The 144179-nt window shown below is 39.7% G+C and overlaps 6 protein-coding genes across 6 annotated transcripts; 2 read left to right on the top strand and 4 right to left on the bottom strand.

The window, feature by feature from the left end:
• Positions 1–15205: 15205 nt before the first annotated feature.
• Positions 15206–21089, bottom strand: oat (ornithine aminotransferase). The gene is made up of 10 exons (XM_087784248.1): positions 20995–21089; positions 19336–19566; positions 19038–19262; positions 18520–18615; positions 18164–18291; positions 17101–17223; positions 16860–16988; positions 16643–16756; positions 16427–16571; positions 15206–15915 (listed from the first exon to the last, which is right to left on the bottom strand). The coding sequence occupies exons 2-10, from the start codon at positions 19547–19549 to the stop codon at positions 15755–15757; spliced, it is 1335 nt and encodes a 444-aa protein (XP_087640374.1). The 5' UTR covers positions 19550–19566; positions 20995–21089; the 3' UTR covers positions 15206–15754.
• Positions 21090–21364: 275 nt separating this feature from the next.
• On the top strand, positions 21365–43141 carry lhpp (phospholysine phosphohistidine inorganic pyrophosphate phosphatase). The gene is made up of 7 exons (XM_087784247.1): positions 21365–21496; positions 22701–22888; positions 22991–23144; positions 23677–23740; positions 23818–23910; positions 23990–24081; positions 42523–43141. Exons 1-7 carry the CDS (start codon positions 21366–21368, stop codon positions 42629–42631), a joined length of 831 nt encoding a protein of 276 aa, XP_087640373.1. The 5' UTR covers position 21365; the 3' UTR covers positions 42632–43141.
• Positions 43142–52857: 9716 nt separating this feature from the next.
• Positions 52858–70483, bottom strand: fam53b (family with sequence similarity 53 member B). The gene is made up of 5 exons (XM_087784246.1): positions 70341–70483; positions 59692–59898; positions 58843–58897; positions 56594–57303; positions 52858–53623 (listed from the first exon to the last, which is right to left on the bottom strand). Exons 2-5 carry the CDS (start codon positions 59779–59781, stop codon positions 53285–53287), a joined length of 1194 nt encoding a protein of 397 aa, XP_087640372.1. The 5' UTR covers positions 59782–59898; positions 70341–70483; the 3' UTR covers positions 52858–53284.
• Positions 70484–72945: 2462 nt separating this feature from the next.
• Positions 72946–76273, bottom strand: hpdl (4-hydroxyphenylpyruvate dioxygenase-like). The gene is made up of 5 exons (XM_087782851.1): positions 75654–76273; positions 75248–75414; positions 75026–75177; positions 74232–74350; positions 72946–73862 (listed from the first exon to the last, which is right to left on the bottom strand). The coding sequence occupies exons 1-5, from the start codon at positions 76262–76264 to the stop codon at positions 73679–73681; spliced, it is 1233 nt and encodes a 410-aa protein (XP_087638977.1). The 5' UTR covers positions 76265–76273; the 3' UTR covers positions 72946–73678.
• Positions 76274–77764: 1491 nt separating this feature from the next.
• zranb1a (zinc finger, RAN-binding domain containing 1a) lies at positions 77765–93148 on the top strand. The gene is made up of 10 exons (XM_087784245.1): positions 77765–78234; positions 78609–79451; positions 84977–85164; positions 87353–87506; positions 88053–88124; positions 89629–89827; positions 89904–90024; positions 90106–90235; positions 91312–91541; positions 92494–93148. The coding sequence occupies exons 2-10, from the start codon at positions 78638–78640 to the stop codon at positions 92707–92709; spliced, it is 2124 nt and encodes a 707-aa protein (XP_087640371.1). The 5' UTR covers positions 77765–78234; positions 78609–78637; the 3' UTR covers positions 92710–93148.
• Positions 93149–93925: 777 nt separating this feature from the next.
• LOC148086082 (uncharacterized) lies at positions 93926–134750 on the bottom strand. The gene is made up of 9 exons (XM_087784249.1): positions 132995–134750; positions 107242–107396; positions 104327–104471; positions 102587–102793; positions 100364–100578; positions 97086–97216; positions 96853–96980; positions 96582–96699; positions 93926–95198 (listed from the first exon to the last, which is right to left on the bottom strand). Exons 1-9 carry the CDS (start codon positions 134748–134750, stop codon positions 95018–95020), a joined length of 3036 nt encoding a protein of 1011 aa, XP_087640375.1. The 3' UTR covers positions 93926–95017.
• Positions 134751–144179: the final 9429 nt, after the last annotated feature.

Below are 144179 nucleotides of genomic sequence, written 5' to 3'. Positions count from 1 at the left end.
GGCTTAATCACATTTTCTAATGTCAATATTTCAATGAAAAGAGAGTTTTGTACAAACATACTGATGATACAATAGATTGCAAGATTTATTTAAGACACACTTAAATCAACAGTTGCATTACTGGACTATATTGCGGCCCCTTCAGATATTCCACTGCCCCTACACTTCGCCCTCAGATAGTGGAGCTTCTCACGCGGTTCCAACTGATTTTTTATTGAAATGCTGCTCATGACTTGCGGAGTGTTGAAGCACACGCCAAGTCTCCCAGAGAGTCGACTCCACCGGTGTGACTGATCAACAAATACTTGAACTCTCTCCCTCAGAGAACTGACAATAATGATTCAGGCTCTGCTGCCAGGAGGTCCCGTTAATCCATAAAAAGCGACTGTGGCTCACACCAGCAACATCAAAACAAGGCTGTTAATTCTTGATCTTTAGTATCTCCTGGATGTTTGCTGTCTAGCATCTGTTTCGGGCAAAATCAATGTACAACAGTTGATGATTAAACACCAGATCATTTGGTTTTTTCAGTATATTGTTCAGAACTTCCTCCGACATACGGAACTTATTTGCCTGAAGCCCGAGATGCACAACTTTTAAAACCCAAAAAAATCTGGATTTGATTAATATAACATATTATTAACATCTTATCTTACGTTAGATGAAAATTATACTTTCATGTGGGTCGATTAAAAGTGGATGGCGTGCTGTGTTTGTATGGAAGTAAATGTGTGCAATTGGATTTAAATTATAATTTTCGATCACTGAATTTTACGGCATCAAAATTTGACTTAAAACACGTATATTTCAAGCGATGTTGTTTTTTGCAGGCTTTTTTTCAATGTATAAAAAAAATAAATAATGGAATTCAAAATATGTGTAAAAAAAATGTTAAATGTTAAAACAAAAATCAATGTAAAAATTCAATGTTAAAAAATTAATATTACAATATGTCGAGTAATATCTAATATTCAACGTTACAAACAAAAAAAAGAAAAAAGACCCACAGCAGCATCACGCATGTCTGGTGACCACGATTGATTGCTTCTCCCTGGTTGCTTATTTATTACACTGAAATTATTTACATTGTTTACATTGAATTGTTTGCTCAATTTTTACCTTTACTTTTTTTTACAGATTCAATTTTACACTGAATGTACTCAAGCATTTAAAAGCAAATAGACAGTGCTTCAGATTTGATGGATTTGATGGAAGTACTATTTTGATGATGTCAAAATTCAGTGTTAGATATTCATATCCAAAGCCTGATGACATACATGTACTTCCCTAGATTTGGCCCCATAGAGACACCCCTGATCTATAGGAAGTTCTAAATAAGGTCCATATACATCTTCTTCCCTCCCACAGTTACAAACACCCTTGAGGAAGGAAGTTTATAAACCTTTATTATTATTAGATCAGGGACTACAATCTTAAAGAAAAGCTGGAGTTTCTCCACTTCCTGCACGTTTCCCAGTGGACGGCGCTCTCATTACAGTGACGCACCGACTGAAAATAACTACAATTCCTCCTGAGTGCTGCTGGAAACAAGGCTGTCAAAATTGTACAGTTATGGTGATTCGACAAAAGGGATGAGCGAGGATCAAGCTTGCTCGTTTGTGAGTGACTCAGACGGATTGTATGGACGACTTTCCATCCCGAGAGTTCTTCTGTGAACTTTGGGCTCGTCTGCTGCTTTTCTTTTAGAGGAGAGGAAAGGCAGCATGGGAAGGTTGTCAATCTCTATTGCTTTACTCATTTATTATCATTCCTTTCATCTCTCAAGTCTCATCCATATAAACGGAAATTGTTACAGTGAATACTTTTTAATTTCCTTTCAGTTTAACAGACTTTCATTGTCGTCTTCATAAAAAAAGAGCCTGGGCCAGAGGTTATCACTTGAGGTCATCTTACACTGATAAACTCAAACGTCACTCATTTTCTACTCGCCCTCATGTCGACTAAGGGTTGGGATTATTTTCAGAGTAATCTTTTTGGAGTTAAAGACAAGAATGTTTGTTCATTTTAATGTAGCGACTGGAGCTCAGTTGTCTTTGTCTTTATCCTTGTCCAAAACTATTTTTGGAAAAATTCTCTTGTCGAGGCTTCAATACAAGATGGATGTTACAGACGAGCACTATAAAGGTATTTGGATTGTTTTAAGTTTATCTTTTTGGACGGATATGAAGGCTACTGAGCACAAGTCTCTACTTTAAAATGAACATTTTTGCGTATAACTCCATAAAGGAACAGATAGCTTACCTCCATATTGCTCGTCTTAAATGTCCCTTGTTGTGTCATCCCCCGTCAAGAGGAATTGTTCCAGGAAAACTTAAACAAGTCTATATTTCCAGCTAGTTGGCAGCAGAAGCTTAAAGGTTAACATGCTTTAGAGACAGGAAACACTCCAGGGAAATATCCCGGGTTCTTCCACTCTACTGTCGAAGCTTAAAATATAGACTTGTGTAAATTTTTCCGGAACAATTCCTCATGTTGAGGCTTCAATTCAAGAGGTACGTTACGGACCAGCAGTATGGAGGTATTTGGATGGTTTTAATAAGTCAAATAATGAGGGTTTTTTTGACTAAGGTGAGCTCCGGTCGCTGCATTAAAATGAACATATTTTTTTTTTGCCTATATCTCAAAATAATCCAAACCCTTAGTCGACAAGAGGGTGAGTAGAAAATAAGTGAATTTTGAATTTTGGTTGGACTTTCACTTAAAGGTTTGCATTGATAATGTAGCAACAAACCAAATATTAAACTTTTATTCCAGTTACCACCTGTTTTAATTTGTCGACTGCATTCAGGAACCTCAGTTTAAATCGTAGCTTGTACATTGTCAAAACTTATAAAAGTATCGCTACCCAACTTTTTCTGGCACCGTGAACCAGTTTATCGCTGATAGAAAGTTATTTTTGGCTCGTCAACAACACTGTTGCACAGACAAAAGGGGGTTTGTGGGGGGGGGGAGTTGGACACAGGAGGCAGTGGCTCAGTGATGTGAAACCTGCTCCCCAGAGCTGCATAAAGCAGAAGGGACAGCTGCGACAGGTCATCATTCTTTTGGAGCCTCCTCTGACACTAAACTCTTGCCGCGTGATACATTATTATTATAAAACACGGTGATGGCAGCTCACGTCACTTAGTCTCACATCATAAAGCCTTCTTTAAACTTAATGAATAAATATTTTAGGATGGCTGGACTTAATATTTCTTACAAGATCAGGTAGAGTAAAATTGATGGGTTTCATTAACATGTAATATGTAATTTATCTAATGTTAGAGTGGGATCATTGCTGTTATATGAGGACACTAGAGGTTGTTTGGGGTTAAAAACATTAGCTGAGAAACTAGCTAGAGTATACCAGAGCTACCCGGACTCCACGTAAGAAAGTTGATGTTTTTAAGTACTTTTTACAAGTTCAATGGAAGGGAGTGTGGGTGTGATGATCTGACTCTGACGTAAATTGTAATAACAAGGAAAGCAACGAAGATATACTTGTATGAAGAAATGAAAAAAATCAGTTCTGAGCACCATTCTTTGCTTTGTTTCGACACTGGCAGCAGAGTTCTGTCTTTCTATGATCATTTAAAGAAATGTAATTAAAAAGGTTGAAGAGGAATGAAAATAATAAAAATAAATGTAAAATTCAGGATGAATCACTGCTAATGTGGACTGAACATGCCCCCATGTAAACCCTGGTTCTTTAGCGTTCGGATTTAGATGTCTTTATCATGACCTCTACAGTTGTGTCATTTGTATATGCCCACTTGAATGTAAGAGTGGATTTTTTATTTACATTTATTTTATTTACTATACATTTCTTTCTTATTTTATAGTTTCAGATATTGAAATGAAATCGGACGTGGATTTTTAATGTTAAAACATTTATTTACATGATTTTGAAAAAGAAAAAGAGCTTGTAGTAATGTTAATAATTTTTTTTTTTTTTTTAAAGTACATTCTTTAAGAACTTTTGAACATTTAGAATTATGAGCGATGAACTGAACTAGTTGATTTTAAAATCGTTGAACTGAACCAGTTCCTCATAGAAAGTGAACTTTCCCCAACACGGGGCACTGGCACAGTTTCCAAAGCCTAAATAGGTTTTATCTGGTACCAAAGAAACTTCAAGACTCACATTTGGAAGGGAGATTGTACACGTTCTGAAGGTCAAACGCTGATTTTTGAGATTGGTTGTACTTGGTCTGTTGGTCTACTATACTGGTGCCAAGTAGTCCAGAAAAGGTCAAAGGGGATGCAGGTTTTTGTTTGAACCAATTTAAAGCAAAGATTTAACAGTTCAACCCGTCAGGTGTTCGACTGACATCTATTGATTACAGTGTCCAAACACTAACAGCATCCACTCAGTAGAGCTTCTAAATGTCTCTTTGAGTGTTCATGCATGGATGTTTGTGAAAGGGGAAACAACAAACCATCTGATTCCGATGGAATTATACCTCAAATGGACAAATGGAAACTGTTTATCCAACTCAATGAAACATTGTGTTCAATTCCTACCCTTAAGAGCTGTAGTATTTCTTGGAACACAGCTGTGTGATGTGAAATCATCAGTAAAGGTTATGATGGAGCTAACTCAAGAACCATCATTTTTACCTTATAGTTAAAATGCTTCAACAATTCTGTCATTTTAAGATCAGAACAGAAAACAAACAAACCCTAAAACTCAACAGATCATAAGTATTTTGTGTTTATAACTAAAATGCAAGATAAGGTCAAGAATGTGTGTGTTTGATGCTTTTGTGTCAAAGATATTTGCAGAAGATTGCGATGGTGACAAGTTTTTAGAAAGATGTATGTGTGCGTAAAGCCTTCCCTGTGGAGAGCGAGGTAGTTGAACTCAGACCATTAAACTGAAGTTAACTGAAAGGTCAATGGTTCTAAGCCCATCATCCATGACCAGAGAGCAGATTTTTAGAACGTCCGCGTCAAATATTGAAGAATCTAACAGCTTTTTATACTTTAATATTGTCTTTCACAGGATATTACACATTTATTATCTCCTCTTACAAGACTGACTGTTTCCTAGAACTGCATGTTTTTTGTTTCCTATTAGAAAACGTTTTAAAATAAAACAACAAAGTCAAACATTGATGCATAATTGATGAGCTGCTCAAACCAGACATAAAACATCCTATTCTGCTTTCTAATTGAACAATTGTTCATTTTCTAATTCTTTAATCTGCTGCTTACTTAGCATCAGGTAATTAGCACCGATAATTCAACGACAAAGTTTAATAGCATCTTAATTATTAACTTAATTGAATGCTTGAATGCAGCCATGTGTAGCATTAACAAAACGTTTTAGGCCTTTTTTGTTCTAAAGGCTTGTGTCGTTAACATTAGTTTTATCTCTGCATTTTGGTAAATTTGCAAAATTAGGGCCGTAGCCAACTTGAGCTAACTGGTCCTGGTTTTATCAACCAATCCCAATTCAGCTGAGGCAACCTTTGCCTCTCGCCCGTTAAACAGATGGGTGTCTGTGTTGCTTTGAGGAGTTGGTCAGTTACGCTCACAATGTTGGCCAAGAACTACCACACCAATCCTTAAATGACCCTGGCAAGCTGATATTTATTCGCAAAGCCTTACACTGTACAGCTGTAGGAGGATACTACTCAGTTAAAGTTAGTATTTTACAGTCACCTGTTTACGCTTCTCTTGCATAAAAAAGATACTTTTGAAGGTTCACCACACATAATATTGGACTTTTGGGCTATAATATATTAGCCATCTATTGGTCAATGAGTGAATCTCTCACTGTATTGCAATTTCTTTATCATCAACACCGTGTATCAAAATATAAAAACACACAAATCATAGCATTTCTTTATAGGGGTCAAGTTTAGTGCCTTGAACCCCAGCTGGTTGCAAATGCTTGATGCCATCTGTTCCATCTTGACTTGCACAAGTGGGTTTTTTAGTCCAAATAAATGCAGACCAAAACTTCTTTTGCTTCATCCTCATGCCGACAATTCTAAACTGTGAACACATTTTATGAAACCATGAACACTAGAGAAGCTCTGCTGGTTATGTTTCCCTGAAGTGCCCCAAAGATAACGCTCTTCTGTTGTACTGCAGCATCGACTGGTCTGTAGTCGTGCGGATGTGGCCCCTGGGCGTGGAGCTAGTGCACCGTAGAGCCATGCAAGGTGAGGCAGATGTCTCCCTGTGGTCTTGTGTGCATCCAAACGGTGCGAGCGAGAATCAGGAGCGTGGAGGACACTTTATGGATCAAAGCTCTGCTGAAAACCCCACAAAGTCCTGAGGTTGAAGGATACAAGCCCTACCTCGACATAACATGACATTTCATGAGACCTACCGAGGAATTCCACTTTGACACGGAGAGTAATAAAATAAAATGAGTGGGTTGTTTTGTTTTTTTCAGTTTAAAAAAAAAAGGTTCACATGGTTGCAGAATGTGACACTTGCTGTCATGTTTTGACAAACTGCAGCTGACCCCGAGTTGTCGAGAACACTGTGCACTCGTTCAAGCCCTCTCTGTGAACCACATGTCAGAAACATGTGAACGTCACTGGAGGGGTCGCTGCTTCAGATTCTCGCTTCTAACACTGCGTTTGAATATTTGACTCTTTTAAGCAGAATATATGCTGGTGCTAGCCTGGAATCATTTGCATTTACCTGCAGGTAATGATAGCCATCAGATAGTCTTGTCAATTAACACCAAGTAAGGATCACTGGGCTCACAATTATGGAAACTAGGGTGTTATAGTCACAAGCTACTTTTGAAACCGAGGGATATTTTACTCCCCCACTGTGAGAAAAGTGGTCATTGACAAGACACCTGTGATGTGTTTGAGGTCCATGAACATGTTTACCATTGAACTATTAAACATATTTTTATATTTTGTTCATAATTTGTTGTTTTGACTCACAGTACGTAACCACCCGCATGGAGAGTCTGAGAAACTGCTTTACAACAGTGTTAGTTTTCATATGAAGTAGTGAGAGACTTTTATCAATTTTACAGGAAGTTAAAATGAACCCAAAACACCCTGTTATGTAACGATATGCACTTGCTGTAGGTGGATAAAGTGTTACAGAGTTGATGCATTGAAGTTACACGGTGTAAAACCGGAGTCAGCCAGTAACAATATTATAAATCGTATGTTTTGTTGCTATAAAGCTGTAATACATACGATTGTTACCATAAACATACAAACTAAGAACACTTTTTTTTACACCAAGTTTACACCATGATCTTAATAATATATTTTATATTATATACTATTATTTAATTTAAAAAAAAATCTTTACAAATATTTTATTGTCATTATTTGTTATAAAAAATGAATCTTGAGTCTTTCTTTTGTTTTAAAGGAAAAAACTGTAAACTTAATTGTTGTATTCACCTACAAAAATCGTTTTTAAGGAGGTATGCATATCTGTAAATATTTCTATGGGGATTAAGCTTATTCATTTTTATAATAACTAGTAAATTACCCAAATAAAATTCAAGTCAATATTTTTCAGCTGCTGTTGTTTCAGGTGTATTTCAGTGCACAGATGTAGATACATCATCAGCCTTATTGGACGTTCCAAGCCACCATATTTCATTTCAATTTAAATTCATTTACTAATTACAAAGTAGCGAACTTATTCATTTCACTGCTCTTAGATGAATATGTTTGATGAAATTTGTCGTCAACCTCTCATTAAAGCACCGGCAGAGGGAGAGAATCACAACAGCGTGATTAATTAATGTATCCTCGCGAAGTGACAGAGGAGATGCTTTACACCGTGTTGCACCATGAATCACTTACATAAGGACGTTTGAAGGCGATGGAATCGCGCGAAGACGCTGGCAGTGGAAGTTGAAAAAGGGGACGAGTTGCAGTGTTGCCACTTCTGTGGCACTTTGATGCTGGTGTCGTGATTTATCCTTTATGACGCTGAGAGCTTCAGTGGCAGCGTGCCCGAGTGCCCGAGTCCAGCCGGTCATCTCCTCGCGAGACTCTGATTGTTGCCAGGTTTTCATCACATGTAAACAGTTTCTTGCTATTCAGCAGATAACAGCAGAGCTGGGATTCAAAAGCAGCCCTGCACTTAAATAACCGACAAGCCCTTTTAACATGATTCTTACACACTGTCATGTGTATCTTCAAATATCCTTCATAAATAACACATTTAGCTAGTAATATCTTTTCAAGCTAGTGCTAGCTCTCCGAGCCATTATAGGGCCCTAAGAGCATTTTTATTTGGGACCACACTCCATGCTATCATTACACATGCCTTATTATTCAAGAATCCATACTGTGTGTGTTGAATAAGTATTTTATTAATTTATTCATTATATATTATTTTTGTGCAAAAAAACAGAAAACTCTAAGTAATGACAAAAAAATAAATTAAATTCTCTAGTAATTCCACAAAAATATTACAATGTTGGTGTCATGTTCTTGTGAAAAAATCATATAGTTTGTATTATTGAAAAATCCAGATAATAAAATAATTGACAAAAGTTTATAGGTTCTCTAAGCAGTCGCTTCATTTGCAAATGTCTTAGGATGGCTCTCGTAGCTCTAGAGACAAGAACCTCACCTATGGTCAGCCATCATCGTCTTTATTCTGTTGTCTGATTATCTGTTTTTTAACCCACTATCTCAAGGTGACCTGAAGGCCCATCTCTGGGTAAGGTGAACCACCTTTACCTCGGCTTATGCGAGAATTCTGACCCACTCTAGAAGAAAAACTCACAGTTTCTTTCAGGATTAATTGTAAAATTCTGGCTCTTACTGTCAGAACTATTCATGGTCAGGCTCCTCCGTATCTGATCCAGCCTTACACCCCAGCTCGGGCTCTGAGGTCTGTGGATCAGAATCTACTGATGGTTCCTGAACACGCTTCAGGACCAGAGGAGAGAAATCCTTCCAGACTGTTGCTCCTAAGCTTTGGAACGATCTTCCTCTCCCTCTGTGTTTGATGATCTACTGACTCCTTCATGTTGTCTTGATCTTTTAGAGTTTTTTAATTTTTAGACATTTTTAAATGTGTTTTGATTTTGATTGTTCAAGCGCTTTGTGACCCTGGTCTAAGAAAGGCACTTTAACAAATAACTATCACTTACTTACTTACGAACACATTTGTTGTCAAGCCTCCAGGATCACCTTGAACCTGAGATGACACAAGGATTAAAGTCTTCACAAGACCTGCTGACTCTGCTTTAGAAGAAGTTTGAGAAAATTCATCCTCCTGAAGGTTGTTCCAGACATGTGGAGTCACTGTGGCGACGCCTGCGTTCACGAGCTAGTGTTGAATAAATCGTGACCGTACATTATTTCTATCACATGATACCCGCAAGTGAGACAAACAATCCCATATCTCCACTCCTTTTCTTCACCCAGGTGACATTATTGATTCTCCTTCAGTACACACACGGCATTTGAATTCTATCGTCTGACATCTGGACTGATCGCAGGGCCGAGTGTTGAATTCCTGCGGGCACCATTACGGCGCCGTGTCCTTTTTTATATAGAGCAATGGAAGCTCTTCTCCGCCTCGTCTCCACCATCCACTGTAAAAAATAAAAAAAAACCTTGAGTGTGTGTGTGCAGCTGCTGTGGTCAGTCATACCCCACAGACGCTGGTGTCGGCCGAGCCAGTGGACAGACACTGCATCTGACCCGGGAAGACTCGCGGGCGGTGAGAAGCCGAGCGTGACTGCTGCTGTCCGCGGTTTATTTGTCTTCCAAACAACAGTGGTGGAATGTTGCTTCAGTCTCGCTGTTGTTTGTTTTTCTTCCTTTGAGGAAACAGTAGCGAGACAAGAGTCTACGTCACACACTGGCTTCTGCTTTCAAGTCTCCGTCGATTAATGAAGTCTAATGAGATCGGAGACACGGAGATATAACAACTGGACACAAAAGAGGGAGTTGCCAAAACACGCTTAATACACCACCATCACTCAACCTCTTCATCACTATCTATCTATCATTCTGCCCCCCCCAGCTGGGATAGGAAATGATGTAATTACTGCTGACAAGGAGGTTTAGTTTGATGTATTATCCCGACATGTGTTTGTTAGCAAAAAAAATTAAAACAGCTTTTTATACAAAATATTCAGAAAATGTTCTAGATCTGATAAGGGAGAGATGTTGGTGATGTTCCAAAGTTTAATGTGGGTTTAGAAGAGATTAGGAAGGAGATCTTCATTCACTTCGAGCAGCTGTTTCGGAACTAGCCAAGAAAAAAGAAGAAAACTTTTCTCAGAAAAATAAATGATTATGTCAATGCCGTGAAAACATGTGTTGTTGTTGTTCAATGGATATCATAGCTCGCTAGATTTTGTTGCTACTGTTTTGAGAACTCAAAAGAAAAACGCTCCGCTGAACATGGTGCTTGGTTCTGTCTTTTGCTTACTGTGTGTGATATCATGTTTCATTCTTTAATTCTGTACTGACAGCACACAACATCCTATATCTTGTTACAACACTGTCAATGAATGTTTCTGCTATCTGCTAGTATCGCCAGTGGACTCTATGAGTCACCCAGGAGACGCTAGTTCGAATCCCAACACCATTCCTTAGTCATGGGAGCTGTTCGATTGAGCTGCTTGGTAGAGGTATGTGCAGTTATAGTGCTCTTCCAGTTGCATTATTGAAAATGAAAGATAATGCAGCAAGGTGTATGTAGATGTGAGTGTTTTGATGGGGCAAACTAATGTGAAAACCCAACTCTCCTAACTCACTCACGTCTCAAAGATGCAGTAAGTTCTTCATCATGACCATGTTTTGAACTTACTACTTTATAAAGTTCTTTCTCTAAAATCTCGGCGAACTAGAGGTTATGAGAGCAGAGTCCTTTATGATGTAATGATGGCTTCACTCTTCCTCCAGCCAGCTGTAATCCCACCCCGCTTTGTTTATACAACGAGTCCATTTGAGGTGAAGACTTCCGGGATTGATGATACGCAGTGACAAACCTTGATGCTTGACCAATCACAGCCAAGGGGTTGTGGTTGTGGTAAACAAGAAAGATAGATAAAAGTTTACTAAATTTATAAATTGTTCATTGTTCATGTTCAGATTTCATCTCCAGAAAAACAAAATGTGGGTGGGGCTTAAGCACTTGTTCTAATGTAAATATTTTAATGAAAATAGAGTTTTGTACAAACAGACACTGATGATACAATAGAGGTTCAACATATATTTAAGACACACTTAAATCAACACATTAGCCTTTAAAACCAGATTGGGAACGGATATTATTAGTCAGAAGTTATAAGGCAATGTACAAGAATAAAAAACAAATATTGTTGGACGCAAACACAGCAAAGCATGATAGAAATAATGAGTAAGAATTAAAAGATAGTATTGTATTAATACTCCTGTTAGGAGCAGCAGTAATCTACTGTTTGAATTTTGTTCCGTCAGTGACTTTTTGGCCTCTGGCTCAAGCTTCTGTCCCGTACAGACTTCAGTCAGAGCTATGATGGAACATGTTGGATCTCCACAGTGAGCCATTGCATCGACTCGCATTCCATTCTCTCTATTAAATCAGTGAATGTTCCAGGAAATGAGCATAATGCCCCACAGACCGGAACAACAGGTAGATGAGTCATCTTCCCCCCTTTGGGCGAGGCCGGACTTCTTTAGTCGTTTTGCATTCATCGCCGCAGAAGCCACGGACAGACTTTGGAGAGAAATAAATGACACATGATGATTAATGGTGATTCGCTGATTGATCACTGCAGCATGAAATTACTTTGTTGGCTTATTTGACTGTCTTGTTAGGAAAAACTACTGACATCATGGAGGTTTACTGAGACCGAGAACATTTCAATTACATTGATCACAGCTTTTTGCTATAACTAACCACTTTCTCTTGAATTAATAATGTTTTTTTTATATATATATACTGTATATATATTTATATAACCTCCTGATGACACTTTTACAACAGTTGATTTGGCTCCACAGATGAGTGTGCGGCCACAAAATAAATCAGGGCTGCTTGTGACAAGTGGAGCGATTGGTTTGCGAGTCCCTCTGGCCACACGTGTCTCAGACCTGCAGCCAGGGACTCGTCCTTCTCTAGACCTTGCTCTGCCCGATCGATATATATATATATATATAAATATATATATATATATATATATTTATATATATATATATTTTCCCGCTGAAGGATGCTCGAGAGAGAGAAATGATCAACGCAGGTCATTTTTTTTAAGCACAATGTGTCATTTGCCCTTTAAAATGTGCTTGTATTTAAGTGGCGAGTTATAATGTCATAAACCTAACGTGAAATGTGCGGTGGTCTGCCAAGTTTCATTTTCATTCGTCCGCGCTGGAGAGGAGGAAAATAAAGGCAGTTGTAATTCTCCGGCTGGCACCTCCTGGTATTAAATAAAAAGAAAGCTTTTTTTGATTTATCTTTTTCCTAAATGAGCGTTCAGGCGGAGTAGTTCCATTATGGCAGAGGAACCTACGGAAGGATCGTGTGAAGGATTGATATAAATGAGAAGGCGTTGAGACGGAGACAAAGGGGCAGCGAGGAGTAGGAAAGATAGATTATGGGAGAGCTTCAACAGGAGGATAAAGAGTCCTGGATCACAATCTTTTGAACTCGAGTGTCCAGAACTGCATGGAGAGCCAAGCTGCCCTAATATTTGATCTGGAAAAAAACAACACAAGGTTATTCTTTTTCCACTCTAAATGCTAGTCTAATGGCAAAAATCTATTTTTCTTTCTCCAGAGAAACACAGTGTGTCAAGAATGACAGTTTGCACGGCCACTCGAGGGCCGACCATTTAGACCTCCACTCGTACTCTGTGATCCACTTCTGTGGCCGCCTCACAATTCTTCAGCCCTGAGCAACGAAATGTGTGTGTGTGGACATTCCGACATGAACACAACTCTTTTCTGATCCGAGGTCATCTGCTGGAGCCGAAAACCAACAAAGATTTAGCGGCTCATGTCAGTTTACCTGCTTTGGTCGCCAGAAAAAAGTGCTTATAAATGTAAGTAAGTAATAGTTATTTGTAAAGCTGTAACATGGAACTATTTATTATCCCATACATTAGTGAAGCTTCATGAAGCAGTGTCATTATTTTCAGACCCCACTGGATGGCAGTCTCTGCACTATTTCTCTATGTTTTGAACAGCTGTTCTAATGAAACATCATATTTCTCAACTGCTTCATGAAGCTTCATCAGACCATCACTACCATACATGTGACTAACAGGCAGAAAAGAAAACATGCCTAAAAGCACTATTTTTGTCATTACATTGTCAAAACTATGGATGTAATAAGTGTCTGAAAACATCTACAGTAATGAGAGAAAAAAGTTCTGTATTCAAGTTACAAGCTAGATTTTTTTGGTCTTTATAATCACCTTTAAATGAGTTAAAATCAAACAATGTTTATTCTCTTTGGACGGATCTTTTGTGTCATAAACTATATCATGAAATGATGAACTATGTTTGACCCAGAGACAAAAGAGTTAAAGACCACGAGTTGTTTAGCTTTGAGCTCTTGTGACTGACAACTGCTGTACAGCAACGATTCACAATTAGTTTCCTTTTCACATAAGCAATTGGTGTGTAAATTATTATTTAAACACGTTACAAGGAGAATTGTTCATGTTGTAAGAATTGTAAAGTCATGCATGAGGATCTGCAAATAAAGTTGCTTGATAAATATCAACATATTTAAAGGCAACTTTATTTCACACAGTACAATTTAGGGTTTGTTTGTTTACTAGTCTTCACAAATAACATTCTTTTAACACCACATAAGTATATATATTTTTTTAGTTAAAAGGATAGAATTGAAATCGTAAAAGTAGAGATTCGAAACCACTGAGGCCCCCTAGTGGCTTAGAATTGTCCTATTTTGGGCCTCAACGTGTTTTTTAAACTTCAATTATAGTATTAAAAAAAGGAAATGATAATAGTAAAAGAAATTAAGTAAGTAAGTAACTGATGATTTGAATTGTTGATTACTGTGACTGAATATTGAATTTCTCATGCAACTTTGTTCCCAGTATGCCAGGGTCATCACATCAGCATTTTATTTAATTGCAAATTGTTCATATTGGAGAGATTATATAATCGGATTATCCCTGAATGATTTCTGATCTTTTGAAGTGAACCCAGTTGTGTAGTTGAAAGAGTGAATTATAAGTGAGAACCATGAAGCATTAGTGAGACAGAAGCTATTTTCATAGATCATTAGTGGTTAATGAGAGGGGCTCAATTTGACCCCTGAGAGACGTCACGGGTCAAAAACCATGTGACCGCCATTGGAAGACAAGTGAGCAGCCGCGAGGAGGGACTTTTTCATGGTGGAAACATTCCCAGCCCCTCAAAGGGCCGCCGAGATGTCACTTTACTGCCAAAACTGGAGCTCATTCGTGGAAAAGCATGGCGGAGTGAGACGCAGGTCTTGCAGGAGCGTCGAATCAAAGCCCAGGACAGGAGGATTGCATTTCTTCATGTCACCTGGTGATAACCCGGGTTTCACCTGCCAGCACAGATTCCACTCATACTTCACAAGCAAACTCTGAACCTATCTCACTGCCTCTCTTGCTATGAAATAATGATCCGTCCTGGACCGTCAGTGTGGCTTTTGTTCTCAACTCTGGCTTTGATTGACAGCTTTGAGGATGAGCTGATGCTGCTGAAGTGGTGGAGTTGCAGAGAACGTAATGAAATATTGAATTTAAGTCTTTAAGTAAAGAACGTTTAGATAATGTTGATTGAATCTAAATCTTAACAAGTTACTCTTGAGGCAAAACTACTTATACAGTTTATTTGTGCTTCAAAAAAGTTTAAAGAGAAAGGTTGGACTTCACAGTTAACTATATATTTTGATTAAAACTTGAAAAAAAAGAAATGTGAAAGAATATAAAGGTGAGATTTTAGGAGGGGAACAAAAAATGAGTGCTTGAGAAAAGAAAACAAATCTAAAAAGGCATTGAAACTGAACTACTCAGCTTGAAACCTGTCACAGACTCATATTTGTATTTTAACAGGTTGAAAAAATCCAGTGCAGCTATAGTTTTCCTAAGTTTTACAACTTTAAATATATCACTACTATGGTGTTGTCTAAATATATATTTTAATATTTCAAATGTTATTTTATTTTACTTCAAAAGCACTGGCAAGCTTTGACTTTGATTTCACGAGAAACAGCAGCTTCTAGTGGACAGTCGTTGTCATTATATCATATTTGTTTTCTTTATTCGTTTTCAGATGGTCAAGTGTCAGACGAATTCACCACAAATTACACTTTATTTCAGATTATCTGAATGTATGTGCGGATTAAACCAGAAAACTCAAAATCTCAGTCAGACCTTCATTGAAACACATTTGTAAAAGTGACATTTGAATCAAAAAATATTCCTGTTCCTGCAAGTGCATCAACAGTATCAACATCTCAAATAAATCTCGTTTATAACGCACTTTGTCTGCTGTTCATTATACACAAAACGTATTTAAATACAATAATTTACTGTGGTGGGTTTTGCGTGGAAGTGCACAAACAGACCTCCAGGGACATGTAACATTCACTCCTGAAGCTCCACACTCACTCCTGGTAACACTCTGTTCACGTCACACTCTCGGAAACACTCAACAGATCCACAGCGACTCCATGAGACAAAATTAAAACAGAATTTCAATCGGTATTTTGAGTCTGGTGTCCACAGACGTCCCAAGGATAAAACAGATTATCGGCTTGAGCGTCAGATTAGAAGAAGGGATGTGATCTAGAAGGACAGGATGGTCCTCTGGATGATGTCCACGCATTCTCGCAGCTCCTGCTCGTTGATGATGAGCGGGGGGGCCAGGCGGATGATGTCGCCGTGGGTGGGTTTGGCCAGCAGGCCATTGTCACGGAGGCGCAGACACACCTTCCAAGCATCATAATCTAATGACAGATTAATAAAACAATGTTAGAAGTAGTCATTTTAAAGCAGCAGAACGTAACATTTTGCCTTTTTTAACTCGTCTTTTCTGCAATTTTGAACATTCTTGAGTCAGAGGAGAACTTTATAGCTATTATTTTACTGATGATCTTCACTACAAAACTCTGTCTTGACAATCACCCGGAGAGTCTGTGAGTGTCACATGACCAACCAGTGTTTATATATGATGTTCGAAGATTTCAAATAAACATGTTTTGTTCAGGAACATTGCATTTACACTTTTTTGACACTGGGGGGAGCCAGAAGGAATCTTTTTCATCTTTCATATTCAGTTGCTAATGAAAACAAAGCCTGAATGATGAAGGCTCTGAAATAAATTAATATAAAAACATATTTTAACAACAAATCTAAACTACAGCTTACTTTACCTCTACTTTTGAAATACAAGCATGTAATTCAGCCCAACATCCTATGACCCTGTTACAAAAGCTTAAGGATAAATCCACGGTTCACCTTTGGTCTCTTTGATGACGACTGCATTGAGGAGCCCTTTCCCTCGGACCATGGTCACGATATCTTTTGGCAGTTTGCTGAGCTCTGACCGCAGCAGCTGACCCATCAGTTCAGCATTCTCACTCAGCTTCTCGTCCTCCATCACCTGCAGCACAACCCACTGATCAAACTCTGGACTGGATCAGTTGCGTCATTAAAACAAACAGGGACTCTGACCTGCAGTGCAGCAATGGCGACCCTGCAGGCCACCGGGTTTCCTCCGTAAGTAGAGCCGTGTTCTCCCGGCTTGATGGTCAGCATGACCTCATCGTCACACAGCACAGCCGACACCTTCGACACATCCATCAAAGTGGTCAACATCAGCAATAAGTCCGAACCCCAAATCTTCTGAATCAATACAGAAGCGGATGTGGCAAGAGTTGCTGATACGTACGGGATAAACTCCACCCGAGAGAGCCTTGCCCAGGATCACCAAGTCCGGACGGACCTCCTCGTGGTCCACAGCCAGTCGCCGGCCTGTCCTCGCAAGACCCGTCTGCACCTCGTCAGCGATCCAGAGAACCTGGACGGAACAGCATGAGAACCGTCACTGATGTTGTTGTGCAAACAGACTATTAGAGATAATGTTGATTGTGAACACACGTTATGTCACGCTTTATAAATTTAAGACGTACGTTGTGTTTTGTGCACAGCTCTCGGACTTTAGTAAGGTAGCCCGGATCTGGTACGACCACGCCAGCCTCCCCCTGGATGGGCTCCACCATGAAGGCAGCCACGTTGGGATCTTGCAGAGCTTTCTAGAAGAAAACAAAAAAAACCTTATTGAGTTTTTTTAATCTCCAACGACCTGCATGGTGAAACACACAGATGCTGTCGTTGTGTTTACACGGTCAGTTTAAGATAATCATATCAGCAAACACATGGAGCCGCGGTGTTGACATCAGGAATGAAGACATTTGTGTGCTACAAAACCCTCGATAAACAAGTTTTTAACATCCATCCAAAGATCACAAAAACACTTCATTGAGCGTTGTGCTAACAGCACGAGGTAAGCACACATTCTTGTGATTCTTGTTCTTATTGCCGTGCGGGACTTGATGAGTGAAACCACAGATGTAAACAAGCAGAATTAAGTTGGGAGCGACATCAGCAATTTCATGAAGGTTTTGAAGAAAGAAGATGAATTCTTACATAAGACTGCGGCCATTTTTATTAGAAGAATAACACTCAGGAATTCACGATGACTCAACATCTTCCACCAACGTGTCCACATTTTTTTAAAGATGTGAAACTGTTGACAATGTTCAACACACAAACCGACTTAAAGGAATTCAGAAACCTTTATTTGGTTTAACAACAGCTAGAGCAATATACCAAAAAAAATAAAAGAAGAAATAAAATAAGAAAAAGAAAAAGAATATCTAAATAGAATAGAAAATAAATCTGCACTATATTATATATACACAATCATATTTACAAAAATAACAAGAAAGGTGCAGTTAAATAATTATCTTGGTGTGTTCTTGTCATGACGTCATAAAGTAAAGCTCCTTTTAAGACTAAAGACTTAAAGAATCAGTTTAGAAATATATTCTTTAATATTTAAACTTAAAAGAGGAAGAAGTTTAAAACATTCATATGCAGGTGTAACAACCTGTCATTACATCCACAATAAGATGTTTCCAATAATTATCAGGATTATTAGTGGTTACAACATGTAATTATGCAGATCCTTACCTCAAGGGCTGGAATGTCATTGTAAGGAACCAGCTCAAATCCTGGCATGAAGGGTCCGAAGCCTTCGTAGCTGCTGGGGTCAGTGGAGCTGGAGATGGCCGCCATGGTTCGACCCCAGAAGTTACCCTCTACGACGAAAACGATGTTGAGTCTTAACTAAATATAGAACATCAGGCAGAGCCTGGTGCAGGTTATATCACAGCTGACCGCTCTCACCCTGGACATACTATTTCATGTTGGCCAAGCAGAGTCGGGAGCCAAGTCCCACAACTGTTTCACGTCTAGATTTACAAGAGTTCTAAAAGCTTGACCCCACCGCCCCCCAGTCCCTGATTATATAAATGTACAGGACTCACCTGCAAAAATGATCTTGGCCTTGTTTTTGGGGACGCCCTTCACCTCGTACGCCCACTTGCGAGCAAGTTTGCATGCAGTCTCTCCTCCTTCAACACCTTAGAGAGGAAAAGGCAACAGAGAATCATCAAGTCAAATGTTTTAACATTGATATGCTAATAGTTACATTGGTTTTGCAAAACACATCTAAAGAGAAAGGACACTGTAAGTTGTTTTTTGGGAGATTAAAATAAACATTTAGTTACAACTTTAGCTGTATCGATTAAACAGTCTACTTCTTAAATGCAGATATGTTTATTTGTATTAAATGTTCATGTTCCTTTCAAATATGCACTTTTTTTTTCAAAACAGTACTTCAATTGGATCATAGAAACACACCAACAAATCCCATAATATGTTGAGTAAGTTGTTTGTATCACTCATAACTTGAGGTTTGTTTGGACGGAAAAAGATGTTTTAAAAAAAGGTTTTGAACCCCTGGTTTCAAGCACCCACAAACAACCTTTATTGACCCCGGTACCTGTATTCATGGGCAACACTTTGTCGTAGCCAAACATGTTGGTTATGAACTCCTCGTAAGTTCCCAGCACGTCATTGTAGAACGCTCGTGATGTCAGTGTGAGTTTGGAGCTCTGAGCGTTGAGGGCGGCGATGATTTTGGGGTGACAGTGGCCTTGGTTCACGGCACTATATGCACTCAGGTAATCGTAATAGCGATTTCCCTCCACATCCCAAACATAGATGCCTTCAAAGAAAGAATTCAGTTTGATTCCAAGATCTTTCGAATCTTAATTATTAAATATTTCCGACCGACTCACCTTCTCCTCGTTCCAGGGCGACTGGCAGGGGGTGGTAGTTGTGTGCCCCATATTTGTCCTCGCGGGCATAGATCTCCTCAGAAGTTAGCGGGCGGTCAGGCTTCAGTCTGGTGGCCGCAGTGGAGGCTGGACGAGTTCCTGAGTGGACGCTACGCTGGAGAAGAGGTGCAGCTCTGCCCAGGCTGCGACTGAGCTGGAGAATCGATGTCATCATAGTTCGCAAAGTTATAGCTATAAAAATAAACACACATACAGGAAAGTTAGAGAGTTTACAGAAAGAGCTCCAGCTATCTTAAATATTAAAGATGCTTCTGGTTCCATTAAGATGATACACTTTGAATGACTTTTTACTGTCAAATAAAGGGTATAATTGACTCTAGAAAAGAATAAACAGATTGATCAGTGCACACCGAGGACAGATTACACAATCTTTTTGTGTCGAAATATTGGTTTAAGCTTGTCTTTTTTTACTTCAATATCCAAATAGATAATCAAATATACTTTAAATGTTAAAAAATATGACGCAGAGTAAAACACAACTCAGATAAAATAAACACCCTATTTAACTTCTTCTTCTTCTCATCTATTTTTCTCTCTGAATTACTCAGAGAAATTTACAAAAGCTTTATCTTAAAATTGGTTGTTGGTTGGTCTATATTTTTATGTTATAGAATCAGAATCAGAATCAGAATCCTTTTATTTTAAAATAGGAGCATTTAAATAACATCCACATTCAATATGAAGTAACAATTGTCATATGACCAAGTTATAGTATCTGTATAACAAACTATAATATTATAATAATAAGATTGCTTTTCTTTATACACCAAATAATGGATTGTTCCACTATTTTGTCCTTTTTACTTTCACAATTAAGGGATTTCAACAGATAGTAATAACACTGTAACAAAGTCAAAGACAGTGATTAGAAAAAGTAATGATCAAGTTAAACAAATATACCAACGTTTTGAGTTTAGAGTTCAAATCTATATCGCCACACACAAGTAAACGACAGGGCTTTTGTCCACATCTGCTGAGCAACTCCTCTCTTTGAAAACCAACACAAAAGAGCAGGGTGTGGGTTCTAATCCCAGTGCCAAATGGCAACATGTCTAGTCAATTCGCCAAACCAGTCCTGACTCCACTAGTAACTCTGCTTTACTGGATAAATAAAACATGCGTTTGTCAAATACACGACCTTATTATGTTACATTGGAGCTCGGGATCAGCGTCCACGGCACATACATGTGATCGTGAGTCAGACGAAATGTGTTTCTCAGTGAGTAACCAGTGGATCCACACATGTGTTCAGGTGGATGATGATAGGTCGCTGAGGATCTGCCTCCACTACACTCCCCCCAAGATCTCCAGCTAAATAAAGCCCAGCAATGTGACTTCCTGTCGCAGCGTTATACACCGGCTGAAGTGTAATTAAACAGTAATAAACACGAGTCATACACAGCAGCAAATATAACGTTTATTTCTTAACCGTAGTGTAATAACTACACATTATTGTATTTAGAGAGCTAGCCAGCTACATATGGCCCACTCCAGCCGGCAAAATGAACAAAAAGAAGCGTCTTCTATATTCTCAGTGGGAAGATAAATACGTTAATAATTAAAAAAAATAATTGGTAACAATAATAAAATATTTCCTACCGTAGCAACCACTCAAGCGCTGGTTCTTCTGGGAATCTTTCGGACCTTTAAGCTGTCTGCGTCTAAGGTTTACGGGGGAGGCTCGATCTATTTGAGTGACAGGCACTGGCTGGAGCAGCAGCCAATGGCGTCTCTCAACGTCACGGGGTGAAACCGCCAATGGTCACGCCCCCATGTTGCAACTTTCCACACTATTGCTCCGATTGCGAAATAAAAAAACAAATATAAGATTAGACCATTGGTTTAAAAGATAGCATGTTAGGTGAGGAATGTACGGTGATTTAAAAATAATAATAATAATAATAATTAGTCATATTATGCGCACTGTTGATAGTTGTGATTGACGCATGCGTGATGACGTCATCACTGTCATGGCGGACGCAGGCTGGCCGAGCTGTGCTCGGAGTTTGAAAGGTGTTGTTTTGGATTTGTGTGGAGTTTTGTATGAAAGTGGTGAGGGGGATGGCGTCGCCATACCTGGCTCCATCGAGGCAGTGAAGAGGTGAGTGTAGTAGATAAAGGATATATTGACGTTTCCAGCTTTTTCAAAGTCAATAGTAACCTATGTGGTTCATTTATTAGTATATTATGCAACATAAAGTTTAGTTTTTAACATGAGAAGAATGTGCAATATTCGTTTATTACTAATGCAATTATTAGTTTAGTTTAAATGTAATTTTTTTAAACGCCTATTTACTTTGTGCATTAGATGTGCAAAATACTTATGTCACAAATCCACAAACCTAAAATACTAAACTAATGCCCTGCTCGTAATATAACTAGTGAGACAGAGGAGGTTGTCCAGTAAGCCTTCATCTATACCGACACCACACGTATGTTCTGAACCAGTTGTGTACAAAATGATTAGAAGTCGCTTGTTCATCAAAAACAAAGGTTAAAAGTAACTCCTGTATCTATCATGTGAGACGGAAAAGATAACATGGAATCACTAAAAGCACCGTTTTTGTCATGTAAGAACTTAAGTGTTATTATCAAGAAAACATGGAAAATGTCCAAATATCAGTTCTTAAATTAAGCTATTAATATATATTTATATTCTTTTCTTTATATTTCTACAAACAAATCAACCTTCAGTTGAACAAGACATTAAAGTCGACAAGAAACGGAAGAAGAAACAAGCTGCTATTATTATTTTTTACATGGCTGTGAATTATATTAGATGTTTTTTCTGCTTTAAGATTTAATGTAGTTTAAAGTCAAAGTTGCAACTTCACTCATTTTCTACTCATCCTCATGTCGCCTAAGTGTTGGGATTATTGTCAGAGTAATCTGTTTCTTTTTAGAGTTCTAGACAAAAATGTAGGTTCAATTTAATGTAGCGACTGGAGCTTGGTTGTTGTTGAATTTTGGGTGAACTATCACTTTAGGGCCACTGTATGTTTACTTGGCTCCTTTATGTGTTGTTTGAAAATTTTTCAAAGATTAGTTTTAAAAAATAATCTAAAACTTAAAACTAAACAAACAAAAAATTTGAATTTTTTTCCTAGCTAAAAAGATTATCCAAAATACATAGTTAATATGTTAATTAGTGATTCCAAATTGTGTGAATGAGTGGTTTGGCGATTGGTCTGTTTTTACCCTGCAATCTACTGTTGAAGGTTTTCTCGAGTCGAGTATTTCTAGAAGTGTTCCTGTTCCTCATCTATTTTCATTGGCCTCATTGTTCTCTCTCCCCCCCGTCCTAGGCTAAAGTCGTCCAACCTCAAGCTGCGTTTCTGCACAAACGAGACCCAAGCAACCAGAGAGAAGTTTGTAGCCAAACTACAGAGACTCGGCTTTGACATTTCAGTCAGTGAAGTGTTTTCTCCAGCACCTGCTGCAGTAGCACTTCTGAGGGAGAGAAGCCTGCGGCCCCACCTGCTGGTGCACGAGGGTAATGCAACTGAACCCCATCTTAGTTTAGGATTAGATCATTACATTTATTTGCAAACCTAGATTTCAAAATTTTATTTCAACTGTGTTTTTTTCTTCGCAGGTCTTGTGCCAGAATTTGACAGTCTTGACAAGAACAACCCAAACTGTGTTGTCATCGGGGATGCAGCTGAATATTTCACTTACCAGAACCTGAACCATGCTTTCGGGGTTCTTATTAATATGGAAAAGCCTCTGCTTTTTTCCCTTGGACAAGGGTTAGTGGAAGAATTTTTCAAATTTCCTGGTTTGGCATTAATCAGTTGAATCCGTCAAATATTTAATAATTCTTCATATTTGATTACCTCGAAATTATTTTAAAATTATATATTTATTTGAACTATAATAGTCTTCTATCAATTTGTCGACAAAACACTAAAAAAAGTAAACAATTTGAAAACAATCACAATATATATATATTTTATTTTTTTTGATTTCTAAATAACCAAATGTATTATTTTAGTGTAATATTTCAGATGTGTTTTCATCAAATGTATATACTTTTAAATTATTCCATGGTAAAGAAAAAAATATTGCTTCAAAATATTAACATCGACAAAATAATTATTTATTTAAAGTTGTTATTTTTCCTACATATAGTCATTTTTGTTTATAAACTTGTTCTTCTTATTATTTATGGTTTTACTTTAATCTTAAATTACTGTATTCATTCAGAGTGACGCAAATAATACCCAAATAAAAAATGGGACTAAATTGAAATAAATGTTACTTTTAATGTGTCTTTTTCAGAAGGTACTACAAGGAGACTGATGGTCTGAAATTGGATGTGGGGGTTTATATGAAGGCTCTGGAGGTGGGTTTGGTTTTATCAAATGTCATATAATTACAGAAATACACTAATTTACATTACATTAATTGATTTTCTTCCAGTATGCGTGTGACCTGCAAGCTGAAGTGGTCGGCAAACCGTCCTCGGCTTTCTTCCAGAGTGTCCTGAAAGACATGGCATTACAACCACATGAGGTTTCTAGACGTGATGCCAAATAAAGGATTAAGTATTGGTTTACAACTTGTTCCTTTTTTTGTACTTCATCCACCACAGGTACTGATGATCGGAGACGATCTGGTGAATGACGTTGGTGGAGCCCAACGGTGTGGAATGAAGGGCGTTCAAGTCCGAACTGGAAAATACCGGTCAGTAGGAACATTCGTTACATCATCTTCTTCAATAGTGAGTGTTAAGCTCAATTTTCTTATGAAAACATACATTTAAAAGTAATTGCGGACCGATATGGGAATAAATGGTAGAAATTGAATTATTTTTAAAATAATTCAAAGCAACCTCCAGGCCTTATTTCCTGAGGGATCAATAAAGTTTTTACCTTACCTTATTTGGCGTTGCATTCTCGTGACTTGTCACTAGGGGGTGTGCTTATACCATGTTTGCGCTTTGAAACCACTTTTAAACGTCACTTCCGATTACAAGATAAATTATACTGACCTTCCTTTTTTTTATTCAAGCTAATAATAATTACTAATAATAAGACGTGTCTGGCCGGTGAGAACGAGTGTGATTCCGTCAGTCATACTTTAGATTTCTATGTTAATACAGTTTTATACTATCATAATTATTCATTATTAATTGCCTTTGTCATTAATTAACACTTTGATTCGTTTTTTGTTTTTTTTAAAGAACACATATTTTTACTTACTTATCATTAGGAAATCCACTTTTTAATTACACATGACACTTCATACACAAAGTATTATTTCATTTTCTTGAGGGTCCTTCAAACCGTCTTGTTTTTTAATTTAATGTGTTTAGTTGATAATTATTAATAGACTTATTGAATGGAAAAGCACTATTGCATTTCTCTTTGTGTTAAACATGTTGGGAAAGACTTTTCTACTTTAAGAGCCAAGGGGATCCAAAAAAATGTTGAATGTTATGTTATTTTGCCAGAATACAATGTTTAAAAAGCCCAGTGATTGACTTCTCTGCCTGCCCATTTCTGTTGGAAGGTTTATTTATCCAGGTGTCTAGAGAAGACAGACATAATATGTAATATTTGTTCTGTAATGATGATGATTTGACACTGGGGGGAGTCGGAAACAATGTTTTTGAAATGTCATAGTTGTGCTTTAAATTTAAAAAATAACGTCTGGAAAATAAGTGGTTTGGAACATACGCCTGGTGGTCACTATGCACTGGCTCTGCCCGACATTATCCAACTTCTTGACTGATTCTCGTGCAGGATTTAGAAGTGTATTAATACTGATGTAATAGTCCACTTAAAGGCACACCAGATGGTAAAATTCACCATGCTTCTTATATGAAGACGTTATTTAATTGGATTTTTTAAATTGTTTTACTTAAAAAAAAAAAAAGTTATTCACCATCTGGAATCCTAATAGCCTTATTTAGGCAACGGTGCAACTTTTTTCTTTGTTTTGTTGCTGTTTAAAAAAAAGAACCCATTTATTTGTCACATAGAATGGTCGGCTAGGGACCCCGACGTAGACTTAATTGTGCTTTATTACTTTTATTTACTTTTTTTGGCACATCTGTACAGCAGATGACGATTATGTGGTGCATGTGTAGATGTATGTTGTGTAAAAAGCAGCTCACTAGAAATGCTGACAGAAGCTCTCAACCTCACATGTGAGCGTTTTACACCACACATGATTCTATAGTTGGTTACTGTCCTCGACTCGCGCATGTTTCCAGATGTTTCTTTTATCGGCCCAAGTGGCAGTTGGTGTTTTATTCCAACACTGTTTTTGTGATTAAACGCCTGAGGGAGGGGAAAAGGGACTGTTAAGCTGTCATATCAACTGCTCCGGGCTACGCTCTTGTGTTACTCTGACAAAAAAGCTGGGTACTGCAAATATTTCCCTTTTCTTTGAATAAAAAGTTAATTTAAGATAATATTTTATCATATTCTCATATTTCAAATTATGTTTGACACTACTGTCACAACGTCTTTAATAATCCATTCAGAAAATCCCAAGTCCTCCCTTCTGTAATTTTATTTACACGTTTTTTAGTGATCAGCTGATGACAGGCTGTGGAATGAAACTCTGGGTAATGTAACCAGAGTATGCTGAGTAATCTTCTTGAGCATCAGTTGGCTCTAATCCTGTCGTTAAGAGAGCACTCACTCACTCAAAACCTGTTCTCTATCTGTGTCGGGTCGTCCCTATATCTGTCCAAGAGGTTTGTGAGTGTGTTTGTTGACTTGTGTGCACAGCATGTTCTGTGTGTGCATTTGGAACTGACACAGATATTCATTATCAAACATGTTATTCATAAACCGAAGTCAAACCTACCTCAGAAGTTGGAATATATTTGTCATTTATGTTTAGGTTAATCATAAGCTCACGTTATTGATATGTTAAAGCAGGACCACATAACATTTGGCCTTTTTTTTCATATTTTTATTTAATTTTTAAGATTTGTGACTTACTGTAGAACATGTGACCACCAAACAGTGGGTCAGAGACGGTGTTTTCATACGAAGTACAGAGGCTTTTTCAACTTACAAGGAAGATAAAAAACACCCATTAAGAGCCTTTTTTATCTCGTTTTGTAAACAGACACTCAGACATGGCGGCAGCCCGAAACAACATTTTTAAATCTTGCACATTATCAATTGTCAGGTAGTGTGTAAAATGGCATTCACGGTTCCAAATAATATATTCGTTTGTTACTTTATTCTGACTCAAGAATCGTGACCATGTCGTTCCCAGTATTAGAACACACCTGGGAAGATTAACTTGGATATAAGCAGGTGAAACAGAACATCTGGACCAATCATGAGGTACATTTTCAAGACTTTGTTTGTTTGTTGGATGAGATAAGCGGGCCTCCAGTTTGTCCTCACTTTTTTCTGGTCGTATTCAACAGGATCTGACGGCTAGCAGAACATTATGGTTTAACTCCATATAAAGCCTTTACTGTCATCACAGCAGCCATAATTGTCGTTTAACAGCTCCTCTCTGTGCGGTCGCGTTTGTGTTCTGTGCATCATGTGTCCTGAAACATGTTAAAAGCACTCATCCCATTTATCACTTCCATGCATTAGATGGTAAATCAGAGCCCATGTTTCAACTGACTCCAGGTAAGATGATCATGAGAAGTGAATAAAAGGATTATTCTGTTATCCAGTTGAACACATTTAGAAGTAAAAGGGAGAGTTTGTGTGGACTTGAGAGTGAAAGAAGCGACTCTCGTACATTGATTTGATTAGTTTGAATCGTTTTCCTGTCCCTTCTGATCACAAGTTATTTGAAGCAGAAACCTCACTGAGTGGGAACCGGAGGCCTGCGCTGCATCTGGTTGACTTGGAGACAGCTGTGTTTTCCCAGAGCCGACCCAGAGTTTACGGCTGCTCCCAGAAAGCCAGTTTTGGCTAAACAGTGTTAAATCTCGTGTCTCTGCCGCGGCCACAGTTGCACAGTCGTTGATCTGGAATAGTAGTCGTTGTTTAAGCAGCTCATGTTTGTGTTGAACAAGCAGGGGGGAAAAAGCAGCTTTTCAAGTGTTTATCGTGAAATATCTTCAAGGAAGTAGTTTATTTTGTGCAAATATAACATCTAAGAAATACAAACAATGCTATTTGCCTTTAAAGGCATCAGTTATGGGATGTTTGAGGTTGCACCTGAGGGTCTGTCGGATGGAAATGAAAAAGCCTTTTGGAATAATAAACATTTTCAATGTGTGCATAATTACAGTATGTTGAATAAAGTCAATAAATATTTAAATGAAATACACCACGACCCTTATATGGGACGTGGAAATAGAAATAACTTGACTTTTTATGGTACACACATTTCCTCAGGTCAGAATAGATTAAAGTACTTAAAATTAAGCTTATCAGTACGTTAAAACAAGATTTTCGAACTTGACCTCATTAGAAAGAAGTATAACTGCTTTCTGCTCTGTTTTGACAGGAAAATGTAATAAAATTGAGCCTCCATAAACAAAATATAAATCGCATCAGGATGCAGATGATTTCGATGTAAGTGGATCAAACTCCAGCGACGTTTGGTGACGTAAGGATTGAACCACAGATGTAAACAGAGTGTACTGAGTACACTGAAGTTGTGAGTGATGTCAGAGAAGATTTGAGCCATTTTTGGAATGTTTTGGTGAAAGAAGAGTGGTAAAGAATTGTATAATAACAAAGAATTGCGTCCATATTTGATCAGGAAGACTTGATGACCAACTTGAAACTATCTTTTGTCTATGTGATTTATACACGCATACACTTCCAACACAAAACATAATCAAGAGAAACTTACTCCTTTCGTGGCGAGTTCCCACACATTTTTTTTTGTCCCTTCTTTGCTCTATTTTGACATTTCCCTGGCACTTGAACCACAATATTAAAAGATTCATGTCCTGTTCAAAGCAACTTTTTTAACACCACCTCACACTTTTTACCTCTGCTTTAGTTTCTCCTAACAAGGCACTTAAAAATAAACCTCACATGCCGTTAAACGCTCCATTGTGTTCACGCGAGTCCTCGGGATTCTGGGTTTATTTAACCGGTGAGTCGCTGCCAGCAACGTGTGGAAAGAAGTTTATGACGGTGAAAACAATAAAGTTGCAAACCATGAAGAAAAAAAAAAAGGCACAATAATATAGTGAGAGATTCCAAAACACTACATAAATCCGCTCGACAGGTGATAATTCCTGCGTCTGGATGAGCTCATTCACTGACATGTTGGAGATTCTCAGCTCATTAGAGAATAACAAACAAAGTCATCACTCAAGTCTCCAAGTATTTCCATTATCGAAGAGTGTTTTTGCTGAAACAAGGGTATTAAAAAGAAAGAAAAAAAAAAAGGTGTTGATTTTAAGAGGATATGTTAATTTGTTGACACACTCGGTGCAATGTTAGACACTTGTGATGTATGTTGGCAAACCTTCCTCCTGGGGCCCCTTCAGCCTACACTGGGCCAGATGGACAAACATTCTTATGCCACCGTGTCTCTAATCTTAATAAGCTCCCAACACTTTGTCTGAAGGACCCCAGACCGTCCAGTTTAATAAATGTTTCCTGATTTTCAATCAAATCTTTTCATCCTTGTTAAGCCTTGGATTAGCATTAGCATATTGTTGTTGGATTGAAACAAAAACAGATGTAGGATATGAATCTTATTTGAACCTTACAAGTTGGAAAGCACGGATATGATGGACGTGGAGTCACATAATGTTGCCTGGAGAACATTGATTCACGGATTAATATTCTCACCTTTCCCCAAAGAACTGTGTCAGCTTTAGTGTTAGGAATTTGTCGGGCTCTTCGGTGAAGCACCCTAGAGTCACTGAAGCAACGTAACGATTTTTTAAGTAGTTGTTTAAAACCTGAGGAATATGTTCGTGGAATGACTTCTATGTGAGCGACAGATTTCTCACAAGTAGTTGCTGTTTTCACTGGGGTTCACTGACAGGAAACGAATGCATAAAACCTTCTCACACAGAAGAGACAAGAGCTGCTGCCATCTTGAAAATGCTGGAGTGTGTAAACCTTCCCCTGTGGTTGACGCTTGACTGCTAATGTGTGTGTTTGGGGAAAGTGTTTTCTAAGGCAGATGAAACCTCCGTTGAGAAAACTAGTCCCTGATGGTTGAAGCTATGAAGAGCCGCACCCTGGTTCATGACCTTTTCTGTCTGTGGCCGTCGCCGAGGGACACGACAGGAAGAGGGCTTTTCACAGGGGGTAGAACGTGGAACGCAGATTACACCTCTACTTTCTCTGGGCAGTTTTGCTTTCCCCCCTGGCTAAAACTTTGATTTGATTCTCTTGTATTGACACATGTGTTGATACTTGTCTCTTGAAAGCTGTCGATCATAAAGCATGAAGTTCAGAGATGATCACCTCGTCAAAAACAAAAGAACTTGTTTTGTTACTTGACTTGTTGCGTGACAAACGCTTCTCAATGTTATTTCCTTCTAACATGTTAGATCCACACGTTTGCACAACCTGAGTGAAGGAATGCATTTTTATTTCAAATGTGTATAAAAAATGTAATTATTTGTTCATATAAAACCTAACCTCAGAAATCAGAATATATATTTATGTTATTTATGTTGATGTATATCATAAATCAAAAGTAAATCAAAAAAATGTAAAAAAGAAGTAACAAAACACTGTTGTTTTTTCATAATATCCTACCCCCTTTTAATCAATCTTCATTTGGAAGCAAGTTGTCTCAAGTTTCTACACTGAGATCTTTAAAATAAACAATATACAAGCAGTCCTAGCAACACACAACATACATCTTGTCTGGTTTAGTATTATCTATATTACATAAAATAATAAGAATTCACATTACACACATACATACTACATTATTATTATTAACCCCGTAAATATATACCATATACTAACTAATACAACCATCAAAACTATTCTTTGGAGGTTCACCATCCTCAGTTATCACACTTCCTCTTCCGTACACTTAGAAATATAATTTGGACCTGTTTTTTAAACAGATTTACATTTGTACTTTGATTTAATTTTGTCTCCAGACTGTTCTAAAAAGTCACTCCACAGTTTGAACTGCACATGCTTTTCATATTCATTTTTTTTAAGTCTCCCCATAGATTAGAATTCCCTTACTTTCCATAAACATTCCCTGTATGTTTCTTGGCAATAGATTATTTCTGGCTATGTACATTATTTGCGCCGTTTAAAAAATCATAAATTTCAACATGTGTGATTTTATGAATAGTGGGTTTTATTGATCTCTGTGTCCTCTATTGTTTATTGTCCTTATTTCAGTTTTGTGCATATCAGCTTCAGAGTGGTTTTGTAGTTTTTTTCCCCCAAAACCTCGAAGCAGTAAACATATTGAGTGATTTAGAGTATGCAATGATTTGTAGTCAACAATATGTTTTATTCTCCTCAGAATCGCAAAACATTTTGCCAGTTTGAGAATTGTGTCTTCTCCAAGCATTGTAAACCACTCTAAACATCTGTCACATAAAGACCTCCACTTTTACATGACTATTTTCAAATGGCATTTCATTTTATCCTGTCTTCGTCTCTCGCTGATGCTTAAGTCACAGGTTCCTTAAGTTGTGAAATACAGTGACAAAGCAGGACAAGGAAAACAGATTAAAGTGGGGAAAACATGCCACTTGAGATTCATAAGTTTGTAAAAGAAGCATGATGATAAACTGTGTGTGGATTTACTTTTAGTTTTCCACATCAACATTGCTTCATAATGTGTCTATGAAATTATAACTACATTTTGAAAGTTGCGAGTATTTATTTAGCTGTTAATTGAATAAAATTGGAAGAACATATGTACATATAAAGAGTATTCTTGCCACTAATGAACTTGTTCTGCCACGAGTACAAGTAGGAGAATTGAGAACGTTCTGGAAGTTGTAACGCTGGGGTAAAAACAATGTTTGACTTTTCTCATTGTGACACATTGTTTTTATTCTCATAGTTTTTGAAGTTGGCAGGAAATACTTTGGTTGCCCTGCAACCAGATGAACTGCTTCGTTTCTTGCTGTTAAATGGAAAAGGAAGTAAGTTGTACATTAAGTAAACGCTGGTGTTTAATCTTTAAACTTAGTTGGTCTTGGAGGTTATATTTGCATGATTTACGACCTGTTTGGAAGTCGTTTGTGTGAACTGGCTACGCAATCCTCCTGTTTTTTTATTGTTCCGTGTGCTGCAGGCAGTCAAGCAAAACTTAACAACTCTCCACCCAGTATAAATGCAGGTTAGATGACTGATTAAAAGCGAAGGCGTCAGACAAAAAGAGTTGACATTTCTCAGGTATGTGTCCTCAGAAAGGTGATGCTGCCCACTTCTGACACAAACAGCCTATCAGGTTCTCGTCGGGCACACAGACTTCAGAGTGTTGGGTTTATGGGTGGGATCTGGCCTTTTCAGGCCTCTGACACTCAACCTTGACGCCGGCCGATCATGTATTCTGTGAGGCTTCAGCTCAGACTGTGTGAGACTCTGCCTCTGGGTTGTCTCTTAAAGCCATACTGTATTTCACTTCAGCTTATCTTTCACGTCTTTGGTTTCTGGTATTGCGAGTCAAACTCGAATCAATAGTCTGGATGACTCCCAAACAACTTAACAACTCCCTGCAGTATGACCTTGCTGAACTGTGAACAGAGACAAGAGTGTCGCCGTTTTTAGTGTGCGAGTCCCACACCCTGTTCTGTCAACCTCAGCTAGCACAAAAGCTGAGGGAAGGAAGTGAAATCATCTCATTCCTTTGACTTTAAACGCTTGAAACAGCTTCACTTGTTGTGTCACCACTTGGCAAGATAATGAGTAACACTTAATGCTGAGGGATTTTTTGAAAAACTCTACTGTCAGCTTTTGATTCTAAACACGGTTCATGTTCTTTGGTGTTTATTTCTCATGTATTCAACAAGTCTACAAAACCCAAGGTGAGGATTTAAAAACCCACTACGTCGTCATGCAAAAAACAGAACCTAGTTGTTTCCCAGGCTTCCCTATTTTGCAGATGCAACTTTTATTGGTTGTGTTTATTGTGTATGAAAGGTTCTTTATTTCAGTTTGATCGCTGATAGAATCTGCATCTGAGGCTGTATACATGTCAAAGGGGTTTGTACCACATGACAGAATGACACCATATGGGTTTAGGTTAATTAATATATTCTGATTTATTTTAGTAACTAACTTAGTCTTATGTTTGTAGACTCTGTGCCATTAGCAGAATGACAATATGTTATTTCTTGCTCTTCAATGCGATCTTGATTGATGGGTTGTAGAGACGAATAAAGAATTGAGAAAGAGAAGAGCCCTAATTTCTTGGAAGAAATATATTTAAATACACTGGAGTAACCATCAAAATGAAAAAAAAAAAGTTGAAATGCTGTGATAACGGTATCAACAAGTTTTGTAAAAATAAGTTTCTAATAAACCATTTGCCTGTTTATAGTTTCGTTTACATTTACTTTAGTTTAAATTATATAAACAAACCATTGAAGAATGATAGACAAACCATGTTAAGACCAAAAATCGAAAAAAAAAAACTGTTTTAAAATGCATTTATATATTTTTTTAACATGTCCGGGTCACCTCTACCATGAGATAACACTAGGGTTAATGACCAGTGACAAAAAAGCAACAGAGAGAGAATTATTTCCTGAGGTCAAAGAAGTGCAAAAATATATAGTTATCATTTAATTGATAATAAATAATAATCTTCATAAATGGTTAAATGTTACTACCTGTTTTTTTTTTCTGACCTCATGTTGGGGCGGTGGTTGGTTTAATTTTTAAAGTTTAATTTTGTATCTGCCAGGAACCCCCCCCCCCCCCAGAAGAACCAGAAACATTTTAACTTTCCATGTTTCAATGTTAGCCTTACTCTGAAGTTGAGAGATTCCTGTCAAATATTTGAGTGACTGATTTTGTCGTCACCTAATGTCTCCGTGAGGGTTTCACAAGAAGGACTGTGCTTTGCTTTGAGTGTCCAAATGAGTAGAAATGTTGCTGTAGTTCCACTCGTTCTCTCATCATGTATCTCTTATCACGGCGAGCCAGAGTCACAAGATGTTGAAGCCAAACCCAGCTGTTGCTTAGCATTTGCACTCAGTCACAGGACACGTATTCCCTTCTCTATCAAAATAGTTCAACCTTCTTTTTTCATCCTCTTTAGAGTTTTGATCGCAATGTATATGTTTGATCTTTTTCTCAACACACCAGTCAATTGCCTCCTTTGTTTTCCACTGTACTGGTCTGGACATGTTGGGCATTGCTCATCTGAATGGACTGTGTTGACTTCATTGACTTTTCATTGAGCCACTTGAGTGTGGATTATGTAAATAGAGATTGTTGACATGGAACTGCTGAGCATTGGAATGAGTCTTATACTTGGCATTAAAAAAACAGGCGTAACTGAAACGTCTTCAGTTTGGGCCTCGACAATGTTGCATTTGTTGTCTATTGCTGTCAAACTCCATCTAGCTAGAGGCGGAATCATTAAACTCAGGCTGATACTGATACTAATAATAAGAGTTGAATATCCTGTTAGTCCTTCGTCGGCTAATTTTAGCAAAGAGCTAACAGAGAAAACACAATAGGAATACTTCCAAAAATCGTATGGGAAACTGACTTTTGAACGACATTATATCACATTCCATGATAACAACATTTATCACAGGTGATCTTGTTTGTACTTCAACATAAAATGGATTTCAATGGGTAGTTACATTTCTTGGGTTTGATTATGTAAGTTATCTAAACTAGTTAGTAGTAGTAGTTTTTAATGGCAATAGTTTGAGGTTCATATTGATATTGATGACTTTTCGGCTCTCGTTCTGATCTGACTTCATCAACGTTGGGTCATAAACCAAATAATAACACAACCCAAATGAGCTCTTTAATAAGAAGTTAACGGGAGGATATTGAAATATTAAAAACTCCTCTATGGGTATATTTTGGGGTAAAGTTAATTCTACAGTTGTTGCTACTCATCACTTGATACATCACTGAGGGTGATTTGAAAATGCATTGCTGACTAGAGATTGATATAGAAATCGCTGTGTGTTATTGTTTAAAGCTCGCTTTAGAAGTGTTTCACAGGACGGTCTCACGACTATGGCAGCACTTTTGCATGGTAAATTAGATGTATAGCATTATCCCTTTTTGCATTTTCCATTGTCTCGGTTGCAGATGTGGGCTTGTTCTACTTTGCTTAGATGTTTGCTTCCCAGCGACATACTTCTGGATCGTTACCATGTTCTGCCCAGACAGTTTGAGTAGCAGCATCAGGCGAGTTCTACAAATGTACCTTGTGTGTATTTGTGGTGACAGGAAAAGTCATGAGTGTATCCCACATCCATCCTCCTTGACTCAATAGACGTTCACTAATGTTCGTTTTCAAGTCGTTCCAGAAATTTAAATCTGGTTGCTTTGATGAAAATCTAAATTTGATTAGTCCTGCTGGATGATCATCTGACTTTGAACGTGGAAATAGTTGTTTTCTCTCTCTCTCTCTCTGTTAGCATTGCAACGATGTTGTTCGGTATTCAGGAAACTAGTAAGATGTGATTTGATTCTCAGCAATTCAAAAAAGAGCATGATTAACTTGTTGTACTTGTTCTGCTTCCATTTAAACAAAAGATACAAATCAGATGTTGCTGAGCCAAACCTCAATCAAAACTTGTTCTGTTTTTTCTTTTAGTAAAATGTAATGAACTACCAAGTAAAAGTTATATTTCAGTGTCACTATGATACAACTATAGGAACCGGTAGATTTACATTTCAACCTATTTGGGACAAAGATGAATCAATATTTCAATTATAGTTCAACAGAAATGTTTTCTTCATGACTGATCTGAATAAAATGTACACATGAATACACCATGTGAGGTTCAATATGTTCAATAGGATAAAGGGTACACTTGATTTAACAAACACCCCCTGATCCAGGCTTACTGTCCCTCAGCACCGACGGGTCACTGCTGCCCCCCGGCTTCTCTAAATCCTGCTGTGCGTTATAAGTCACCACCACATTAATAATTAACAAGAGCTTTGTCTCACTGTGACACCGGCCCCCCACCAGGAGACAAAAGGGGAGACCGGCTTCAGTGGCCAGAACCCCTTGATGGTACTTCTGCAGCTAGGATAGAGAAGCAAAGATAGATGGGGAGGTAAAACTCCGAAGCAACAGATGTCTGGCTAACACTTTTCACTGACCCTTAGACACACTCATTTTTAAGGGTTTTCGGTCTCACCAACGCACAGGCTGCTTGGCCGGAGTTTTGGGGACTTGCCGGGCTTCTTTAGCATCTTTTACTCTTTACTAGTACTTTTCAGCAAACCAAGAGTCGAACTCGTAATAGTTTGGCAAATAAGAGTTTGACTCTTCCAAAACGCTTTTCTCCCTTTCAACACTGAGATCAATCAATTGTTTCACATAGTTTTTATATAACTTTACCACATTAGTCACATTGTCAACCAACGCCCTCGAGATCCTGTCAAGATCCTGAAACAAGCCACACCTGGCCACCGCTGCACTGCAAAAGCTAAGAGTTTTGGTCTTGTTTCAAGTAAAAAATGGTCTAAATTAGACTTGATTTGAATCTCATTCAATTCTAAAACGATCTTATTTAAGGACAAAAATGTGACTTGACTTGTTTGTAAACAGTTTAAAAGAGCCAATAGGGTGAGAAACATGTTTTTTTTTGTTTCTTGTTTTAAAACATAGAATAAGGCATCATTTGTTTATATCCTAATTTAAGGTGAATCTAGCTCATAATTAAGTCAAATAAGACCACTTTTACTTAAGATAAGACATACATATTTCATGTTTTGCCATGTGGTTTGACTCATAGATGTGTTGTGCAGTTCCTTGCTTCTTTTTCCGGCCACTGGAGAATGTTTTTCTTGGTATTTCCTCTATAACTCCATGGAGTTTAATTAAATTTACATACAAATCCTTATCATTTTACTCATACTAGGTGTGACATTTGCGTCAAGCTCATGGCCTCAGGAACAAATCCAGCTCTTCGCTTCATTTCTATTGCCTTTAAGAGATGCTCATAAGTGAGATAGAATAAAACTTTTATAATATTTGAAACCCCCAATTCAATTAAACTAGATCTTTATTGCCTAGAGCAAAGGTGTCAGGACCTTTTTTTAAGAGGCCCATATTTGATGAAGTGAAAACCAGTGGCAGCCAAATGTGAACAGTGCCATCATACCGAGGGTTACATAATCCAGAAGCTGCAAATATATGGCTTCTTTATGGTCATCGAACGTTGGAGATCTTCTTCACGGACAGACAGGAAAAAAATTATCAGCAATTAGGAATTAGCATTCATACTTAGCAGCTTCGTTTTGTTCTGCTTTCATTTGACCTATCATCTTGTCATTAAGTAAGTAAGTAATTTGTATTTATGTAGCGGTTTGAGACATTTCAAGTTTTAAGTCTTAAAAATGTGGGTTTCTATTCTTTGGTTGAATAAAATGGTTATTAAAGCGTATGAAATTAGCTCAAGGGGTCGGCCTTTTGATATGCCTCTCCTACAAAATGCCTTTGGTAACAAACAGACTAAATATGCACATAAAATCCCCAAATTCCCAATTAAAAAATGAATGGAGTAAGACAGAATTAGAATGAAAAATAGAAAGGTGACCAACTGTATATAGTACAGAGTAGTAAGAGCATGAAAAGTGTGTTAGTTTTAGTCTTTGGGGCATTGACATCAAGTAACTTCCTCCAATGATTATATTCACAACAGACAGATAATGCCAGGAATGTTCTTACTACGCATTGTGTCACGCCTACTTCATGGCTGTTTGACTAGTACGTCACGCTATTTAACGCTAACTATCTTGTACAGAACGTTCACCAGCAGAATGTCAGAGAGGTTCTTTCACAACACGGCACCATTTGGTTACCAAATGTGATGTTGTAGCAGGACGTCTTCACAGTAAAGGAATATTATTTGAGTTTTGTTTTGGGGGAATTCCAAGTGGGCAAGTCTTCCCCATCTGCCCATATGTCCTACTGTTGTTGGTTTTGTAGGGTAGCTCAATGGAGCTCAACGATTTGCTGTTATCACACTTTTAACCAACAGACTTTATAAAGTTCAGTGTTCCCTTGTGTGAAGTCAGCAGTGATAAAGTAAACAGCATTAAGCCACAGGCCAGGAAGAAGCGTTGGGTGACAAACAGCCAGAAGGGAATACCCGTTTAGATAAATCGGAAATTGCAGTCAAATTTGTGCGAACAGAAACTGCTGTTTGACGGTTAACACTCGGAATGGTTCAACTTTTCGTCTGTCACATTTTTTTTTTTAGATTCAACAACAGATAAAATCAGGTTTGGCATCTGCATCTTCTGTTGCCATAACACAACTGTTGACATGGTGGTTTTGAGACTTCCTCTTTCTCATAAGCATCTGCAATATTTCAAGTGTGTCACTTGGAACTTGTTTTGCCAGTGTCGAGTGCAGCTCGTCTTTTATGCGTCTTATGTGGACCGTAATACCTGCATCGATATCCTCTGTGAAATTTTCCAAAATAACCACCCCTGCGATCGCATCCTCACCCTTGAGGCTTGAACTCCTGTAACATCAGAGCATTTTGTTGTGTAACCTTGCCTTATCTTCCCTTCCTCCTGCAGCAAGTGGAGAAAGCTTTGTCTTGGGTTGGTATCTTATGTCACCCACAAGGCTTGGCGGAACATAAAGGCCAGTGTCGTCATCAGTCTGTATGGCTTATACTGTCAGAGTAGTGTGAGAAAAGCCAGCGTTCTGGCAATCAATGTTTTTTGTTTAGCTTGGCTTGACTCCATGCTGAGAATAGTTTTCCATCACTCTTTGGCTTTTTCCTTTTTGCATCAGCTGTAGCTAGATGGGATTCCTCAACTTCTGAATGAGAGAACACACTGCACTTCGGACATTGTTGTGAATCCAGTCGGCTCCATATGCATATACAAATACAGTACATGTAGCTGGTTTATAAAGTTATTGGAAGAGTTAGGAATCACAGGTCAGTCGCTATGAAATTGGAGCTACAGCAACAAGAATCAGTCATTGTATTTGGCTAAATCTAAAAAAGTCTATATGGACGTCACTTGGAGCTACTAGTGCGACACAAGCCAAGGTCGGCTCAGCCTGAGGAGTACACAATTGTAGGTGTGTGGACTAGAGACTGTGCACCTCCAGACCCTAACCAAGCCCAAATTCAATTGCTGTGAAACTTTTAAGGGATGTTAAAATATAGTCTTAGTGTGCACAACATAAAGTGCTGCAAGTATATTGAAGATGATTGATGATGTCAAGTTAAGAAGCATGTTGCGGTGGGACCTTTACAATCTTTTGCTTGCATTGGAACTGGCATCCATAGAGGTACACAGTCAGCTGACCCAACAAGGCTGCTCAAGGTTGTTTATATTTTCCTCATCCACTGGTTCGAGGTTCAAGTTTAAAGGAATAGAGGTGGTCATTCTTGTTTTATTTACTCATTTGTGAGGTCCTTCTTATATCTGTGGACTTTAAAAACTACTTTAAAATCAAATCTAACCAAATTTTGTCTAACAATTCATGCAACGAATACATGTTGATTTAATGTTGCTTAAGTCAAAGACTACTTTATATGCTTTAAATGGTGTGAATATTGGTCGTTCTTAGCTCTTTGTATCATGTGTTTTAACCTTTTATTGTATTCAATGAATGCATTGCATTCATGTTGCATAGAATAATGTCCAAATTGAAGTGTATTCTCATGACCCACACGTGTTGGAGGCTCCGCCATCAGCTATGATGGTGATGTACATATTATACAGTATATAAATAGATGGATACATTGATACTGTATATAAATAAATATAGAGATAAAAATATATAACCCTGGATTCGCACAAAAGCCACCCATTTACAGGAAAAGATTTTATAAGATCTGCCAAAAATGGTTTACTTCTATAATGGGAGCTCTGTTTTACAGTGTGTAAGTGTGTGAATAGACTGAACTTTACTGCATAAAATAATTACTCTCTTAATATGCTTCTGCCCACTCAGTTTTGTGACTTAATCTTTGTGTCGTGAACTCACCAGCAGAGAACCACCGCTTCAGAGCTCATGTGTAAAAATTCGATGGCTTTCTTTGCAACAGTTTTGAAGAATTAAGTCTCTCAAGTTCAAGCCCCTTATCTTCACGGCCATGGAGGTCTTATCAGATCCATCTCCGTCAGTCGAGTGAACGTCGACAGAGGTCAAGGGAAAAAGTGTGAATGGAAATCTGTCGTTTCCATCAGCCGTGTGTGTGTGTGTTTATGCTTGTGTGTTAAGCATTAGTGGAATATTGAGAACCTGACAAAGAACTCTTTCGCCAACACTAAACAAAGAGTCAATCCATCACTGAAATACTTTGTACTTATCCCTCAATATGTCAAACACTTGATGACTTTCACATTTACGAGTCGTTGGTATCTACTTTCCTTTCAGCTTGCAGTGTATGGAAAACCACCCGAAGATTTTATAGAGCCAAGTATCACGTTATATATCTATTCATCTGACACTTCACTAATCTTTTATTGCTTGTGTGGTACAAACATGATACTTTCCATAGAAGACTGTAAATCTAAATGACTGGTCGCGGCTTTTTCTGAAGATTAGCTTTGTTTGTTCGTTTACATTGAGCGTTTAACAATGAAAAATATCTCCTTTGTAGCCTTTTTCAGCTAATACTACTATTTCATTCTGCAACTATGTCTGACCACTGTCCATGTTGACCTTACAGCTAAACCAACTGCCACACACAAATATAATCATGTGACCATGTCTACCTGTCGGCTCAGGATACATCATTCAAAAAATAAGTGATTAGAAACTCTGCAAAAGGTCAAATTGAGGAGGTGCTGATCCTCATCCTTGCACCTTTCACAAGATCAGTGTCAGAACTTCAACTGCCCCATGACTTGCCCTGTACTCTACATTGATGACCTCTATTGATAAGTGTAAAGTCCAAATTTTCTGAAACAACAAAACTCCGTCACTTAAGAGAAGCTTATGGAAAATTCCGTATTGATTTTTCCAAGGAAGTGTGATCATTTACCAGACTCTCCTGTTTAGACGTGTTGGAACCATATCTTGAGAACTTCATCACTAACCTCATCCAGATTTCTTTGTAGTGTCAATCAGAGCCTAAACTTATCACATTTATCGACAGTGCAGGGACCTGGAGGGCAGGCATGGAGCAGCACATTACATCACCAGTAACACTAGCTGTATTGTGCTGAATTTTGCATGGTCACATTGACCTGCTTTCTCCTTCATTATTCATGCTTGTGTTAGGAGAGCAGCAAAATGAATACACACACACACACACACACACGTGGAGATTGGAAAGATGGAGGTCATGAGAGATATAAAGGAGGTCGGAGGGACGGCGGGTCAGGCATGGATGGGTGAAACATTAGAGCGGCGTGGCTAACTTGCTTATGTATTCCTGTCCGTACGTGCGTGTGTGAACTCAATCAGTCGCACAGTATAAGGGCGAGGGAGTAATCCAGCGCAGGAGACATAACACCCAGACCATTAGAAGAGAAGCTCACATAACGCCGGCGCTGAAGGCTGACAGACACGCATAAACACATGGCACCGCTGCCCCGACGTCCGTTGCAGCCTCGGTATTCAACACCTCCATTCAGCCCCACACACACACACACACACACACACACACACACACACACACACACACACACACACACCAACCTCCTTTTTTTTCTGCAGCTTGCAAATATTTGCTATGGACCTTTGCATGCTCTCAGAGGGCAGGATTAATGGTGGTGTGTGCCACGGACAAAGCCTCCCCATCTGGAGGTCTGAAGGGTGTCGCAGGAACAGAGGCTGCACACAGAGCCCGGTCATCGGGCACGGGGGTTGTGGGGGGGAAATCTATAGGCACCGCTTCATAATAAGGCCGAGTTTTGGGCTGTCCCGGCAGATAAATGGAGGGGGTGTTTCCTTCTTTTGATGTGATGGGAAGGAAAAAGGGTCCTGCATGCTAGATTGGGCCGGCAGCCGACCCAAAATGGATCACATTTCCCCGACCAGCTGATTAAACAGCCATAGCTACATCCATCACTGGGCCGTGAGCCAAACAATGGCTGCAGCCGGGGGGGCCCGTCACTAGGGTTTCCCACCATTTACGAAACAAGATCCAAATAAGATTATAACGGGGTACTTTTGTCTTTTGGGTTTGAGGTTTGGTCCATTACAGGTCATGCACCTTGTAGATGCACACGTTAGCACACAGAGACAAGAATGGTGGAGAAAGTTAATGGAATATTCATTTCTTATGTGTCACCTTCCTGATGTCACCGGGTCAAATTGGTCGAATCCACCCTAGTTTTGTGCTGTAACTAATCGATACTAGTTTACCGTCAAACTATAACTGGACCTACTATGCATGTACGTATCAAAACACTCATGGTAGCAAGTCAATCAAACGGCTGTTTCCCGAAAGTGGTAGAGATAAAATCTCAACAATAAATCTGGAAGTGTTGAATGGCTATTTGTATAAAAACTAAGTGTGTCTTGTGGTGAAAGAGGACCGTTTTTTTCTCCCTTTAAGCTTTAAACAGTACATGTTAAGCATTTCTAATCACCAATTTATTTTTAAGCTATTGACTTAAGACCGAGTTTAAAATGTGGGCTCTTGTATGAACTAGTTTGACACTCCTCCTGACAACATGATTTCCTAATAACTCACTTGATACTCTTTGGCCATTTCACGTTCAAGTTTCACGTCTTTAGGTAGTTTTCCACTCTCAAGAACTGTAGCACGTTGCCATGAATTCATCTGGTCATGTGACTTGAGAGCCCAACCTCACTTTACTCTGAAGCTTCTGTTTATTTTAATGACGTGAAAGCGTGAAAGGGAAACATGCTTGGGAGGAAAAATGTTTAAGAAAATACACAATTTTAAAGGACAAACATAGAAATGTGGGGGAGGTCACAGGGCCCAGTCAAAGGTCTGAAATCTGGCCTGGGGGCCAAACAATGACCAGGTCTGGTCCCTGTCGTCTCTTGTTTATGAGCTGTTAGCTTCTGCCGGTCTGTTCTGTTTCTGGACACAAAGTGAGAAGTTGTGTTTCTCTCCCTCAGGCCCGGTGACGAGAGGCATCCAACGGTGACGGCAGACGGCACAGTGGACGACCTGAGCCAGGCTGTCACCATGATCCTGGACCAGAGGGCCGACCGAGACCTTCATTAGCAGTCTAGTTCTCCAGTGAAAGAGTCTGGTTAGAAGGTAAACTGACATGGATTATTTTACAGTCCAGAGACGAACCACATAAACATCAGTGGTGGCGTTCATGAAGCTATAGCACACTGAGCCCAACAGAAATGTAATCATGTCATTGAAACTCCATTGTTTTTAATAAGAAAATATATATATATATTTTGAAATAGAGTAAACCTCTGAAGCTTGAAAATATATGTTAAAATGTATTTAACACTGGAATAAAGTGATTGAAAACATAAGGTAACATAAGTAACAGCAAAGCATTAATAAGGATTGCACCAACGTTATTTAAGATTTAAATTAATTGATATATTGAAGCACTTTTCCCAAACGTATTGTTAAAAAATCTAATACAATACAGTTTGTGGTCCTTCACAACCTGAATAAAAATCAACTGCTGAATGCAGAGCTAGCTAGCATCTTAGCTTAGCATCTTGTTTGACAGGTCTGTTCAATAAACTACAAAATTGCTGAATTGTCTTTCTTTCTGTTGTGAGATTTTTTTTGTGTAATTGTTTATTTCGAGAAAAAACAAATAGTAATTATTGTGTGTGATTAACTGACAGAAGTGAAAAAATGGAATGACTAAAACAAACAAACACAAATTAACCTTTAGTTTCATCAGACATTAGAATTTACAATAAATTGTCTGGTAAATGTTAGTTTCAAAGATATAAATTTAGTTAACTTTGGAGAATTCCAAATGAATGCAATTTTCAATCATTTTTCATTCTCATGTCGGTACAATGACTATTAACCCTTGTGTTGTCTCTGGGTCAAGGTGACCCGATGGTATCTCTTGTGTCGTCTCTGGGTCAAGGTGACCCGATGGTATGTCTTGTGTCGTCTCTGGGTCAAGGTGACCCGATGGTATTTCTTGTGTCGTCTATGGGTCAACCATCTCCACCTTGACCCAGAGACGACACAGGCGTTAACAAATTGCTGGTGTATTACCAAATGTTGACTTCAGATGAACAAATACTATTGTCGTCTAAACATCATCGTGGTAAATATGTGCACAGTTGACCATATTGACACGTGTTTAACTTGTTCGTGGATCCAGCAGTTTTTACTGGCTAATGCTAGTTTGTTTGCATCAAAGTGTCTCAGTAGCAGCAGAAGTAACGGGTTCCTGTGAAGACTGACGCATGTGTGGCTCAGATTAGTGGGAGAAGCAGTTCAGTGACGCTACCTCATGATGGACAGGGAAGAGACGCCAGGGGCCTAATGTATTAAAGGTTCGTAGCACAAAAAAACGGGGACATACTTTTCGACGTAAAAGTCCATATGTATCAACATGGAAACAAGTGTTAAAAAGGTCGGAGTTCCTGACAAGTTTGAAGGTGGCGTTTGATCATATTTACTGCTCAGATGCACGTCAGCCTCACTAGTCACATTGAGATGTTCACGTCAAAGTAACATTAATGATCAATATTGATCATAAAGTATTCACAAACTTCTAAATATGTTTTCCTTCATCAAATAGATGATCTGTATTTATTAAGACAACATCGACTGTTTTATACTGAATATTTTAATCTACTTTATCAAGCTATTTCGAAAAAATGTTTGTGGAATTATGAGCTTGTTTTTCTAATATAACAAACAAAATGATCAGCGTCTGATGCTTCAAGTCTTTCTCTACGAGAGTCAAAGACGTTCTTGTGGAACAACATCACGTTTGATCAAAGTGAAGCTGCAGAATGAAAGCAGCTAAAGTTTGTAGCTCAGAGCGATCTCCTTGAAAATCACACTTATATAAATACACATTCACATGATTTCTTCATTATTCATTTGTAAACAAAACGCTTTTATTTTATAAATGTAATGAGAATTCGTGCATGTGTTGCTCAGCTGTGCCACACATTCATATGAAGCTCAGACGATCAGACCATCTTCATCATCACTACTCAGTGCTTTAAGAAACTGATTTACAGTTTTATTCTTGTAAATCTCCATATTAAGATGTTTCAAATAAGCCCCTGATCGTCTCTGTAAATAAAGTATTCAAGTTAATATCTGTTATGTACATTATAAATATTTACACCGGAGCTCGTCTGCACTCATTTATATTTAAGTATGTGATCCATGTCACAAATGTGAACTGTTAATCCAGTTTAAGTTCATGTTTTTATTTGTTTTTTCTGATTGGGAAGAGAAAAATGTAAATATTCATACGTCTGGATATTTTTTTACTTGCACCATTTTCTTGGTTTGAGTGTCCGACCGTTTTAAGTAGAAGATCCATGGACTTCTTTCTACATGAGGCCCCGGGATGATGAGCGAGCAGGTGCAGAGAGAAAAGTTAAGTTAAGATAAGAGATTATTGATGTCAACAATTCCACGAAAGAGTCAAAATGAATGGTAATAATAGCGATAGATTGAACCTACAAGAACGAAAAGACAATAGACTGTTTGGTAAATATATTTACAGTGTTTTTTGGGGGGTAAAATATATATAAGACTTAAAAGGAAGGTACAATTATAATAATTTTAATAAAATAAACATCCTTTTTGGTTAATAATAACAAAGTTAACAAAGAAACGTGTCTGCCTTAATGAACACGTGAGGCATCCTAATTGCTATTTTTCTAACAGCGTCTGCTCAACCCCGAGTGTCGATCTGTAACTGGAAGACAAATGGGACGCACCCTTTCATTTGTTTTGTGTCCTTTATGTTTTGAACCCAGAGTTCACGACCTTTGTATGTGTCGAGGAATGAACATCTTCTCGTATCAGCGTGACGACGGCTGTGTGTTGTCAACGGTGACCCCTGAAGACTTGATCATTGAAAGAGAAATCAAAAATGTGACGATCGCTTTTAATCTGAAATGAGAGTAATTTAAAGCCAGTTAAAGGTGGGACTCGGGGAGGGTCGGACTCAGCCGGCTCACATCATTTCTCAGAAGTTTCACGGGTGAAAGAACCACAGTCGCTCCCTTTTGTAGATGATGTGCTGCTGTTTGTGTCGTTAGATATCTTTCCTAGTCAAATGTTAAGAAGCTGGGATGAGGATCAGCTCCTCTAAATCTTACTTTCAAAGAATATAATGTTGAGGTGACATGTCTGACTGGGGAATACTTATAATCCATGCGTTTTTTTCTTCTCGCCTGGACTATTTCAACAGTTTGTTTTCATGTCTTAACAAGAAGGATCTGTCTCGCCTGCAGTTGATTCAGAACTCTGGAGCGAGAATTCTGACCTGCTCTAGTAGAAGAACTCACATTTCTCTGATCCTTAAAACTCTTCACTGGCAACCAGTTTCTTTCAGGATCAACTTTTAAATTCTGGTTCTTACTTTCAGAGCTATTCATGGTCAGGCTCCTCCTTACATCACTGATCTGATCCAGCCTTACACCCCAGCTCGGGCTCTGAGGTCTGTGGATCAGAATCTAATGATGGTTCCTGAACACGGTTCAGGACCAGAGGAGAGAAATCCTTCCAGGCTGTTAAGCTTTGGAATAATCTTCCTCTCTCTCTTTGCGCTTGATGGATCTACTGACTCCTTTAAGAAACATTTTTATTTGTTCAGGCTTTTCCTTGATTTTCTGGAACTCCTGTTGTGTTATCAGTTTTATCTTTATCTTTAAAGTATATTCGTTATTGAATATTGTTTTGATTGTTTAAGCGCTTTGTGACCCTGGTCTGGAAAAGTGCTATACAAATAAACATTACTTACTTACTTACTTACTTCTTGTTCACCATTAAATAATTCTAAAGAATATGTATTTTGATGTATTACATAAGTTATCTTGTGCATGGAGGACGAGGCTTCAGACCTTTAGCTCACTCGTCCTCTGTAAACAAACCCGGGCACGCCCGACACCGTCCGACGCAATCTTCCCTCCGTCTGTATTTATGTCAGCGATGCGCTCGCCGTGTCCCGTCATTAACTGCTCGTTAACATTCAATTGAGCCCCTGCAAGCAGATAGAAAACTCAATTGGTTATCGGGCTTCCTGGTGCCAGCTGGATCGTTGAGGCCCGGGCAAGTGGGGCGTAAAACATTCTGTGTGGCTGCCCCGGAGGTTCGGCTGCACCAAATAGACTCGGCCAGAACAAAAGGGCCGAGGCCGAGGGATCCACCGGGGTCTTTCTGGTTCACTTAACCCATCAGCGACACAAGCGTCACAAAGTTATCGGACAATTAAAGGTGATGAAACGCGCTGAAGGCTTGTTAGCCGGGGAGGGAGCGTCTTCCCAACTCTGTGACGGAATCACGTCCCAACTTTTCCCAAAACTTCTGGACTTCTGTCGGAAACTTTCGACAAGTCTCGCACTTTGTTTGTGTTATTTCAGCGTGAGAAGATTTTCCAGTGAAATCTTAAGAGTAAACAAGAGTAAATATTCTTAAGGATGTATTTATTATTAGGTCTCTTACCAAAATAAAGTGTTTCTTTATTAACAATAATGATCATTCAAGTCTACATGGATGGATTTGTAATTTAAATTAAATAATTTTGTGCATTCATATTTTTTTATTCTCGATAAACAAATGTGAGGCCTAAAGCAATATTCTTTTTTTTTTGTATTTTTTTTAAAGGAAATTGTACCTCAAAAAATATATATTTTCCTTTTTAATATCTAAGACAATGTAATGATAAAAACCTTTGATTTTATTTTGAATAGTTTTTCTTGTACCTTTTCCAATTAGTAATATTTTCATATTGTTAATGTCTTTTTCAATTAAATGATCTAAAAGGCTGCTGGTTTGATTCCAGGCCGAGCCAACTTGTGACCTTTCTGTGTGGGGTTTGTATGTTCTCTCTGTGTTGCATGGGTTTACTCCGGGCACTCCGGTTTCCTCCCACAGTCCAAAAACATACACAGGTTGATTGAGAATTTTATGAAATTGTTCATAGGTATGAGTGTGAATGGTTGTGTGTCTTTGTGTGCCCTGCGACAGACTGGTGTCCTTTCCAGGGTGTCCCCTGCCTCTCGCCCTATGATACTGGGATAGTCTCCAGTATCTACCTGTGACCCCCATAAGGGATAAAGCGGTAGAAAATGAATGAATGCAGTGTTTAAAGTTCTATAGGGAATTAGTGGAAGGTAAATTCTGGAAGTCTCCACCTCCAAGGAACTCAATGTATAAACAAAGTGTGGCGTGATTACAGCTGGCTGGAGGAGGAGTGAAAACCATTATTATGTTATAATCTCTGCTCTCGTAACCTCTCGTTTGCCGATATCTTAGACGGGGGGGAGAACTTTATAAAGTAATAAGATCAAAACATGGTCATGATGAGAGACTTACTGCAACTTGGAGAGGAAGACTTCAACATTTGAAACATGTGAGTGAGTCAGGAGAGTTGGTTCTTCACATTAGTTGACAAAAGTGAACCAAAGATCAAAAAAGTTACATCATAAAGGAGTCTGTTTATTTATTTCCTGCAGGCGAAAGGCAGATGAAGTCGACTGTAAACATGGGGAGTGACGTCGGCCTCATGACCACTGATGGTGAAGCAGATTATACGAGCTCATTTGTGCAGACATGTCTGAGCATGTTCTGGAGTCAATACATGAGCTCTCCTCCCTCTGACTCACACCCACTGTGACTCCAGACCGGGGTGAAGAACACCTGCAGTGTGTGTTACATCACTGGTGAGCCACAGACGGTCACTAAAGGTAATGGCAGCTAATATGTCACTCATGATCCTGACACTGACCCATCAGGTCCCTCCAGGTTAGTTTGTCTAACTGCTAGCATCTGGTGAGTGGATGCACATCTGTACCTGGACCTTTGTTGCTGATCATGTCTGTATTAGTGGTCAAGTTTTCAAGTATTTTTTAAAATACATGTTAAGCTTTTGCTCATTCATACTTTCTACTCCTTATTCTACTTCTTAAGTTTGTGTTTTATTCATAAAAGTCATGTTGGTTTTTCCTCGTTCTAGCAAACTTGCATGAGTGAGAACGTGAGTAGTTTTATTTCATAGATGCTGTTGAAGCAGACGATTCAGGTCTGTATTGTGATGTATTTACCAGGATTATTAATATGTGTATTTTATTCATTTTCTCTATTAAAAACATTAAATAATAATCAAAGTATGAACTTTTTAGGCATGTTTTATTACATTTTAATGAATAAATGTCAGGGTAAAATGTCTTTATGTTATCCGACTGTATTTATACTTTTAATGATGGATTAAATTTTGAAAACGATAATACACTTTAGTAGTCTTTAGATTAGGTTAATGTCCAAACTACCTTCTATCAGCTCTTCACACCATACAGTTGGATGAACTCAATGAGACAGTTAGCAATTCTAGGCTTCTTTCTAAACACACCAGCGAAAAAAAACATTTTCTAAGTTTCTTTATAAGATTTAAGTGTTCTATTTCCTGTTTAAGTTTTCATAGATTGACAAGCTTCAACAGGAAGTTCATGGAGGTGTAGAAACGTCAGGCAAGCGTGTGACCTGAGACTGCTCTCTCATTTCCGAAGCATTTCAAAGTAAATGAAAATAATTTTTGCAGAAAATATCAACGATAAATTATGTAGACGAATATAGAAATAAATATTGCATAATTCCATCTGATTTTAAGATGATTATCAACTTCTGTGTGTATCATGAGACTAATAGTCAGAAAAGAAAACATGGAATGCATAAAATCTCTGTTTATGTAATGAAAACGTGATCAAAAGTGTTGACGTGGAAAATGTCTTGATAACAGTTCTTAAATTAAACTATTATTATTTATTTATATTTGTAAAAAGAAATGAACCTTCAGTTGAACCATTCATTCAAATCAACAAGAACCTGAAGAAATCTGATGTTATCATTTTTACACGACTGTAGATGATGAAATAAAAAGCAGTTACTTTAAATTCTGTCTTTTACATCTTTTAGCTCATTTTTCTGTACGTTGTGTTTCTATTGTGGACACTACTACAAGTGTTCCGGGTCAGTTTTTTTTAGACATCGTTGTAAATAGGACTTTGGTTCACTGATGATGTCATCCCGAGTCTATTGAAAAGTCATTCACCTCTTCATCACCTCGTTCTCACGTCCGTCCACAATCTTTCTTTTCCCCTCAAAGCTCCCATTCATGAGTGCTTCTGGTAACCCAACCTGAGAAAACACAGATATTTTTAGAGTCCCACAGTAAACATTCATGTTGGTTTTTAGGGTCATATATTTGGATAACGCTCATTTTACGCCACTCACACACACACACACACACCTGCGTTCACCCTAACAAGTGCCAGCTGAACTTCCCTCTCTGCCGGTTTGGTTCAGAAAGCGGCGAGTCAGCTATAAGAGGCACACCTGCAGCTCTGAATGAAGTTATCCATGGAAACACTCTTTGTTTTGACAGCAGCCGGTTGCTGGTCCCACTCCCATGTGCGTGTGTGTGCAGGTCCGCTCGGCAGGCCAAATAGTTGTGAGTGGGCAGCAGCTCAGAGTGACACTGGAACACACTGGGATAGGTACAAATGTCATTTCAGGTGAAGGTGAAGACATAAATAATTCTTCAACTTCTCACACTCTGATTGTCAACTTGTCCGTCTGGTTTATTGTTTTTAACGACAAGCTAACAAGGCTAACTTAAGTTGGTTCCTGGACTGGTAGTGCATTTATTTCTTTATGATCTAGTCTTTCGTTTTGTTGTATGTCCCTGCCTTCTGGCTCAGCTCACTTTTGACCACTTTTCTCTCCATCAGTTTCCTCTACTTCTTCCCCTCACTCGAGAAAAACATCCTGCTTACTTCGAGGCAAAACATGTCTTCCTGACCAACTTCTGATGGAATAAATATATTACATTTTGGAAACTGTCTGAAATGTTGCTGCAATGTTTCTGACCCAACTCCACTTTTTACGTAAGGACACTGAAGGGGTCCTTTTGTGGAACACAGAGCCGTCTGTGGTCGTGGTCGTCATTGACCCCCGACTGTACTGCCCACTCAGGCTGAAATCGCGGCCCGACGGACACAAAGCTCCTTGTTGTCGACGGCGGACACGACGCACAATCCAGGGTAGGAGGTGAACGGCGCGTCACTGTCCAGTGTAAACCGACTGAGCTGTGGTGCTTCCAGTTTAACCCATGACCTCCACGTGGACCCCTCGTTGCTCTGGTTCATCACGACACTCCTCGAGCTGAGGAATGACGTCCCAAAAATTGACGTTGAAGCGACACTGAATTATTTGGAGCCTTGTAATGTTTCTTTGAGCTTTATAGTGATCTACAGTGTTTGATACTGTACTGAAAAAAGCCACTTTACTGATACTGTTTAGTCATTAAGTCTGTTCTTGGTGATCTCTGAATCCTACTTTGAAGGAAACGTTATACAGATAAATATGGGGCAGAGAAATCACAGATGATTTTCGCTTTTTCCCCCCAAAAAACAACAAGAAAACTTCCTTGTCAGACTGTACGTCCTGCTCCTGGATTCAAATTCAGATTCGTCACAACATCTCAATAAGTGGTGTCACGTTTGTTTTTTTTAAATTATTATTATTGCAGAACGTCTAAAACGTCTTGAGCTGAAGACGCACATGTGTCAGTTCCATTCAAACCTTCCTTTTTTTTACCTTTAATGATTTGAATTAATACACGTTGAAACATAGACGTAGTGTCTCTGACTTCAGCCGTAACTGAACCACGAGTTTAAAGCCAGGTCTCGTCCATCTTTGAAATGCAGTCTTCAGGTATAGCCGAACCCGGGTTGAGAGGCATAGATTTGGCTGGAAGAATTGTGATTGGACGACGATACTGCGGACATTTACCTTGAGCTACAGCAGCTTATACATGTCAATCAAGTCGAGCAGGAAAACTGATCACAGGGAATATAACCAAAAAGGAAATGGTATATAAAAAAAAAAAAAACACTGTAAAGTGTGTGTCCATTATAAAATAAACATCTTAATGCTGTAAAAGTCAGATTTATTTTATAAAGCCATTTTTAAAAACCAGTCAAGACCGTTGCTTTTCCCAGAGTACGATGACGCATAATAACGTCTAAGTAAGCAGGAAGTTGGTCAAACGATGGACAGGTGTGGGAACACAGTGAGTCTCAGTGAGTCTGGGTTAAACCGGCCAGTGACACTGAGGGAAGACGATAAGAGCCATTTTATTGGGGATATGCGGTCACATGGTCACAGGTCAGTCGTCAGCCGTTACATTTCACTTTCAAAATGACGGTTATGAGCAGAAGTCTTGCGCAACGGAGAATCTCCTCGTTGAAGGTTAACTTTAGTTGACCGTCTGATGTCCGTGAGTCATTAGATAAGATAAGAAGTGTGACCATCACCTGTCGACTCCTTTAGATCTGGTGGACAATTTGTTATTAGCTCCAACACTTTCTCCTCGAGAACTTCATTTTATGCTTGTGCAGCTTCCCTGATTAAAGGCCGGACGCCGGCGTCCGTCGGCGGGTCTGGAGCTCTGTTTACTCTGTTCCTTCTTGACTCATTACCCAAAATTAATTGTCTAGCAGAGGCAGTTCGTGACACCGTGCATGTGAGCTCACCGAGACTCTCATGCAACCATTTAACGACACGTATTGTCCCCGAAGGGGGTTTTAATCCGACAGTTCTGCTCACTGTGGCATCCGAGCCGGAGAGTGTAGAGTTTCAGGCAATCTTCCAATTACGCCGACTTCCTGAGCAGCCTATACTTCACCAGGGATTTCGCTAAACTTTTCCAGGGGTGCAGACTTATAAGGGAGCCGGTGGAGGGGCAGCAGACGAAGCGAAGTCCTGACACATGGCCCACATTCACAGCCGCCTCACATGTCACCGTGCTCCTCTGAGGACAAAAAGCCCCTTTTGTTTCCCCCACACGAGGATAGGGGGGGGAGGTGAGGTGGGGTGAAGCGCCGCCCGGCTCCACCACCACCCCACCCGCCATCAACAATAACAACACAAAAAAAAAAATTGAAAGGAGTCGGACTTCCCACCCCTTGCCCGGCGTCCTCCGGGCCGGGCGGCCGCTTCAGCACACAAACACACTGAGGCCTCCGTTGCTCCTGCGATTGTCTTGCGCCGACACTTAATTGGGTCAGTCGACATTGTTGCATTAAAGTTTTCCTGAACAATGACATGGCTGTTAATGTTGCTAGATCGATTGGCGGGAAATTCTATTATCCAGTTGAAAACAAGTGGTTTATTATAATAAATCTAAAAAGGATTTCCAAGCCAGAGTGGAAACCTCTGAACCAGCAACCTTTTCCCTAACAAATCAATGAAAAAAAACATTTTTTTAAACATTTTATTCTTATAGAAATATGTTCGTGTTTTTACACAACTCTGTCGTTACAAAAATTATCGCGGCTGCTATTAGCATCAACATTTCCTCTCAGACAACCAGGAGCGTAGATCTCAGGCGGCAGATGTAGTTTACAGGTTCACCGAGAGAAAAAAAAAAAGAGTCTTTTTTTTCGTGTTTCCTCTCTTTGTTACTATCCGCCATGTGCTTTTGAGGAAACCGGGACAGAATAGTCATCAGATGTACAACAATAAAGTGATTAGTATCGGTTTAATATCTAAGAACTTCTGTAAAAACTCTGCGCTGAACAAAGCGACCCCACAAAAAGGCTCTTTCAGACATCGTCGCGTTTCATCCGTCTCCTTAAGACTATCATTACTGGTACAAAAGACAAGTTCAACGAGAGGCAGTCCAGCTTAGTTCCTCTCGATCTGATCGATGTCCAACTCGCCACCGAGCTGATGCACGTCCTTCTTGGTGCCACAGAGTCCCACCCACAGAGTGGCATTATCCTTCCCGTAGCGGGTCCCTCCGCCGAAATCCTGAGTCCAGTCCACCTCCTCGATGGCAGGATCCGACATACTCTGTTCGTGCCCGGTCTCTTTGGTCCGCGGTGGGTCGTGGTCTAAGATGTGTTCTTCCGTCGACGGGACATCGGTGTCGGCCTGACCGGTGGTCCTGAGGGTGGTCGGACTCTTGTCGGACTCTTCACTTGTGATTCCCAGGCAGCTCAGGCTGTGGAAATTCCGAAGTTTCTGTGAATGAAAAGAGATTTTACTCAAACTTTTTCTTTCTTAAGCAGTTTTTGCAAACAGTGTCCCTTCAAGTTCCCCCCAGATTAACACTGCTGTCTGTTCTGACTGTAACGTCTTTGTCCAGTGCAGACAAACGTTGTCTCTCCTGTACTTAAACATTTGGAAATGCTACTGCCAGATGCACCGGCTGTAAATCTCGGCAGCAGCAGTACAAACGGAGCAACTGGTAGTTTGACCGTTGAATCCATTCGGGGACAGATTGTGCTCAGATAGCCAGAGGCTGGACATTAATCACATCTGCCTACGGACGTGCCGCTTTTCTGTTCCTTCCACACAAAGAACACACACATCTGAGTAAGCCCAGACTCTTCCTTGGGCAAGTCCACATGCGGCGACGCGTCTGCAGGACGTTGGGTTGGACAGCTGCGAGGGCTTTACGACGTGGGCTTATCCAATCTGTGCAGCTAATGTGGAGAAGGCAGGACAGCTGCCTGGCCGTTGCAGCTCCTGAGAAAAGGCAGCCTCTGTTAAACCCTTTTGTCACTCTGTGCTGATGTAATGTTTAACAGGAGTGGACGTGTCGGGGCTTACGTCCGCGACCAGCGACTCCGTTGCATCAGCTTACAGTTCAACTTGAAAGTGAATCGGAAGTCATCAAAGTCGTACGATCGACACAGAATGTGGTCGCAGTTCAGTGTATTCCTGACGACTACATTTATGTTCTCGTAAAGAACAATACCCTACATTACTGTTCTGAAAAACACTTGTATGTCAGCAAACATCTCACTTTGTATCCCTGACTTCTGCTTCAAAGTAACATACGCTGAGAGGTTTTCGCTTGTCAGTGGTTCATCATTGAACATCAACCAAAGCAAACGTCATTTGGATCAAACTGCTCTTCAATATGTCAGCTGGTGGAATTAAGCGAGCTTTTGACTCACTAGTGTATAATTCCAACACATATAAACCAGGAGCAAAGGGCTTATTTCTTTCCTCAAATTGGAGGATTTTCCCCTCCAGAGTCGACTGGAGTAGACGTGACCATGGTGGGCCAAAGCCGTATAAATCTTCGCAGTTGGCTGGAGCCCCAGTGATGCTTAAACCCAGAGCTCTAAGAGCAGAAACCGCCAGTGACTGATGAGTCTCGTTCGATGTCTATTTGTGGATGAGGGCAGTTTCTCAGACTCTGAAGAAGGAAAACCACATTTTTGTTTCTGTTTCTTGAACTTGTCGTGGCTTTTGTCCACAATTACCGCCTTGATCTGAAGTATCGATACAACAATGTATTTTGATCGTGACTTTCCTGCCAATTCCGGCCACTAAACCAAGTGTTTTGTGGGTAAATTCGTGTTTGTGTGAGAGGCGTCATGTGAAGCAATACCATATCGAAGAAAAAAAGTTGTAGGTTCACCTCAAGCTCTAGTCAAAGCTCTCTCTACGTGGAGTTAGTATGTTCAACTGGTGCTTGCTTGGGTGAGTCCAGCGACTGGTTTTCTCCCACAGTGTGTCCTTCAAAAGTCTGGTTACCTTCTCGGTTTTTCCCCTGCCTCTTGCCTTAAGTAGCTGGGATAGGCTGAATGAATTATCCTGTCAATCATTCAAGTCCAGGCAACCCGGCAGGATCATGATAACGTGGGTGTAGACAAACAGACTGTAAAAAAAAAACTGCTGATGTTTCTGACTCGATACTGTCATGTTACCACAATATCACGAAGGTATCCTCGTCTATAATGACCTTGACTCTTCATCGATACGATCGATGGTGTGATTGTGGCAGTGATGCGGCCTCTTTACAGAGATCAATATCTCCCCACCAAACACCCTTCTCTCTTCTGCGTCGATCCATACACGCTGGCTTCCAGTTACACGCCGGCCAATCAGACGAGAGATGTTTGGCCACGACGATAAAAAGGCCGCAGACCCGAAGAACAACTCGAGGCCTCCGACGAGGACTTTCGAAAAACGGGCTTCCAACGCTAACAATCTGGTCTGCAAGGCATTTGTGTGCGAAAATATTGTTGCTCGACTCCCCCACGGACTCTGCTCCGGCGGCTGACCTCCCTCCACAGAATGCGTTTGCGAATGTTGTGTCACAGCAGCAGTGTTGTTAAGACAAGACTGAACTCTGGTTGACTCTCCTGAAGTGCAGAGTCAGCGCTGTTTATGATTCAGCCGTTCGAACGTGTGAAACTCCCAGATATGTGACGATTTTACTCAATATCTATATAAACAGAGTCATTAAAGCTTGGTTTCCGGGACGCTTGGAAATGAACAAAACTGTAAAATAGTTAAGGAACTGGAAATGAAAATAAAAATGAACAAATATTGTTATAAATAAAGTTTTCTGCCTCCATGAGGAAATTCTTCAGTCGTTTGTACCTGATAACTTAACTGACATATACCTGGACAGAGGCCTTTTCACAGTTAATTAAAACTTTTTCTAAAATACCACAAATACTGACGTTTTCTCGTCTTGAAAGTTAAAAAACAAATCAACAGGCAACAGATCTACGTGCTTGAACCCTCGCCTATCCTGGAAACTAAGTCTAGGCCAACACATTTTGACGTACAGCGGGAGGAAAGACACAGTGACCGCATGACCTTGTTTGTAAGAGATGGACTCGAGAACTTCCAGCTGAAGGCTTGTCATTATCTCTGGAATTTAAAAAAGTTGTAGTTAACAGAGCTATGTGTTCCAAAATGAACAAACCCTTGACCTACAAATCTCAGCGAAATACTTCAACTGTTGACTCACACCCGACAGGACATCATGAGTATCTTGGAATTCTCAACATATTGGTCAGTTAAGTTCCTTTGGGGCCACTTCTAACTAGCAACTCTCCTGAAGAGCTTCCTAGATTCTGTCTCTATGGACGCTCTGATCCAGCACACCTCACACATCTCCACTATAACATCCCCTGTTGTGATTGTACTTCTATTCAGACACAAAGGGTTCTTCTCCACACTGACCTGGGTCATCTTGGCCAGATCCAACGAGGGTCTCTGTTTGTGCGAGTCTGCTGGTCTCCTGCGCTTCACGCCGATCTTCTTGTGGTTGAGCACGCAGGGCTGCGAGCGACTACGCGGGAGACTTCCTTGCCCGCCCCGGCGCTCCAGCTCCGGCGTGGAGTCGGGGGAACTAGCCGGAGAAGGTCTGCTAGGCTCGGTGACGCAGATCGGTTCTTGAGAGAGGTAGAGGGGCTCCGAAGAGGACAGGGGTGTGAAGGCAGACTGTGAGAAGCAGGGCAGGTCGGCCGTGTTGCAGCGGGTCGGGAGGCTGAAGCTGGAGCTGCGTTGCATGGCAGGAAAACACAACTGAGAGCTTCCACCGCCACGCTGGACGCTTCCTCCGCTGTGGCACCGCCGTTTCTCGACGGCGGTCCACAATCGGGATCCCTGAGGGCGCCAGGCGGTTCGACAGCTGCCCAGCTCGTCGGAACAAGACAAGGACCTGCACTGGCGCTTGCTGGGCGGAGCTGTGGAGGCGGCCGCTTCCGTCAGGCTCAAGTCCTGCAGCAAGCTGCTGATCGTACTGGAGGTAGAACCCACATCCCAGTCCCAGTGAGCGGAAGTCTTGTGCACGCCGGGCAGGACGCCCCACAGGTTCTCCAGGCTGCTCCCGATCGGCCTCTGCTGTATGGCGCAGCCGTGACCCACCACACACCACTGACGACTTGGATCTACAACAAAGAAATCCTGGTATTAGCCAAAAGAAAAACCACAGTAATGTTTCCCTAAAAGGTCCCAGTTGAACTTTGAACGACTTAAGGAGCAGCCAAAGAGCTGCCGGGCCGAGCAACAGCACTTCCCTCAAAAAGAAGAGTTCAAGGAGGGAACCTGAACCTCTGGTGTGAATCTCTGACCACATGTACAGTTTGTGTGGAAGTGTGTACAACGTGTACTATGATGCTAACATATATTTTTGGGTTTTGTTTTCACTGAAACCTAAAACTTAAATTAAATGAATAAACATTTGAACATTTTCTTTTCAAGAAAGTAAATATCCGGGTGAAAGAGTAAAGTAAAATAATATACAGGGACTTTATTACAAAAATACAGGTTGATTTATTAAAAAAGTGTGACATAGTATAAAAAGCCTCCTATTTAAAGTTGAAACAGCAACCACTAATTTATCAAAATGTCCAAAATGAGTGTTTTATTTTGACTTCAAATGGACCACAATAAATAAAGAGAAAGGGCCCTGGGCTTCACGTTTCTGGTTAATTGGGTCATTTATTTCCGTGACAAAACTATTCAGACCCGATTGACTCTGAGCAGAGTCAACATCAGAAAGAGTCACTTTTGGGAATAAGAAGTCAAGAAGTACAAATCACTTCCAGCCAGAGATCCTCAGTTTTGTTTGGCAACGTCAGAGCGCAGCTCTGGACCGGGTCAGAGCAACAATCGCAGCACGTTTTGTTGACACAACTCCCCTCTTTGTGAATTTTGACTCCAAAAATAAACCTTTTTACTGCCGTCAGGGCTGCCTGAGGAAAGCTTCACTTCATGTGGCTGTTGACGATTTTCAAGACTGAAGTGGCGTCACAAAATCTCTCGTTACAGCCACTGGGTCATCCATGTGAACGGGTCAGTCAACTCTGAGTCACTGAACGACAGAGCCACTGCCCACAGCTGGTATGTACAAGTCTATTCTCCCGCTGCCACGGACGAAATCCCCAAAGACTGACAATTGGTAGTAATGCACGTCGGCTTTATACGCTGACCTTGTTTCAACCATGGAACGCGAGACAGTCTGGTAATGATAACCTGCTAATGAGCAGATATTAGCACCGTATGTCAGGAACACCTGTCAGACGTGTCTCGCGTTTAGCGACTGTTGACAGGACACAACACAGAGCGCTGATCACTGCGTGTTTTCATTCACTGACTCTGGGTCCAGACTAGTGCCTGCATGAGTTTTTTAAATGGTCAGCGACAGATCTGGGTTAGTTCATGCTGTGATCAGAACAGGAAAAAAAGAGATAAAATAGGCATCTTATTATCATTTCCATTTGACTCTCCTGCAAAAAAAGCTGTTGGACTTGCACGTAATTTCAAACTCAATAAAACTTTGATGAGTTGAATGTTTGAAATCCAATTAGCAAGCTAATACTCATATTGCGTGTATCCTCATGAGTAACTCTATATTTGTTTTTAATAGCAAAAACCTTTGGCAACCTATAAGTAGTGAACAAAGTTGACGTTCATGGGTTTCTTACCCATAAGTCCACAGGAGAAGAGTGTTGTCCCCTGGCTCATGGTCTGTTCCTGGAACTGTGGAGATAAATGAAAGACTCGCTGTCAAACGGTGTTGTTCAATCAAAGAGATCGCCATAAAAAATGTCAAACTGTTGCGTGTGAAGCCATGCATGTTGTCTAACATCTAAGTGTGAGCGCAGCAGACAGAGCCGCCATTGGTGACTTCATTTCTCCAGGCGAATCAGCTGTTGACGGGGAATTCTCTCACTCAAGACTGATGATCCTCACGGTTTTAGTCAACCAAGAGAAACAGAGCAAACCTCTGGCGTCACTCTAGAGGTAACCAATCTCATCCTCTGTAACTTAAGTAAAAAAAAAGAAACGCTATAGTCCTGCCTAAATAGTTTGATACTTTATTATGCACAAGTGGCATTCAGGGGTACAAGAAAACCTTTAAAACATCCTTTAAATACTAAAAACTCGACACTAAACACCCACTGACACTAAAAGACTCATCTACACATTACATGCTTCTGAACATTTATATAAAGCCACAATAACACAATACCACAAACCATTTATATTTAGCATACTTCTCTGTAGTCATGTCAATAAGTTTTATTTTAACTTCAGATGGTGTGGATCAAATCCGCATCTACTGACGCAGGTATGGATCCGTTTGAGAAACGAGGCAGGAAGTGGTGTTAAATGTAGGCTATGTTTTAGGTTGACATAACCGAAAAAAATGTCACACTGAGCCCTTAAACTGTCAGAAACTATTTCCTGACATAAAACAGCTGCTTATCCTCAGAGTCGTTCAAAACTTAAAACACGGACGTGTCGTCGAGAGTCATTTTCTTTTCTCTTACCGGGTCCAAATCTGTACAACTAGATGTTACATCGTCGCTGGCCTTCTTTTCCAGTGTTTTCTTGTAAATAATCACCATGGCAACACACATCTTTGTCCCAGACTATTGCAGTGAGAGCAGCGAGAGCTGGCCATGGCGAATGTCCTGGTGCGAGTGCGTCTCAAGTCTGCAGCCTTTAAGGAATGTGCTTCACTTCTCGGCCCAATCCTGAAAGGACACAGAGGAGAGAGTAGGGATTAGACTTCAGCGAATTTCTCACATTCTGTCGATCACATAGACACAGACACATCCAGCAGGGTGAGAGGTGAGCACATCGCTGGCGTACAGTGAACAGGGAGTATCAAATAGACGCCATATGTCGGCGTCAGATAACAGCAGCTGTATTCACATCTGTCACGAGTGTCTGTTCCGCCGCTGGAGCGGCTTCAAGGTGCAACTACATGCTTATCAGTGCAATCGCGACACCAACTTTTCATTCATGACAAAACCATATAAGCATCCATTAGCATCCTGTTGTTCTACAAGTATAATTTGTTGTTCACAAAAGCCTCTAAAAACTCATAATTTGACTGGAAGTCACAAATTAAATAAATAGCATCTGGTCATTATCTCCAAACACTGTGTTCTCTAATAAAAGCCGCAAAGTTTATTAACTTTTTCTCTTTTTACTCTGCAAAATTACAGCTTGGTCTAAACAACATGTCATTCTGTTTACAATCATTTATATAGAGAATATTGAACTGCTTGTCTGTTGTGACTTAAAATACATGAAAATATTAATACAATAAAAAAATTCTTTCTGACATACATTTGTCAAAGCACAATGACTTTAAGCTGGGCAACTAAATCCTTTCGTTATCTTCACCGCATACCAGAGAAGGCATTTTTATAGTACTGCTTAACTAATGCCTCATATTCACTTATATCTACCTACATAAAGTAGGTACATAGAATATAGACCTTTTCTTTTTTTTGCTTTGCCTACATTCATTTAACGTTAATGTATGAAAGCTTACAACTAATTTACAACTAGGGCTGGGTATTGATCGAAAAACTTTCAATACTGGTACTGATACCTTTGCTTCAAGACAGGTTCTTGAATGATACCAATTTAAACACTGATACCAATTTTAAGTGATACATAGTACATATTAAGTACATTTTTCAGCTCCAAGCTGTTTTCTTGCATATATATAACAAATAATGTCCTGAGCAAAAAAAAACACTTGCTAGCAAGTAAGAAATGAATGTGATGTTCACTGCGTGCATATAGAAAAGTATGTTTCCACTCTCTGTACTACCGAAGCATTTCAGTCGGTGCCACAAAAGAACATAAAGCTCGACACCCAGCCCCAATCAAAAGAACATCATAGTTTTTGTATTTAGTGGTCAGGATTAGAGACAACATTACTGAACAGAATCTAAGGTATTTTATTGAAATAAACTTGAGATCAATATCAAGTAAATTTAAATGAGCAGATGGGGTCTTCAAATCTAAGTGTTCAGTTGAGTAAAACCTGTAAAACACTCAAAGTTCTTACTGTATATAACAAGAGCTTTCAGCCATTTGCTGAAAAGCTGTTGTAAATGCCTCAGGGCCAAACATGTCATTTTATGTCATGTCAGTGTTAAAGAGAAGTCAAGGAACAAAGATGATGGTAAAAAGTGATGTTGAAGAAAATACATTTGATAGGAGTGTTTGTTGAAGGAGGACAAACACAGAGATAACTAAGATAGATTAAACCTCCAAGAATACAAAGACAATAATAACACTCGTACTTCCTGTTACAGACAGTTTGGCAAGTATTTATTTTGTTGGGCCTATAATCTAGATTCCCTTGAAAACTTTGTTCTCTTACTTGATTAAGTCTGATATCACTGAGCAGTTGTTTTTCATAACCTAATTGAGTTATCAGTTTATCCCTGTGAACCACCAAGATCTTTTTGAGCAGTCTATCACATTCCATAACAATATCTTTTACCTAAACTTGCTTTTCACTTTCCTTTGGTCTGTTCCAAATAGAAAGGAAGGAAGCATCCTTGGCCTGGTATCTTTTATATGTATATTAAAATGGGTTTTTACAGTTTTGAGCAATTCCATCTGAACCATTAGAAACTTTCAGTGGACCTCTGTAAACAAAGCCACGCACAATTGAGTGGACAGTACACACTCCATTTACTGTCCATCTAGTAAACAACATGATCAGTAAACACTCATCTTGAGTTTTTCCTGTTTTCAAGTCCACCCGGTCCCTTCAACAACCATTCCCACCTATGACGAATCTCATCACTTTGTTTTGTTCCCGAGCCGTCGACGCTGTGTGAATTATTAGTCGTTTAAATGTTCCACGCTGGGGCGGACAGAGAGGACTACAGCAAAGTCAAAGTTGTGTAATTGAATCCTCCGAGGCTGGCTGGGAATAGCTGACCTTGCGGTTATCACAACAACCCTCTACACTTGAATGCTGCACCGTGATCACAGCAAACCGCTGAGTAACGGTTCTATGACAAACATATCGAACACATCTACATATATATTGTGACAGAGATGTGGGCCTTGGCTAAAACATGGAAGTTGAAATGTTCCACAAATTTGAAAGGCAACCAAAGAGGAACAGAAAGAAGCTGCAGATGAGACAACAGTGTGGGAAAACAAATGCAACATCAGGACTTTGCTTATGCAGTAGAGATGTGTCTCGAAGATGGTGGGGGGGGGGGGGTTAGGTCACAAGAGCATGAGACTCCACAAACTAGATGAGGTGTTTACTATCACCATCTGACTTCCATTAATGACACTTAAAGTATCAGGAAGACAAGCGAATACCGCGTGAAGTTGAGCGACCCAGCTCAGGTTTTCTCACAGCTTGAGAGCAGGGCTGGCATACGTTGTGCGTGACCATTAACCACAGATCTGTGCTCCGGGCGAGATAACTAGGGTCACACTGGCCAGGAGGAAGCAGCTGTTTATATATCACTTAATGGCTCTAAGATGGAAACAGATTAGTCCGATGAAAAAGCAAACAAGTGAAATAAAATACAATGTTTTGCACATACCATAATAGGTTCTACTTGCTACTGCAATAATCTCTAAAAGTCAGACTGTTTGCTCAAGGGTTTTGTCTCAATTTTTAGTAATAATGGGCCAAATCAACCGACAAATTATGTTTCCATGATTTCCCCTTGTTCGTCTTAATCCAGACAAAATTGTATTGAAATTCGAAAGGCCTTGTGTTGTCACAGTGATCTCACTTGTATATGGAGTTCACAATTTTCGCCCTATTTCGTGAAGCAATTTTCTTTAAGGACAGTCTGATCAAATTTAACAACTGGTTTATGATCGCGGTCTCTGGCTCAAGGTTTTCTGTGTCCAAGGACTAAGATGATTGCTTTTTATTATCTTTCTCTGCAATTGTGATCAAATGGTCACTAAGGGATCTGAAACTACATCTACAATAAAATACTATCACAGTTGCACCTTTCAGTTCTCCTTTGCACTTTGATCCAAGTTTACCATCAGGTTTTTACCAAGACTTAACATGAGACTACATAACCATTAAAATTCAATCGATATCATATTTAAAAAAAGATAATAATCATTATGTTAAAGTTTCAAACATCAAGAAACATCTTTATCCAAAAAACTCTTTCCAAACAGGACAAAAATGTTAGAGCTAAGGCACTATTGCTTTGAACGGCTTTCACAATTTAATTCCAAAAACCCACATGAAGCTCTTCAAATGAGCACGATTAAAAACATGCCTCAGCTCAACGAATAAGTTCAACACAATCATGAAAGCTTATCGTGGCCTTGCCGTTAAATTTTTCTCAAACACTGTGGCAGGAGAAAAATGCTTGTACAGACAAAACCTGAAAAAAACCCAAACATATTTCCCTTTCGGCGGCACCACCCGTCTAAAAAATATTTAGAACTCGAGTCCATCACGTAGCTGTTGCCACTATCAGATATTGAAGCGGGTTCTAATGTGTCTGGAGGTTGATAGGTCTTATCAAGATGGACTCAGAAGCCACCATGACAAGTTAGTTGACTTATCTCTGTGGATAGGGTGGAATGATGCAAGATGCTCCTTCTGGTGCCGACAAACTGAGATAGGACGGCGATGAAGTCTGATTAGATGAAAACCTGTCTTTAAGGCATGGATTTCAGGCTAAGTCGAAGAACACCACTATTTTTATCAGTCAGAAGACACATCACACTTTGACATTGTTGTATTGTATTGATGTTGGCGTGCTTTGAGCAAATATCTTCTAAAATCAAGATAGTATTCAAATTCTCTGAAAGAAAACCCATAATTCTGGCTGGTATTACTAAAGATATAATCGGTTTGACAAACATTAGAAGAAAATTGCATCAAAAGAATTATAAGGTTGTTTTTTTTTATAATAACCCATTTAATTCTTACATGAATAGCTATGACATTATACAGACATTAAAGTGTTTTTAGGCATTCCATGTTTAATTTATGTCTGGTAGTCACATGATACACACAGCAGTTACTTCTTGAATACACAATCATTGTTTTCTATAAACATGACTTGATTTATTTGCTATAAAACTATTAATCCATTTCAACAGTCCTGTATCCTTCTATGATCAATAAAAAATTGAATGATGACTTATGATAACTTTCATATTAAAAAACTAAAAAACATTTATTTTAAGATCGGTCGGACATGACAGTGACATCACAAGTGTGGTTTAATCGAGTATAATGACAATCTTCTATCAGTTTGGGTGATACCTGGCCTCCAATTTTGAATTGTGAACAAATGAGACTTGTTTTTCTTGAGAATTAATTAGATTTATCCAATGTGTGTTGTTGTTTTTTTTGATGTGGTTGCATTATTGTGAGTTCGCCTATACTTTCTAACTAGTTTGTAATAAAATAATCAGGATCCCTTCATTTTCTTTTACTTGTCTTTCAGTCAGTATTAACAGTCCACATCTTGCCTAGAAGAGTTTGGATAGCTTAACAAAGTACTTCAATGTATGTTTACATGTACATTTTACATCTAGTTGAAGTGAGTGCTTGGCTTCTCTGACCTTCACCTCTTTCAACCCGTCATGAATCAGGACGCTTTATCCCTGGAGATGGAAGTGCAGAATGTGGGGGCAGGGCAGTTGGGGTGAGGCCAAAGGGTGAAATGGGATTTGGCTTGAGACCGTCACTAAATCCCTAGCTGCTATAATTTGCTTGAAAGATTACATTTGGCATTTTTGGGTGTGTAATATTCTTTAAAAAAAAAGATATAGAGTCCTTAACAGACAGTATAGATTTTCATAAAGCCTACTAAACCGTTTGAACCGATTTTCTTTGTTTATCATTTTCTTTGCTACAGCTGCGGTCATAATCAATAAGTTAGTAGATATAAGTGTTTAAGCACAGTGATGGCTAATACCCTTAGGATGATCAGCTAATCTCAAGGAGAGAAGATATATAAGATTTAACCTTATTAGAGGATTTATTTGAATCCTATTTTACTAGCGAGAAAACATATATTTCAAATTAAGGTTTACAACAGTTTATTAAGTTAATAACTTATTTCAAGGTCTGATCATTGCCTGGTTTAAAAGGTCTCTCTGGGTCTATGTTAATACTGAACACAGTAACTGGTCTGAGTTTTCTTAGCTCAGTCAAGTTTACTTAAGTACAATAGTCGTCTTTGTTACTACTACTGACATCTTGACCATGGGAACCTGGTAGCAGGTAACCGATTAAGACTAGTAGTCTTACAGGTTAGGTTAGTTTTACATAAGGATTTTTGAATCTCGGCTGACTGGCAATTACAGTTAGTGCCAATAAATGTTACAACATCTGCCAGACTTTAAAGAACAACACACTCTTCCCTGGCTAAACTATTAAATTAGGCGTGTGAACCACAGATCAAATGGATTCTCAGTTCACTCAACAGGTTCAATTAAACAAAAGAGGACAAAATAGGACTGTGAGAAAAATCCACACACCATTATATTATATTAATTAATTTTTTTTATGGTATGAAAGAGCACTGTATCAATAAAGAAAATATTTGGGTTATGGTTAAATATTAATTAAGTTTTTATCAAATAATTAGATTATTTTTTTTTACAATTAATATACTTTCATGGAGGTTATTCATTTTTTTGTTGCAATTCAACTTCCAGCCGCTAGATGGCAAGAGTCATTACGGACTCTTTAGCAAAAGGAACAATTGAGTCCTGTAACATCCCTACGATGACCGAGGACGAGAGGATACAGTCGACTCCGGCAGCTTTTAAAGCTGACGTCAGGGCATATCTTCGTTTCAAAACTAATAAGAGCAGTTCTGACTTCGTCAAGAGTTATGTGGTCTGTTAATTCTGTAATGCCAGAGTCAAGAACTTGGGCAATACTACAAATATATCCTTCTTTCTACAGTATTGCAATATAATGTAACATTGCCCCTGTATATGTGTTGTATGGCCAGATTCTTGCCAATACACACCTAAGGATCCAAAACCCAGTGCCTTAAATTGTGCTACTAACGATGAAAACATTTAGCGTTCTAACATGCCTTTCTATGTCAGACCTTGCAAAGAAAAATGCATTTTTATCAGCTCCCATGTAAACATTCTTATTTAGCCTAGGCCACATACAATTTAAAACTCATATTTTGTCATATCAAAATAAGCTTAATAAAATCAGGAGAAACCCCAAAATAAAGAACATTGTTTTTTCAAGTTCATGGACTGAGTGAGTAAGCAAGACCAGGCTTTGGATAATAAATGTACTTGGACAAGTGTAGTATTGCAGCATCTTGCATCATAAATAGATAAAATATAGTTTGGGTCCGCTACTATAATAAACAATAGTTGTTTTAATTCCTTCCTACATTGAAACATTAACTGAGTTAATAATAGTTCATAACTAAGTAATAACTTGAGACAACCAGCGGCCCATACAAAGCATTTGTGAGAACAACACACTTCTTAAGGATATTCAGGGTAAAAGTAAAAGTATTTTAACACAGAAGATTCTCTGGTGCTCGGCCTATTTCTATCTCATGTCAAATCCCTATTTGGACCGAAGCAGTTTATAATGTAATACTAGAGGATGTGTAGACAGGGCTTGTTGTAAAAAAGCCGACAGGCATGCAGGCGAGATAAAGAAGTTCTAATTGAATAAAAGGCTAAAACCAGTTTTTCTGCTGTGCCGAGCGTAATTCTTGGTAAATAGAAATTTCAGCGACCTTGGCTTTGTTGATGCCATTAGTTACCCGTCACGACGTGCAGATGACACTGGGCTCGGCTACAGGTGGAAGACAGATTCATGAAACACTTGGCGGGGTGCTGGCTAGCACACAGCTGTCCGCATGTTCACAGAAATTAGGCAATGTCAAACAGGAGGCACACTCTCCATTTAAAGCGTTGGAGTGAATAGTCAAAAATGAGCATGGCAGGGCGCTTCAATTGTAGTTATCAAGCCGGGTTGGAGGGTCTGGGGTACAGCCAAGGCCTCGCAAGCTTGCAGCTGCCCACTTACCATAAACACAAAGGCACAGCATGGTTATGCACGACAGCCAAGCAGGCCTACGTTTTCAAGAAGCCTGCTGTTTAATTATCTCATACATAATCACTCGCACTGTATACATTTGTCTAGAACACAGTCTTTGTGGGGCTCTGTAATCGAGGCTTTCAATAACCCTGTCCGAGTCGGAGAGAGAAGTTGTTCACTTGAATGCTAACTCTGACAAGGTCCCTTCATCACAAAGAGTTGGAGAAACAACATCCTTCTACGACCGAGCTACATTAATGAAACCCAAGAAAGAAAGATTCAGACTTCTTACTTTCACCAAAGCGCAATGAAGCAAATCCTCGCTAAGAATCTGTCGTTTTCCAGCCCAAATATTCCATCAACTCACCAGGATACACCAACAAAGTGATCCTGTCATTCTGAAGTTTATGAAGTGAACCAGAAGCTATTTACATGAACTGCATGGATTGTTAAGCCAACAGTAAAGGCTACACAACGTGTTCTAAACCTACTACTACATGAGTAAATCTATTTGAGTTTGAGCCTGTTTCACACTTATGTGTTCCTTGTGTGGATTAACGCTGTGATAAGGTGTACTTGGAGTATTTGGGTCAATGACCCATTATTAATAAAAATTATAATACATTTTTGTTGAAGATTTAAGCATCATGGTAATTTATTTTACCTCAGCCAAAGAGGAGAGAATCACTTTTCACATTTTTGCTCCAAACTAAAAGAAAAATGCACTTCTTTTTTTCAACATAAACCCCAATAACATTTTATGTCTTTAACTTTTGCATTTTCTGGTATTCATTTTCCCTTTTTTGTGAGTTCAAGGCCTGTTCTAGGCTTATATAGTGAATAAAAATATCACTAATGTCATAACTATTACAAAACAATGACTTAAAATGTAGAAGATCCCTCCTTCTTGTCAAGGAACACAACACGTTGAGAAATAATAGTCTTGGCTCAGTTGGATTCTGGGGAAGTGTGGTTACAGGCTAAAAAGGGGAGCTAAGAGGGGTGGCATTGAGAGTCCCATTTGGCCTGGATCTATTTGGCCAGTGTGAGTGTGCCCTTGGCTCCTGACGAAATGTGTTGAGGAAACCTAACCATCCTTGTGCCTAAGGAAACCAATATCAGCTGCTCATATCCAGTGATCGTTTTCTTCCAGCCTTCCTGGTGGCTTTTCTGGTTTAGTGCTCTTATGTGTGATTGTGGTCAAACAAATATGACCCATATGAAATCAGATACCAAGCAGTAAAATCAAATCTGAGTTGTGCATGGTATTGTACAGCTTATGTAGTTAAAAAATAACAAATAATCATTATTTTTCATAGTTTACTGATGTAACCAGAGTGTCATTATAACAAGTACGTCCTCACTTATTCTGAAGGTGAAATAAATCTATGTAAATACATCAAAATTGTAAAGCTACTATGTCATATTGCAAAAAACATCACCTGGACTCTCAGTACTCGGTGAAAGGAGGCATCCCTCACAATCTCTGCTGGGAATCTGCTTTTGCACTTTAGTGCTCAACAGCTCTCTCGAGGAGCCTGCCAGCCCTCCAGGTGGATGGCTCTCAGTTTCAGCATAAAGGCTCTGAAAACTGAGCTTGTCTAAGTAACCAGCACAAACAGTCTCTTACACTCCTTTCCAAAATCCCTCATGAAAGGGAAATGAGTTTGGCAAAGAAATTGGTGTGACAAGAGCTCACAGAATGTTACACACAGGCTACAGAGCAAACAGGATTTTAAACTCAAAGAAAGGCCACGAGTACTGGTGATATATTTATTTAAGATCTAGGAAGATCTGTATTTTACAGACAACTTGCTCAGCTAGATGTGTGTGTGTGTCAGCCTTCATACCTGAGTGGAAGGTTTGAAAGCTTGATAAAGAGGAGACATTCCACTGTGACGGCACAAACTGTAAAAGAACAGTACCCTCACATTGCAAATGACAGGCCTGAAGGTCTGGCCTACATAATAAAATACACCAGACACACATCATGGAATGTTTAAGTGTTTTGACAACAAACACACACTGCTTCAGCAATATACTTTGAAGACACTTGTATACAGCCATGATCATTTGAAAGTCTATAAATAGGTTTTAGCATGTTTAAGCTTGACTTTGCAACTTTGCTATCAGTATTTCAACACTGTGTTGATTCAGTAAACCATAGATAATAAAGGAGGAGATATCGGAAAACAAATGACAAGATATCAGGTAAACCTGACAACAGGGAACAAGATCATACATAATCCAAAGTTAATTAGTAAACTAACTTTAAGCCAACTATAACTTGGTCCAGTCATATACAAGTACCCTTGTGTTAAATGTCGGTCTAAGCTTCTCACATGTCTTTTTATATTTACAAAATGTTCAGAAAGGTTTTTTTTTGTTGCATCTTAGAAAGAGTAGTAGATACAAGGTTATTGCAGAATGTGTATATCCAGGGACACAATAGGCTAAGGCAATCCACACATGAGGTAAAGTTGCTAAGCTAACAAACTGTTGGTAAGTTTAGCTTTTAAGTAACAAAACAATACTTCATTTTACCATTATTTTGAAAATGCAAACCTAAGGGATGAAAAGTCGATCGTAAAGGAGAAATCCTTTATTGTCATTGCGTTATTATTATTATTTGTACATCACAGTGTTAAACTTGATATAATGTTTAAATATTGCATTTTAATCTACTGTCAACAATGTAATTATTGGGAAACACTTTATGATGCATTTCGAGCCGGTAAGTTGGTTCAAACATCTGAAAGCAATAATGACATCATAATGACAAGTATTAGTTATATTATTAAGGAGAAGTATTAGTCATATTAAACATGAATTATTGCGAGGAAAGAGAACAATATCACACAATGACAGGGAGATATCCAGACAAAGCCTAGTGCACACATGAGGAACATTTGCTAAGCTAACAAAGTTTACTTTCTAAAGTTTCACTTGAGTTAGGCAGACTGTCACTTATTTCTTTTTTAAACCATCCATTGTTTTTTAAAGAGAGTAAAACACCTTGGTGAACAACAAAAGCCCATGAGAAAACTACTTTTTTTTAAAGTAACTTCATAAATATGATTTTTAGTACTTATTATTTGACCTAAAAATCGCACTCACAAGCATCGTAGTGAACGCCTCGGAGCTCCGGTGACAGCAGGCGGCTCGCTACTGTCTGTTGGTCATGTTAAAAGTGTTGTTTTGTGGAGAAAAATAAGGCGAAAGTCAGGAGTAGCAGTGGCTTGTACTCCTGCTCCAGGCAGCTTCTACAAACTACAACATTGTTTCACTACTCTGCACGCTAATGACAACATACACAGGGAGGTACCACTGCTGGTACCGTAGGGACGCTGATGGCCGATTCACGAATGAAAAAGAAGACATTTTGACGAATAGTTATATTTTTATGGATTTAAAATGGATTTAAGAAAATTTAAATGTGCATAGTGTTTTAGAATAGCGTGTAGACACTTTTCTGCCAGACTGATCCCCCCCCTCCAGGTTACCAACTAATGGAACGATCCGTTCTGCAGCAATGCAAAGTAATCAGTTCAGACTAGAGTTCTTATCGGACAAAACACTTCTATATAAAAAGAAAAACCGAGAAAGAAACAAACAATTCACATTTAATTACTTAAGTTAACATCGCAGGAAACTAAATCTGTATTTTATACGTTAATAATTTGCAACTTTCTACTTTTTTCGTAAATTCTATGCAACTATTTTAAAACGTTTTATGATCAGAAAACCATTTCAGAAGTGTATCGAATCAATAATAATGACCTGCAATCTTTATTGTGCCTAAGTTAAATGCCTTTTATGTATAAACCTGTTAGGAATTGACATCAAAAAGAAAGAAAAAAAAGGAACTGACATCCTCCATTTGTGAACATTATTTATTAATAAGATTTGCTTTACAACCATTTCAAAACACATACATTTAGTAATATAGAACATTAGAAACAATGTCAGTGATAAATAGACAGAGAATGATATACCAAATCATATCCTACATTTCTGAAACCAATTGTCTTGACCTTTTTGTTTTTTAATTTGTATGTATTTTTAACTTTGTTAAAATTGTTTTGTTGTTTAAGTGCTTTGTGACCCTGGTCTGTGAAAGGTACTTTACAAATATAAATTACTTACAATACCATCCAGAAATGTCCCTTAAAAATTGTTTTATGTTATGTTTATGTTTTTTTGTTTTTTTTTATATCTGTCACATTTTAGTGATATTAGACATAACAATTATAAACTGAAAAACATTTTATTTTAGAAATATAACTTCTTGGACACAGAAAAAGTTACAAAGTTTAGTAAATATCCTTTCAAATCCTTTTTTTGTTGTTTTTAATCAGAAATAGCAAAAATAAAAACCCACTGAAAGCATGGTTACATGTATTTAACTTTATAATACATTTCAAATAAGAAAACTTTATAATTGAAAAATAGTCAGCACATTTTTTCCTAAACAAAACTATTATTAAACTTTGTGAAATCACCCTGTTACACGGTGATACTTCTGCTTAAGCGTGTACAAATGTCAGTAAAGTTTCATAAAGACTTCATTTACAGTGTGTTCGGTTTGTCCCCAAAAGTTGCACGGTGGGCCCCCAGACGGGTGGGGAGCCGAGACTCACCCCTGGCAGACACTATTGTTAATCGGGGCCTAACATCTGCTGTGTGCCACTAATCTCCCCCTCCACTGTCCTCCTCGTGTTAAGACTGTCTGCCTCTAGTGTAGAAGGATTTGAACCTATGCTGTATCTGTGAACAACCAACAAAGAAACTTCAGTGTGACTTCAATGTCACTCTGGTGTATTTAGAGTGTCGAGCCCATAGAGGGTGGTGTTTACCTACCACGACAGACTCAAAACAAGTATTAAAAGAGTTACTTTGCACTGTTGGAAATATAAAGTATTGACTTGTTTCTTTACTGATATTGATACTGTTACAGTGTCAGGCATATGGTAAGTAGTTTAAAAAAAAAAAAGGAAGTGTGTTTCCAACGGCCAGACCCCATGCAGTAGTGTGTGTGCCATCTGCACTGAAGCAGATGGTGACAGGACCTTTGTCACAGGAGCCTTCTCCACTTTTAATGATCACTTAATCCTTCCCATCCCCACAAATCTACATTTTTTACAACAAACACAACTTTATTCTGGCGTGCAGTCTCACACACTTTTGTGAAGTTAGGCCAGGAAATCCATACCAAGAGCTCAGGGTCAGATGGTAGAAAACACTGACACCATTGGTCAAAATCCAGAAGTACACGCACTTACAAGATATATCTGTTCTACGTGTGATTCACTGAAGTTGTAAAGTGAAGTAAGAACATACGTCTTTTCATAGACCTGCAAATAAAATGTGTATCCGTTTAATCCTCGACTACTATGTTCATAGACAAGTTCATCACACTGACTCATCCCTGCGTGTTAAAGGGTTTTAGGGGAAGTCAAGATAACACGCATGTAGAAATTGAATTTTAAGAAAATGTGTTATTATTCAAAGAAGAAATCGTTTCTTCATCGAGTTAAAGGTAAATGGTGTTTGTTTGCATTTTATTTTGAAGTGCGGAAGCGGAAGTCAATGTCACGACAGTGTAAGTAAAGTAAGTAATATTTATTTATATAGCGCTTTTCTAGACCAGGGTCACAAAGCGCTGTATTTCTAACTTTTAAAAATACGGAAACCTAGAGAATAATCCAAATGGGAGAAGTCGGTTTTTGATTTGTTTTATTTTTTTTAATTTTCAACCTTGATGTGTTAAGTCGAGTTGATAGTCGGTATTCTTTTCTTTGAAAAAAAAAAAATCCAACCATTCATCAAAAACCCATTGTACAAGGTGTTCTTACATAAAGTTTTTATTGTATTGCTTTACTGAGCTTGTATTCATTTTCTGACAAATTAGTTTCCATGTTATTTTCAAGTGAAAAACAGAAATATTGTCTGCCAAATTGTCAAGGATTTTGTTGAACACTGAATTGATTATCTAATACAGCATGAGTTACTCTTACAAACCTCTTCAGTCACCTTCATAACACTATGAAGCCTGGTTATATGAATCTTTCTATATAAAACATCATTATGTACATTCTTTCATTGAATGTTTGTTTTTTTGTTGCAAGATTTCTGTTAAAAAGTCCAGTGCATTTTGACCACAACCAATAAAAGTGCTTTGACAGTAATGTAGAGAATACAGAAATGTTCATGTTTAACCCAAAATATGTTTTTTTATGTACATATATGACAACAACCTTTATCGATAACGCAGGCAGGAAGAAGTTCTGTCCCAACACCATTATAAATCCTCATATCTGAGTAATTTAGTAACATCTGTGGGTGACAATTTCAATTTTATACATTAAAAAAAGCACTTTATACTCAAACATACTGGGATATGCCTGAGGGAGATGAATAAAAAGCATATTAAATATGTGTTAAGTAGCGATTGATCATTTCTGAGCAGATTTTACAGAGCGCTCTGATTCCTGATTGTCCTCCATGTCCGCCTTCACAGCCTTCCAGAGGGCCTTGATGTTGCCTTCACCAAAGCCGGTCGCTCCTTGTCGCTCAATCAGCTCCAGGAAGAACGTGTCCTCTGCGAAAATGGGCTTTGTGAACATCTGGAGGAGGTATCTGAGGACAAGATGTGAAGCAATTAGGTCATCAGGCTTTGATCAAACAAATGGCTTAACATCAGCAGAGAACAAGTTGTTCTATTGCACCATCTGAGAAGCTGTGTGTAGTTATTTGTTCTGTTTCGGGAAAATCAAGGGACTTAATATAATACTAAAATATAAGCCCAGTAGTACAACTGTCTCAAATCCATCAATATGGCTTAAAATAAACAAGTGTTTTGCACTGCGTCAGTCATTAAAAACATCTTCAGGATTAGTAAAGGACTTTCTGTAACACCGAGTTTAATCATCGATGACTGCTTAGCATGTGGCAGAACAAGGCTAACTTTGTTATATTGACATAGTCAGATAACACATTCATTCTTACTTCTTTTTCTCATTAATACTCGAAGAATCCTGGTCCAGCTTTGTGTCCAGTAGAATTCCATATCGAGCCAGGACATGAGGATTGTGTCTCGCTTGTACAATCTCCTGTCGCTTACTGGCCTGCACACATGGAAGGACGAAGAGGGACAAATTAACTAAGAGTTTTTAACCATAAACCAGACATGTGGCTCATGAAATATCAAAGATCCTAATCTATATTAATACAATTTGTTAATTTAAAAATCAATTATTTAAGAATGACTTTTTATGTCTTTTTGCTCTAAACTTTCAAAAGTAAAATGTTCTTCAAGTCAGACTTTCCAATACATTCATTTTAATTTATAAATGGTTGCTAAATGGTACTAACAACAAGTTAAAGATGGCTCCTTGAATATCATACAACCTTCATTTAAGATGTGGTTATAACCATTTACTAGTTTGGGCAGTGTTAAGACACAATACTTTAAAACAAAACAAAGAATAAATAAAGAAAAAGGAAAAAAAGCCACTATATATTTAGGCAAGGGAAGGTTTAATTGTTGATAATCAATTTGAAATAAATAATTAAGTAGCTTTGGTTGTCTGCTCAAGAAGGTAGAAATGAATTAAGACAATTATTCATTATCAAAATTACTATTAATAATAATAGTGTTATAATGAACGTGATTATTAATAATTAATTAGTTTAATACAAACGGTGAGTGTAACCCATTGCAAATAACTTTACATTAATTTTAACTTGCAGACATTTCCCATCATTTATGATGTTTTATTGGTTTGTAAAAGATCACAAACCTCTTCATAGTAGGCCAGTGGTGTTGAGAAGAACTTCACCCCAGACTCAGCCATGGTTTGAGCGGTAGAGATAATGTTTTGTGTGTATAATGCAATATGCTGGATACCCGGGGACTGATGGTGCTTCAGAAATGTATCAACCTGGTTGCTGCCTGAGGAAACCATCAGCAGAAAATGTCAACATGGTTGTTCATGATCTTTATTTTTTTTTTTATTGCTCACCTTGTCCTGGAAGGGATTCTCCGATGAGGAACTTGCAGTCCGGTTCGTGCCCGCTGGAGGACGGAAGAGCCATCCCCTTCTCACTGCACTTCCAGTACTCCATCGCTTTAAGTCGTAGACCGACACCATCCTGGTCGATCAGGAAGCCTTCGTCTTCGTCTTCTGGGCTGCCGGAACAAGGCAAAAACCTCACAAGCTTCAAATTATTAGTACAAATGTAAATATTCTTAAACCATAAACACATATTTATCAGACAAGAGAAAAATAAACAGTTATTCACAATATATATGCATTATTTTTGCACCCAACAACTATTTTTATTTGTGTTTGTGTCTAAATGGATGTCTTAAATTAAAAAAAAAAACTATTAAAAACTTGAGTGAATAAGGGGTTGCTCGAGCCTCACCTCTGGAGTTGTAACCTCTGGAATCCAAACACCTGCTTGTACCACCTCAGGACCGCCTCTGAGGTCTTCCTCGGGCAGCAGTAGGTCACGTGATCAAAGTGAGTCACCGGACCGTCGTCTACTTCCGGCTCCTCAGGAGTGGACTTAAACTCGGGCAGGAAGCTCCCTTTGTATTTGGACGTGTCGATCAACGTATGACGCACATTTCCCACCACGGATTTGAGCACCGAGTACGTCACGTGACCGTCATGGTCCCGGACGACAGTAGGGGGCGCCAGAAAACGACATCCCTGGGACTTCAGCGCCTCGAACGACCTCTCCACGTCCTCCACTTCGAAACACACGTTACGCACCGAGTCCACGGGCCACGGCGACAACACGTCGTACAGACATCGCACCCCTTTTCCATCGTCCTTTTCATCCCCACAACGTGGCCTCTCGTTCACGACAAAAACCGCCGCTCCCTTCCTGAACGCCAGCTGCCTGCACTCGTCATTAATCCTGCTCGCGAAAAAGTTGAACTTGAACTTCGATATGAGGTCGTTTTTTAGTTTGTCCGCGTTAGACACGTGGATGGTAATGTGGTGTAACCGGCGAACGAGCGCTGCCATGTTTTTTGGATGCCGCCGTTAGTGGGCGTGGAAGTAGATAGACGAGGTATCGAGATGGAGAATGGGACGCGGCCATTGGCAGCACAAGCCACGCCCCTTACAGAACGCTTTCGAAGTAAAATTGAAATATTTTGCTAAAAGAAAAATATTATTTTAAATTGTTTTTGGACTCGATTTTTACGATTTACTTTTAGGGTCGCTCAAATAATGGTTGTTTGCTTTAATTTATTTTAATACGAGATTAAACCTGCATTAAAAATAATTTATTACGAAATGAAAGTCGTACAAAATGAAACAAACAATAATATATAAACCTATGTTTTTCTGTTTAGGTAAATGCTAACGTATAATAGGTTTCAGGCTTTTCCTTGATTTTCTGGAATTCCTGTTGTGTTATCAGTTTTTATCTTGATCTTTAAAATATATACTTTATTGAATATTGTTTTGATTGTTTAAGCGCTTTGTGACCCTGGTCTGGAAAAGCACTATACAAATACAAATTACTTACTTACTTACTTATATGACGAAATTGGAGTGGGTCTGTAAAGTCCATGGCTATCGATAATGCAGTTAATTTGTTGTTTTGTTTTGTTTTAAAATACCAAAGTCAAACGTATAAATGAATTGTTATAATCCCTTGAATTGCTTTTCTAAATGATTATTTAAATTTCTGGCGAGGAAAATGAAAAATATCATGTATTTAAAACCTGTAACATTTATGATCAATTCTCAACATGATTTAGAATTTTCGTATATATTTATTTACTCAAAATAGAACGTTTTAACCGCAAACACCATGAAAAACGGTAGCTGATTATATATGTAATTGAATTCATGTTATTAAATGTTTTGTCATTCATAACGTTTCCATTTCACGTGTATTAAATGAAGTGGAAAAGTCTGACGCTGTCTTTGACCTTCCACGAAAAGCTCGAAAAAGGTCGAACGCTGACGGAAACAGCCGAGGTTTTATTTTGGCTCGTCTCAGTTGTGGGAAGTTCGCTTCTTCACTGGGACTTGGTTTGTTTGAATCTATACATGTGTCATCGCATGTTCAGGTAACTTTGCGAAACAAGTTACATATAATTTCATTTTACATCTTATTTTACATATAAACTCGTCCTTGACTGCAGTTATTTCACACTCTAAAGCCAAAACCATTTGTTGTAAAGGGAAATGATATTGAAAACCTACAGGGAGTTCACAACTTGTACAAATAATGCCGAAATATTTCATTAATACACTATATATATATATTAGTACAATGGGGAGAAGCATGTGGTTGGGGAGCCTTTGTGAGTAATGGATGAGGTCAGGGCCAAATACAAGGTACATAGATCCAGCCCCTGAATATGAAATATTGTACTTCTCAAATCTATTTATGAGTCAATCAAACTAGTTCTAGCAGCCCATGCACCTGCATCCATGTAGGTATTGTTTTACACGTACTCATATATTCTAGTATATTCTAGTATATTCTAGTATATTCTAGTTTGTATCAGACGAGTCAAACTGGAGTAATGGTCTTTTTTTATTATTATATTTTTTAATAACACCAGGATATTGACACCAGGATAAAATAAAAATAAATAACAGACTCTAACCTCATTAGAATGAAATGACTGGAATTTTACATTCAATTCAACGCGATTCTCCCCCCGCTCGGACTTTAGATCCGTTCGCGGATTCCAGTTCGTGGACGAACGGCTCACCGCCTGCTCTGCTGACTGCTATCATTTGTCTGTGTCGCCGCCATTAAACACCAGAGCCATGTAAACCACCGAGTGTCGCGAATATACGCCACGATTTGAGGCGTTCGACTGCACTGCTGTGGTCATTCTGTTTTCCTACGAGGCTTCCACGCGTGAACAAAAAGCTGAAAATGTGAGCGACTAAACAGGGGGAAACAGCAACTCCGTTTGGGAAAGAATCGTCGGAGCAGCAGCAGCAGCAGGAGTAGAGACTCGAAGGTTTGTTGTTGTGTTTTTTTTGTGTTGTTTTTCACCTGCAGTCACAGGACGAGAACAGCGACGGTAAGAAACCTACAAACTCGTTCTTCACAAGTTGTGACTTCGCTCAGGGATGTTGCTTTTTTTTACTGTTGACGTGAAGCCCGAGCCAGCTAGCAGGGGTGAGAGGCGGACTGAAGGGTGACATGAAGCCGTCATGTGAGTCCAGGTTGTTCGCCTCCATTCCTGCTCATTATTCGCAGCTGCTCCTCAACTCCTGCTCCTACATCTAAGATCCTGACCTCTGTGCTCGCTCTTCTGTCGCTATTCTCAGCTCGACATGTCCGTCTTACTGTCTTTTTGCTCACTAAAAACCTTGCTTGTCGTTCTCCCAGACCGACCTCATCCAAAGTGATCCACCACCATGACAGAAGTGAAGGAGAAGTGGGCCTGCGACTACTGCACCTACGAGAACTGGGCGACCGCCGTCAAGTGCACCATGTGTCGGGCTCAGAGATCCATGGGTCCCATCATCACGGAGGAGCCCTACGAGAGCGGGCCCGATCCCGACATCACCGGAACCGACGGCGGCGGCAACCTCCTCATCTGCCCGGACTCCAGCGCCAGACCCCGGGTCAGACCCTCCTCCATGGCGGAGATCACAAACAAGTGGTCCTGCCAAATGTGCACGTACCTGAACTGGCCCCGCGCCGTCCGCTGCACGCAATGTCTGTGCCAGCGCCCCAGAACCAACAGCCCCACAGAGTACCCACAAACGTCCACTTCCAACACGGGGCTCCGTGGCACCCCGCACTCGCCGGTGGACCCCTGCGAGGAGTACAACGACAGAAACAGACTCAACACTCACCACACGCATTGGACTTGTACATCCTGCACTTACCAGAACTATCCTAAAACCGAGCGCTGCGTGGTGTGTAACCACCCCAAACCCAACAACCAGGAAGCCGTGGAGCGGGCCGAGTCGGAGGAGCCTTCCATCATGATCAACGAACAGGACAGAGCCAGGTGGAGGGGGGGCTGCAGCGGCGGTCAACTCCAGAGGAGGTCACCCCCTGTGCCCAAGAGGGAAGATCGTATCAAAATGGACTTCCAGAGGATCGAGCTGGCGGCGGGAGCCATGAGCATCAAGGACGACCAGGAGCTCGACTTCAAGAAGCTGAAACAGATCAGGAACAGGATGAGGAAGACGGACTGGCTGTTCCTCAGTGCGTGTGCAGGTACGTGTGCTGGGATGTGTTTGTGTCATGAAAATATCGTCCATTTAAAAAGATGATCATGTGTCACTTTTTAAAACGTCTGGCTCCCTGCCATCAGTTATGTAGTGGCAGGTCTGAACCTGTCGGGGAAGCAAACGCACCGGCGCTCCAGAGTCGAGCCAGGAAGTTAACAGTGACCATAACAAAGTAGTAACATTAACGGCTTACTGTTGATATTCACTTTGAATTCTGCTTTTTTATTACTTAATACACAAGTGGTTGATGACTGTCAACTTCCATCTATGATGTCAAGAAGCCGATGAATTATAAAATACTTAAACATGGTGCAGATTATGAGGGATGAACGTAATCTATGAATGAACATCATGCATACTATAATCTTAAGCGGCGAATCTATATTTTCCGTCAACTATTTCGACTTCTTTCTACCTATAGGAGCGTCTCTGATTGTTTTACAGATGACTCAACATTTCACCCTCATACCCAAAGACAAAAATAACTGAGCTGTTCTCACCTGCACCTTTTTTAAATCTAAAAAAACAAGGTCATGGATATAGTCTAAAATAATGGCATTAATCGTCGATTTACAACATGAAGTTTACGCAAGAATCAGATGCTGTTTAATCGATTGTTTATCATGTTGGATCTTTACTTACTTATGGCACCAAATCCATAGTTGTTTTTTTTTAAAGAACAAGTTATCTTCATTTACGCAAACGTCTTCCTTGTTGTATTTTGGAGAAAATATCCCTTGACACTTATCTTTGTTTTCTTTTTATCTCTGTTCCCTTTTTGGTGACCCAGTGCTTTGTCACACAAGCAGTTGCTCCTCAGCAACAGTTCCATTGTTCGCCCTCCGAGATAAAATATCAAGTTTCCTTACAACAGTAAAGAATGGCTGTTTTACTTTCAAGACAGAAATGTTAGACTGTAAAGTTGAGACTCATTTTCAATATGAATAAACAAGGAAGTTGATAAAGAAGTGGGTTATGTTACACCATTTTAAGACAACCTTCAAATCCTGAGCATTATTGAATGTGGAGTATTGTTTTAATAGTCCACACGTTTCCTCTTTGCTGAACTGTTCATGGTTGCTATAGTGAGGACACGCTTCTTTCCATGGTGATGTCTGGTGAGTCAAAGGTTGATGAAACACATTGCAATCACATTTTATCTTCATAGGCTCTTGTACAAAAAAGATTATTCACAATATTTATTTCGAATTTTATACTCTCCAATCATTGTTTTAGCATTTAGCAAACTCAATTGTATCAATTCTACATAGCTGTTTAACCGTAAGAACATTCTCATACTTTATTTCAAAGGATTGCTTTTGAGAAAAGTCAGTGCCAAAGTCACTTTGCTATCGTGACTGGGAGTTAACAAAAGGCCCATAACCACAGAAGCCAGACAGACTTTAATTTCGCAGTCATGTCAGCCCTCTTTCTTTCCCCCTTATCCACCACTCCGATGATGTTTGAAGTAAAACGGAACCGTCTGGAAGTAGATGTTTTGCTGCGATCTTGCCTCGGCCTGGATGAAAGCAAACCTCAGCATGTCGTGTATTAACTACATCCACCCATTATGTGGTTGTGTAACATCTGTGTTGATGATTACATTGACTTGGAGCTTAAACCATTCAGATCATTTATCAAATGTATTTAAAAAAAATCAGAATGTATTTTACTTAATTTCACAATTTCTGACAAAATCAAATACAAATATTTGGACACTATACTATAGGGAACTTTAAATGTTTTGGTAGGTGGTGATATAGAAAAATGCACAAATATTGCTTTAAAAATCAATTGTAACAGCAAAGTTGAGCGACACTATTGAAAAAGCACTTTTGCTATTTGATCCAGCTCATCACTCGACCCTGGCTGTCCTCGCTCTCCACCTCAGAGTGTCTTTTGAGAATAGGAGAGGATGTGAATGCTTCCCAGCTGGTGTGGATGAATGGGCAGTCTGGGCAGCAGGGCAGGAGTAGAGCCTCTGGGCCAGAGACTCTCCTGGCACTCTGTCAACCGTCTCTGTAAACAGTGGTGCTTATGTGCTGTCCAGGGGCCCCTGAGGCACAGAAATAGCCTTGACAGGACATAAACCGTGGTCAACAAAAAAAAAAAATGACACGAAGGCCTCTTGTGAGCGTTTTACCTTTGACCTCTGCCCTGATTACACTTGTTTTTTGTCCTTCTCGAATCTCACATCTTGCGTGTGTTTTTGTGTTTACACAGGGAAAGGATCTATTTACCATCTTGTTGACCTTCATTTTAAGCCTTGTGCTAAAAGACAAATATAACTGAGCTGTTCTCACCTGCTGAATATTGTTTCTGAAAAACAAGGTCAGGGATATTAGTGGATAAAATAATTTGATGGCATCAATAATGGATATGCAACGTTTACGTAAGAAATGGATGTTAGTCAATCTTGTCAATTGACATGTTTTATCTTTACTTTATGGCACCAAAACCATCGTTTATTGAAAGTGAAGTTATTTTCCTTGTTGTATCTTGGACAAAATATCTCTTGACACTTATCTTTGTTTTCTTTCAATCTCTGTTCCCTTTTTCGTGACCCAGTAAGGGCAAGACATTTTTATTCTTGCAGGCTTCTCTCTGATTTTCTGAGACTCCTGTGTTGTTCTCAGTGTTGTCTTGACCTTTTAAGTATATCTTTTATTGGGTATTGTTTTGATTGTTTAAGCGCTTTGTGACCCTGGTCTGGAAAAGCGCTCTATAAATATAAATAACTTACTTACAAGCAGTTGCTCCTCATATTCAACAGATCCATTGTTTGCCCTCCAAGATAAAATGTCAAGTTTTCCTAACACTTAAATGTTCCCAAGTTTCATTTTCATGTCGACTAAAGGTTGAGGTAGTTTTCCTTTTTAGAGTTTTAGACGATTAGAAGTACATTTTAATGAACTGAATATTAGTTCTTCTTAGGTCTTCATCTTCCTCCAAAAAAAAAGACAAACTTAAAACATCCAAATACGTCTTCTGTGCTCATCTGCAATGCCCATCTTGTATTGAAGCTTTGACATTAGGAATTGTTCTGAAAAAGAATTAACAACTTTATATTTTAGGTTTGTTTTTTTAGCGAAAGATTCTAGGCCAACATTGAATAGAGACACTTGCAATGTGTTTGAATGAGGATACATTTGTAGCTGGAGCTGATAGACTCCAGAGCTTCCTCTACAAACATACAGAATATGAAAATATACAGACTTGTTTCAGTTCTTACTGAACAATTCCTGAAATTTGAATTTCGGCTGAACTATTACGTCAAGGAAGTCGGCAAGATTTTGCTACTTCGCTGACTCCTCCTTAGATAACTATTGCAGTAATCAGTTAATCAATGGATCAATTCTGTCCGATTATGACACTTTTGAAATGTCTTCTTAGACCACAGAGAGCCCCGGCACTCAAGTATTGTTTAAATCAATCATTGCTTTACTAAAACGTGTGTAAGAAACGCGACAATATCGTTGCAAGGGGTTTATCGAGAAAGATCTTAGACTTCATAGGATGTTGCTATTTATTAACATTATCTCTGCATGAACCCCGGCGGTACACATCACTTCTCAACAGCTTGTGGTTAAACTACAAGTAACCAATAAAGGTTTTCATGCAAAGACAGATATTCTCTGATCTGATGACTTTACTTTGTCAGAATGATGGTTTTCGTTCCTAGAATTGTCTGATTTGTTCCTTTAAAAATAACCCACAGTGACTTTATTTCTCTGTGGCAATAACCATCAAAAGAATTCATGTTAAGACCATTCATGATAACTTGATCAATCCATCAATTTTGGAATATCACAAGAAGCACCATCCCCTGTGCTCGACACTTTCACTTCAGCCCAAAGAAAAGAAAAAGCTAAATGTGCAACTTAAAATCAAATTCCCAGCCGTATTAAAAGTATCTTTTGCAGATTTAATACCGGCATTATTTTTCAAGGGCCAGTTTTAAGCTGTTGCATATAAAGCCATGAAAAAGAACAAAAATGAAATGAAATAAAATGCATCTACAATGATGATAAGAAACTTTCTTGAGGTGTAAAGAGTCTGGTGTTGTGTAGGTATCTCCACTGCCGTGACCTGTTCATGTACTTGACTTCTTTATTTGTTTTTTCTAATTGTGATTTAAATTTGAAACATCATTCTCCACCTTTTCTTTTTAATGCCATGTTTTTTTTCTTCCCTTCTGTGCCAAAGAGTTGATTATTTAATCCTGTAATATACATGAGGTTGAATCAGACGATCTGTAATTCACTCATCTGATAACAGATGTCGACTGCGAGTTCCTCTGGAAGCTTACGACTATAATCTGTCCTCTGTGTGACCGTCGCTATCATAAACTCCAAAGTTCCCCGTGACGGAGGCTTCATCCTTTCCTCATAATATTTTTGACCGGGTCCGAGCACTGAGCGATGTCAAATGGAAACCTTTTGTTAAATATTGATCTGCGGAGAGATTGTTGGCAAGTCTCTCTGGAGGTCTCTGTTGCAAGAGAAGACCCAGTTGGATCCTTTCCAAACCGCAATCCAATCCATTCCTAAATCGCTGGAGGCTTTTCAAATATCTCTTCATCAACCGTTTGAGATTTATGACTCCTGGGGTGTAGCCGGGATGTGTTCATCACTGACAAATCAAATGTCGTTTACTCGTTCATTCCGACCCGTCAGCCATTACTTTTTCCGCTCTAGAAACTATTCCAAACATCCGTTTCACCTGAGCTGACTTGAAACTCCTCCTACTGTTGTCGATGATGTTTGCCTGGTCATATCTTCGATAGGTCTTTCACGTCACCTCTCTTCATTGGATAAAACGGTGCAGGTGTTTTTGCTTTCCTTTTTGTTTTTTGAATCTATAATTAAGTAAGTATTTTTTATTTGTATAGCGCTTTTCCAGACCAGGGTCACAAAGCGCTTAAACAATCAAAACAATATTCAATAAAGTATATACTTTAAAGGGCAAGATAAAACTGATAACACAACAGGAGTTCCAGAAAATCAAGGAAAAGCCTGAACAAATAAAAAAGTCTTAAGATGTTTCTTGATTGTTCTCAATATGATACAAAACCACACTGTGACTGTACTAGTGATGACTTAACTCATGCCGTATTTACTGGATTGAAAAAAATATCATTTAACTTTTACAGCACGCCAAAATATTTGTTGTGGTCTACGAGTGCTTTAGATTCGATACAGACCTAATGAATATAGAGGGACAGATGAAATGTGTGAAAGTGGAAGCACGTTTGTGCGTTGAAGGAAAACCCAGGTTATCTAGTTTTCAGGAGGGAAACTATTTTTATTTTGACTCCTCCTTTTTTGCTAAAATTAGCCTCTGACAATTAAATTCAGGCTGAAACCGATACTGTTTCAGTGTTTAAATTGTTGACTCTTAAATATAATATATATTCTTTGACAAAATCTCGTCATCGAAGTTCATCCACCAATATAAGTGCGTTTTAAATGGATTTTAAGTCAATAACACGGTGTCTTTCCTCTGTTCTAGGTGTGGTGGAAGGAGATCTGGCAGCCATAGAAGCCTACAAATCATCTGGAGGTGACATCGCTCGACAGCTCACTGCTGAGGAGGTGCAGCTTCTCAACCGCTCTTCTGCGTTCGACGTCGGCTTCACCCTGGTGCATCTGGCCATCCGCTTTCGGAGGCAGGACATGCTCGCCATCTTGCTCACTGAGGTCAGTGTGGTCACGAGACATCTGTTCTAAAGAGCGCTTTTTTTAGTCAAGTGTGTGGAGATTTAATAGCCATTTAAAATGAAATAAATCTAGCATGTATGTAATGAAATTTAATTTAGACCTGGATAAGTTGTTTATGCTGATCATCGACCGGGGGCGTCTGTCCCTGTTTAGGTTGAGTTTTTGTTAAGTGTGTATTTTTACCGCCGCGTGACATCCAACCGTTCCCCTCACTAAATGAATGCCAAGCAAAATGAGGTTCTGGGGACTGGTTCCATCCATCTCCATGACTGGAGCAGCAGGTATGAGCAGCTGAGCTTTCTGACTAGAGTCCAAAACAAACAGAACCGTTTCCAGCCCCAGGTGAACGTTCATTTTGAAATGATGTTGAAGTAATATTCTCTGTGTGTCGCTTCTTTTCTTGGCCATGGTTTGTTTACAAAGGGATAGAGGAAGTTACAAGGAGGAAATGTCTCTTCTTCTACATGTGAGGCTGTTTTTGCTCAGTTGATAATGTGGAGTAGTTATTTTTTATTTATGACCATTTTTAGTGTCATTTAAACAGAAATGTAATCTCTGATCAGAGTTTTTTTTTTATTCATATGGTGAAAAAATGTAACTGCAGTTACTGATAGAATCGAATTGATCAAAATATAGTGTTTATTTGTCTTGTCAGTGTTTGTGTTTGATATATTGACGGTGCAGATGCCTAATCGCTCTATTTAATTATATCCTGTTGCCTGTAGTACATATTCTGGCAACACATCAATACAGAGAAGCACTTTGATGCAATTATTCATGAACTCATCTTTGGTTTGATAAATCATGTCCAAAACCTTTTTACATTTCAAACCTAAACGACCAGAGATGAAAACCTTCAGAAATAAAGGTTAGAAAACTTAGAAATTCAATTATTTTTATGTTCAAGATTTGGTTGAAATGGTAAACGTCAAGACAAACAAGTTTGGAATAGTGTTTTAAAAACATTTGAGGAATTATTGTTTAAAATGTTAAAACTTGTTTCATTTCTGAGACATGATCATCACAGAGGTTCTCACCTGGTCTGGCTTGGAAACTCACTATCAACCCCCTAAGATTATCGAGTTGAATTAAATGCATATTTAAGAAAGACGTTAAGATGGTTCTTACACGTAACGCATTATAAGGTAAGGTAAGGTAAAACTTTATTGATCCCAAAATGCAGTGCTAAATAGTACCAAAAAAAAAGCAATTTTTTTTGTTAAACAAGACAACAACTTAAGAAAAAGATTCTTTCTATATTAATATTAAAACATTTGGCCCGATTTAACAATTAGCACTCAAACTATCTGTGTTGTAAAATAGTAAAGCTTTGTTTACGGAACCGTTCCAATTCAAATCATCTTGGATGATCAAGGTAAAAAAATATCTAAAGTTTCCTCAGAAACAATGTATTATTATCAAATGTTTTTGTTGTGTGAAGTCGTCTTAGCGTATTTAAGTTGTTTACGTTCTAGATAATTGAAATGCTCAAAGTTAATCCGTTAATGTTGTTGATTTTATTTGGTATCAGATGATATCGTTCTTATTGCTAATAAAGTCTGACGTCGGTTCAGTTGAGCTCTGTTGCTTATGCGTTCCGTCTTTGAGTATTGTAGCTCCTACTTGACAACTAGTCATGTCAATCTTCTATAATGACAGCCGCGTCACACGCCACGATTGTTGTGAACCACAGAGCAGTGTTCTGAGCGGCTGCATGTAAAGCACACGAGTGCCACAGCAGTCGAGGTTAAGAGGATTAACCTGGATGCTGTGTCACGGCTTCCTCTCGGGAGTGATGCTGATGTGGTTTGTTGAAGGGACAAGCGGATTAAAGAGGCACGATTTCATGACGCTCATGAGAACGACTATAAAGCTTGACTAATTATCGTAGGTCAACTGAACAGACGACCTAGTTTGTTAAGTGTATCATGTTCCTTACTTCACTTTTGATAGTAATTCTTGCAGTGATCATTTACTCATTATTGATTATTAATAATTGTTACTACCACTTAAGAAAGCTCAAGTTGTAGAAAGAGTTTTATTTTATTTGTTAAGATAAGTCTCAGCAACTTTGAGGCTTGAAACACTTCAAAGAACCCAACTTATGTTGTGTATTTGCTGTCTACTATTAAGTTTTGGTCCTAAATCTGCCCTCCATGTCCTGCAGGTGAACCAGCAGGCAGCGAAGTGCATCCCCTCCATGGTCTGTCACGAGCTGACGGAACAGATCCGCAGAGAGATTGCAGCGTCACTACACCAACGCAAAGGAGACTTTGCCTGTTACTTCCTCACAGATCTGGTCACCTTTACTCTCCCAGCAGGTATTTATGCTCACAGACCACTTTTATGATTCTCTATAATGTTTTTTGTGTTTATTCAAGGCATTACGAAAAACACAACATATGACAACATGATGTTGTGATTATTTGCAATATTATTGAACTATTGGCTATTTTTATGTAATTAATAATGACATTAATAGTGTGTTGATGAAGTTGATTGTCTCTTTTGTTTACTCCAAAGTCTCCTGAAAAAACACTGTAAATGACTGTGGTCTGTGTGTGTGTGCTGAGAACCCACAGTATATAGCAGTAGAGTTGGGGAGTATTCATGGTATGCGTGTTTTAAATACATATTTGAAATTCAACGTATTTTGCTGCGGCGCTGTCGTGTTTTCTGTCTTTAATTTGGTTGTTTGTGGTTAAACTAGAGCTGCTTGATTCCTCTGACATTTCATGAATGTTCTCTTACTCTGAACAACACTTTCTAGACTCGTGCAGCTTTTATACAGCAGTCTGGTGTCTCTCCGGAATATAATGTCCACCGATGCAACATGAGGCCTTTTCTTATTGTGCGTCTCCCCGCAGATATCGAAGACCTGCCCCCTGCTGTCCAGGAGAAGCTGTTTGATGAGGTGTTGGATCGAGACGTCCAGAAAGGTACTTGCTTTGTTACTGTTTGACGCTTTAGCTTTCTGAGCTTGACATGTGTCATGTATGAACATAAGAAGAAAAGTAGTTCATAGTTTCAAAGTTCCACATTTCAGACTCTATTAAGAAAGAATAAAATAAAATAAACCCTTTTTTTCCAGACACAAACAAGTCTTGATCTCATTAGTGTAACTTTAACTTTTGTAGTTCAATACAACAGCTGTTATCAAAACAATTGTGATGTGAATAAAAAATGTAACTTTACCTTCCAGCTGTGCACTATATATGGTAAATGATACGTCGATCTATGTTAACGTCTTTTCTTTCTTTCTGGACACTGACTTAGTCACTATTTTACCTGCCACCGGAACATTGCCCTTCAAAATAAAAGCGATCGACAAAAAAAAGAATAGATGGAAAAGTGTACAAACAAACCACACATGACCACAAACAATTATTATTACAATTATTTTTAACAAAAATGATATTTAGACATTTTGTTTTCATGATAATAACACTTAAGTTCTTACATCAATATATATGACAATGTTCTGACAAAAACAGAGCTTTAGGTCATTCCATGTTTTCATCTCTGTCCGTTAGTCACATGATACACACAGGAGTTACTTTTTTATTGATGACCATTTCATTTCGTAAACGACCGTTTATCACCAAATAATCTCAACCTTTATTTCTGCCGGACCAGTTGCACTCAAGGGTGAATCTGATTTGATGTCACATGTGTCACATGTGTTACAGCAAATCCTAAACTATCAGTATCTCTGTGGTAATGCACATTGACCGCATCACTGCTGTAGCGCCGCGCTCGACTGACGTAATGTCTGTTGTATACGGAACACTTCTTATTTCAGCTCATCGCAGCACAAGAGGAAGTAAAGCAAAAATAAGTGACTTTTCAAAAGGAAACCAACTATTCTAGAAAACAACTGAGTGAGTCACTCCGTCATCCATCAGTCTTGGAGCTTCCATGTGTGAAGTCCATCCGTGGAGCGCGACGGAGATCAAACATAACGGTCACTTACGATGTCCATTTAGTTTGAGGACATTGAACAGATCAGACTTGTTTGTTTTTAAAATTTTATTCAACCATGAATTATTTAATATATTTTGATTAAAACGGGAACGGTTTAACAATATAAAACCACACTGTGGGGAAAATCTGATCATTTGATTCATTAATTTTGAATAAAAAGAAGCTAAAGATGTGAAAAGCTAAAGCAAACAAAGCGACTCCTGCGGTCATTGATTTCCCTGATGTGGTTCAGAGGTTTTATTTATCATCACTAACTTCAGCTTCTGTTTTGACTACATTTGAGTGTGTAAGTTGATGACAAACGTTGTGTTTTTATAACTCCCGGCAAAATCCAACCATGGTAATCCTGCATGTTCAGTCAAATGACATGTAAATAGTGAAGAAAATCAAGTGTCAGGTTTTAAATAAGTCATATTTAGAAGCTTCAGTTTAACCTTCATGTCCTCGGTGTCCCTCCAGAGCTGGAGGAAGAGTCTCCGGTCATCAACTGGTCTCTGGAGGTCGGGACGCGCCTGGACAGTCGCCTCTACGCTCTGTGGAACCGCACGGCCGGAGACTGTCTTCTGGACTCGGTCCTGCAGGCCACGTGGGGGATCTACGACAAGGACTCGGTCCTGCGCAAGACGCTGCACGACAGCCTGCACGACTGCTCCCACTGGTGAGAGCCGGAACTGCGAGAGAATAAGCTCTCAAACCTCAGGGGCTGAAATGTGATTTTTTTTTTTTTTTTGAAGGTTTTACACTCGCTGGAAAGAATGGGAGTCGTGGTATTCGCAGAGTTTCGGTTTGCATTTCTCCCTGAGAGAGGAGCAGTGGCACGAAGACTGGACCTTCATCTTGTCTCTGGCCAGCCAGGTAGTCCTGGAGCCGAAGTCCTGCGCCGACACTCGGAGCCGTCATTCCAGCCGGTCTGATCAATGTTGTTGTTCTCTGCAGCCCGGGGCCAGCCTGGAGCAGACCCACATCTTTGTCCTGGCCCACATTCTTCGCAGACCCATCATCGTCTACGGAGTGAAATACTACAAGAGTTTCCGTGGAGAAACGTTAGGCTACACTCGCTTTCAAGGTGAGAGCTGGAGTTTATGCCTGTCAGAACTGACGTGTGTTGGAAAATATATTCACTTTAACTACTGAGGGAAATCTTTCAAGTTGAGTTTTGTGATTAAATTTTGTTAAAAAATAATTGTGGGTCACAACTAGATCTTAATGGATATAATTGCCATGATGGCATAGAGATCAGCTGACTGTAATTACACAACTATTTTAACGCAACTCATATTTAATAAATACTAGCAAAAACAAATGATCTGCATATTTCAACTGTGAGTCAACACGACCGCTCCCTCCCACCCTTGTAGTTAATAAAACTTTTCCATCACAAACGGCAGTGCAGAATAAACATTTGTAGACGGGTATAGAGGCTAGCCGGCTAACGCTAGCCGTTTGACAAGTTACACTTTTGTTCTTTTACATTTGGAAGTCACATTTTAGTTTCTTTATTATTCTGAAAGTGCATTTACTTCCAAAATTGTTTTTATTTTGTTACTTTTTGAGTAGAGAATTTTTTTTTTTTCCCTTGTTTCTTTCATGGTTATTATTTTTAAGTAAGTAATTTATCTTTATATAGCGCTTTTCTAGACCAGGGTCACAAAGCGCTTAAACAATCAATACTCCAAAAATATATAGTTAAAAGATCAAGACAACACTGAGAACAACACGGGAGTCCCATAAAATCAAGGAAAAGCCTGCACGAATAAGAAAGTCTTAAGATGTTTCTTGAAGGAGTCAGTTTTATATCCAAATATCAAAATACATTTCATCTGTGACTCGCTAAACTATTGAAATTTGATGAGTTGAAAACAGAGTTTAAAGACCGTGGAGACAGTTTAATATTAATAAATAAGAGAAATAATATTATGTCAACCATTAATGATAATGCAAAGAAAACGAAGATGTTAGATTTATTATATTCATTTGATTGCCAGGAAAATTGCTATCCGCCTGTTGAGGTCCCTTTTAAATAAGTCATCATGGTGCATCATGACACAAGAATCGAGGGATTCATCATTGAAGGAGTGTTCAAAGCATTATACCTGTTATTCCACCTGTTCTTCCACACCTCTAACAACCGTGTGTCCACAGGCGTCTACCTCCCCCTGCTGTGGGAGCAGAGCTTCTGCTGGAAGAGTCCGATCGCTCTGGGCTACACTCGCGGTCACTTCTCTGCGCTGGTTGCCATGGAGAACGACGGCTACGACAATCGCGGCGCCGGCGCCAACTTGAACACTGACGACGACGTCACCGTCACGTTCCTGCCTCTGGTGGACAGCGAGAGGAAGCTGCTGCACGTTCACTTCCTGTCGGCGCAAGAGGTAAACCGGCCGACCTTGAGATGACCTGAGAAACATTTGTTGTTTTCTTTGATCAGATCTTACATCAAAGAATGATCATCTATTTTTAGCTTTTTTAAGTGTCTATGTAAGTGTGTTGGTGCCTAAAGTTCCCTCTTGATAATTCTGGACACAACTTCTTAATTAAATGATAAAAATGTTTATTTATTATAAGTTCGTTCAAGATACTGTTTCCAGTTGTAATAATAATATCTCAGTAACAATACTGAGGAACTTTGGAGGTTCTGTATCATAACGTAAGTAAGTAATTTTATTTATATAGCGCTTTTCCAGACCAGGGTCACAAAGCGCTTAAACCAGGGCCGGGTCTAGACAGGCATGTATGAGGGGGCAGCAACAAATCTTGAGGGGGCATTGTTCTGTTACTTACTTACTTACATGTAAGTTTGAGGGGGCACAACATTTATTTGAGGGGGCCAGGCCCCCTCTTGCCCCTGCCTAGACCCGGCCCTGGCTTAAACAATCAAAACAATATTCGTTCCTGGTATTTAGCGCCACCACTTGTTGACGATGGAAAAATCAAGACCATCTTGAAATATATTTCTGTATTTTTTAATGTAGAATTTTAATTTAACCTTCAAACGGTCTTTTTTTTTTTTTTTTTGTTGGTTAACAAATGATCACATTAATAATGAGAGGAAATCTTATATTTACATATTCACCACCAATATTTGTTGGATTTAAACAAAGATTAAAATAATATTAGGTTAAAAAAAAAAAGCGAATTAAAATGATATTTTTGTTAAAATAGTGTTTTTCTCTGAGAATATGTTTAACTTGATTGGAGTCTGGCTCCCCCCACTGGTGGAGCAGTGTAATTGCCGTTGAAGTTGCTCGTAACTAAGCAAACGTAAAGACAAACAGGGATGAATGACTGTCAGGTTTTGAACCCGAGACCTCTTTGTGTCGTCAGATGGGGAACGAGGAGCAGCAGGAGAAGCTGCTGCGCGAGTGGCTGGACTGCTGCGTGACGGAGGGCGGGACGTTGGCCGCCCTGCAGAAGAGCTCTCGGCGCCGCAACCACCCGCTGGTCACTCAGATGGTGGAGAAGTGGCTGGAGCGCTACCGTCAGCTCCGGCCCTGCCCCTCCCTCTCGGACGGCGAGGAAGAGGAGGACGAAGACGAGTGAACGTCTGGGACTCCTGTACATTTCCTGTGGGTGAGACCTGTGCATGTGTGGGATAGAAGAACCAGCCGAGTCCGGATCCCTGCTCCTCCTCCGACGGCACACGGAGGCTCCTGCGTCCTCGAGGGAAGAAACTCCACCTTCTGTATTTAAGGAACTTATCTTGCACTATTTGTTTCTCCGCCGCCGACGGAGAGGAAAAACCCAAATAGCGACTTCCCTGCTTCTCCCTCCTGGTTCTATTTATTTGTGTTTTGTGCTGCAAAGATCTTGAGTTTGATTCCTTTGAGTCTTGAAGTATTTATTTTGCACAGATTGTTTTTCAGGCGGGGGGGACGCGACGTTACTGACTGTGCTGCCGAGTGTAGTGGCCGGTGTGGGGGGAGGGGAGGAAACGCCTGTTTGAATGAAGTGCATTGATATTAAATTTGACTCACTTGCATCTGTCGCTTCGATCTTCTGCTCACATTAGACCAAAAACGACTTGATGTTAGTTTAGATCCGAGTCAATGTTATGAAGGAAACTGGACTGAGAAGAGTTGACTCTCTTGGAACCATCGAGATACTTTGTACTGCGGGTGTGTGTGGGAGAGAATCTGCAGATATGTATCGCGATATATTGCGATACTGAAGGGTTCAAAGATGTATTTGTAGTATTGTCGAGTACTTGACTCTGGTGTTGCAGAATTTACAGACCACATGACTCTTGATGAAGTCGTAACCGATTTCATTCGTTTTGAAAGCTAAATATGTCCGAACATCAGCTTTAATAGCTGCTGGAGTCCACTGTATCCTCTCGTCCTCAGTCATCGCCAAAATCTCATTTTTCCTTAGGCTGTGGAGGATGTAATGACTAGCGGCCAAAGTTGAATTGCAACACAAAAATGAACAAATGCAGTGAATATTTGCAAGTTAATTATAAATTAATCCAGTTATTTTATACTATTTAATTATTTAAAGTAATATCATTTGAAAGCCAAAAAGAAAATCCATACAGTATAGTCAAAGGAGAATATTGCGATATAACAATGTTTTCTCACATAGTGTATATTGGAGCAAACATGACCTTGACACTCGGAAAAAAAACAACCAAAACATCTGCTAAGTCATCCTACATGCAACACCATTCGTCGTCCTGCTCCGCCCAGTCCGGTTGAAAGCGGCTCCAGTTAAAGAGCTGCTGTTGAAATGTTCCACAAAGAGTCCTGCACACATGGTCTCTCAGAATCAAGTTTTTTTTTTATTTGAACTGCACTGAAATGCTAAATGTTCACCTGGTACAAGAAACAAATACAAATACTCACACTAAAACAACGAAAAGAAACCAAACATACTGCTGGCTGCCTCTCCCGCTATCGCCGGGCTCCGCAGGTTCTGCTATTGCTCTTCCGGAGAACAGGACCGAACCCTAGAGACGGAGCACGTAGAACTACCGGGAGGAACATTGAACTACAAATCTCTAAACGGGACTTTTTGCAAACTCTTTCAAACACCAGAAAAAAAACACGTCCTGCTCTGTAAAAATGCTGTGATCGGCGAGACGAGGGGGGAAAATATCGAGACTGTTTTTTTTTTTTAATTTCATCTTTCAAATCGTAGGAGGAAAACTGAAACTGAAAAGCGTTTTTTTTTTTTTTTCCTGAGTTTTTAAGAAGTTCGCTCGACCCTTTCCTGTCGGTGGATTCTCTCGTTGAGTCGTCAAGAGCATCTTAAATGAAGTGTTGGTTTTGTTAAGACTTTCACAAACTCATCAAAGATGTCAGATTGACTTTGTGGAACTTCATGTTAAACGCTGTGTTTGAAAGGATGCACTAACAAATCATTCGACTAATCATGCCTTCGATTCCAGAATCCACGTCTTAAACCTCAACGTGACCCCCAGGAAAGGGTCAGCACTCGGCTCTCCACGACCTCAACCAATATAGAAGCGTCTCACACGCGTCGGAGGAAAGATTCGGGGCCTAAACGACGCTAATCATGGGGTGTAATAAAGTCGGGTCGAAGGTCCGGTCGCGCATGATGATGCCAGAGTTTCCTTCTCCTGGTGGATCAATAGTTTCCCACGAGGGTCCGAGACTCGGGAGCTTCGCCCGGATGAAAAAACGAAAAAAAAAAAAAAATGACAAGAAAAAGTTGAACATCATCATCAAAAAAGCCAAAGAGACAAAAAACTAAAAACGGTAAAAGTAGAAACTCCTCCGGAACGGTCCGGTTCGCTCCAGACTGACACACAGGCAGCCGTGTTGGTTCACTGTCTCTTGGTCCCGGGTGCGCTCGGTGGTTCTGACGGCTCAGGTCGTCCCTTCTGCTGCTATTGCTCGGTGAGGTGTTCTCTGGTCTCCCCGAGTTTGGAGGGCTGGTTGGGTGAGGGCGCCTGCGAGGGGTGGGTGCCGGAGGGCAGGGTGTGGGCGATGGGCACCCCTCCTGGGACCATGCCCTCCAGCGCCCCCGGGAGGCCGCCCGGAGCGACTCCAACCACACCGGCCGGGTATCTGCGGGAGAGACGCTCAGATGAACCAGTGGACTTCAGAAGACATTCCACCGTCAGTGACCCCCTTTTTTCTGGTGCTGGTCTGATGAAGCAGTGTCATTATTGTCCACTAGATGGCGGTGTCTGCACTATTTTCCTTTCCCCTCATTTTATCACTGCTGGCGCCGCCTACTGGCCTCTAAACAACATGACACCACTTCATAAAGCTTCATCAGACCATCACAGGCCTTTTTTCCATCCAAAGCTTCCACTGAATCTAGAGCTCGGTTCGAGGGTCAAGGGTCGGGAGGAAAAAGCGTCAACAAGAGGGAATCAAGCATGACTCCCATCATGCTCGCTGAGACGCCACTACTGAGGACAGGAGGAGGAGGAGGAGTAGGAGGAGGAGGGGCACACATGGGGCGTGGGGGTCGACCCAGGACCTCCACCACGAATATATTTACCTGCTCCTGAGCTAGGCATTAATTTTGTCTTGGGGGAGTCCGGTTGTTACAGCCGGAAGAGTTTGGTTCACCTGGCTGTGAGACAAGAAGATGCAGGCGGATGGATCAGGACCACACGGGACAAGATTCACTGCAGGGGGGGTTGGTTAGTGTGTGAGTGTGTGTGTGTGTGTGGGGGGGGGTGTGTGTGTGTGTGTGTATGTGTGGAGGGGGGGGGGGGTGTGCGTGTGTGTGTGTGTGTGTGTGGAGGGGGTGCACCGTCAGTGATGCCAGTTGTATGCTCAGGTTCAGGTGGAAATCTCTCATAATTATGTTCATAGGAATGACTTTTCATTTTTTTTCCAAGTTAATTTTGCTTCAATTCTTCAGGTCTATGGAGGAATATCAGTGACATCAGAATATTACATTCATTTGCATTATTTTATAGTTTATTCTTTTGTTTTTAAGCATTTCATTTTTGATTAAACATTTTTTAAATAAGTGAATAAAATCATTTCTATATTGAAAGATTCAATTAGTTATAATCAAACTTTCATCCAATCACGTGACAGGCAGACGATCATGTGACTTGGTTCTCTTCCATTATTGTGTTAAATATGAAATATATTGAAGTGAGAACATTTTACATTAATTACTGCAATTAAAATATCAAACAGTGTTCAGTTAATTTAGAAAACATCGTAATTGTTTTAGTAAAATAAAATAAAGTATTGAATGACATTTTCAAAAAAATATTTAACAACATTTCAATAAAATCATTAAATATTTCAACCTTCAAAATGTTCAATTCATTCATTATTCTAATCAGTGTTTCATTCATAATATTTTCTGTTTCTTGTTGTGAATCAAGCTCAAAGGTGACATTTTAAAAACCTGTGAAATACAATCATGAAGAGAAAAACTTCTCGTTTCAGCTTTGTCTGCGTGTTCCTCATCTCTACCTGTAGGCGGCGCCGTTGAGCTCGGGGTGAACGCCCGGCTGGTCCATGACTGCCCATGGGGCTGAGGTGACGAAGAACTCCTTGTTGACGCAGTTTCTTAGACTGTCTGGGATGCGACCTGACGCACACAAACACAAACACACACACACACACACACACACACAAAAGAGGGTCATTAGAGTCCAGGTCTGGTCGTTAGCATCTTCTCTGGGCAGCGTCAACAAGCTAATGGCGCCACATCAGAGAAGCCCGGCAACGGATGAGTCGTTACCGGTGATGGCTCGTCGGATCTCGGTGGCCGCCGCCTCCCTCATCTCCAGGGACGCCTGCTCGCTGTACCAGGCGGTGTGGGGGGTGCAGATGAGGTTGGGTGCGTCTTTCAGGGGACCCTGGGCGAAGCTGCACACAGAAGAGTTTCAACGATTACAACCGTGATGCTAGGTGTGAGTGACAAATCTCCCGGGGGTTTCCTTCAAAATAAGAGCGTGGCGGTTCTGGTCTCACCTGAAGGGCTCGGTCTCGTGCACGTCCAGGGCGGCTCCGCGTATCCTGCCCTCCTTCAGGGCCTGAGCCAGAGCCTTCTCGTCCACCAGACCTCCTCGAGCCGTGTTGACCAGGAACGCTCCCTGACGCATCTGCACACACACACACACACACACACTTAGATAAGATTCCTCATACGTGTGCATGTGACCTGTGAAGAGACGGAGATGCTTTTGTCGAAACCTGCAAAATAAACTGACAGATCCTGGGATAAAGGATCCGCATGAAAGACCAGGGAGCACCTTTTTCAGCAGCTCGTGTGAAGAGAAACACAAATAGATCTAAAAAGAAAGTAATCCCTTAATCTTGACGACAGAATAATCAAATGTAGGAGCAGGAGACGCCTGCAGACGCTTCTATTCCGCGGCTCTTGACACACTTTTCATCTTTAAATCTGCCCACAACTCTCAAGTTATTCACAGCGGAGATGAATCATCTGTTCATACCTGAGAGCCTTAAGCAGCTTAAATATATATAGTCTTCTAGTGCCAAATGTATTTACAAACTCACTAATGTAGCATTAGTTTCAAACTCTTGAAACTAATTAGGAACGTATTAAAAATATAACATTGTAGGAAATTGTCAATTTGTTTCAGGATATTTTTCATTTGTTTCATAGTTTGAAACAAATGTACAATCTCTGAAACACATTAACAGTTTGTAAATGTGTTTTTTATTTAGTGTCAGTGTTTGTATATGTGCTCATAGCAATTGTATTCAGAATTTGTACCATTTGGATTTTGATTATTTTCATACGTTGTTTTCAGGTGTTCTTGAGTTTGAACATTTGTTCCAGCAAATTGATATTTTGTTGGAGAATTTGTACATTTGTTTTTAATTTAGTATTGCGTTTGTAATCTAGTTTTGAGTTTTTAATTTAGTATTGCGTTTGTAATCTAGTTTTGAGTTTTTAATTTAGTATTGAGTTTGTAATTTAGTTTTGAGTTTTTAATTCAGTTTTGAGTTTGTTATTTATTTTTGAGTTTTTAATTCAGTTTTGAGTTTGTTATTTAGTTTTGAGTTTTTAATTTAGTATTGAGTTCGTTATTTAGTTTTGAGTTTTTAATTCAGTTTTGAGTTTGTTATTTAGTTTTGAGTTTTTAATTCAGTTTTGAGTTTGTTATTTAGTTTTGAGTTTTTAATTCAGTTTTGAGTTTGTTATTTAGTTTTGAGTTTTTAATTTAGTATTGAGTTCGTTATTTAGTTTTGAGTTTTTAATTCAGTTTTGAGTTTGTTATTTAGTTTTGAGTTTTTAATTTAGTATTGAGTTTGTTATTTCGTTTTTAGTTTTTAATTCAGTTTTGAGTTTGTTATTTAGTTTTGAGTTTTTAATTTAGTATTGAGTTTGTTATTTCGTTTTTAGTTTTTAATTCAGTTTTGAGTTTGTTATTTAGTTTTGAGTTTTTAATTTTGTTTCAGAGATTGTAATTTCGTTTATAGAAATGGTTATTATGTGACGGAGAAATTAGTTTCAGGAAAGTGTAATTTTCTTTCAAACTGTTCCCCTTTCAACCTCTGGGCCACCGTAGCTTTCTTGTCTATTCATCGGTAGTGATCATGACGAGGCCTTGCAGTACCCTGCACCTCCAGCAGAGGTCTCCCGAGGCAGCAGAGTCCTGCCCAGCAGGGGTCTGTCGTCCCGCTGAGCAGCAGAGTTGATGTATTTGCTTGAAGTCGTGAGCTGCAGATAATTTCATTTGACAGAACGAAGGAATGAATTTGTATTTGTGCAGCTGCAGTTAAAGAGAAGCAGTCGTCGCTCTTTTCCTCCTGCTGCGTTTGTTTACATGTTTGATGGTGAAGTCATTGATGAGTTGGTTGTTGTGTTTACATGTTTGATGGTGAAGTGGTTGATGAGTTGGTGGTTGTGTTTACATGTTTGATGGTGAAGTGGTTGATGAGGTGGTGGTTGTGTTTACATGTTTGATGATGAAGTCATTGATGAGTTGGTGGTTGTGTTTACATTTTTGATGGTGAAGTCATTGATGAGGTGGTGGTTGTGTTTACATGTTTGATGGTGAAGTGGTTGTGTTTACATGTTTGATGGTGAAGTGGTTGATGAGGTGGTGGTTGTGTTTACATGTTTGATGGTGAAGTGGTTGATGAGGTGGTGGTTGTGTTTACATGTTTGATGGTAACGTCATTGATGAGTTGGTGGTTGTGTTTACATGTTTGATGGTGAAGTGGTTGATGAGGTGGTGGTTGTGTTTACATGTTTGATGGTGAAGTCATTGATGAGGTGGTGGTTGTGTTTACATGTTTGATGGTGAAGTGGTTGATGAGTTGGTGGTTGTGTTTACATGTTTGATGGTGAAGTGGTTGTGTTTACATGTTTGATGGTGAAGTGGTTGATGAGTTGGTGGTTGTGTTTACATGTTTGATGGTGAAGTCATTGATGAGGTGGTGGTTGTGTTTACATGTTTGATGGTGAAGTCATTGATGAGGTGGTGGTTGTGTTTACATGTTTGATGATGAAGTGGTTGATGAGGTGGTGGTTGTGTTTACATGTTTGATGATGAAGTGGTTGATGAGGTGGTGGTTGTGTTTACATGTTTGATGATGAAGTCATTGATGAGTTGGTGGTTGTGTTTACATTTTTGATGGTGAAGTCATTGATGAGGTGGTGGTTGTGTTTACATGTTTGATGGTGAAGTCATTGATGAGTTGGTGGTTGTGTTTACATGTTTGATGATGAAGTGGTTGATGAGGTGGTGGTTGTGTTTACATGTTTGACGGTGAAGTGGTTGATGAGATTGTGGTTGTGTTTACATGTTTGATGGTGAAGTGGTTGATGAGGTGGTGGTTGTGTTTACATGTTTGATGATGAAGTGGTTGATGAGATTGTGGTTGTGTTTACATGTTTGATGGTGAAGTGGTTGATGAGGTGGTGGTTGTGTTTACATGTTTGATGGTGAAGTCATTGATGAGGTGGTGGTTGTGTTTACATGATTGATGGTGAAGTCATTGATAAGTTGGTGGATTGTGTTTACATGTTTGATGGTGAAGTGGTTGATGAGTTGGTGGTTGTATTTACATGTTTGACGGTGAAGTGGTTGATGAGTTGCTGGTTGTGTTTACATGTTTGACGGTGAAGTGGTTGATGAGATTGTGGTTGTGTTTACATGTTTGATGGTGAAGTGGTTGATGAGGTGGTGGTTGTGTTTACATGTTTGATGGTGAAGTGGTTGTGTTTACATGTTTGATGGTGAAGTGGTTGATGAGGTGGTGGTTGTGTTTACCTGTTTGATGGTGAAGTCATTGATGAGGTGGTGGTTGTGTTCATTCAGGTTGCAGTGCAGGGACACGCAGTCGCTCTGGTACAGCAGGTCCTGCAGTGTGTAGACGCGCTGGACGCCCAGCGAGCGCTCCAGGCCGTCCTGCAGGTACGGGTCGTAGAAGATGACGTTGAAGCCGAACACCTTCGCTCGCACCGCCACCGCCTGCCCCGAGCGACCTGATGACACACAGATCAAAGTCAAGATGGCGTTCACACACTTCCTTAAGGAATCTTATAACATTTCACGAGGATCACAGCAGAGGCAGGAGAGTCCTGCTGTCTGAGCAAGATTGATCGTCCTATTTTCCAAGAATAAAAGTCATCTGGGGAGAGATCACTGAATCAATACACTTGCATTAAAGTGATGAATGAATTTCAATGAGGGTTTGATAGAATGGAGGCAAAGATTTATTTTTTCGTCAGTGCAGCTGGCAGCGACTGATTCTGGAGACACACCAGGAGGCCACACAACATCCCTGAGACAATAGAAAATGTTCCGTTCACGCTCTGAGCCACAGAGGTGGGAGGAAGAGAGAGAGACCAGAGCTGCCAGGACCTGCTGCTGTTCCTGAACAACACGTCTATGCAGCTGCCGGGACCTGAGCCGGGGGGGTGAGGTGTGTTTGTGGACGCAGATGACACGGACCACTCTGTGAGTCATCGTCAATGATGAGTCACAATTAATTTTTGATTTTTGATTTATTTGATTTTATATTTTCATCTGAGGCCCGCAAAACATATCCAAGTGTAGCCATGACTGGATTATCTTTTAAGGATTAAAATACAATCCTATGAGCACATTTACATTTTTATTGACTCTTAAACCTGTAACTGAGTTGTACATGTTTTTAATTTGGCCGTTTTGATTTTTAGTTTCCTCTGGGCATTTTACAGCCACAACATTAGCTACAGCCATGCCTGAGCTAGCATAGCTGAACAAAAAAACACATTAAATTGGTGAAATATATACAATATTTGATTGAGCTCAATTTTATAACTGAACATTATAGTTGGTGCATGACAGCGACTCACATAAGTAGAAATCAGAAACTCATGCTTGTCTATTCAAGGAACACATATTGTCACCAATGAGTCTGGTTCTCGCAATGTTTCTGCCGGGGATAAAAGCCTTTGTCTTGCTACAACTTGTATTTAGCTGTTTGTCTGAAGTTGCTCATCACAAATAGAAAGTTATTAACAATCATTTTAGCAATGTTAAGAACGCTTTGAGCAAACCTGGTTAAACAGCTCAGGGACCAAATGCTTGCCTTTCAATGTTGAAGTCGCCCTCATTAGGCTAAACAAAAAATAAAAATCATATTTAAATGTTTCTGATTGTGAACAATTTTATTATTGAACTCTTTTCTTTCTTTTATCTATCCTTTCTTGGGGGGAATACTAGGATTTTGATAAAATATTTCAAAATGTAATTTAAATACTATGCAATAAATAAATAGCTTATTTAGATTTTACATGTTTTTTATGTCATACCATACATATTTTGCATTTGATTTTGTTTTGTTGCCGTTGAAAAAATATTTAGTTTTTCTTATGAATCTTTATACATCTTTAAATAACATTAATGGAAATATCCTATGCAATCAAATGACTTGAGCTTATTTTCTAATGTTCTTATTTAAAAGTTTTTTCATCATATTAACGCTCATTTTATTGTCCCTTCTTTCTTTTGGCTTGGTCTTAGTCACAGTGAATAATGTGGCCCTCTATAAATATATATAAATATATTTTCTTTTTTGTTTGTTTTGTTTCATTTAAATGTGTATTAAGACATGTGTGTTTGAAATATAGATTTGAAATTTGTGTACTAAAATTACAGTTCAAGTGATTCCACAGACGTAAATTACAAAAACTAAATGAAAGAATGAAAGAATGAACACCACATGTAGTGAAGGAGACTCTAAGGAATGTTGGTCTAAAGTACATCTTCTGTGCAGTTAATTGTTGTTCCAGTGGAAACATAAGCAGGTGGGCGTCAGAGACAGCAGGATGGTGGAGGACAACCTTGAGACAATATGAGCAGCAGAAAAACACATCAGCTGCAGGAGGCGACAGGATATGAAAGTGTTTGCGGGAGAAGACATGAGGAGCAATAAATCCTCTCGACTGAAGGAGGCGCTAAAATGAAACACACCGAGAGTCATCAGATAAACTGGACTGTACTCACCAAAGCCGATCAGACCCAGAGTCTCGCCGCGGATGCGAGCCGCACCGGAGGCCACCTCACGTATCTGCTCCACGCTCTGGACCCGCGTGCCCTCCCGGAGAGCCTGGTACAGCCAGGTGTTCCGTCGGTAGAGGTTGAGGATGTGGCAAATAGTGGAGTCGGCTGTTTCTTCCACTGCTGCGGAGGGAATGTTGCAGACGGCGATTCCTGCGAGGAATAAGAATCGCAATGAAACAACCACATGATACTGGGAAATAACAATTTGATTTAACTAGAATTAAGACGTCAAAATGATGAATTATTGACCAAATTTGTCTTCTCTTGTGTGGGTTAAATGCTCTTGATTATTCCAGTAAGTGAAGAACAGCTGGTTTCTACATCATGTGTCAAACTCAAGGCTGATGAAGGACAAACACAGAGACCATTAAGAAAGATTGAAAGTTCATGATACATTTTGTTGTTTGAGTTCATCAAATGATTCTAAACTTGACCACTTTTCCGTCTCTCCGGGGACTCCAGTCTCCCAATAAAGAGCCGTCACTCATTCAACAAATAAGCCTTTTCTTCTCCGGGCGTCACACCAGCACAGACTTCTCTGCAGACAGCAGATCTTTGGACTCCTACGTGGTGAAGCTGTGCATTTTTCCTTTTTAGTGAGCAAGTGGGCGTCAGCTCCACGCAGGGAAGTGGCAGCTCTGTCAAGTGTTTGAGCCTGCAGTTCACAGCCACTGTGTCTCGTCTGTTAATTCAACCTTTGATACTCTTTTGAAAATCTATACGCTGATGGAAGAGGTAAACACGCCGCAGGCTAAAGCTCTCTTCTCTTGTTTGCTTACTGAACCCTGAAGCCGACTGTCACCGTTTTAACATGGCACAATGCAGAGACATGGTGATTTATCAGCAGTTAGTGGATAGACTTGTTCTTGAAAATGAGAAGTGAAGACTTGCTACAAATGATTAGGATAAAGAAAATGTCTGTATCTTCTTAAAAGGATAATTGTAAAATCCAACAAGTACATTTTATATATAAATAATACAATTTCAGTTGATGAGTTGAATAAATCAATGAAAATAAATGTTACCTATGCAAAGACAATTACAAACATTAAAATAAAACAGCACTTTTATATAATACATGTAAAAATGTGTCCATTTTGTATGTAAGATAATGAGCATTCATTTAATTAATTAATAACAAATTAAGACATAACTATATGCCAGAGGGAAAATAGGGGGCATGTGAATGAATGGGTCTGATTTAATGATTTGTATAGTTTTCTTTTGCTTTTAAATAATATTGTATTCTTATTGTAGTTAATTTTGGCCACTAGATGGCAGCAGCTACAGCAACAATGAAATACTGTAAGAGCCTGGAAATGACTGAGGACGAGAGGATACAGTTGACTCCATCAACTTTAAGGCTGATGTTTGGACATATTTTGGTTTCAAAAACCAAAGCATTTATGATTTTGTCAAGAGTTTTGTAGTCTGTAAATTCTGCAACATATTCCAAGTACAAATCCAAATATATCCTTGTGAATATAATATTGCAATATTTCACAGTTTATATTGTATCATTGCCCCTGTACACACCCAATAAATTAATGTAGGGATCATGTTTTGTTTGCAAAAAACCAGGAGCCACAGTCTTGAAGAACTTAAAAAAGATGACAGCCAAATCAGATGATCCTGGACTTTCATGTGACGACTGACGTCAACATGATGAACGAGAGATCCTACCCAGCTCTCCTGCCGCCTTGATGTCGATGTTGTCGTAGCCGCTGCCGATGCGGATGATGATGCGTAAAGCTTTGAACTTCTCCAGGTCCTCTCTGGTCAGCGTGATGGTGTGATACATCATGGCACCGACCGCCTCGTTCAGCACCTGCAGACACACGTACACATGGTTCCATCCATCATCCACATCCACATGTTCCTCCATCACAAAGTCCAGTGTTTTTTTCACCATCACGAGACATTCCTAACAAAACCAGCCGTGACGACCGCGTGTCTGACCCGCTCCGGACATGTTGGGATTTCACAGTGAGAGCAACCGTGCTCGTCACATGGTCAACAACAACAGTGTTCAAGTGTAGTCTATGATGCGGGCGGCTGGTCTGGTGTGACTACATCAGAGGAGCTGTTTCAGGGACCTTCACAGGGACGCTTGTGGCTAATAACATTTCAAACTGGTTGACGTGAACAGGCGCTTGAAGTTCTTAACGCACTAGTGATTCACAACTTATTTGGGAAAACACATTCTCATGAATGTCAGTCGCACACTTGATTGTGTATGTGTTTCATTTTTATCACATTACTGTAAACACAATTATTTGTATGCAGTTTAATTGCTATATTTTTTATTATTGAGATGGTGTTATTGTTAATACATTGCAGTTTGTCTCACCGTTTTTTTTATAATTTTTCTTACCACCCTTAAAGCGTTTTTTTTAATCATACGTATTTGTTATGTTGATGAACAAACTTAAATTCACCAAAATGTAGCAAATTCTAGATTATAACAATGGATATTGCTCTATAAATAGAAATGTGAAGACTTTTTGAAAAAAACAAAAACATACTGGAGGTTTAGCTGCTTTAAACATGAAGTTTCGGTTGCTGTCCAATCAATCATACTGAGCTACATTTGACCTAAACATTAAGCAATAACATGTTTTTAATTTAAAAATAAACCACAATGCTCTTTCTAAATACTACAGAGACATTGTCTGTGTGCATTTGTGTGTTTGTGTTTGTGTTTGTGTTGTGTGTGTGCTGCTGATGATCTTAGCTTTAACCTTGACATCCTATCTTTAAATGACACGTCTCCAATCAAAGCGGCTCTAAATCACAGCTAATCTAATTTGGCCGCGGCTCCATGCATGAGGATATTTAGGAGTTATTTTCATCATCATGAATTATTGGTCATGTGACCTTTACCCATTCTGCACCAGCGATCATTTGGTTTTGGTGAAATGTCCTTTAGATTAGCAGACCAAGGCAGGCCAATGTAAGGTGTAAACAAATATTATATTTACACTGAATATTTATGTCTAATAACTACATTGATGTAAGAAAATACTCTTTGAATTTAAGTGCTACAAGATTGTGAATGTGTTCAATTTTCAAGGCATCAGTGATAGTTGAATTTAATGGAGCTGAATTTTTCAAAACTACTTGAATTCCTTTCACTATTTAAAGCAGCACTTGCAAACATCATTACCACAATTTTATTTCATATTCTCTGTAACGATTGGTTTCATTTTATACAGAAAAACTATCTTGTTATAATTTTAACAATAATCGTCAGTGCACAACTTTTTCTGGGCTCGGAGACTCTGAGTGTCATGTGTGTCTAACTGTGTGTCAGGAAAATGTTTCTATATGAAGTACAGTGAGATTTGAAACATACCATGAAGATAACCAAAGATAAACATGTGTAGCAATGGAGGTTCAATGTCATTGCAGTTACATTGTTCTGACACTGGGGGAGCCAGAAACAATCTTTTCAAGTTGACATGTTGCCTCTTTAACCTTTAAATAAGGGAAGTTGTAGTTGTTTGTGAACATTTTATCGTTTATCATTTGTCGAGAAATCCTCGTTTTAACGAAAAGACATGAAGGACAAATCACAATATTTTTCATATTCCTTCTCAATATACGTTGCAAGTATAAGAATAAGATTTAAAATACTTAATTAGTTTTGATCACCAAATGGTGATTAAATGCCTTGAATACAGTAATCTGGCCAAATTATAACAATATTCATAGTAATAAATAGTAGTGATACATTTGTAGTAATTCTCTATTGTTGTAATGCCTGTGGTTCCAGCTGTCACGTAATATCTTGAATAAGCAATACTATCGTGTCGTTCCCACCACACAAAACTTCATACGGTCCTAGATTACAGACTAAACGATCGACGTGTTAATTTCTGACATGTTGCATTTTCAAAGTGGAAAGTTTCCATAGTCATTACATTTGGATCAACACGAGAGGATTAGCAGTGGAGAGGTGCGCTAACACCACCTTGGTTCGTCACGCCTCTTTTATTTAAGAAGTGGAGGCTTAAGAGAAGGAATGTGACCTCAGGTCACACTCAAAGAGTCCATCCTGGACCGGCGTTTTTGCACCGACGACGGCCCACGGGAGCGACGGTGGCAGATGTTTGCTCCTCCACAGACTATCAGAGCTTCATCTGAGATTGGACGTTTTCATCTGCATCCGCCCTCCAGGCGTCCGCGTTATTACTGCGAAAGCGCCGAAGACAGCGGCGAGGTGAACATTACAATCATGTTCCTCCTGATAAGAACACACCAAAAGAGCCACACACTCCCTCTCGGCGCCCGAGGTCGGTGATTGAATTGGTGTATGCAAATGCTGCTTTTTTAATATGTGACATTTTCATAAAAAAAAAACAACAAGAGGGGAGATGGAGAGATGGTGCCGCTGATATCTTCATTTTGTTTTTCTGCTGCATAAAAAGCAATAAAGAGCACAGACAAGCAGATGTAATTACTCTGCTACACACCACTCTCTATTACACGGTGACGCGGGACAATAACGCGGCTATATTTCAACTGGTTGTTACAGCGAGCTCGTCCGCGGGCAGAGATGCTGCAGATATCGCCAGCATTAGCGGCTTGTTTTTTACCTTCTCGTGGATCTCCTGCGTGGACTGAGCGTCGCAGAACGCCACGGTGGCCAAGTCCTTCAGGATGGGCATCTCCACGGTGCAGTCACGCCCGTCCAGCAAGGCCACCAGGGGGCGCGGGTGCATCGGCCCGTTCATGATTTGTGGCCGAATACCTGCGGAGAGAAAATCAAGAATACTTTAATGTCAAGTCTATGTCTCGCAACAATTGACATCATCATCATCATCATCTCGGAGAACATGATCGTTTGATTTGTTATTCACCAACTACTGTCGTTTAAATTATATTAAGAGTCTTCTTGTGTATGGAAAACACAAATAATACATACAAATCAAAACTATTATCGGATTTAGAAACTATGCTGGAAGATAAAGTATAAAAAGTGACTGTGTTTCCACTGGAACAAAAAAAAACTGGATACTGAACCACACAGTGAAATATAAGAATGTATTTATGTGTTTTGTCATACAAATATTTTAAGAGGTATGAGAAGAAAAGAGAGACCAGGCAGGATGTAACAGTGGAAGCTTCACCCTGACAGACAGAAAGACAAATAAGATACAAAGGCTGCCTCTGCGCCTGATGGATCTACTGACTCCTTCAAGAAACATCTCAAGACATTTTTTTATTCGCGCAGGCTTTTCATTTATTCACAGGAGACTCCTGTGTTTGTCTCGGTGTTATCTTGACCTTTTAAAGGATATATTTTATTGAGTATTGTTATGATTGTTCAAGTGCTTTGTGACCCTGGTGTGGAAATATAAATTACTCACTTACTTACAAATGTTTTTGGCTTTATTCCCAGTTCTTCACTGACATATATATTTATATTGTTTTCTCATATGACAGTGAATATGTGTACATGTTTAACAAAAAGTATAGTTTAATCACACTTTATCAGGGAATTCCAAAAACATGAATAAACATTAATAATATATACATGTATATGTATATATATATATGTATATATATATATATATATACTTATAATATGACAATGTTTAGCAGTTTATTCAGGTAATATGTTGATGTATTAAGTGATTTTATATTTTTGAATTATTGAATTATGGCAGTAAAATGTTGTTATTAGCATAGCATAGCATAGCATAGCGTAGCGTAGCGTAGCATAGTATAGCAGTGTATGCTGAATTGAAATCCTAAAACAGCTAAATGAGGAAAACAAATATTAATTTGTAACACTATCAGAATGTTTACGACCCAAAGGAAGCACAGGCACTGACAGGATGATTTAATTTCATTTAGCCAATGAAGAAATATTCTAACCTGATGGATGCTAAGTGCTTACAAGCTGGATCACACAACAAGAAACAACAATGTGACAAAACTAAACTACTCAAACGGCACGTAAACATAAGAAAATATCTTTTTTGTTACGATGCTAACGAGGAACTCTGTCTCATCTCCGGCAGCCATTGTACTCACACAACACATCAGGAAGCATCTTAAAGACTCACATAATGACGCCAATTAGCCTGGACTTGACTAAGGAGACGAGGACGCATGTTGACACGCTGATGAGGAAATGATAGCAGGGATCCTCCGCACTAACAAGCGCCGCTCGATAAATCAATGTGTCTACTCAAGCCCTGGATTAGACGTCTGCCTCGCTTACAGGAATCTACCCGACATCCAACCCCTAGAAACGAACCAAACCGGACGATAAGAACATGATGGAGTGTCACATGACGAAGAGTGTGTGGTGTGTTAGTTTAAATGATAAATGATAAATATAATAGATAAATATCAATGTCACATATGGTTAAATCCAAACGATAAGCCAACTTCGGAACAAGCGCTGATATAAAGGACGGATTTGTTCCTTTTTGTCTCCTAATAATCTTGTGACATTACAAAAATAGTCTGATACGAGGAGGGCAGGAAGTGTTTCATTAAATTCATCAGAGGAAAAGACGAGCTCCGGAGGAAACTCTTCGTGGGAAGAAACGAGCCGAGACAAGCTCTTGACAAAATGATGTGTCGCCGCTCTCTCCGGCTAAATCCTGGTCGCCCGCTAACAAGAGACGCTCCCCAGCGGGCCGACCTTCTCACGCGACCCTCTGAAGGAGACAATTATCCGGGCGAGGACCAGCAACGTTCACCCAGAGGACGAGAGGGAAACTGCCGACAGGTGACGATGGAGACACCTGAGCGAGACCAGGTCCATTTGTTTTTTGGAGAGAATAAAGTTGCTGACTTTAAGGGGATTTATATACGTGACTTAAAATACCCAATGAAATTTGAATTCCCTGAATCAAAAGCCAGTCAAGACTTAAAAACCAAGCTCGTCGATGGACGAGATCCGGCGTCCAGCAGGGGGCAGGTCGGAGCCGACCGACCGAGCGGCCCGGCGACCTGTCGTCATGGTAATCACTCAACGTGCTTTGGCGACCAGGTCTAATGCAATTTATTTTTTTGCACGGCGTTTGGCATCTGAGTCGAGACGGAAGCGTCCTCCACTCACACTCAGACAGACTCTCGCCCACCATCACGTCCTCCTCGTGCCCACTCATCACACTCGCTGTCGGAGACAGGTGACAAGACGCCGGGTAAGGTGAGGCGTGTGACCCCCCCCCCACAACACACAAGTCATCTGTGACTGACAGCTTGTTAAATATTAATAGAAGAAGCGTGGCGTTGACGACCCGAACCACCTGACTCTCTGGGACGTGTGAGGATTTGATGTTCGTACGAATACATTGATGGAGAGAAAGAAAACATCATGTCATGATCGATCCGTCGCACTCATGAATTATCATTACTGTGAACTTACATTGTCAGTATTAGTTTATAGGTTTTTTCTCCTTCTATTGCTATTGTAAAATGTTTATTTTTAATGATGTTTGAATATTAAAATGCTTTTTTTTAGTGGTTATTATTTTAGTTTTTAAATATATATATTTTAAATGTTTTATCCTCCTCCTTCCTCAACATAAATGTATTATAGTGACATCGGGACTATATTTGTGTACTATTTTCTAAGCTACTGAACTGTATTTAAATCTATCTTTATTTCTTTCATCTCATCTTTAATACATTTTGTAATTCTGAATTTATGATAATATATTTCAGCAAAATACATTTCATTGTAATTATGGGTTCAAAAACATCAGTTGAGTAAATTAAGAGGTCATATTTAAAAAAAATAATGTGATAAGCTAGTAACGGCTAATTCTGCAGTACTACAGGAAGAAGTATATGAAAGCAGAATAATGCAAAAAACATGGTTTTATATTTTAGATTCTCACATATTTTAAGTGATGACAAATCATTTAAAACTATTTCTTTATCGCAATGTTTTATCTGTTAAAATTGTACATAAATACACACAATAATCTAATATTATCTTACATTTTAATACACTTTTTCTACACGTGTAATGATCAATATTTTTTTGATGTCGGTTCAGTCACACCTGAGCGGCGACTCTCTCTCCTCAGGCTGGACTCATGATTCATCTGCTGCGATTCTTCTCTCTCCAACCTTCTCTTCCATACCTCCTCTGTCGTCTCCATTCTTTCCACAATCTTCTCATTCTCAGCCATTCTCCGGCTTTCACATGCGTCTGCTCACCTTGCATCACCCTCTTTTATCTCTCCACACTCGGCATCATTCCTCAGCCTTCCATGTCCTCCCCTGTATTCTCATTCTCTCTTTATCATTCATCAAAACATCCCCTTCAGAGTGCCGTTGTTGTGTGTGTTCTCCGGCGTGACATTGATTTTGACGGCAGGATCCACCTGCGCTACACCTGACACGGTGCATATCAGACCAGTCAACTGAAATGTGACAGCTGCACAAAACCACATGAGTTGTGCAGCACATTCTTGTAAATGATGCATTCACTGCCTCCTCACACCTGTCAGCGCAGTAGTCAGCCACAAACCCACGACTCCATCACGTAATGACACACCGGTGGAGAGGAGATGCTTCCTCACAGATAAATGCACATCCTAAAAAAACAAACATGTAGTTTGTAAATATATCATATTTTCAACCAAATCTCTCTCATGACATTAAATCCATAATCATTTATCATCATAGACATTTTACTTAAACTCCTTATTAGAGCTCTAAGAATAATAAAGTCTAAAGATTCTAATCAATAAATAAAGATATGTCCCTTTAGGAAATATTATCAGAACTCTTTCATAAAGATAGTATTATGTTTTTTAAAGATTCATTAAATATTAATAATAATAATATTTTTGTAGCAAGATATGAAGTTTCGTTTTTGTTTAAATTTTTCTTTCCAATTTGTGATTCTGTCAGTGCAAATACGTTTGAATTGAATGTATAAATAGGTTTGTAATTTTTTTAATACAACAAAAATAAAGCATTATTGTTAATTTTCTGTGGATTTTTTTAATGCAATTGTATCCAGGAAGTTTTTGTAGCAAAGCTACCTAACCTGTTAAAATGATTATCAAATAAATATATATATATACTGTAAACCTTTTTGAAAGGAAAATAAAGATTTTCAATCTGAACTTTCCACATAATGGTCCTCTTTATGTATAGCACAGCTGTTGACATGAGTTATATCAGTCAATAAACAAAAGTAAACCAATAATCCAGACCATAAAATTCAGTTGAAACTCCAAGCAGCAAGAACAAGTTTGGCTAAAACAGCTGTTAACTAAATAAAAACTTTGCTCGAGAGAAGATGAGAAACTTTCACAGTTACGAAATGCAGATGCGAGTTTGGTGCGGTTAAGACAGTAGGAATTCAAATGCATGGACAAAAAAACATAAATTTGTCGTTATTTTTTGTAGTTTAATGATATTGTCTTAGTAGTTTAATGTTCAATAAAGTTTAAAGGTTCAATAAAATGTGAAACTATCAAATGAATCCTAACAACAAGTGTCAACAGTACGAGCAGGAAAACTGATCTTGAGCTCCAGGTCTCTGGTGGACAATACTTGCATTTATGAGATCATTATTTTTGCTCTTTAATTCTCATCATTCCTGTGGAGAAAATAACTCGGTGGATCTCGGGGCCGCGAAAAGCTGCGCTTCACGAGCCAGCAACACTTAGTCAGAGTCTGGCAGCGGGACACGGCGCACCGGGAGATGAGGCCATACTTTCCATTATGTGGTGAAGGGAACTGGGCTTCTGCTGCCGGTGTAGTGTTGCTTCCACCGGGGAGGGACCCCGGGAGACGGGGGGGTCGGGGGCGGGGGGAGAGGAGATTTGTGTTGTGGTAAGAAAACAAGTGAGAGAAAAAAGAGCGAAGGAGAGATGAAGTCCACTTTAATGGTAATGGGAGACCAGACAAGCGCTCCATCATCCTTTTTTCGACCGCCACCGCGGTCGCCTAGCAACCGTGAGCAGCTGACTACAGGTGGCTCCGACTACATTGTCGGGCCAACCCCGGGCAGGAATTCAACCGGCAACTCCAGGAGTACAACCGGACCATGAAGGAGACACATCTCACGGAGATGACACACCTGAAGACAGACTCACAGACAATCGTCCATCCATGCATTTTAGGCCGAGGTCGGGTCACGGGGGCAGCAGATGGAGAAAAGAGACCTAGACTTTCCCCTCTAAGACCAATGTATTCTCAGTTCAGGATGGAGACATATTGCCCTGGGTTTGCCCAGAGTATTCCCCCCAGGGGTAATAAAAAAAAGATTTTATTTTCATTTTTTAATGTATGTATTGTTATAAATTAATATAATAAATGTATTTCAACACAAAACTATAACTAGATTGCATTAACATATATGCTATAAAGCATTTTAATATTTTAAAATGAGACATGACTTGGTACATTTGTAATTCATTATTATTTTTGTTAGATTCTATTTTCCTGTTTATGTTAAATTTTTAATTTCACAAATTCGTATGAACATCAAAAAAAAATGTCAGTTGTTTTTCTCAGTTGAGTGTTATGTAAGTGAAACCTTTGCAGCGTCAGGTTTTCTTAATTGTTTTAGAGCCAAATATGTTTTATGTTAACTTAAAAAGTGTGATTATCACTTGCACACATGGTGTCCCAGCATGCATTGCTGACCATAAGGACGACATGTTTCAATGTGGCCTTCACGTTCTCAATCTAAGGTGATGTTGCATCTATATTTGATCTTATTGGGAAGTAGGATTTGTCTTTCAGGGTTTTGAGTTATGTCACCCTAATGAAAATAAAATAAATGTAGAATCTTTTTGTTTATTTTACTGTAATGTCACCAAAGATAGTATCACTTCATTAGATCTATCATAGTACTTCTCGATTGTGGCAGTCAATGATATACAGTATATATGATAATGATATTTTTTACGAGGGCAAAAAAGTTCATTTTAAAACAATTTAATTGTTTTAAAAGGAATGTACAGTGATCATTATTTCAATAGAATACACATCTTTCCTCATTGTCCTTTTAAAATAAACTAAACTGATTGGCTACATACAGCATTATTGTGCGTTATATTTTACGTCAGGTTAAACTAGATTGTGTTCTTTTCTTATAAACTTAAATAGAATTTTCCTTCATTTAACATTCCATGCATTTTCAGTAAGACAGTGATTTCCAAACAAATACATGTATAAGATGTCACCAGACAACAGTTTATCCTCAGGGATTTACACCGACAACCTACATTAAAATACAAATTTAAACAGAAAAAATGTGTTGTTTTAAATCTTCTCAATAACTACATGTTATAATAGATGATTATTGTCGCGGCACATGTATGTTCTCTTGAATGAATCATTCGTGATTTAGAAAAAAAACAACTTCATTCCTGATTCGATCTAGTTTAAGTCGTTTCCACGAACTCTCGGGGATGATGTCACCACTCGACCGTCAGCTGCCGGTGGAGACAACTTGAGGCGTGCACGTGCTCGTGCACACCACCACCACAGCAGCAGCAAGAATGCAAGCGAGCGCTCGGACACGAAAACCCACACACCCGCCGGGCCGAGCGCCAGCAGTTCCACTGTCGGTCGGGGCGCAGATGTGCGGGCGACTCAACCAGCACTTTGTTGGCTGGAGTTCCCTCGCCCGGGCGATGGATGAATTTACTACTTCCCTCGCCCGAACATTCAGGGCCGGTGACAGCGCCGGGGTCACGGCACTGGAGGGCGAGGGAGAAAAAGGGGGGGGTCGGGTGGGTATAAGCACCCTTTGTTGGCCGCTCCTCCCTCCCCTCACTTTCCCAAATGTTGCACACAAAGGCCACTTGTCCCCTCGGTGCCGGTGCCCCACCCGGCTGCCCGCCACACCGACCCAACCCACTGCCAAGAAAATGAGCGCACGCCTGGTATTTTATAAGCTGCGGGAACAAAAGTGGGGTGTCAGCAGCCCCCCTCGCTGCCCCCCTCGCTCTCTTTTCCCGCTCTTTTATTCTTCGGAGGAAGTGAACGGCGCGGAGCAAAGTGCAGCAGGATGGGCGGACCTGGGAATGACAACACACTTGGACTAATCTTACCTAAGCGACAACACGGCGAGGAGAACGCACACTCTCTCTCTCTCACCCCCCCCCCCACCCACACCCTCCCGCCTACCTTCCCCTCCATCCCCCCTCCCACCTCCCACATGCCAGACTTTATTAGACATCCAGAAAAAGAAAACAGGAAACATGCTGCTTGCCTGGAAAATGTTGCCTCCACATTCTTCGGCTTACAAACTACACATCACGGTGCAGACTGGGGGAGGAGGAGGAGGAGGAGGGCGAGAGGGGAGAGAAAATACCCCAAAAATAAAAGAAGAGGAAGTGGCAGGACCATCCACGGTAATCCACGGAGGGAACTCACCCTCCCCCCTCTCAGTGGAGTCGCTCTCGTCGGCGTGTCGAGGAGAGGAAGAGGAGCATCCTCGTCATCCCTCCACGACTCGCTCCGTCCACAGCGTCTTCCACTGGAGATGGTATCAGGATGAAGGGCTTTTGTCCTCTTTTTTTTTTTTAAATCTCCCAGGAAGAACAGAGTGCGATGGCTGTAAACTCAGCGAGCTGCTTCCTCCGCTGTCATCTATTCACTCTCTCTCTCTTTCTCTCTTTCTATCTGTCGTTCCTTCTTCTGAAGATCTTTGTCTCAGCTGATGATTTCAGTGAGAAGAAAAAAAAGGTACAAAAAAAAAAAGCTCCGGCTCCAGCAGGCAGAGGTCTTTTACTCCCCGCTTGTGTTCAATTCACTTCATCTGCACGCAGAACACACTCGATCCCTCCTCCCCCTTTTTTCCCTCCTCTTTCTTTTTCTTCTCCCATTTTTTATTTTCTGATCTGGACTCTCGCTGTGTGTTTTTTAAGAACACCCCCCCCCCCTACCAACCTCCCCATTTCTGCAGCCTCCAAACTGCTGACACCGGCGCCGTGTGACACCAGAACTGCAGCGTGTTTTATTTACAACCCGGCGGCAAATACACACTTGAGAGAAAGAAGGGAAAAAAAGCCATCATATCGTAGAACCTTCGGCTCATCAAGTGCTTGTTATCAATCATCGACCCTGACAAGCTGCCCTTGAGCAACACGGCTCGCTCGGAGCACATCAAAACCATCTATTCCGACACCCTTCCGTCAGGATTTGAAGAGTAAAAGATGAAGACCATTCATTGGTGGTGAGCTTATTACAGTATCGTCACGCAGGACTGACATGTATCGACTGAAACTGACCCTTGTTTAACCAAGAATTCTCACTTAATAGATCATGTTGGCCTATAGGTGCAACTGCTGCAGTGCATTATGGGACAATATGTCAAAGATTAAACAGCAAAAAAAATGACTTGTTGTTGATTTTGTACAGATTATTAGATCAAGATGATTTTTCTTTTTTGTTGATTTGAATGTCTGCTACAAATAAAGATTCATTTGTTCGTAAATGTGTTTTATGTTTAGAAGAAAAACAGCTTTAAGAACTCAACAATAAATCCATGTTTTTTTTGGATAATAACTAATTAAAATACTATCAATAGTTACTGACATAAACGGTGCTTTTATGCATTTCCATGTTTTCCTTTCTGTCTGTTCATCAACTGTCCGTCAAGGTAATCAATCAAAATAACATATTTAATCATGTGAGCCATAATAAAAAATCACCTTAAACTAGTCCACTTACTTTTCTTCTTGATAAGCTCTTGACTGATATTTCTGCCATTCATTTAGCTCGACTTAACTCGTGCGACTGTCACTCATCCGGACTCGTCGGCTCCGTCAATCAAGCGAGGCAGCGCTGAAGCGACGACTTCACTGTAAGATTTGTATTTTTAGATTTTAAGAGCAGAAACTAAGACCCGCCATGTGTTTTTCTACTCCGCGCTGGAGCTTGTAAACTAGCAAACACAGACGTGAGCAGCACGTGGATGATTCCGCGACAAAAATTTTAGTTCATGTGGTTAACATATTTTATTATCTTTTAAGTTAAGTGTGATTAACTGGTGTGTTAAGGTAAAGCAAAAAACAACATTTTAAGCTCTCAGTCAGTCATCCCGTCAGAGACAAGCGTGTTGACTTCACACTTTGCTAACCCGGAGTGATGGTTTGGCCGAGTGATGATAAAAAAAACAGCCCCATGTTCAGAATAACAATGTAAGCAACTCTGCAGCAACACACACACACACACACACACACACACACACACACACACACACACACACACACCAGGCTCCTGTGAAAAACAAAGAGCTCGGCGGGGCCACATGCCAGAACCGATTATCAGTGACAGTAAAGTGGAAAGGTGGAGTGACCCGAGTGTGCTTCTGTGTGTGTGCTTATCGGGGGTCTGCTTTTCCTCGAGAGAGAGGGGCGGCGGAGACGCATCTGAGGGAAGTGTGACCATCAAAGCGGCGTCAGCCTCCACTTCCTGCCGCTCGACCACACGCTTGATGTAGACGGACACGGTTGCCGCTCTGATCTTTCACTCGGCGCTAACATCAGGATGGGGGGTTCCAGGGCGGGAGGGCGGGGGGGCTGACGGCGGTATGTTAATATGGAACGTGGCGGATCACAGCTTTTCAGAAACACACAGAGAGTCTGGCCGGTGAATATTAAAGAGCAGGAGGGGGAGGTGCATCGCGGCGCTGGAGAGGCGTCTGATTATCGGCAGCCACAGGTGAAGAGGTCAGGAAACACCTATTAAAATCTTTCATTTGTTCATTTTATTAACATTTTTTATTTTATTTTGTCCCAGTCAGGGTTTTTAATACAGATTTTCTTCTTTTTATTTGAGCAGCTTTTTTTCTTTCTAACTGTTGATTCTAATGTTTACATTTACAATTGCATATTTAAATGTGTGTATTTTTAGGCGTGTTTATCTTTTAGCTTTGATTCATATTTTTAATATTTATTGATGTTTTCTAGTGTTTTATTCATTCGACATTCTAAAGAATCATTTTTCTTATTTTACAATAACAAATATAAAGATTTTGACGAGTGACAGGAACCGGTGAATACATTTTAGATTCACTGTGGTGCAGAAGAAGAAAAGTTCTTGCTCTTCGTGCTGTGTGTTGTGCAAGTGAGTTATGGCATGCTACTGCCACCTGCTGTCCCATTGACTTTATTTTAAGCCGTAATTTAATTTTAATTGAACAAAAAAAAAGAGAAAATCGTGATAAAAACATAGACTTAACTGTTTTAACAAGGATTACATTTTAAATATCAACATTCATGCTCTTAAGTATTTGTCTTTAGATTTACTTATCAAGATCTTAATCATGATTGGTTTATTATATTTCATTGAGACCATCAGGATTTAATATAAATCGGTGAATAAATCAAGAGGAAAAAACTAAAAATGAATCACATTTCTCTGAGAAAATATAGAAAATATAAACGATGATAAAACAGCACTAGAGCCTGAAGTCGTGACCTTTACTACAGTGAGAGATCAAGAGTGGCGGTCTGGCGGTCCGGGGGGGGGGGGGGGGCGCCACAAAAGGGCCAATCCTACTTAACGTGGTGGATTTACTCATCCCACCATAAACGACCTAATTATACTGTAAGTATCTTTCTCTGTGAGAATTGAAACTGGAATGCTTAAAGGTCGTCGGATGTAAAGAGCGGCTAAATCCCTTTAAGGCACTTAAAGGGATTTGAGGAAAAGTGAGTGGAAGTTGACCTGCTGCTCTCAGCCGCCGGGGTCAGCTGTTGACTTGATGTATGGACTGCAGCTTCCTGATGCTGGCGCGGGTCAGAGGTCACACAGAAAGTCCAAGATGTGTGTTTTACATGAAGGGAGACGAGGCGTCGTATTGAGTCAAAGACTTAAGATAATGAATGTCAGCTGTTGGATGTGTTGCAGGATATAAGCCACTATGTAAAGCTACTGTAGTAGAATTTTATTATTATTTATAATGAGCATTTAAGTCCCATGATGCACTAGAAATGTTTTAAACTCAATCCAATATTAACTTTCATATGAATTCAAGTTGTTCTTTTCAAAATAAACAATGAATTCATGGCTATTTTAATATTGAATTGGTTATATTAGAAACTATTAATTTTGTGTCTCCGAGTAGGTTACAATTTGTTGGGGTACGGTCCAAAATCCCTTTTTAATCCCTCCAATTTGTAATCTCCCAAACTTCTCTTGGAATTAAACTACAGTGGTGCAAAAAGAAAAAAAACATGACTAAAGATGACAGTCAAATATTTGAAGAAAAACAAGGCTTCTCGTACCAGGTTTCTAGTGTATAATAATTAAAACAAATTAAACTAACTTTATTAACTAAAACATAATTTTCCTAAAACAACTCTTAACCCTTGTGTTATCTCTGGGTCAAGGTGACCCAAAGGCCCTAAAAGCAAATGAGTTGACCCAAAGGGCAACGCAGGGGATACCACAAGCACGTTTTTTTTCATCACCTTGACCCTGAGGAAACACAACGGTTAAAGTAAATATCATTATTAAACAGTTTAATCGTACAATTCCAGATAAGAGCGACAGCACGTGTCTTTCACCACCAATAGAGTCGGCAGTTTTGCCTTCAGATCTCCAACTGGATACTGGTGTCAGGAAGAGAGTGTTTGTCTAAGAGGCCCAGGTTGATCCACAGAGAGGCACCTGCCATGGCGGCGGCAGCAGCAGCAGCCAGGGTAAATAACCCCCCGCCCCCCCGCCCACAGATAGACACCAGAGCCCCTGCCCGCTCAGCAGCATTCCAGATAACAACCCTGAGTCAACACTGCTCTGTGCTTTTGTTTTCTCTGCCTCGTCCCCTCCCACGTTCCGATCCCTGCGGAACAAGGAGGACCGGCAATGAAAAGATGCAGGGATGAGCGTTGGAGAGGTTTTTTGGAAAGGAAAAGCAGAGCAGGAGGGATAAATTGCACCATAAGGATGCAAATGAGAGAATGTATTTTAAGTGGCGGCAAAGAGATTTAGTCTGTGAATGGCTCAAGCTTTTTATCTGGAGGGGGCATTTTCAACATGTCGGCCCAGTCAAGAGCTTTTCAAGAGCAGGATGACACATCTTCTAGATTATCCACAGATGCGATGATGGTGGTTCAATAAGATTTAAAAAAGCAACAACATTTTTGACTCATTACGTTATATTGCAACACATACCATTCATACGGCAAACTGTCAAACAGAAACAATCGGGTTTACGATAATCTTACGCATCAAAAAAGAGGTTTGGATCTGAAAATGTGATTTTTATGCGAGAATACCAACAAGAAAAACAACAGTTTCCCTTCTTCGACAATGTGTCTGTACTGTGATACTGTTTGATTCAAACATCATGATGATAATCATTTTTATGGCACTAAACTCTAACACTACAAACAAGAATAAGGTGCTATTTGTATCAAAGGAAATATTAAAAAGGAATATTGCTGCTCGTAGAGTAAATGCCAGCAGGTCCTGGTTCTGTTACTCTTCTTGGCAAACGTCCGTTTCTCCACACTAGAGTGGATTTATTTCAGTTGAGACTGGAGGTATACGGTGGGATGAGGCAGTACTTTATCTGACAGAAACCTGGTTGAAACAACACCATGGACTCAGATTTGTGTCCTACAGCTCTTCCAACCAAAGCCTACTTTAGGGAAGACACCCGGGGGTGAACCTGGTGCGTACATAGACAATGGTTGCTGTAAAAAAAAACTGCACAATGAAAACCATACATTTCCTAGAGGCCATAAAACTGAGTTAAAAGCTCATTTACGCAGGTGTTCAGCCTCCTCCTTCTGGGAAGAGGCTGCAGAGCAGCACAAGGATATCCTAGACACACTAAATAGTTGTTGTATTTGTTATTTTATTGTCATCTACTTCCAAGGATGAATGAAAATAGCTACTTTACTGCCAGTAACTCTATCAAACCCTCTCTAAAGTTCTTTCAATTCAAGAATGTAGGGTTTATTTCGATGGTCACGAGATGTGTGTGTGTTGTTCAAAATAAAACTGGAAATCAAAAGTCCTGCCGTGTGAACGAAGCCTTCCTAAGATATTTGACTCTGGGAGAAAATGCAAAACAGCTCTTGGGTTTAGCGATAAAATAAAACACTTCCATGCCATCATTCCCTCCTCCTCCTCCTCCTCCTCCTCTTCCTCCTCCTCTTCCTATCAACAGCGACACACAGGCAAATTGGGGGGGGAACCAGCCACACAGTGAAAGTGTTAAGATGACAAAAAAATAAAGTAAAAATAAACGAGGGTGGACGGCGACCGAGGAGGGGGAGCCGCTGCAGGTGGCCTCCAGATGTGGCGGCTCTGGGGACTGGCCACTCTGGCAGCGTCGAGAGCGCCTCCTCTCCATCTCCTTCCATCACTCCTCCGCCTTTTTCCCTGTGACAGGAGCCATCTGGCCTGGCAGGCGGAGTGGAGATGCAGCAGAGTTGCACCCTCCCGAGTGCGGCCCCTGCTCGTACCAGCGACTCAAACGCACACACACACACACAGACCGAGACACAAAACCGGTTTTTCCCTCCCTAAGCTGTCACATGGCTATTAACCCATCCAGGCAGCGGCCCAGCTGTGCTCCATTACGATAAATACAGCAGGGTCGCGGGGTCTTGTCAACCAGGAGTCGGCCCCTCGCGGACTAAAAGGTGTCCACTTACAGCCTTTTAAAGATCACTTTGCTCAAGAGTTATGCTCTTTTTCAACACCCACAAACACCCCACCCCCCCCCCATACCCCACACCCACCACCACTACTTATGCAGGAGGGATGATATTTCACACGTCTTCCAGCAACTCAAGCCCACTCCCCACTCGTCCTCCATAAACACGTCACATGACACCCGGATCACCTGAGCTACCTCCATCTCAGGAGATGGGTTTCAGTCATTCTTGCAGGTTGTCAGTGGAAACTGTAACAAGACTTGTGTCTTTGAAGGTGTGTGTGTGTGTGAGATACAAAGTGTGGGTTTTTTCACCTCTAATGTGTTGAAACCTACTGTGTGTTATTGCCGAACAAAAGTTGAACACAAAGCTCCAAATATGGCCGAGGCTGCAATTCCTCACAGAGAGCAGCCAAACAGCTTTAAGGAGGCCTTTCATCGCTGCTGCCAATTGTCTATATTTCCACACGGGTCGTGCTTGCAGAGTCCCCGCTGAGCCTGTTGGCCGCTCGGTTCAATGGATGGCAACCGGTAGCATTGATTAGCAGCACGGGCCGCGGATCAAACCGCAGGACAAAAGAGCAGGCAGGACAATAGAGGAAGGCGGGCGGCCGCATGGGGGGAAGAAATATGACGAGCGGTCGATCAGGACGCCCACCGCAGCACTTGTTTTAGAAGGAAATACGTCCTTAAGATAAGCCCAGCTCAGGCTACGACATTTAAACAAATCGATCTTTCTTTAGGATGCGCTAGTGCTCACTTCCTGCCGATGACAGGTGACTTTGAAAAACATGACTAGTGGTCGGGTAATGTGCATATGACAACATATAATTGAACCCTTGTGTTGTCTCTGGGTCAAGGTGACCCGGTGGCGCACAAACACATGTGTTAGAAGTATCCCTTGTGTTGTCTCTGTGTCAAGGTGAGCCGGTGGCCCAAAAAAAAATGTGTTAGAAGTATCCCTTGTGTTGTCTCTGGGTCAAGGTGACCCGGTGGCCCACAAACAAATGTGTTAGAAGTATCCCTTGTGTTGTTTCTGGGTCAATGTGACCCGGTGGCCCACAAACAAATGTGTTAGAAGTATCTCTAGTGTTGTCTCTGGGTCAAGGTGACCCGGTGGCCCAAAAACAAATGTGTTAGAAGTATCCCTTGTGTCGTCTCTGGGTCACCCCATATGTTGGTTGTTCACCTTGACCCAGAGGCGACACAAGGGATACCTCTATTACATTTGTTTACAGGCCTCCAAAAACAAACAGTACCTAACATACCTAACAGGATGTTGGCATTAGTCATAAATAATAGTAAGAGATTATATTATATTGTATAAGTGCTTTTTTCTGTTGAATTTGAACATTAAATATGTGAAAAACTACTGAACTAAATTGAATAGGAAATAAGTTTGGTCACAGTCCTTGGTTAGTATCAACAGGCTCTTCTACATCATTCCATCTTCTTCCTCACAATCTTCTTTCTTTCCACAAATGACACACATCTCCTCTGATACCACTCACAACTTCCCTTCATTGCAATTGAAAGTGCTTTTTTTAAGTCTTTGGTTCAATCACTACATCACAAAACTTTGCTGTCGTTTGACCCACTTACAACATCCGAGCATCGCAATCGTCTGCATCGTGATGTCATTTTTGGTGGATTATGGAAATTGTGTTAAATGTTTCCATCAAATCATTTAAAAGATAATAGAAAAAAAATTGCAATTATAGTATAAAAATAAGCTTGATATCGATTTATACAGTACATCATGAAACAACTATAGACAAATCATATACATGATATACAGCTTTCCCTCGCTATATGTTGTGTTATCAGTTTTATCTTGATCTTTAAAATATATACTTTACTGAATATTGTTTTGATTGTTTAAGCGCTTTGTGACCCTGGTCTGGAAAAGCGCTATACAAATGAAAATTACTTACTTACTTACTTACTTATATCACATTTAATTTTGGTTGTATGTCATCAGATATAATGGGTTTGATGCTACACTGTGGGACTGCAGTATGCCACCTGTATATATATATATATATATATATATATATAACAAGGATAACAAGCCCAGACCACTTAGAGCATCAGCTCGCATATTCACTTGTTTGTCAAAAGGTTTGTCGAATACATAGACATAGAAGTTAATCGCAGTCTTCAATAGTGACTACAACAATCTACTTCATATGTATGTGTTTGTTGAACTTATACAGTGTTTGTAAAGAATTACAAAATAAATATAGTGTTGCTTCTACTCAGATTTTCACTTGTACCCTGAACATAAAATATTAGGACAAACGAAAGAATGTCACTAATACTGTATTACATGTGTATAGCAGATGGAGCTATGTTATTCTATGTTAATCTTTGTATCCTTTTCTTTATCATCTTGCGCTTTGTTCTTTTATTGCTCTTTGTTCTTGTTCCTGTTTTTATGAACCTATCGTCTGTGAACTGGAAAACAAATTTCCAGAGACCTCCAGAGGGATTATTAAGTATTATTAAGATTATTATAAGTTTATCTATCCATCTATTGATTAAAAATTGCACTATAATCACCTTCAAATGTGATATTCATTTAAAAAACATCGTAGATCCTTGTGATCGGGATCCTTGACCATCACACTGGTGCTTTTAAAGATGAGGGTCACGAGTGCGAGTCTGTTGACCTGCTTCTCGTGTTCCTGTCCTTCCGGTGTCTTTTGGCTCAGCTCATATCTCTTCCATCTCACTTCACTGGTGGATTTACACTCCTTAAGTGTTTACAAGTTTTGAATTTCATCTTCATTTTTTTTTTTTAAATCCCTAACGCCTTTCAATCGGTGACTCTCCTCTCAAATGATTACACATCAACAAGCGTGTCATGTGATTCCATCTCACTTTTACCTCCCTCAGCTGTAAAATAAACAGAGCAGGAATTACACACAGCGGGTCGGCCGGCACTTCAGAGCAGATATTCAATATCCATGAGCTTTTTCATTTTCACGCTGATGAATAATTCAGGGTGACCTGCCCAACACTGAGGTGTGCAGAGGTAGCTCCGGCAGATGCGGACGCCGAGCGTGAAACCAATCTCCTGCCCAGCTGCCGCGTGGAGAAGTAATGTCGTGCACAACTGACAAGAGATAATTGGGAAGATTATATCAAAGCGCTGTTGTGAGCAGTGACCACAGACAAGTAAACAAAACACACATTCAAAGATTTTTTTTTTTTTTTAAAGTGCTGGATCTTAAGAAAAGGCATAACAAATAAATAAAAAGCAGATGTGACGGCAGCTTCACTAGACAATTCATGTCAGTAGTTTCAAACTTGAAATATTTTAAAAGTTGCAGGAAGAACACAAAATAATAATTTGAGGCTGTTTAAGCCTTCAATTAGTAAAAAAAATAATAATAAGCAAATAATAAGTTATTGATCTTTCACCATAAAACCCACTTTATTATAGCACAGACAAATTGTCAACTAATTTACTCTTGTCCTTTTCACAGATTTGTTTTCATCTCTATCACTGAACGCAATGTAATGTCATTGTAACTACAAAAAAAAAGAGTAGCCAATTGAAGTTTATAGCTTGTGCAGGCACCAAAAAATATCTTCTATGTGTCTGAAATGGCCTGAATTGTCCTGATTTTGACACATATGGTTTTGTCTCTTTGGTGTTAACACGGAGTCAATTTGAAGCTACAAATCTTTTTTGACGTTAATACCACGAATTACACAATCTTTTGCTGAGAATGCTCAGCTACACTGGGACTCACACAAGCTGTTTTGACACATAGAACAAAAGGTACCGTCCAGATTTGATCTGGATCGGGAACTCTTCGGTCCAGACTCAACAAGAGTTCAGCTGCCACACACACACACACACACAAGTGTCATGAGCAGCAGCAGAGCAGCTGTTCCTCCTTCACTCCACGGCTCTGTTGCTTCCATAAGTTGGCCGCTTCTCAGGAATCATTAATCCCAGAGTGAACACAACAGGGCAGGACGGGCTCTGTATCGCTTTCTTCCTGCTTTTTACAGCTGCAGTGGAAAATGTATATATTTTCCCGCCATGTGTCCCCAGAGACATAAAGTACACAGCAGCCAGGCAGAGACAGTTCATGTAACTTTAAACAGTTTCTCTGGAAACTGGAGCCTCATGGCAGAAGGACGGCGAGGAGATAAGATTCTAACAGGCCGTCCGTCTCTTGCACACGGACCTTTCAATAAACAACGGAGGAAAGGAGGGAAACACTCTTTGAATCTCCGTCTTATTGCTGCGTTTGACTTTACACAGAGTTATTTCGGTCCCGTCATGTTTTCATTTGGAGTTCAAGATCATCATGTTTTTTTTTACCATGTCATGTGTTTTGTTTTACACAAATCATATAATCAGATCATGAAATGTTCATCTTGACCATCATCCTTTTTTAATGTTTCCAACCTTGTGTGTGTTACATTCAATTTGAATGTAATGTTTTAGTAGTTAGTGTGTGGTTCTGCCATTTAGTTTTACCGAGTCCATCATTTGGAAGCTTTTGTACTGCATGGCCATTTTGAATATTAAAGCATAACATGCAACATTTATCAGCAGATAAAAAAAACTAAAAAAAATACGAGCCTTGTTTTGTTACCAAATGTGCAGGAAGAAAAAAATAGGAAATGGGAAATAGAGAATGTATTGCAGTTCCACGATTCTGACACTAGAGGAAGTAGATACACCATTTTAATTCCAACCGATTGGGTCAATAATCTTGGTGTTTTCTGTCTATTGAACTCGACTGTTGAACCCCGATTTAAAGGTCAAGTACTGTGACTCACTCCTGACTCACTCACATGTTTCAAATGTTGAAGTCTTCCTCTCCAAGATGCAGTAAGTCTCTCATCATGACCATGTTTTGAACTTATTACTTTATAAAGTTCTCCCTGTTTGAAATATCTGCGAAGGAGAGGTTACGAGAGCAGATTCCATTATGATGTAATAATGGCTTCCAGCCAGCTGTAATCACACCCGCTTTGTTTATACAAAACAAGTCACTTGGAGGTGGAGACTTAGGGAATTGATGACACGAGGTGACAAACCTCGAGGCTTGACCAATCACAGCAGAGTGGGCGTGGTTGTAGTAAATTAAATTTTACCTCTAGAAAAAGTGTTTCCTGTGGGCGGGGCCACAGGAAACACATTTTCTAATGTAAATATTTAAATGAAAAGAGAGTTTTGTACAAACAAACACATACTATTTAAGTCACACTAAATCAACACTTTAGTTGACCTACAAAAACTAAATACTTATTAGTTAAATAAATAAAAATACAACATACATTTTAAAATGTGTGAGTTTGTATCAATTCCAATAATTTCATTGGTCAAGTAGTTCATGTCCATTAGTTAGAATGACTAAAAAAAAAGATTTAAATTAAATGAATGAAAATATATAAAATTAAAGAACCTTTAAAGTAATCATAAAGAGTTAAAAGTATTCCTCAAAATTAATACTTTTTTTGTGGAGACCTTTCAGCAATTGATATATTTAAAAGCAGCCATTCATTACTTAAACCCTTTTAGACCAAAAATAGATTAATTCCAATCAGAGTGGAGAGATTTGGACCAGCAACCTTCACAGATACTTTGAGTTTCATACCTACAAATAGAATTGAAATGATATAAATAAAAGATAAATGATTGAAAAGTATGAGCCCACTGTAACCACATGCATCCCACAGGCTGAACATCTCAATTCATTGTTGTAAGCAGGATTAGTCTAGTTGAGTCACCGACACGAGTAACACACACATCTGACACGTGTAGAGTAACACACACATCTGACACGTGTAGAGTAACACACACATCTCCACCTACACGCTACAGTCCTGCCACTTTAACACGCCCTCACCTATTTTAAGAGCTCTTTAAAACTAGGCCAGAAGTGATCCCTCAACTTTATGTTCGAATTCAACTCGACGAATCACAGAAACGATAATAGTCACTGAAGGAGGTTGAACCCATGATGCAAGTCTGCACTGATGGTCAACCTGCTAATGTTCTGTGTTGATATCATTACAAAGCTGTTCAGTGACATTTAAAACTGCGACTCAACGTGTTGTTGCCGATCTCACGGTTATCGTCAGCGGCGTCTGTTCCTGACGGCAGCAATACAAGCAATGAAAACATAAAAACAATCCAGTCCAAAGCAGAAATAATCACCATAAACAGTCACGTCCAAACCAGGGAAGCTAATAAAGGTTTTACTTCTCAATAAACGAGTAATGACGGGTGTCGCCGCGGCACCTGAAGAAGACTATTTGTTCAAGGACGTCTGAGAGCACATTAGGGATGCATCCTCCTAAATGTCCTGCCAGAAACACTGGGAAATTAAAACCTCGTTCTCGGAGGATGAAGATCGAGTGTTGATGATTCCTGTCACAGACGCACAGGAATATGCTGGGATGGCGTCAGGGGGAGAACCAACCTCTCGACTATATCCTGCAGGCCACGCCCCTGATCGCCTTCTAATTCTCATCGAAGATATCCCAGGGATTATCTCCACTGGGGAACCACGTGCTGCTACTTATGGACGACAAAAATCCACCTCGGTTAATCCTCCGAGCACGCACACCCGTGAGGACTACAAGCCGCCCCCCTGGCGCTGGGAGGCCGCTCAGCTCGCCCGTGACGTCAGAGTTACCTGTGCTGGTGTGAGCGACGCCGCTGACGGACAACTCCATGACCAATGCGGACGCTGCACTCGCTGCCTTCTTTGGGTGGAAGGAGAACTGTCGCGACTAAGCCGGAGTCGAAGGTTTAATGCCATTATTAACGCCGCTTACGGCTTTAGTCGAACGAAGTCCATGCCCAGGAGGGAAAAGTACACCGGGGCGGGCCCTCCCACTTTGGTGCCGACAACAAACACCAGGATCGAGAAAAAACATCACACTCACTCGTTCTTTTATATCAAAGAGAGGACGACCAAGCTCATATGAAGGAGAGTACAAGTGATAAAAAAGGGTGTCAGTGTTCAGTAGCTCAATAAAGATACAGATACAGACGTAGCGAAAGTGCTACTGGTTTGAATCCATTAGCAGAGTTGTGCTGCAAGAACGTGGTCCCCAACCTTTAGTTCGGTTTTTTAATATGTTCACCCTTAGATAAGACTCACAAACAATAAAAGTACTGCTCAACATAGGGATGAACCAGCTGGAGCCATGGGTTGCAACAAGGAGGTTTCATATACTGTAGATTTGTTGTCACTCATTTTCACTTGTTTATAGGCGTGTTATTTTACAACACTTGCTGTGACAGGCTGTCAAATGTGCTAATGATTTCACTTAATGATTTCAACTTTTAGGCCTAATACCCGTTTACCTTTTAACCATGATGTGTGTGTCGTTTTTTCTTATTATGCAATTTGTATATTTATCTTCATCTTAATCTTTTGCTCTGATGTTTTCTACCTTGTCTGTGTTATGTTTGATTGTATTTCCACTAGTTAGTGTGTTGTTCTGCCATTTACTTACATTACTTACTAAAAAAAAGCACCATTACTTTTTTTTATACTACGTTTTTAAATACTCATGTAAAAATATGCAACATTTTGAAATAATTTTTAGTTATATTTTGTTTGGTAAAACCATTATAAGTACTCATGACTCACAGTAGAACTCTTGCTATTATTTGCGGGCTGATGATTTTGTCTGGTCCATAAGGTGGTCACATGACACTTAGGGTCTCCCTGTGGGGACCACCTTATGGACCACTACTGGGCCCCTACTACTAGTGCAAAGAGTGACTTAATGGAAACCAAGGTTGTTTTATTCCAGTCAATACTAGTACTTCAAGCTCTTTAGGGAACAATGAAGCTCACATTTGGACTTAAGTTAATAAGGGTCTTCACTTAAAGTGAGGTCCTATCTTAAGTTCATCATGGTCAACTCACTTTAGAATACCATTGTTTTTATACATTGTTTCTATTTAAATATGGCTAGTTCACTATATTCAATGAGATATTACGGACAAACCCATTAGGATCAACCAAGTCAAAGTCTCCTGCATGTACAGAACAAACGATACTTTGTGACGCCTTCAACCAGGAAGAGAACGCTTCATACATTTTTAATAGACAGCTATTATAAGGACAGAAATGAGAACCATCATCATGTGTTTATCAACAAAATGTCCTACTTTGTAAAATACAAAGGACTTTGATCCACAGATCACATATCTTTGAACATCCTGACATAATCAACCAGTGCCTACAACCCACCTAAACCACCCTCCACACCTACATCTACCCACCTCAGATTAAAAAAAAGGCAAGGGAAGGGCCATCATCGTGAGTTTATTTTGAGACACATTATTACTTTGATGGATCTTTTTGAAACCCTGACGCCGAGACTCAAACATATGGAAATGCGATGGTCCTGATAATGTGCAAATATACAATTTGCCGTCAAGAGACGATAAAAGAACTCGGTTTTGTATCGGATCAGCTCGCAATTTATTCAGCGGGGAGAAGAATAACGTGTCATCTTTTCATCAATATGCATGTTTGAACATAAAACACCACTGAGAAAGAGACCATCTTCAGAGGGAGTGGAAAAAAGAGGAGCAATCATTCAAGATGTGAACCGCTCAGAAGGAGAGAGGGCGAATGTGAAGAGGAGGAATGTCGTTATTAAGTGTTCGCTATTCACCTTCTTAAAGATCCTTAAACTCACGTCATCAAATTCCCTTATTCTATTTTTTAGAAACATAATTGATCATCTTTGTTCCTTAGTTTATATTAAACACTCTCATCTTCATACGTAACAAAAGAAACATTAGTCTAAATTTGTTTTTCGATACAACCATCAGGTGGGCCAGATAAAATCATTTGGTATGTGACATACTGTAGTCAATAGGAATTCTGAACCACAATGCAAGTTTCTTTATACATCAGGAATGTCAGATTTTTTTTAAGGAGTTTTATTCTCCTAATGATTTCTAAAATCAAAAAGTACAATAGAAATGTTTCTGTAGAAATTAAAAGTATTGTATTCACATCCAGCATGTATCTTAAATAAGAAAGAAGGCCAGAGAAGAAAGCATTTTCTGGACAAATTGCATGTGCGAGCAGGGGAAAGGATTAAGCCGTACAGCTTTGCCTATAAGGAGCTAATGTAAAGACAAGCATCCCTGCAGAGAAAAACACGTTACTAAGCACCACAGATTAAAATATTCACCTTATCTGTCGCTGGACTTGTGTTATCCTACTTCACAAATATCACGCCATTTATGTTGATAAAACTTTAGATTTGAGGTGAGAAAGGGATAAAAACACCCACACGTCCCTTCATTGTACCTTCCTCGACCAACACATTAACGGATGCTACTTCAGGAAAAGTCATTAGGGTGGAACTCTGGGAGCAGCCCACGGACACATTAAGAGAGAGACTGGAAATCTGGTCAAAAGGAGCGGAATAGTTTGATATGCAAACAAAACAAACAAGTTTTCATAGTATATACTTAAATTAAATGATTCAATAAAATACACTAACAACACTTCATACATTTAAGATCATAAAAGTCTGTTCTAACTCCTAAATACTAAATACTATGTTTTTCCTTTCTGTCTGTGAATAAGTTCTAAACTGATGAAGATATTAAGGTCTTATATTTTGAATTTATGCATGAAATAACTCTTGGTGTGATGGAACTATTTACTTTTGGTCCCTGCTTTTTTTTTACTTCATCAAATGTGGTGCTTATATTGAAAAAATTGACACCACTGTAAAGAGAAGGAATGACAGAAAAATATATACCATATTACTTTAACTTGCAAATAAAATAAAATAAAATAAAAATCTCTAACTAATGAAAGTTAGACACTCCAACCAAGCTGACCTCAATTCAATGTAAAGAGCCAAAACATAACATATATATTTAATTCTCATCACAGCTTCTCTTTATTTTACTAGTCAATAAAAGAAGGTAAGAGGCTGGACTAAGGGTTGATGGTCTGATAATGTTAGAATTGACATGAACGCAGTAAAAACAAAGCAAAATAAAAGCAAATAATGGTGGAAATGAAGTAGAAAAATTCATGTAAACTACGCGTGGCATTCATTACAATATCAACAAGCTCTTTTTCTTCTCGCTCCCAGAATACCAATCCCCCTCTTCTGTTCCATGAATATTTGAACAGAATTTGGAAAAAATGCGTCAAACGCATGTCAGTAATAAAAGCATAATAATGGAAAGTGGTCATTTTGGGAACATGATTATTTGCTCAGAGCAGAAAGAGAATAATGTGGCAGAGAATAAGTGACAAGTTTGATGGTGTTGTTGTTAGCACCGGTCCATTAATGAGGCATTACTACCAATCCATCATTCTGGTCTTGACAAAAGCCAGAATTAATCCTTCATCATTTTAATAGATCAGATTTTCTTCAACCGTGAAGCTATCATTTCGCCCTTTTTGCTGGAAGCGGCAGCCAGTGTTACGAATCTGCTTTCAATTATCTTCTCAGCTTGAGCAGCCACAAAAATACATTTCAATTCCCACCATCTTACTGTTTGAAGAGGAAGAAATGGAGTTTGCCTACGTGTGTGCTGAAAATATGTCAAACGATTGTAGCTACAAAGCAACTCGAGTAAAAACAAGTGAGAAAGCAGTTGCATATAATAGTCGGCACAAGCATGAATCCTATCAGTGTAATTGGATTTGAAAAGATTAAGCACCTGATCGGGAGTGCAGGGCAAGGTGGGAAGACAAAAATACTGTCTCAGAAAAACATATGACATACTACAAGTGTTGTGTTACTTCCAAAACAGAATGCATGATTTATCACTTGTTGCTATCATATTACAGTGGCTACTTATAATAAAAAACATTTAAACTGTTTTTCTTTTCCTAAAATACTCTTATTAAAGCCCATGTTTGTAACAAATTTACAATTGCATTTAACATTAATAAAATCAAAATTAACTTGATCTGCTGTACTTTTAGGCAACAAACATGAAAAAAAAAACTATGTAAGTGTGAAGCAAAAGCACATTCCTTCGTGCAAATGTTGCGGATTAAATGACTAAAAATAACCAGCAAAATAAAGAATATCTCTGTGGCCTTACATTGTAAAGTCTACTTCTACTTTAATATCAACAATGCATAAACATTTGCATTTTTTCCCCCCTAAACCAACCCTATATGGCATTGTTTTATTAAAGTGAAAGAGGGGTGGTATGCAACACCATTTCTTCTTTGTTATGCATCATTTTTGACTGGTGTAAAAGGTTAGATTTTATTCCCATTTTAAGCAGTTAAAATCAAGTTTCACCTCCGCAGTCTAGATTTGACTTGTGACTAATAAATGACGTCAAACCAGATTGTTTTGTTCGTTGCTCATGAGAATCACTTTAACTTCAGTAAGACGACCACTTCCAGCTGAAATGACAACCATCCTGTTGCAATACACGTGTTAATAGTTGCATAATTAAATATATTTTTTTAAAAAAGCTCAAAGCCCAAAGCTGCTTAACTTGTCAAACGCATCAGACTTGCTACAGCATTCAGTATGTTGACCAAAAGCCAGAAAAGAAATTGCGAATGTCAACCTGATTTAGAGCAACTTGAGAATTAAATCTGCAGTATGAATCTTTCAATCCAGCAGCTATTAAATATTGTAGAAAATCTTCTTCTGTGAGAACGTTTTGAAACATAAGAACATCTGTTCATCAAACTTAAAAGAGCAAGAAAACAAGACATTACTTGTATCAGGCGCGGAGATCATGGTCGAGACAATGACAGGTGGGCCGGTGCGGCGTCCCACCAGCTTGGTGTTGAAGTTCTGCGCTTGAAGATTGGTTGAAGACGAAGCCGGAACATTGGTGCTGTCGAGAGCGACATTCATCCCTTTCCTGAGCAGCTGTGGGCTGTGCAGCGGGGTCTGTGCGGTCACGGGCGACGTCGGAGGTAGGTTGGGTGGTCTTTTCATAAGCTCCATCGGGGAAAAAGACCCAGAAAATGTCTTAGGTGCCGCTCCGGGGGTCCCGGGGACCGGCAGAGGCTGCTGGCCCAGAGCGGACATGGCGAGGCCGGTGTGAGCGTTGTACATGGAAAAGGGTCTTCCCTGAGTCACAGCGTTGCTATATCCTCCAGGGCTTACAGGGAAGGCTCCGGCTACCTGAGGGCGAGCTCCAGGATAATGAGCAGTCTCCAGGAGGTGCTGAGACGGGGCACTGCTGGGTCTTCTCCCGAGGAACTCTCCCATTCTGGGTGACACCAATTGGATGGTGGTGGGGTGTTGCTGCATTAAGCCGGGGTCCATGCTTAAAGCCTGGGGCTGCATGTAGAGGTCATTACGGTGGCTGAAGCTATTAGATCGAGCGCGTGTTGCCGTCCCACTTGCTTTGCAACCGAGCACGACGCGGGAGAGGACCCGAGCCTGAGCCAGGTTCGGGGCCACAGAGCGCACGTCATGGTCCTCCATCATCCCCAGCATGGCCGAGGAGTCGAAGCCATGTTGCAGCAGAAGAGTTATGGTACTCTCGGCCAAGCCTTCCGCTCTCAAAAAAGCCAAGAAAGAAGGGTCCACCATCTTCTTGGGGTCCGCAGCGCTTGGGTGTTGAACGGGTAGCGGTGCCATTCCAGCTGTGGCAGCTACCATGACAGAGCTGGGATCATAGTTTGGATCGTAAGGTAGCCGGTGGGAGGCTACTGCGCCGTACCCTCGTTGAAGTGTTCCGTCCATATCGTGATACGCCTGGTCCACCCCTGAACTGGTGGAAGCCGGTTGGTGAGGGTCCAGAGACAAGCAACCGATGTTGTTAAACACCTGGTGAGCAGCGAGAAACGGTGGCTCTGTGGTGTAAATACCAGGGGTCTGGCCCCCGTAGACAGAAGCAGGAGAGCTACCGCTAATACGCTGGGCGTCTTGGATCAACTTAGCTCCAAGAGTTTCCCTGTACAAACGGCTCAGCTCCTGAACAGAAGGAGGAGGAGGGGGTGGAGGAGGCGGCGGCGGCGGAGGAGGAGGAGGAACAGTTGTTGGTGTTGAGGCCAGCATGGTGGGTGTGGCCCTCGTGTGTCCTTGATCCCACGCCGCCCGCGCACCTCCAGCACTGCTGCCATAAGACAGGGCGGATCTGTTGATCTGCTGCTGGTTATCCCTATAAAAGTGTTGCTGCTGAGGTGGTTGGCCGGTCAGACCAGTCAACGTCTGATAGTAATCCTGAGGCAGCGCCGAGCCTCGCTCCGCCATTGCTCGTCTGAGGTAGAGACTGATGTTGGGATCGACCGCCGGGCTCTTCCTCAGCTGCTGACAGTCCTGGAGCTCCTTCTCCAGTTTCTTGTCACCAAGTGGACTTTTAAACATTTCTCGGTTTACAAGCGGCAAAGCGTTCCCTCCGACGGTTCCGCAATAGTGACAGCGTCCGGCGTCTTCCTCGCACCTTCCTCTCGTCCACTCCGTCCCTCGCTGGCCGAGAGAACCGCCGACCTGCGACTGCTCGCTCGCGTTAGGCATCGGTAAAGACACTATACGAGGAGACGTATAAAAGTGGTGAATATACCCGAGTGTTGGGTGTCAGCTATCCGGTTACATCCACGCCCATCGCAAGAAGGAGTCGGACCGAAGAGGCAAAACCCACCTACACGTCCAGCAACCCCGCTGGACTCTACCTAACGTCGGCGCTATCATGTAGCTCCCTGCTCGCTGTCATCTGAATTATTAAACCATGGTAACATAACACAACACAGAAACAAAGTGAAAACACACCTGGGGTACGCCGCGGCCATACAAAAGGACAGCAGGGTTGTTTCTAAGAACATGTGGCAAGACATTACGGTGAGAACAATAGAAGATTGATGGACAAAAACACCAAAGTCCAATGATATCAGCAGGAACAGTTTTTCAAAGCGTGTGTCTACAGGATTTAAGTCGAGCTAAAACCTGCTTTAATCCTTAAAAGTCACATCAGTTGAACTGGTTTACTCGGCCAATGTCATATAATTTGCCGTAGAATTAGCTGCAAACAACAGAACAGAACAGAACTGTGTGTCAAAGTTCAGTTGAATAGAATTTCATTTTTAGGAAAATTCAAGTAAAACTTATTTATCCACACGCACATCAACATATGAATGCAGCCCAAAGATTTCTCCAGGGTTCAGAGATAACTTGCCACTGTTTACTTGCCGGGGCAGGAGCAGTGTCAAACCAAAAAAGATGCAGAAGAAGAAAGGGGGAGTCGAGATAAGCATGTGATGGGAATACAGCCGATAACGCCTCGACCTCACCTCCGTGAGACAAGACAGCGCCGGGTTGAGACAGCGCTTTGATTGGACTGCACTGGACTGTGACAAGTAGATGGCTTTAAGGCTGACGCTCCTTCTACTCCCAACTCTATCACTCTTTTAGAGTTGCGGCGGGGGCCCCCCCGGGGACCACTCATCGGTATGCTCCTGACGCTGAGAAGCTAAGACAGCGTGGCAGAAACTGGCAGAATTTGTTTAGAAGTGACAGCGACGGCTTGAACACTGGAGCTCTTTATGTCGTCCCACTACCTGTCAAGTCAGACGGGAGTAAAAAAAAACGCTATTACTGGTTTGTTTAGTTTGAGTCTATTTGTTTGGCAGCCATGTTTACGTTTAAATAGAAAGAGACGAGTGTGTCATCGATGAAAGGCGACTTGATGACAACCTGACAAAACTATTTCAGGATCCTGACAAAATAGTGGATTAACAGGAGAGTAAAATTGTCGGAATTATGGGGAAATGTAGAGGAAAACATGAAGACATAAAATGAATTAGTAAAGAGTAGGGTTGTCAAAATGATCTAAAAAGAGTGATTACTGATATTAGTCTGGCCAGTGGCCCGAATGAATGTTGAATGTAAGCTGAGCTAATAGGCTGGTGGTGGTGTCGTCAGCCATTAACCATAGCGAGCAGCTCTCAGCAGAAGGATGTTTTTTTCTACTGAAGATGCAGACGGAATCAAAGAGATGTCAATCTAAAACTAAACTGCTGTTTAAAAAACAACCAAAAATATGATCCCAGGTCTACCGAAGTTTAAAAAAAATGAACAGAGCTGCGTGGAGTACACTAGTCAGGATCAACAGCAGTTTTTATAATTTTTTTATCATTAATTTGAGATGTTGTGATTATTGTAATATTAAAATAATAATGATACTTCAATAAATAATGTCAAATGTTGGTAAAACAGACTTTTAATTAATGTTATTGTTTATTTATATATATTTGGTTATTATTGGTATTTATGTTTAGAACATTGTAACAGCATACAATCAATGTAAGCATATCAAATATCTTCCTGGATATCTAGTTCGCCACTTAATGCAAAAAACCCAGTAAAGGTGAAACACACATTTTTCCAGTGAATTGAATATCAATATCCCACGTAATCAAAAACTCCATCAAGAGTGGAAACACGTGCCAGAGCATCTCTGCCGACCGGTTGAATACGCAAATATGGCAGCTTCACACAAAGCAGCTTCATGCTTTAAACATGCGTGCTTAAAATCTTTGGCAGCCTTTCACCTCTGACCTGTCGGACAGAAGGATAACACAGTCCTTGCATATCATGGCAGCACATCTCTGATGAACATTTAAAGAGAAAACGCGTCAAACTGTCGTTAAATAAGTCGTAGATTCACTACTATAAGACAGAGACTTCACAAACAAAACTTATTGACCTTAAAACGGAGCAATACTGTTATTCATGACATAAATATTTAAAATTAAATACATAAAGTCAGAAGGACAGAGCCTTTCTAGAATTCCTCTGGCTGCAGAGATGTGTTTCACTGAGCTACGCAAGTCATGTAAGTCAATGGCGTGAGTACGGGTGAGAAAGAGAAAGACGCTCATAGTTGACTCTAGACGACAACTTTCACTAAGGAAGTCCGCGACGATGTGAGTTTAATGTTTCTTTGATATTGTTTGTGTTCCGTTCACTACATCAGCTGTTGTCGTTAAAAAAACGACGTGTTCACTTCTGTTGCATTACATAGATAACCCGTGTTCAATGACGTGTCTTTATGTGTTAAGTTCAAGTATGCTTAGTTTGATATGTTTAATTATTAAACGAGCAAAGAAAACATTTATTTAAGCTGTTTATTTGTAAAATTCTCATTTGACTCAGACGTATTGTGTGACGTAAATATGACGTAGATCTGATGCTCTTTATTTGATTCATCACAAAAACCTCTTCTTGTTATTCTTAACAACGTCACCGTCGCCTGCTACATTAACTTCTTAACAAGCTGACGACTCCACAGAAACACTAAATATCCAGGGTTGAATCCCAACAAGGCACTATCTGCAAAAGAAGCAGATGTACTAATTATTGGTTTTATATTTAAAAAAATGTCCTTTTGCAGAAGCAGACTATCAGCTGCAAACTTGAATAAAGATACATTGTTCATTGAAGCACCATCTTTGCTTTGTTCAATATCAATTTGCACATAATTAAGCAACAAAACGATCAACTTAAGACATATTGATCATCATAAATAACAGTCGATGACTAGTCGACTAAATTCAACAAATGTGGAGCAACATCATCAAAGAAACAAAAGAACTCACGATACAAGTAAACACTTCAATCTTCCTGCACATCATGAGCATTGAAAACAGATTTTTCCAGACCACGACTTCATAAGTTCTTCCTTAAGTGAGAGCGACACCAATAATCCTCAGTGTCCCACTTCTCATGGGCTGGAGTGGACTTCTTTTAATGAGCTCCTTCTGGTGTCGTTCCTGACCAAATATCCACAGTAATGACAAACACTTGGAGTGAGACTCTGATCGGAACACTGATACACCTCGCGCCACCATCTCCGAGGGTCTCTCCTCCAGAGAGCTGCGCTATAATGAAGTGAAGCCATATGACGCTGCCACTGGGACCTGCTACGTGCTGCTATGAATAATACAACACAAGAAAAAAAAAAAACCCAAACATTCAACGTTCCGCACTGGAATCCATGCCAGCGATCACGGTGTTGTGCTCGCGGCCGATCGTGCAGCTTTGCAAAAAAAAGACCTCTGGGTACAATGTGTCAAACAGGCGTCCAGCAGGCGTTCTTTCTTTGCCGCAATCTGGCCAATCTTTCTGGGGCGCGGGGTGCTAGCGGCGGGACTTGGCAGGCGAGGACGGGGACCGCCGATGATTTAGATCGCCGCGGCGCTACAACTGCTGATCCATTAAACTTTCATAGCGACTTCATAAATTAAAGCTGAAATCTCCAGTCAATTATTGCGATTGTACAGTGTATTAAAGTTTTAACGAGCCCGCGGGCGTTCGCTCGCCCCCTGGAACAAGTGCGAGGATGTGAGAGGAGAGAGAGGGACACGTGTGGTCGGACGACGCTTTTTTTTCGGACGAGGGTTTGGCGAAGACGGAACCTCCGCCCGTACGGTGCGAGGTCAGGCACAGTAAGTGAGAATCGGATCTTCGTTCACGTCAGTCACTCGACCTAAATACGCGTCACATCTTCACTGCCGGAGAACACACTCCACCTGGGGGATGCTGAAGAGAGAGGCAGCCCTGGAGGATGTTGAACCACAAGGAAATCCGCTTCGTAGATTCTGTAAATGGGTTTTCTCTGGGAACTCCAGTTTCCTTTCGTGCAACAATATCTAACTCTCTTTTTCTGACAGTGTTGCATTTTTTTTTCCATGATTTGGATTGAATTTCTCACAGCTAATGAAGGATATATTGGAATGTTTGATAATCCTATTTGTCTGATAGTATTTATTTTAATCTTGTCAGTTGACATCAGTTTAACTGCACAAGATTAAAGAGATCAAAGGAGCAGAGAGACCAACGTTTAAATTAATTCCGCCTCTTTTTTGACCTTTTCTTTTTCACCCACTTCATCATTTATCTATTTTCTTGTCGTTGTTGATGTGCTTTATTATGTTCATTTGTATTTTTGTTTGAAATATATATATATATATATATATATATATATATATATATATATATATATATATATATATATATATATATATATATATATATCAGACAGAAATTATATAAAGTATATATTATATACTAAAGGGAGGATTACTGTATTAAATAATAATGCATTTAAATAATAATATACATTTTGAATTACATTTACAAAAGATAGATAAAAGAAACTTTATAAAAACAACAAAAAACATATTATTTCATATAATATCAGAAATAAACAAATAATAAAATCACAGCTGAAAACATGAACAGCATCATAAATTATAAAACACACTAACAACAAAAAAACAACATAATAAACTACATCAACAAAGACAAGACAATTAATTGTATTGTCGTATCAATATAATAATATACTATAATACAATAATTTAAATAAGATCTTTAAATTGTAATTATAATAATATTAAATTTGTATTTTTTTTTTTTTTTTAATGAATTTAATTAGAAAAGGTATTGAATTAATAGTGATGTAAATTACAAAAAAACGCTCATGGCCTTCCACACAACATTAGAACCTAATGCTTCTCAACTTAACCATAAAGCAGAACATATTCATCAAACTCACCAAAGAGTTTCTCAATAATAACTTGTGACCCGTCAATCTCATAATAGAGTTGCCGCTCTCCTTGAAAACCCCACCAGGTCTGCACCCGAGAGAGGAAGAACGAAGGAGCAGCTCTAGACCGGTCCGAGGGCAACAGGCGCTACAAAAACCTCTCCACAAGGTCACTCTTAGTCAAGCCTTCAAACAACCGACGGGAGCAGGTTCTCTCGTGTCGCTCTGAGCCTCGTGTTCAGCCCCACGCTCGCCACGGAGCCAGCGGCCCATACTGCCTCACAGATGGGCCGGACAGAAGGGAGCGACGGCAGCCCACTTGCTTTTTGGAGAGACGAGGAGTGTGCAGCTGAGTGAGAGAGAGGGAGGGAGGGAAGGAAGGAAGGAAGGCAAGACAGAGAAGGAGGAGAAGCAGTAGATTTACATTCGTACTCGCAATTAAGATTTGGTTGAGTCGGATTGGAAACATGTGTTTATCAGACTAAACTCAGCTCACCTCCTGCCTCCACATCACAAACACTAGTGTCTCGATGCTCGCTGGAGACGGACGAGTATCATCTTTACTTTTAGAAACCATCTTTAGCTATTTGAGTTATTTTTAGGTGAAAACTGTGCAAGTAAGTCAGGATCTAAAGCTGTTTTTACATGTTAAAAATGTACAAGGAGAGTCTCAAAGAGACAAAATAGTATCTAAAGGATGTAAACACAACACACACTTACACAAACATGGAAAAAAAGCAGCGTTTGTGTCAGTACAATGTTACTGAAAGTGTCATTATCAAGAAAAGAGAATATCAGTTCTTAAACTGAAGAAACAAGGGGGTTATAATGTACACACAATCTTGGTGAATCACCCTCAACCTTAATTCAGCCTTCCCTGACTCATTCTACACTGCATACAATCCTATTCCTTTCTTTTTACTTCAAAACAAACATATTATTTTCTTTATTAATATACTCAGCCACACTGGTGTCATTCTGATATTTCTATTATATACATAGGCACGACTTTCTGAACTCGTTCATTATTTTGTTTCCTTATATTTAGCTTTTAAAGACATCAAGAGAAGTTTTTTTTCATCAACCCCCGTCATTGTTTATTGTTAGTTTTTCACATTAACCATCTGTCTTCAGAGACACGCTGAACCATTAAGTTAAGACAGCACAAACAAACTATAGCTTATAATAACTTATAAGTCGTTAAAAGACTAGAAATAACTGCCAGACAAATATAATCATCGGCAGTCGGCTGCTGATCTGCTCCAGTGTTCTGTTCGTCTAATATGGATAATTTACGAGCGTCATTATGAAGCATAAAGTGGCGTGTCACAGCGACCACATGAATAAAACTCAGACGCTGATTAAAAACATTGTCTAACTAGAGCCGCTCGCTCGCCAACCAGAACGATCAACACTGGTTCAGCCCGGATCAAGAACGTTAACAGAACCTGAGGCTGAGAGGAACGCGGGCCACGGCACATCACTCCTCATCCCTCCAGATGACAGAAAGGGAAGCGGTCCCCCTTGAGAGAGGGAGACAGAACGAGAGACAGGATGAGAGAGAAAACTTCTCTCAGCTGCCGACGATGAATCCGAGCTGATGTTTTCTCTCCCTGAGATCACACACACACATGACACCAGCCGGCTGCTCACATGCTCGCGGATCGCGGCGGACGAAAAACCCACAGTGGAGAGTAGACTCAAGGTCACGGATCAGATGTTTCATCTCCCCTCGTTCCCCTCGGAGATCAGTGCGAAGATCAAAACATGGTAATTGTACAAAACTGACATCGACATAGTTGCATGAGTTTACCTTTCCTGTGAGAACGACGGAAAATAAATCTTTAAATGACACATTTCTTATTGATCTACACACACACTCACACATATGTATATATATGTATGTTGTATACATATATATATATATATATATATACACAATGTTGTACATATTACATACATGTAATATATATAAACACACATATATATGTGTTTATATATACTGTATACATATATGTTTATATGTATATATATATGTATATATATTATATAGATACATAATATATATAAATGAGAAAAACTGGCAACAAAATGTCGTTGCTTGGAAACCAATAAAAAATTAAAATAGAGAGGAAACAGTATTTGGATTTGAGTGTGATATCTGAATTTTTGAGGTGGTTACCGTAAGAAAAATTATTTATACATATATATCAGCAGATCATTTAATTTTTTATGAAAAACTGTTAAACGGATATAAACGGTACGAATGAAAAATAATATAAATAACAGTAAAAAAAAAAGGAACCTGGTATATCATATTGCAGTATTTAATTTATAATGAATAATGTCAAATACAAGTTTGTAATTCTGGAAATATTTAACAATTCTTCCACTTAATCCCTATATACATTATTAATGTTAGTAGTACTTGAATAATGACCATTAATTATAAAAGAACATATCATATATATTGTCATGTATTCATTATTAATTATTGATTTATTAATTTTAAATCAATGTCCTTCATATTCAAGTTGTGTGTAATTAATCTTAATTTTTTACTGCTTTTACTTTTTACCGTTTTATGCCGTTTATTTCATTTTACACCGTGTCCTTAGTATGTCATAAGAAGTAGGATCTGAAATGTTCAGAAATGTTAACCTATTCATCAATACTTTGTAACAAATACTTTTTATATTATATATATTATTTATTTTCAGGATAAACTGTTTTCTGGTGACTTCAACAACAAAGTTCAGCCTAAGTTTATCCCGTTATAAAACACTATAGAAAGATTCAGAACAGCGTCCAGAGCTGGATCAAGATGAGTCACTGCTGTCAAACCCACCTGCGTGACGAACACTAAAACTGCCTCGCGTGTCTTTCCTCCTCGACAATCGCCATGGCAGCCTTATCGCGCCGCTGCACCGACAACTTTGCCTGGTCATTGGCTCAAGAACAAATCACAAGCTGTTTTTTTTTTTTTCCTTCTTCCCTCTGAACGCCCTCACAATGGCCGCCAAAGCTCTGACTCACTGATGCTGTCTGACGGCCATCTGGAGCGTCTGCGTGTTGGAGATTGTGTCGGTGCACATGTGTAAGATAAATAAAAATGTGGCGAAGGTTTCCTCGCTGTGAAGTCTCTCTGCATGCATCACAGCAACACCTGTTACTATCTGTGCGCGGCTCTGCGGCGAGCTAATGGCCAGCAGAGCAGACTGACCGCCGCTCCCTCGAGAGCCACTAACTACCTTCAGCTGTCCCGGTCCCACGCCAGCTCCCGGGCGATCATGCTTTCAAGCAGACGTGAAAAAACCCTCACCGTAGATTAAGGATGTTTGACTGAACATCTGCCAGATCCTGTGACCACTTGACTTACAAACCAAGCCTGCAGAGGTCAGTGGTATCAGGACGACACTGGTGCTCCAGCTGATCTGAGATCAGGAGTTGTATGTTGTTGCTCGACCGACCTTTAACCTGATGTAAGGATCCATGTGACCACAGGGACAATCCTCCCTCTGACTGATTGATAGATAAGAGCACTGGTTCTGACCAAAATGCAAAAACAAAAATACTTTTTTTTCTTAATATAAAAACAAGTTGCACACGTACAATTTTGTACCAAAGATTAGAACAGAACAGATTTATGTTGAAATTTACACGATTAAGCCCCAAAGTAATACTGACAGAACATCACTCAATTTATGTTGACATTTACATGACCCTGGTCAAGAAAATGACTCTATAAATATTACCTACTTACTTACAATTAAGCCCCAAAGTTACACTGACAGAACATAACTCAATGTATGCTGAAATTTACACAATTAAGCCCCGAAGTAATACTGACAGAACATAACTCAATGCATGTTGAAATTTACAAAATTAAGCCCCAAAGTAATATTGACAGAACATAACTCAATGCAGGCTAAAATTTACAAAATTGAGGCCCAAAGTAATACTGACAGAACATAACTCAATGTCTGTTGAAATTAACAAAATCAAGCCTCCAAATAATACTGATGGAACATAACTAAATGTATGTTGAAATTTACAAAATTAATCCCCAAAGTAATACTGACAGAACATAACTCAAAGTCTCTTAAATTTGATAAAGGGTCAAGTCTGGTAAAATCTCCAAAATGATTTCCAAATATAATACCAAAATATAATATCATGGTTTTAAAAAGAGAGGCCGGTGTGGAAGTGCAGTTCAAGAAGTGTCCATGTGAGGCTGGCTTGAAAAATACTTTGACATTCTTTCATTCTTCATTAACATTAAAAAACCGATTAGGTCCTGAACACTATTTTCTATTAACACACTGGGTTTTATTCATGAAGTGTAAGCAAAACAAACGTGTGTAATGCAGCGGGAATTTAATGTGATTTTGCCATTCATC

This window comes from Callionymus lyra, chromosome 2, assembly GCF_982586985.1.
Source record: "Callionymus lyra chromosome 2, fCalLyr1.hap1.1, whole genome shotgun sequence".
NCBI classification, from domain to species: Eukaryota; Metazoa; Chordata; class Actinopteri; order Syngnathiformes; family Callionymidae; genus Callionymus; species Callionymus lyra.
The sequence above is the reverse complement of the archived record's forward strand: the minus strand, read 5'-3'. Positions and strand labels throughout refer to the sequence as shown.

Excerpts from the sequence above, each read along its gene's own strand:
- oat (XM_087784248.1), bottom strand. The coding sequence starts at position 19,549 with ATGATGACATCGATTCTCCAGCTCAGTCGCAGCCTGGGCAGAGCTGCA. Across the intron at positions 18,292-18,519 it reads GGCCAAGATCATTTTTGCAG|AGGGTAACTTCTGGGGTCGA; the intron begins GTGAGTCCTGTA and ends TTTTCGTCGTAG. Across the intron at positions 17,224-18,163 it reads ATGACATTCCAGCCCTTGAG|AAAGCTCTGCAAGATCCCAA; the intron begins GTAAGGATCTGC and ends GTTTTCTTCTAG.
- lhpp (XM_087784247.1), top strand. The coding sequence starts at position 21,366 with ATGGCGGACGCAGGCTGGCCGAGCTGTGCTCGGAGTTTGAAAGGTGTT. Across the intron at positions 21,497-22,700 it reads TCCATCGAGGCAGTGAAGAG|GCTAAAGTCGTCCAACCTCA; the intron begins GTGAGTGTAGTA and ends CCCCCGTCCTAG. Across the intron at positions 22,889-22,990 it reads CCACCTGCTGGTGCACGAGG|GTCTTGTGCCAGAATTTGAC; the intron begins GTAATGCAACTG and ends TTTTCTTCGCAG.
- fam53b (XM_087784246.1), bottom strand. The coding sequence starts at position 59,781 with ATGTGTGTTGCCATGGTGATTATTTACAAGAAAACACTGGAAAAGAAG. Across the intron at positions 57,304-58,842 it reads CTTCTCCTGTGGACTTATGG|ATCCAAGTCGTCAGTGGTGT; the intron begins GTAAGAAACCCA and ends TCTTTGTTGTAG. Across the intron at positions 53,624-56,593 it reads ATCTGGCCAAGATGACCCAG|AAACTTCGGAATTTCCACAG; the intron begins GTCAGTGTGGAG and ends TTTCATTCACAG.
- hpdl (XM_087782851.1), bottom strand. The coding sequence starts at position 76,264 with ATGGCAGCGCTCGTTCGCCGGTTACACCACATTACCATCCACGTGTCT. Across the intron at positions 74,351-75,025 it reads CACTGGCCTACTATGAAGAG|GCCAGTAAGCGACAGGAGAT; the intron begins GTTTGTGATCTT and ends CCATGTGTGCAG. Across the intron at positions 73,863-74,231 it reads AGTATTAATGAGAAAAAGAA|ATACCTCCTCCAGATGTTCA; the intron begins GTAAGAATGAAT and ends TCTTGTCCTCAG.
- zranb1a (XM_087784245.1), top strand. The coding sequence starts at position 78,638 with ATGACAGAAGTGAAGGAGAAGTGGGCCTGCGACTACTGCACCTACGAG. Across the intron at positions 88,125-89,628 it reads GGATCGAGACGTCCAGAAAG|AGCTGGAGGAAGAGTCTCCG; the intron begins GTACTTGCTTTG and ends GTGTCCCTCCAG. Across the intron at positions 89,828-89,903 it reads CTGCACGACTGCTCCCACTG|GTTTTACACTCGCTGGAAAG; the intron begins GTGAGAGCCGGA and ends TTTTTTTTGAAG.
- LOC148086082 (XM_087784249.1), bottom strand. The coding sequence starts at position 134,750 with ATGCCTAACGCGAGCGAGCAGTCGCAGGTCGGCGGTTCTCTCGGCCAG. Across the intron at positions 96,981-97,085 it reads CACGAGACCGAGCCCTTCAG|CTTCGCCCAGGGTCCCCTGA; the intron begins GTGAGACCAGAA and ends TTCTGTGTGCAG. Across the intron at positions 96,700-96,852 it reads GATCCGACGAGCCATCACCG|GTCGCATCCCAGACAGTCTA; the intron begins GTAACGACTCAT and ends TGTGTGCGTCAG.